Source organism: Anguilla anguilla, chromosome 16 (genome assembly GCF_013347855.1).
Source record: "Anguilla anguilla isolate fAngAng1 chromosome 16, fAngAng1.pri, whole genome shotgun sequence".
NCBI lineage: Eukaryota > Metazoa > Chordata > Actinopteri > Anguilliformes > Anguillidae > Anguilla > Anguilla anguilla.
The window spans coordinates 12,902,093-13,004,757 of record NC_049216.1 but is presented as its reverse complement, the minus strand read 5'-3'; the positions used below and the strand labels follow the sequence as shown (position 1 = coordinate 13,004,757).

The 102,665-nt window shown below is 43.4% G+C and overlaps 1 protein-coding gene across 2 annotated transcripts; it reads right to left on the bottom strand.

Annotated features, from left to right (window-relative positions):
• Window positions 1-6,036: 6,036 nt before the first annotated feature.
• On the bottom strand, window positions 6,037-98,120 carry LOC118215370 (myotubularin-related protein 13-like). 2 transcript variants are annotated; one of them, XM_035396079.1, is made up of 42 exons: window positions 97,925-98,120; window positions 83,051-83,136; window positions 66,797-66,934; window positions 61,191-61,325; window positions 59,504-59,614; window positions 57,735-57,840; window positions 51,857-51,989; window positions 51,201-51,309; window positions 50,879-50,992; window positions 50,522-50,599; window positions 50,251-50,364; window positions 48,628-48,756; window positions 48,275-48,373; window positions 47,271-47,475; window positions 46,372-46,481; window positions 45,352-45,501; window positions 36,799-36,867; window positions 27,438-27,608; window positions 26,789-27,060; window positions 24,812-24,984; window positions 24,583-24,656; window positions 23,227-23,422; window positions 22,798-22,925; window positions 21,769-21,944; window positions 21,536-21,657; window positions 21,210-21,411; window positions 20,272-20,468; window positions 19,680-19,820; window positions 18,727-18,810; window positions 16,619-16,693; window positions 15,732-15,910; window positions 14,548-14,724; window positions 14,035-14,136; window positions 12,956-13,141; window positions 11,785-11,911; window positions 11,169-11,296; window positions 10,074-10,298; window positions 9,230-9,337; window positions 8,111-8,301; window positions 7,859-7,946; window positions 7,627-7,758; window positions 6,037-7,491 (listed from the first exon to the last, which is right to left on the bottom strand). In XM_035396079.1, exons 1-42 carry the CDS (start codon window positions 97,977-97,979, stop codon window positions 7,393-7,395), a joined length of 5,694 nt encoding a protein of 1,897 aa, XP_035251970.1. In that variant the 5' UTR covers window positions 97,980-98,120; the 3' UTR covers window positions 6,037-7,392. The 2 variants fall into 2 exon arrangements, with proteins under 2 accessions (XP_035251970.1, XP_035251971.1); XM_035396080.1 differs by lacking the exon at window positions 16,619-16,693.
• Window positions 98,121-102,665: the final 4,545 nt, after the last annotated feature.

The window sequence follows — 102,665 nt, the reverse complement described above, 5'->3', positions numbered from 1 at the left end:
GTACTGGGTAAATTGATTGTACTGAGTAATTAGCCACATTAATTCAAGTGCCTACAGGAAGACTTGATTGAATACCAAACAGTGAGGTCCATTTATGCAGTAGAAAAATACCTTCACAGAATGAGCCACCCAACAGTACCTGCTTCATTGACTAATTGAAGAACAAACACATCAGTTATTAAGAATTATAAAAGGAATATTGTGAATTAAATTGCCTTCTTGAAGGATTTTGGTATTCCATAATCCCACATTCCTGCCGTAAAATTCATAAAAGCCATGGCATAGGTTTCTTGGGGATTGGTCTTTTGGAATCCAGTGGAGTTTGTTGAAAATAATTTGGTTTGAATATTTTATTGAACCTTAGAGGAATATTGTTAATTGAATTTCCATTACGAAGTATTTTGCATGCAATTATATAATTGATATAGAATTTGTGACTTGTTTCACACTAACCCCTTGATTCTAGGAACAAGCTATTTTAAATCATTATTTTATAGTTCCTTTAAAGAGGATCTTGACTCAAAACCAGTGAGAAATTTCAACATTATTGCCCCATGTAGAGGTGTTTGGCCACTACAACACTTTAACCATAAAAATAAAATATAGAAATCCTAAATCCTATGTATAATGTTTACACAGAAAAGCAGAAAGAAGTTCTCTCAGACAATTTGTTCCTCTGTCAAACCTATCTCTGGAGACCCTATCTCAAGTATGGAGATGTGACAGGTCGGGAACTAATTTTGAGAGGCAAGTTTTCAGGTACTAGCCCATAACTGGCCAAGGACAAGTTTAATGACGATACACTTCTGACTTGTGGATTCTAAAGATCCAAAAGTATGCCTATGCAATGACAAGCGAGTAGAACCATAGCGTTTCTAAGACTTGCGGTCCCACTTTCTATTATCTCTATTCAAACCTTTCAACTTCGTTTTACTTGCAATACATAATGGCTGTCTCTAGAAGGCAGATGGATGAATACATACGACCCAATGGGGCTTGCAGTCTGAAATCCACATAAAATCTACTTTAAAATCAATTGTCCAGTCAATACTTTGTGTAAATTGGTATACGAGCTATTTGATTTATTTAATGAATTTAAATCAACTAAAATCTTAATTTGCTCCATGGTTTCATACTAATGAAAGATTAACTTAAAATGCCTTACCGCCACCTGAAATGTATACATTGTCATGAAGCCCACGTACACTTGGAAAATGAAGCCCAATATTAAATATAAATACAACTTTACAAGGAACATCTACCAAATTAATACACAAACAGCTGAGTAGTAAATGTGTACATCCCATACTGTCTAAACCATTCTGAATTACCCCTCTACCGTACTTATGCTATGAAGTTATAGAGTAGTTTTTAAATGGCCAGCAGGTGTCACCATTGTGCTGGCTAAGACAAACGAAGAAGTCATTCACTGGATTGTGCACGGTTTGATTGCCTGGCATGACACTCTTTTCCTGACCCAGAAACCATGGTTGGTCATTAGCACATGGAGCTATCTGAGAGTTTATTCATGTCAGATGCTGTAACTGTCAAACGTGTGTGATATTTTCTTAGCTGAAGAGTCCAACACTCTAACTGGTGAGCTGCCAAAAATTGATCTAAACAGCTAACAATAAAATGCAGTGATGCTATACTTTCACACTTACAATACCACCGCAAGCATGGAGTAGTGGGTTATACTGGAACTCGTCCCTGTTTGAATCAGTGTGCACTCAGACAAGACAAGTAATAAGTCACACAACATATGCTCCAAGTTAAAGCTTTACTAGAATTACATCAGGGTGTATCAGTATTCTCACTTCCACACCTATATAGATAAATTGATTTGCAGGTTGCACTTTATGATGTATCCAGCATACTTATTTAAATGCGTCTGGCTGATATATATATATATATATATATATATATATATATATATATATATATATATAAATTTCCTCTCCAAATCTATTTGCGTTTGGGGAAAAAATGTTCTTGGCCATTTCCCTCTATTTCCTGGTGGTTTGCAGAGAGGGATGAGCAGTTAGAACGCGCGAGCAGGGCTGTCTCCATGGCGCGGCGGGGTGACTATGGTGGGGAGGAATGCGGCGCTTGTGGCGTCCCCGAGGACGGCCAGGCGTCCGCGTGTCCTCTCCCAACCCTGCGCTGTGGGAAGGTGCTCGCGGCCAGATGTTGCTTGATGTGGCTTACAGCGCACATTCATTCGTCTTCTCTTATGCACTCCCTGCAAACCCTGCGCTCCTCAGCTTTCTGTGCCTACTTAGGCGCTCACTTTGTGGACGAGAGGCGCCTCTCCACACAGAGGTTGGCAACATGATGCCTGCCGAAGCACGGTGCCTGGTGAAATGGAGATGTTAGGATTCCAATACTCTTTGACATTCTGTGTGTTGTCTTCTGAGTGAAGTATGTAAATGAACAGAAAATAACAGGGATATGAGTGGTTTGTGAACAGACACCATTAGAATACCCATCCTCTCCTTCATTATGTGTCTCATCTTGAAATGGGGCACAGGGCTTACTGCTACCAGCAGCTAGACAAACCTTTATATTAAAGACATTTGTTTAAACATGAAAGCAGCAAATTATACCTTTGAACATATGATGATGCTGGCACTTGTATGATTCTGCTAGTGCCATTATTACACTTTTGATATATCCAATATTTTGAAGTCATTTGGAGTCTAATTGGAGTCAAATAAAACATTACAGTACATTGCAATCATTTGACAAACACTCTTATCCAGAGCAACAAATGACAGACAATAGATTGAATTTAGATAATTCCTTCATAGAAATTCCTGAAACACAAACTGTCATCGAGGCAAACATTTGCACCTGCAAAAGATGCATTTTTATGACCAATTTGTATGAGTGACTAACACCCTCAGAGTTACTCCCATATCAGTAAGCAGTGGAGCGAAGGGAAATGTAGTTAATTAGGTATACACTGTACACAACCAGATGTCTGGGAGCTAACATAATTTATGTTGCTGGTATTTAAAAGTGGTGTAATTCTAAGGCCAGTGGCTGCTCTGTACTGGATTATACACGCTGGCATTGTCAGGTGTTACAGTGATAAAATAGCTTTGGTGTGACAGCCAAGATGTGCAATTGTTTTTCCTGCGGCAAGGTTCTTGCCGTTCTTCCATTCGTAAGCACCACGGGGGAATTATAGCTGGGAATTTCATGCATTTTAAACAACGCAACAAATAAACAGTTCAGTTCCTGTTATGTGCCTGTTTATTGGCATGCACTGCCACCTTGGCCAGTGGATCTTAATGGCTTTCCCTGCACAGCAATGCAGCTGGAATCTGATCAAGTTTCTGTTTTTCTGTAAAGGCTTCCCTCTGATAGTTTGTAATTGGATGTACCACTATTAAACTTAAGTCCCCAAACACATGCATTTGAATTGACATTTGGAATTAATGCATGTCAGATATGGAACACTGCTATTCCAGGTCCCTGCAGGTCTATACCACTGAAAATGTTGATTAATATTAGCTGAAATATAGGCTAGTATATGCTGAATAGGCTAGGATATGCTGAAATAAAAATGTACTATCCTTGATTTTGTTCACAGATTGCCAGCGTGAAAATGTTTGCCTGTGTTCAACTTTCTTGAAATATAAATAGATTTTTCTGTTCACATTCTCTGAATGAGAGGATTATAAAAATAATGCTTCAGCTGTATGTGAGAACATGAGGAAAGTGGGAAATGTGCGCACATTTCCATGAGATGTGATTTAAAGTCGTTCAGCGTTGAGGTGTCAGGATCTCCATGACTAAATTGCGCAAGGCCTCGGCATTCCAAAATAAGGCAAAAATATCTTGTCTGTTCCCTTGCCTTGTTCCTCTCCACATGCTCTGGGGTCCCAGTCAGCAAGCAGTTTATTTGAATTCCCTCCAGCAGATTTTCATCTAAATAGATCTGGATTAAGATCATTCTCCGCACCGTCTGGTGGGGGATAAATCTCTCGCAGCTGCGGCCTGGGGTTGGCCAAGTTTCTGGAGGAGAAGTCTTTCCAGAGTGACTGCACTGCAGCGCTGCAGAGCCACCCCCCCGTCAGTGCGCTAGCAGGGGCCCTTAACCACAGGGAGCGAATGAACTCGGAGAGCACGCTGCTGCAGATGAATGGCACCCATTGGGGCGCAGACGAGGGCTAGTTCTGCAGCCGGGGCTATTTTTAAACCCTGCAGCTAAGGGAGACTGAGAGTGTCAGGTCCCCTATGTACATGAATCTCCAGCCGGTTTATGGTCATTGTCAGTTCAGAGGAGGATCAGAAATGATGACTTCCTTTATGGTCGTCTCTGAAGACCTACACATTCTTTACCACTGCTGAAACAATTGACCTTTCCTTCAACAGCCATCTTTCATACACTGCAATATTAAGTATCCTGAAATGTATTGATGCACAGTCACTCGTGTCTCCACAGCATGGTGTTTCTCAGTCTGTGTTCACAAAATGATGAGAACTGAACCGATTATGGGTACATCTTTGCTTTTTTAAGAAACTGAATTCATGAAAATGATCAGCAATGGCCACATTTCTATTAGAGGAAATTTATGTGACTTTAGTATGCCAGTTCCCCAGATTGTATAGCAAATGTAATGGAAACATACATAAAAAAGATTGATATGAACACTGCAATGGCCAGGCCAGAAAACATGAAAACCCACATGCATATATAGACGCAGTAAATCGTTGTTAAAATATGACAAGTCACACACATATACAGATACAATGGCTTGGTCCGTAAACATGTGAACGCACATGCTTATACAGACGTAAAGGCAGCCTCAAATCTCAGAGACGAAGGGGAACATTAGCATACTTTCTGCCTGTCACGTTTTCAGCGTGTCAGTCTGTGCTCATTTTGGCCCTGTTTGTCAGATGAGCTGCAGTCCCCCATGAGGAGAAAGTCCATTCCTGGAAATCCAGCAGCGCCGCCACTTCCTCCACACTCCCCTTCCCTCGGGTAGGCGTGCTAATCCTACACTCCGAGAGGTGGATAAATCTGGACAACTGCCTGCGACCAGCTCTCCAGATGTTAGACATCCCTGCACCTGCTCCCTGCGCAATTCGGCCAGTAAACGAGGGAGCACAGACACCCGTCTACCCAAAGAACTTACAGCCTAGCCGGCCGGGGCTTCCCTTACTTTCTCCTCTGGGACTGGGCCAGTCGAAACCCACCCAGCCAGGACTGTGACTGCGGACCTGGGTCAGGCCAGTCACTAGAAGTGAGAAGGCTTGGTCCCTAGGCTCTGCCAAGACCTGGTCTGTGCCAGGAACAGGGGCAGCATGCACATGCCCCTGAGGTGGTCTCTTACCTGCCAGTGAGAAAACAGCCAGCCTGGCTAAAATAGCCAGGTGCAGGGGGGCAGGGGGCAGGTTGATCCCTGCCATGGCATCTCCTGAGCAGTAACCCTCTCAGTTACCCTCTGTGCTTTCTCCTTGACTGAAAAGAACAAAAAAAGAGGCAGACCAAAAGTTTGGTGCCCAACATGGGGCTGAATATGTCCAATTCCCAGCCTAATTTGAAACTGTCACAAAATATGTATTATTATTATTATTATTATTATTATTATTATTATTATTATTAATAATAATAAACCTTAAAAAAAATATATCAATCACCAGAGGAACAAACTGTAGACGTGTCAGACCTGAGGGTTTAATTTACAACTCCGGCTGCGAGAGAAAACGTCCACTGTGTTTGGACAGTATTATAGCAGTGCTAGGTGCATGTGAGCTTAAGATGTAAAATGGACACCCACTGACTTGCTAAGAGATGCGCAGAATTGTAAAGGACACCTAGCTTCTAGGTTATTGCAATAATAGTGGGCCAGTGATCTGGTGTCAGGGGGTCAAAAGCGTGAACTCGTGAAGAAACAAATTTTTTCATTCTAGTTACAAAATGGAGACTGGGAGATTACATTGGTTTTACTGGCTGGTAACTGTAAAGAGTGACTCAGGTTTGAGAGGTAGAAATGAGAAGACTGGGCAAAAACAGAAGAGGAATGGGGCAGAACAATTGTTTAATTAACATATCTCAAGATTTCCTCACCAGATTGGTGAACAGAACAGATATCCTTGAGTCATCACACGATACAATAGTAGACAAGGTCCACACCATTGACTTGACATAAGACAAACACTGTCTCATTTTGCACATTGTTTTGTTTTTCCCAACCAATGACACGGATTCTTCAATTTACAGGTAAATGTCATTTTATAGGCTGGAATAATCTTCAAGTACTCCATTTATTCCAGATTGATATTAGGTCCATTTTTATAAAAGTAACAAGTCTCTAATACAACTTTCAGATGGCAGTTTTTTTCTCCACCGCCTCTTCAAACCAGTGTCAACTTACAGCAGAGGAGCAATTTCTCAAAGAACGGGCCTTCAAATGCGTGAGTCTACTCCTCTTCATACTAAACATTAGAGCTCAGCCTCAGCACAAACAGAAATCACTGCGTCCATAATGTCAGGACATAAAATAAGAGAATAAAAATAGCAAAAAATGTACTTATGTTTAATTTTGTTTGATAAAAACAAGATGTTCAATACAAATGTATAAAAAAGTATAAAATGGCACAGAATGAGATATTTACATATGTAATCCAACAAATAGTTGACCATGCTTTGACAAATACAAGTTACATATTTAATATTACCTTAATTTACACAACAAGGACAAGACAAATGTTAACCACAAACCTTTCACAAATGCATGTTTAAATATAAAAGAAAAAAATTTGTTAGAGAGGTTCAAAATGTCAGGAAATATTCAGAGCTCTTGGAGTGCAATTTCTTTTTTATTTATGAAGGAAAACCGCTCAGGTCATATGTACATATTTATAAAGTAACAGCTTTTTGCCTGGCTGGTGTATTTAAGTTATATGGAATGCTTATTATAGGCTTAAGTGCAAATAAATTGCCTTGTTCCTTAGTGCATTTCTGACAAGCTTCAACAGTTTTTGGATGTTCACACTTCTGTAATTTATAAGCAGCAATGCATACTTAAATTGGTCTTTTCCTCAAACAATTAAATAGTCTATTTTTCTAACTTTACATTTAAATCCACAGTTTTAATGGCAAACGGTGTCACAAGAGTAAAATTTGATTTTAAAATGAGATAAACGAGTGTTGTGTCATTAGTGCAACCCTGCTGGGAGTTAAGCTCAAGTTCTCTGAGTGGGTACAGGCCCTGGAGTGGAAGCATGGGGGGGGGTGGGGATCTCCAGGGCATGGTGTGGAAGACCTGTCTGACACCATGCCATATCCGGTCTGGGGCTGGGGCGCGGTCGGGGTGCGGTCGAGGTGCGGATGGGGCACGGTCGGGGTGCGGTCAGGGTGTGGTCGGGGTGCGGTCACGCATCGGAGATGCAGCTCTGGATCTTGTCCATCCACTGCTGGGCGCTGGGAGCATCTGAAGCACAGAAGTTGTACACGCGTTTGGTCGTCTTGAGCTGTGGGAACAACGGAGAACCACAAAAACAGATCAGATGTCACTCAGTTTTCAACCAATCGACCTTAAGGAGTCCTGTGAATAAGCAGAGTGGATCAATGAATATGCATGTAGGCGATTAGAAGGGGATGCTCACATCGAAAAAGGCCTTCTCACTGATGTGTTTGGGTGCTCCTATTGTGGGGGCAGCAAGCAAGACAGACTCCACATCTGCCAAGTCAATGTGACCCCTGCAGTTGGTGTCTTCACCCGTATCATAATACCTCAGCTGGTCAGAAGAACAGGGAAACGGACCAATATAACAATATATCTGTGCTGTGCCTTTAAAAATTAAAATGTCAAGTCAAACAAAGGCAGGAAGTGCTTACCTGGTGTTTGGTGATGTCTAAAACAAACCATCGAGGCTTCCATGCTTTAAGCAATGCTCCCCGTTTGAACAGGACACCCTCATATGACCTGAAACAAAAGAAATACGAAAAACCCAGTAAATTCACGCTGCTGTGCGCCTGCCTGCTTGCAATGTGTTAGTCCTGTCTGAAAGTTGGTAGGATTAAGCCATGTGTTGCTGTCATGACCTGGGCATGATAGATCCCACTATGACCCGTGATCTGAGACGCTACCTGTTCTCCTCGTTCTTGGGGGTGAACTGGTTGTAGAGTGTGGCGGCTCTCCTGTTGACGCCGTTGGAGGCGGTGGGGCTGCTGTCCTCACCCAGGCCGCTGTCCGGCAGGTGCAGCATGGAGCGGCGCTGGTAGGCCTGCAGGCTGGAGGTGGGGATCAGGCCAGAGATGGACACGGACTGCTTACGAAGCTGGGGAACGGGAGAAAGCACAGAATTCAGGGGGCAAACAGCGGGAATGTAGCTGAGCCGCAAGAATCAGTAAGAACCCCATCCTTCTATACTCTGAGCACCAGGCCGAAGACTCAGGGATAGTCTACTTTTTTGGAGTTTTTATCATTTCAGTTTTAGTGGATGTTTTCAATTGGCCCAGACAATGTCTGTTTGCAATGAAGGACATTTTAGACATTTACAAAAGCACAAATTGCTTTGGAGTCACGTAAAATTGATTTTTTTTCCCTTTTGCTTTAAACCACAAACCCACAATTGCATTACATTACATTACAGGCATTTGGCAGACGCTCTCATACACAACGACTTACAGAACATTTTACACAGCATTTACATTGCATCCATTTATACAGCTGGACATATACTGAAGCAATGCAGGTTAAGTACCTAGCTCAAGGGTACAACAGCAGTGTCCTACCTGGGAATCAAACCTGTGACCTTTAGGTTACAACACCAGCCCCTTACCCATTATACTACACTGCAGCCTTCAATTGCTCCTGTGCCTACAATACTAATGCCAGCAGGTCATCAAAAACTGCAGTACACATGTACTGTAAAATATCTGCCATCGCACACAATAAATTGTCTGGGCCATTCAAAAAACATGAAATATAACATCAGAAAGTGAGCTATCCTAATAAGTAAAATATTTGAATCTACTGAACACCGCACCTGCTTTTAAATGTGATTTTTTAAAACAGTTTAGGCATTTAGCGAGCTCTGTTATCCAGAGTCACATGCATAGCCCACATACAGCTGGATATTTACTGCACTCAGGTGAAGTGCTGAGCTCAAAGGTCCAGTGGCAGTGACCCATGTAGGAACAGAACCAGCAGCGTCACAGCAACAAGCCCAGTTCCCTGGGCTGGTTCATGGAGCCCAGACTCACATTGCCCTCCTGCTTGAGATCCTCCTTGATGCTGACCTTCACCCTCTCTAGTGTGACCTGCCAGCGCTCAGGGCTCTGATTCAGCTCCCCTTCTAGCCGCTCCATTTCCTGAAACCAATCCACACATTATTAGGAGACATTTTGAGCACAACATCAACAGAACAGGAAGCCATTAATCATTCACAGCTCAGTGTTAGGCACTATGTCTATCTATGTATAATATATGGTTATGCTAGCCTTATATGTGGATAAGGAAAGTTTACCTAGGCAGAAGTTGGCACTTTCTTTAAGATTTCGTTTTCATCAATGTAACTTGCTATTCTGTACCCATGCCCTTGTTTTGATGGTCTTGCATGCACTACATGTATTGTGTTTTAAGCCCCTTTGTTTAAACATTATATTGTTTTAGTCCTTTTAAAAAAAAGACTCAGAGACTCTATGTAAGAACAAAAAAAACCCCACAAATGAGAGCTACTGTTTCATTATTACATTACATTAGACAAGAAGTTTTAGTCGCATGCTATTTTGAATAAACATTATTAGTCACAGAGCCATGAAACTTTGACAGTACACTACGTATGTATGCATGTACAAGGATAATGCAAGCTTTCTATTCATGTATCAAATGGAGATACAATGTTTTTTATGATGCAGGCAATACAACAAGTATCAAAAATAAATTAACAGATAGATCAATTAACAGGTAAATCACCCTGGTAGTTTCAACATAAATGTGTATATGCTGCATTGGGGGCAGACACAACTGTTGGACTGGAACAATGTAAAAATACTGAAAATGAACAGCATTTCCCAGCAACCACTGCATGCTCAGGAAGGCACTCACGGCCAGCAGCTTGGTGATGGCGTCGGGCTGGGCGCGGCCCACGCTGCTGTAGCAGGGCCACACAATCCTGCGCTTGCTGGCGGCGATGGTGTCCGACTCCTCGGTGCCCTCTGTCTTCCCTGCCACCATCCTCCAGTCGTAGGTCGGACCCGTGGACAAAGTCTCCCCAGTGAAGTAGTCCCACTTACACAGACTGGACACGCTGACACAAGGTTTCAGTACCGGCTGGCATAAAAACCAGAAGGAGAGAGCAGAGCAGTTCTCTGTTCAGCTTCACCATTAACCTCTTGTTGGTATTTGATAAAAAAATTAATTAAAAAAAAGCTTAAATCACATCCTTTCTAGATTGTTGCCTAGAAACCCTCACAGCATCTCTTGACTGCTGACAGAATGTGCTGGGCAATGGCGAAGCCACAGGGGTACAACCCAACCCCCGCAAAACACCCATCTACTCCAAACACTGAATCACCGGGCAAGCAGAGGCACTCAGACATGGCATGCATTTGTCCAGGCCTGCCTGTTGATTTATAATCTGAGAACATGGCCACTGCTGGCCAATTGGGAGAGAATTTCCTGTGAATTTCCAGTTCCTGTGGACAGAACCCCCAACAGCACCACATGTCATAGTTTCTCTTTGCCCATTTTGGGTTTTAAATTTTGCACCACATACAGTTAAATACAAAAGTAATGGGACAGTGACACAATTTTTGTTGTTTTGCCTCTGTACTCCAGCTAATTCTATTTGAAATAAAGCAATGAATATGACGTTATGGAGCAGACTGTCATCTTTAATTTGAGGATATTTACATCCATACTGGGTGATCCGTGAAGGAATTACAGTCCTTTCATACACAGAAAATTAGAAAATTACACAGAGCTAGAAACTGCTAAGGCTTATTTTAAAACAATAGAATTGGGCAATTTATCATGCTTGGCTTGCCAGCTTTGCCAGAATGGCTGACATGTCAGAGACAAGACCTTGGACAGCTTCTGAGAACATGCGGTGGCTGAATCAGCCATTGTGCTCCTCTATCTCACAGCACACAGTGTAAGGCAGACTGTGCTGCAAGCGACGGCAGACTGACTGGCCCATACCTCAGACTCAGAAGGACTGTACAGGTAGTTATAAAAGAGGGGGCTTCTCCGGTGCAGTCTGATAATATACTCCCAGATGCAGATCCCTTTCTTGGCCTGTTTGTCTAACTTGTCATCAAACAATGTCCCTTTGAAAAGAAAACACAAAAAGAGCTATCAGGAAACATGCTAACCGGAAACAAACCTCAGGTAAAGAGCTGAGCCTTAAATCACCTCTTTTTCCAGGTGAATAGTAATTCCTACCAGAAAACCAATGAATTTTCTTCTTTTAACCATTTAAAGATAGAATGAATTGCTCAGGTGTTTTCCTTCAAGTTATCAGAGTTTACCTGGTATATCGCATTGGAACTTGTAATAAAAACGCAGGTGGTAAAATTCAGTAAGAACTTTCAACGGAAGGCCATGGAAAGCGATTGGTTGGCCATACAAAAGCATACACCTACATCAGTAGCCCAACCACATACACACCCTGGATTTTACTGCACAGAACCCCCTTAGGTACTTTATATAATGTGCAGAAAAGGAAAATAAATTTAACAGATAAGTCTATCAACAGTGCATCATTAATGCAATGGGCAGTGTTTAAATTCTGTAGTTGACAGGACTCAGGACTGACCGTGTTCAAGCCGCTCGTAGTCCGAGTCCAGGAGGAAGTTCTTGAAGCGGTTTGAAACGTAGTGGTAGGCCAAGAACTTCAGGTAATGCTGGTTGAACTCAAACTCCATGGGATACTGATTGTGTATCTTAAATGAAAGGGTCAGAGATCGCATTTCAAAGGGACATTCGGGTTCCCGTATATGCACATGAACGTGTTATGATTTAGGGGCCCAGGCCAATGAGCAATGCTTTGTGAAGCACAACTTAGAATGCCCTGTGATGTCATTATTCTCAAAACAAAACATCAGAACTGCAGGGAACACTGTTTCCAGTCATGCAGCGGCCAAGGAGAACATTTTTCTCATTTCACATTCAGGCCACCTGGACATGCTAGGGAAAAAACAACAGCTGTTTATGGGATGAGTTGCTTCTTTTTTTGGATCTTGAACAACCCCCCTATTATTTCAGTCCCATTATTTATCATGCTTAAAGAGCATGACCGTGTCGGGTCATCCTGGCACTTGCCTTGATTGGTTTCAAAAGACAAATGCAGAAACTATGCGTTGATGTGAGTGTATGCAATAAACCCAGGAGACATGGAAAACACAGTGTTCTCTATAACACTGCATTTTGGAGAGTCCCTGAGCCCTCTTCTGCTTCCTTTGAAATAAGAAGAAACATTCGAATCTCTGCAGTTTTCTGGTGTTTATATAGCTCAACACGCTATGGAATGGGAGTGAGAGGAAAACAAGAATGGGGAACTGTGCTGCAGGTGAAACTTAATTCAACATCTGGATAACTGCAAATTAAATGGGGAAAAAACCCCCAAGGAAAAAAGCTAAATTACGTGCTGGACCTAGGGATTCTGCAGAACAGAAAAGAACAAAGTACTGACAATGACAGCTGCAACCCCCTTTTTTTTCCCGCTCCACTAATTCTAAGAGTTTCCCTCGACTTGCTCCACGCTGGAAGAATGTGATGACTTCATGGGGGAAACAGGACCGGAACTGAGTGGGGTCATGATGGGGTGTGATTTTGGCGGGGTGGGGGCGCAAGGAACAGAGTGAACTGAGTGGGGTGACGATGAGGTGTAAGGGTCAGAGAGCAGTGATGATAGGGTGTGGCTTAGACAGGGAGGGGCTAAGAGGAGCAGTGGGGTTCATAATGAAGTGGAGTGAGCTCCAGCCTGCCTGGTGCACGCAGTCCAGGAACTGCAGGAAGATGGGCGTGAAGCCGCTGCCCTGGCTGCTGGGCGTCAGGGCGCTGCGCTGGCTGAACTTGTGGCCGAAGGACAGCCACTCCTTCTCCAGCAGCACCTGGAAGCCCTCCAGGGTCCTGTAGAAGGGGTCGCTCAGCAGCTGCACCAGAGACACCACCTGGGGGAGGACCAGAGAAACACGGCGCAGGCACAGTCAGCGCACCTCTGGGCTCTCACAAGGGGGCCGAGGATCGCGGTGTCAGGCTGGAGCCACAGCCTGCTGCTGCAGCGCATTTACGCTCATTCTGACAGCAGGAAGCACAAGCGACTGCGGCAGCTCCTATTCGGTTCTACGGTGGGACCAGCAGAGGGCCCCAACGCCCCCTTCTTTTCCCGCTTCAGAGAGGAGGGACACCCCGCCATCTTTTCCCTCACATTATTTCTGTGGACAGTGTGAGGAGTTTGGCTGCAGATTTCCTGTAGCCAATCAGACAGTCCCTGAAGTATGAAGCATAGTTGGGAAGAACAGAACAGATGGCACACCTCATCCCTGGGGTGCGTCTGTTCACTTTAACCTGACGGGCCATGTTCGTCTGTGCACATTAAAGAGCGTGCTGAACAGTACACAACTGCACAAGCCCTGTGTCTATCGGGCCTGGGAGCCAAGGCCACTGTGCTCACTTGCTGCCACTGTGCATAATTCATTAATCATGCAAACTGCAGCAGCATGTCAGCAAGGTTCTGCCTCATAATTGGACGGCAGTAGTTTATTATGACAGATTGAAAAGAAAAATAATCGTAAAATAAACAAATAGAAGTGAAACTAGTAAATGTGAAACAACCATCACCATAAAAGTTAACAGTAAAATGTAATCTTATATTATGCAAAGGTCTACAATATACATACCTACATTATACTGAACAGAGCCGAATGATTAAAGTTTTTATAGTGTGCCGAACAATGGCCAACAAAACTAGCATTAACTTTGCATCATTATTTAACATTACCATATTCATATTTCATGTTTTTTTTATGTCACAATGCACAGGTGATCTGATTGGCTGATGTACCTGGGGAGTGACGTCCCAGCCGTCCTCCAGGCTGAGGAGCACAGAGGATCCACTGTCTAGCAGCTCCACCAGTAGCAGAGCCAGTTGCAGGATCTTGTGAAGCTGTTCAGGTTACAGACACAAACAGTACACAACTCAGTCTACTGACAACAAAATGACCTACATTATTGGTCCTGTAATTTCAAATATTTTAGGTCTGCTGCAAATGGACTAAGTTCACTGCTATTTGAGGCCCTTAAGTGCCTTGCCAGGACATAACCATAATATATTATACCATTACTGCTAAAGTGGGGGAAACGGGAAACTTGACCCCTTTCCCATCTGTGAGCCTTGTTTCTCTTGGGAAAATGTTTTTGAAAATTTTTAAGAATCTCACAAGAGGGCAAAAGACATCAGGGAAAGCCAGGGAACTGCGAGTGGGTGTCAGGTTGCTGTTAACAGCCAATGGGAGCTTCAAGGAGTAGGGGGGTGGGACAAAAGGTAGGAATGAGGTTTAAAGGGTTCACAACTCACCTGTAGGATCCACTCGGACTCCTCCAGGGCCTTGAGGAAGGTGTCCTCGGTGTCCTGTGGACTGGAGCTCGGCACACACGCCCGCAACAGCTTCTTGAATGCGCTCTTTACCTGCCGTGTGTCGGCAAAGTCTACTGGCACCAGCTCACAGTTCAGAGCTGCGTCCAGTTTGAAGCCCTTCCACAAGGACAGAGAGGTATGACTGTCACACAGAGAGCACGTGAACAGGACAACAGATACGTCATGTTGCAATTAAACAGGTGAAGACTTTTGTCCTGCAAAATGGCGTCTTGGACTGATCTCCGTGTTGTGCAACAGATCAAACACTCCCATCCCACCAAAGGACAAGTAGGTATCATGGGTTATCTGGGTTGTCCAAAACCACACAAGGAGTGAAGACTAGAGATGAAGAACAGCCCATTAAACGTGATTCAGCTCTTCGCTACAAAGGACTTTAAGAAGCAAAGAAATGGGCCATACAAACCCATTACATTATGACCTGGTACCAGTCAAATCAGCTTTACAGTCAATTAATCACTCTTTTCACAGTTCTGACTTTGTAAGTGAATTACAAAGCTATTTATTTCATTTCAAGTAACTAAATTTCTTAGTTCTTAGCAGCACTGAAAAATCAAATGAATACAAATACATATCTTTGAGAATACAGACATGCCAGTGAAATACCACAGTACTCTCAGATTTATCTCATCAATGATTAAGAAAAGCAATTTCACACAGAACTACATATTGTGCCATTCTATTTATTGATTTTTCTTTTTTTTTTTTACAAATTCATGGATTCGGCCAATTTACTGACAACTGACAATATTTATATTGAAGCAGCTTTTTTCTTCAATGATAGCATAAAAATGACTGAGATCACGAAATAGCAGTGTTTTGGAATTTTCTTTTTTGGTCACAAGTGGTTATACATCAGTTCCATGGCCCAGAGCCAGCCGGAGAGATCACTGTCCAAGTGCTTCAGACTGAAACAACCCTTATTCGATTACCAAGTATAGTGTCATCCACACAAGTTAACTATTATCTTATATTTTAACCACACTGGTTATTTTCAATGATCCACACTGTGTCAAATAAGTGCCAGCTGGGTGTGAGGGAAACCACATCTGCTAATAGATTGAGCGTGATGGAACTCGGAGCGCAAACGTAGGCTGCCCGCTTACCCTGAGGTGGGATTTCTCCCCGAATATGTAGAAGGCGGCCTGCTGTTTCTGCAGCTGGGCCTGCAGGCTCTCGCTGCCTGCAGGGGGCGCCAGGTCCTTCCCAGCCATCCGAGCGCCGACCTCCGCAGCCGTGGGATGGTGACTGAAACGACTGCTGGAGCGCAAGCTTGCCCACACACCTGAGGGACAGAAAGGGGAGATGGTCGCAGAGCAACTAAACTAGACTTGTGCACAAGGGACAAAAAGGAGGTCACTCGTTAGCTTTATCCAACTGACCAATTACACTGAGGCACAACCAAACCACAACAAAGAGAAATGCACAGAAAGCTGACCCAATACCCTACTGCCCAACTACCACACACAAAGACAGTGCCACACAGGGACACTCCAATTAATAGTACAGTACAGTTCAGTGCTTTAAAAATGACAACACAGAGAACTTTCAGAAGAGGACCCGTGAACATAATGAAGCTAACTAACAGAACAATATTCATGTAAACGATTACAAGCCATAGCTATTCTGTAAAACTTACTGACTCACTGACTCAGAAGTACTCTGAGTTACTGATTCACTGCTGGGATGCTGTGCACTGACACATCACATACCACATTGACTGAAACATGCCTTATCTCTATGACAGAACAACAACTCCACTGATCTATAGTGCTAGAGTAAACCACTGAGAAACACTATGACACATGGGCACAGCCACTGGAAAAGTACTATATAGTTGGAGAGTTGTGCATATTGCAATGCCCAATTTAGAATCTACAAAGCCTGTGCCTTTGGGAGCAAGAATGGAAATTAGTGGATGACTGGTTGTAGAAAGGGTTCAGAAAAATGAGAGAGGAAAATATTAAAAACAGTGGAAAAAATATAACTATACCTTGACTGTTGACTCTCCCCTTAGCAGTGGGTTTTTGGTTTGAGTGAGTGAATAGTTTATCCCTGTACTCAAGCACTGGTAGATTAGGGGTGTGGGGAGGGGAGTGGGATCAAAGGCACAGAAAGATCAAATCAGACAGAAGACAAAAAACAAACGCTGCACTTTCACTGACTCTGGGATGGACTGGCATACATTAGGTTGCCATATGATCACATGACATGAGCCCGTTATTTTGAAATGCCTGGTTACTCACAGTCACAGGGTGAGAAAGAGTTGACAGAGTTGCATGCAAATGATGATTCGTAAGGAATGGGTATATTACAACAGGAAAGGAATAATATGAATCCTAATGGGCTTCAAAGTGGCTCAATAGCTGAAAAACACTCAATCCTAGGCTCTCAGTTGGTGCGTTGAGCCAAAGTGCTGGTTCCACAGTCTGGGACTGCCTGACTGTGCTAGTACCATCAGTGGACAGAGGTCCCGTGGAAGGAGCTTAATTGGCCATAGCATCGCCCAGGGGAAGCAGGGTCAACAGTTTAGCCCCTGCCTCACTCACAATAATGACTCCTCTGGTTGATCAGGCACCTGGAGTCTGCCTGTTCTTCAGCACACGGCTGCAGAGCACAGCTTGTATCCTGCAGCAGCTGGCTGCACACTGCAGTGATGCAACAGTCTTACACTTGTGATTGGGCATTCCCACTCAGGGAATTACAGAACAATAGTGGGATGAAAAGTAAAATGATACGTAACTGTAATTTCCAGTGTAAAATTAAAGGTGGGCCACCACTATGACAAATCTATTAATGTACAAAGGAAATAAACACTGACATTGTTTTATGTCTACTAGCAAAATAAGCATATACGCAAAATATTACTTTGATAAGGCAATGTTTATTTAAGTCTTTGTATTATCACAGTGACCGTCCATGCAAGCAGCCTCGGATGGTGAAGTAGTACTATGTTCTCCTGCAGGTGCAAAAGAATTACTGTGACTGCACTGCACGATGGGAATGACTCTTGATTACCAAGAACTGCCAGGGATGAAGAAATATAAATACAAATTATCCGTGAGTCAGTTCCTCCATGAGGACAACCCTCCAAGGTTCCATGCACAGCATTGTGCAGGCCCTGCTGGAACCAGGGCCTGGAAGTGAGCTACACCCGCCCTCAAGGAATCTCCGGTTGGAAAGGCTGCCAGAGCACAGCGGAGCCGGCGTCAACTGTGACAAGCTTGGACAAATAGATAACTGCCAAGCACAACTGACTTTGGGGTCACGTTAGATTAGTGCGCTGACATGACACTTATGTCTACAGGTTATTTCCCCCAGACTAAATAATTATGTAGTATGTGCAGCAGGACAAAAGAAACAAAACAAAACAAAACAAACAGCCCCTTTTAAAAAAAAAATGTTTTATCCAGAAGTGACTCAGATGGCTACAGATAGATACTTCTTGGGATGCGTTCAATAAACAGGGGGCAAGGTCATCCGCAGTGCTCTAAGCTGCAAAGAATGTCAGGAGTCATTCAGACCTTAAAAGTGACCGGAATGTACATTTCTGTGCAATCTGTTGTCAACTAGATCAGCAACGCAGCCTAGTGAAGTAGCACCTACTTGTTTCCAAGCTTAAGACTGAAGCTCATTCTGGATGATTCATTAATTTTTGCAAGTGCAGAATTTCAAATATTTACAGGGCTGAGGCCTCATAGGTTGAAAATGCTTGACCTCAAGACGGCCGACTGGTTCCACTAGAGGGAACACAATTTGCACTCTCAGTCCATCTCTTAAGAGCTTTGGGGGGAAACGTGCTCATTTCAGCAGCATCTCAGAGCTGGGGTTTTAAAGTGAGCCAAAACCAACAGAGACAGCACGCTGGGCCTGGAGGCAGTTTGTGCTCTGGGGAAACAGCAAATGTCCACCGACGACCCGTGACATATTCTAGTAAGGAGTGAAACCTTGACTCCGTAGAAATGCTTCGTTATCTTACCCTACTGGGAGTGCATGTGTCCTCCAGGACACACATGGATGCCTTATGGATGAAATGCTGAGAGTTTCTCTTTTAAACTGTGATTCCATTTATTTTATGATTCATCGCTTCACTCCACTTACCTCCTCTAGCAAAGCTGTTGGAGAAGGGGACATCCAAGTGGACGGGAGCCATCTTTGGTACCCTTGGTGTTCGCCTCTCACTGCCTGGATTGGACCCCACAGGAGAAAGATTAGCACAAGGACAACAGCAGTTTTTACAAATCATTGAGTCAGTAAGCGGTGCAAACTAAAACTGTAATCAACCCAGAAGAAAATCACCTCCCCTTCCACTTCATATCATTGCAACCACCGCAACATTGGCAGAACTGCAGGCAACAGATATAAATCTGCACGCTTAGGCTTGATTATCCAAAGTTAACGTAAGGGTGACTTGGGTTAAATGAGGCATGTGCTGTTCAACTCCGAACTTTCATTGCGTGCATTTGGAAAAGAACGATTCCAGTTTCTGATTAAGTGTTTGTTTGAAGTAAAATCTAAAATTCCTGCATAAACACAACATTTACTTAATTTAACACAAGACTGTATGAGACAAGTAATCCAATTAGTTACAAGGACTTTCTTTAATCCGTGTCTTCTTAAGACTTCATTAATGTAAAGGGATGGATGTCCTTTCCCTTGATTGGGGATTAATTTTACTCTAATTCTACAGACAAAGCTTCTTAGAGCTGAACCACAAGACAGAGGATTTGGAGTATGTCAGAGTTCTGATTCTTCAGTTCTTTGCTTTGGAGTGGAGACAAAAGCTTGAGACATTAACTCAGCAGCCAATATCTGAGCAAAGCAAGCAAAGGATGCTGTCCCATTCCTCTTACATAACACAACTGTGCTGCGGTGCCTTCCATAGGGGAGAAACCTAATTCAGTTCAACCCAAAAGGAAACTAATGAGATAAACAACTGGAACACAACACAACTAATGACAAACAGAATATAGGAACAATATTGTGGCAAACAATAAAAGCACAACATAACAAGATTAGGAAAAAATGAAAGGGCACTGTTATTCCTTAGATACCTGGGGACAAGCCAATGAGAGAGCGGTTTGTGAGGGTGTTACTGCCGTTCATTTTGAAGTAGATGGGAATTGCACTCAGTATGGCCCGAAGGTACTTCTCCTGCTCTAGACTGCTGGAGGACTCAGAGGATGATGCAGGAGCTAGAAAGCACCGACAGTCGTCATTCAGAAAATGTCCAACATTAGGGCTCCTTCACTTTGCACAACACAAAAGTTTAAAAGTTCCCTGATTAATATTGTTGGAAATTAAGCTGGCAATTTCAATAATTAGGATAAAATGTAAAAAAAAAAAAAAAGCAATTTACAATTCTAGTTAGAATCCCAATATTAGTATAAGCAGGACACCGGATGTTCACCTAAAACTCTTGGTTAAGTGAATTCAAATAAAATATCAATTAGCCAATGTTACCACATATGATATTATAAACATTATATGACCAAAAGTATCTGGACACCACTTGGTCTGGGGCTGTTTTCAACATACTTTCGGCCATGTAGTGCATGACTTGCCTTTGAAAAAATTATGACAGACATCGTATGAGAGTGCTGGTAACCTGAATGGAAGGGGAAGATATAACTCAGTGGAACCTACTAGTAGAGGAGGGATTCTGAGATTTGAAGAGCCCAACCACGCCCTTGCCATGAAAACCACCAGCACGGATCAGCACGGCCTTGGTGCGGGCGTGTCTCCAGCACACCACGGGCAGGCGGTTGTGTCGGTAACAGCGTGCCACCTTCTGCAGGCTGCTGTCCTGAACTGACTGAGGCACCACCAGCAGCCCAGGGTAACTACGGAAAAAAAAGTTTGCTCCAATTAATATCTTGACCTCAGCTCAAATGCACAGTTCATTAATAACAGCACCTCATGACTCCTATGACACAGAGATTAATAATTTTAAAAATTCATTTTCCTTCAGATTTGCAGGACAATGAATTTAGTTCATTTTTTCCCCCAAAAAATTGTGGAGAATTATTAACTGAATGCCTTGATATAGAGTAGGTCTGGGCGATATATAGTAACGATAATTATTTACTGGAATAAAGGTCATATCCACCATGAGGCGTATTTTTTTGTTGTTTACTCTTTAATTATGCCTGATGTGGCAGTCAACCTCCAAACTAAAAGGCTGTGTGAAAAGGCTCTGGGGAGAAAATGTCACCACTGTTATCTATTGGGTGTAGATAAGGCAGCCAATCAGGTAGCAAGGCCTTCCAGCTTCCATGTGATTGACAAAAAACACATCACATGATCACATGGAAACTGGACAGCCTTGCGGCTGATTGGCTGCCTTATCTACACCCAACAGACAACAGTGGTGACGTTTTTTTCCCCCAGAGGCATTTCAGGCAGCCTCTGAAGCTTGGAGGTTGACTACCGGTTATCAGGTATAATTAAAGAAAAATGAATAAAGACAAAAAGAAAGACAACTCGCCACATGGTGGCAATGACCTTTATTGCATTTGATAATTATCATTATTATACATCGCCCAGCCTTATGCTGAGCTGAGGAATGTGGGCTGACAGCTGACCTGCGGCAGAGTGAGTACAGTCGGTTGACAGCAGTGACTCGAAACTGCTCGCCGTTCTTGGAGCGTGAGGAACTGGCGGTGATGGTGCCGAGGCCCAGGCGCTGGTAGTCACGGAAACAGGCTCGTTCTACCAGCTGCTCCATGGTGGACTTCTCCGAGGTCCTAAGGGTGCTGCTGGTCGGCTGCTCCCCATCATCCGACACTGCAACATAGCGTTTGCACAACAGGCACCAGTCAGGAATGGATAGTTCCTACCTGCCAAACACCAAAAAAATATCTGGAACAGTGACCAGTGGGGTTTGGGCCACTCGTTTTCTGGTTCCTACCAGAGATGTCATCATCCTCGTTCCAGGTCATACGCTTCTCATTTTTTTTTGCCGTGTTCTGGCGGCCAATTGTTATCTTCCCAGCTTTCTTTGCTCCTTTCACCAGGGTCTTAGAAAGGGTGCTACAGTGAAGTGCAGAGTGAAACAGTACAAGATGACACCTCAACACCAACACATTTGAGACTATGGTGAGGAAGTGTGCTGCAGTTTGCAGTCCCAGCACTGAGACTCACCGAAACCCAGTGTTTCGCTCTTTCTGTTTTGGGAGTGCGAGCTGGGGGATGGCCTGTCCCGCTGCAAAGGCAAACATGCTGAAGATGGACTGGGGATAGCGCAGCCTCTGAAGGTGCTTTTTGAAAATCTCCACCATCTCTGAACTGACCTCTTCATCAAAGGCAACTTTGATCAGCTGTGCGGGAACCAAATAGGAAGGATTAGCACACAAAATGACCACAACTAAACAAATGAGGATGCTGGTGGCAGAGGAAGATGAGCTCCTTTTTTAAAGCGAAGAAAATACCACACCTCAAATAACAACACCAGTTGTTACAGTTACTATTTAAAAGCAAATAAACCCTTCCAATGCGAGGTCTGGTTAGCAGAGCAATGACCCTTGTCTCCCCATATCCTTCATGGCCTTGTGATTCTCTACTCCCCTGTCATTGCCTGATGGTTCAGAAAACCCAAGGTCATTAAAGAACTTAATGACAGACTGATAATGGACCCCAGACACTGGCTGTTGGCAAAGCACACAGGAGAAGTATGTGCTTGCAGATGAGGTCAAGCAGCCCCCTTCCCAAACCCGTTTTAATGGTCCATGATGGTCGAAAGATTGGAATGAACCATAAAAACATTCTGTGTGCATTTCACAAATTGTGAAAAACCAAGCAGATGGGCTGGATTGCAAAATACTTTTTACTCAAATATAGCTGAACATAGGAACCATAATAAGGAATCTCTATGCTTTATGGTAAAATAATAGATATGACTTTCTTGAGATATACAGGATATCGAAGAAAATCGTTTAAAACACAAAAAAGCTCTTGAAATGTTTGGACGAAGACATAGCAAACATAGTGCATAAAATGCAGAACTACAAAGCCTTTAACTTTTAAGTGGATCATCGTGATCATCATCATCACCACCATAATCAGTGTCACTACCATGATGATGATGATGATGATGATGATGATGAGCATCACCACCATAACCCTGTCATAGTGATCACCATCATACGACCGCACCACTGCCTGGTTCACTACCTGGAAGGAGGCAGACCTCATCTGGAGGCCCTCCTGCATGTTCTGCTGGAGCTGGTTCTGAATGTTGATCTTCTTCTCCTTGGTCAGAGTGGAGACCGGGAAACTGCGGATCACTGGCTGTTCACCCACTGCCCAACCAAAAAATCAAATAAATCAAATCAATGCAGCAGAGTTTGTAATGAAATCACAAGGGGCCTTGACAAAAAGTCACTTCATTTTAAGAAAAATTATGTCTTTGTACCAAACATCATGGAACTGACTGTAGGAAGTATTAATTATTCCAATAAATCAGATCCAATTTGAAAGTGAAATGGTACGACGTGTGTATGCCACACTGCCTATAACAACAGAGTGATCTGCCATTCCAGCCGACAATATGGACTTATATGCAGAACATTCTGGGTAAAGGGGAAATCTCAATGTGTGTACCCAAGGGGTCGTGTGGGGTGCCCTTGAAGATGATTCGGTAGGTGGTAAGGAAGAGAGCTCCCTCTGCTGGCAGGATGTGTGGCCCACCAAGAAGCCCCCCCGTGGCCTCCTCGCGCCCATCGGGGTCCAAGACCACGCGCAGACCCTCAGACACAAACTCCTCCCCCGGGAGCAGCAGGGGCCTCAGGATCTTGGCCTGGGAGAAACACGTTAAAGACTAAATTAGCACCACATGCTGACTGGCAACAAACAAGCCATACCATTGCCACTTTCAGTCATATTTTATAGACATCACAGCACAGTTAATTATACCATTGGTAACAAATTGCAAAATATTGCGTCGGCCCTGAATGTTATTTGTGTGTATGTTTATTAGGCCTTCACATTCTTCACAGCTTGGATAATTGAGTTTTTTAAAATTATTATTGGTGAATGCATGTCGCTTTCTTCAATCCAAAACACATGGATTTTGGTCTGTAAAATTGCCTTTCAGTGAACCCCAAAATGATGCATGTGAATTCAACAACAACATATTGTGGAATTTTGGAGGCTGCATGACTGACACTGGGGGAGGCTCCTTCATAGACCCCAGTTGAACAAACACTGCTGTGAGTGAGGGCTGAAGACCTCTTAGCGCCAGGCGCCATTTCATCTCCCGACTCTGACGCTTTCCTCCAGGCCCCCCAGCAAAGCCCGCCGCCTATTCCCAATCAGCTTTCTTTTTTTACGCTCATCTGCTTCTCTGACTTTTATTATGAGCATCACATTCTTTAGGGGTGATGTATGCGACAAATGCATAAAAACAGATTAATTTCTGCTCAGGAATTCCCGGGGAGATGACACTGCTAAGTTTCGAAACTTGGTGCGAGGGAGCAGCAGTTTTGGTTTCTGCGAAGTGGAATGCTGCGATGTCACTCAGGCTCCCCCAATGAGTGCAGTGTTGGCATGGAGAGGGCCTGGGAGTCAGGGCCGGGTCGGGTCGGGCCGTCCGAGCGCCTTCACTGTAAGCACCGTGATTCTAGGAGTTTCCCCAAGACAACTTTTGATCAGTTACAGATTTTTTTCAGTCACAAACTGCCCAGTGCTTCCCGGATACAGGCTTATTACAAAAAATTAGAGCATTTCCCATTCTTCTGACACAAAACAATGACCAAAGCCCTCAGGCAAAGTGTCAATGTGTCAAATTTGTGGAAAGCACCTGGACAAGACTGGTTTATTTCAGAACCTCACATGCCAGTGGACAGCAATGTGAAATAATGAGAACTAGCTGTACATTCCCAGTTAAGGGAGAGTGTTTCCTGTGTAGAACAGAACCGGGGCCCAGCACTGCACGCAGTGGGACCACTGACTCAGTACCTTCTGAATGGGTGGGAGCCGTCGGCTCTCCCGGTGCACTGACTCCAAGGTCTCCATCTGCATGGCAACGATTCCTAAAACACACGAAAATATCGGTCAAAGCAGTTACCATCCTCATAAGGGATTACCTGCTGCACTTAGTCTTCTGTTCCATGATGAGTTATGAGGTGAGCCAATCAGGACTGCAGTGGAACGCCATCCTCCCCACAGGGTTCCATCCAGTACTCACCCGGAATCATGCTGTGCAGGTTTTTGATGTGCTCCTGAGTGACCCCGCTCTCTGTGCAGACCTTGTCTATGAAGCGGGCGATGAACCTGGCCACTGAGTTGGCGATGTCGCTGTTCTCAGAGTCCTCAAAGCCACTCTCCGTGTCGAAGCTCTCGGCCACGCTGCCTGCAATGCTATGGGAGGAGTGAATGGAAATTTATGCATATGACCTTCCATAACTGATTTATCATGGCTGATACTAAATAGCCATGGCCATTGTGACAAAGGTAACTGCACCATTTTTTAAAAGTTCTTAACAGTTTTTGAATTTTGCTCATTTACTCAGAAAATATTTAGCCTAGCATTGTGACATTTTACGTCAAATAGCTTTGACATATCAGTAGTCATTAGCCGTTTCAATTACATTCGTAACTTAATCGAGTTGGATACAATTAAAACCAAAGTACATGCAGTCTGATGTTACATTCACACCACCTAGTTGGTATGATTGTATCAGAGGTGTGGAATAATTGTAACGTTATTGTGGTGACGTCCAAATCGATGAGGAAAGCTTTTGTTTGTTTCTTAACACCCAGGTAAGCTTTTATAAAGGAAATAGCCGACCATACAGACCAATCTGGCTTGTGCTTATTATAAATGCCTGTGACCAGGTAGCTGTTTCTTTTCCATTAATCACTTGGAGCAGCCAGAAGATGAGCAAAAAGCAATCATCCAGAAGATGTCAAACCAGCAAGCAAAGTAGCTGAACATATTTAACAATAAACACTGAACAAACTTAAAAGTCAAACGTTGATGAGTAAAATTAATTTCTTTAATAAATATTAAACACCATTTAAAATGCCTAAGGTCTCCCCAAAAGGACACTGCACGTAGATGGTTTTCAGCACCATCTAGTGTCCCTAATACCCAAATCTGAAGCCCTCTCCATGACCTCCCTAGGTAGCAACCCTCTTGTTCTCTCTTTAGATGGCATTCTGGTAACATATAACAGAAAAAAAGCATGTTGCTTGTTATAGAAACTCAGAAGCGGTGTTCTGACATTTCATCCTACCTATGGAGTTGTCCTACCAAGGGGTATTGCGCATGCGCACATCACAATTATATCATTCTTCTTGTGTTTATCGGCACATTCATACATTTATGCTATTATGCTATTATGTTTGTTTGACCGAAGGTTTTTAAATGGCATGTTTTCATCATTAGTGTGGCTTTTCTAAACCGTTTACTCAGTTTCTGATGTTAATTCAACCGTTCTTCAAGTGTATCATACGAAACCAGCGTATTGTTAACAGTATTGTTATTGTTATCCAAATGACCAAATGTTGATTCATAGAGCGTACATAGGAACTGGAGAGGGTAGGAGGGGCCAGGCGGTGAAGCCTAGGAAGTAACGGGAAACAGCCTCTACTGCACAAATTTAACAAGCAAAGAAAACCTCATCGGTCCATTTTTTGTGATCATAAATTTCATTATGTGCAGCAGTTTCTGAAACAATGGTTGTTTTGGTCCAGAAGTCTTGGGAAAATTATTATTTCCGTTTTCTCATCTACAGTTGAGAAAAAACACAGGACTTTGTTGTCCCATTAAAAAAAATTACATTTGTGTTATTCGGTTAATATTCAGAAAAAAAAAACAAGGGAAAACGAGAAGTTCCGGCAGTGAATCAATGCTGAAAATGTTGGAGGCAGATCTCACTGGTGACCTTTTGTGAAAGTGTTACTGAATGAGAGAGGGGAGCTCTGAGGAAGGACTGTTTGGCAGAGCTACCTCGCTGGACGGGAAAAGCCACGTACGGAACTTCCCCGGCTCCTGTTCCCAGTTTCTGTTACTCTACACATCTATCTGCAGGTCTCAGAAAATTCCAATTGAAATGTTTATTACCGTTTAATACCCTTTTAATATCACTTTGAGTGAAAATTTGAAAATATTGAAAAGCACAAAAGCACGGCAGAAGGACGCGTGTGGGCTCGGACTTGCCTGTTGGTGACGATGCTGTTGCTGCCGCTCTCCCAGTCTGCGGCGGGGGTGGGGCGGAGCAGCTTGTTCTTGCTGCTGTCCAGGGGCACCAGCAGGTAGACCATGAGGCTGGCGTAGTGGATGGCCTGGCTGAACACCGTGCTCTCCTCGTTCTTCACCAGCTCCAGCTGCTTCTCCTTTCCCAAGTTGGGCCACACCCGCAGCTGCTCCGCTGCCAGGCTCATGGCCGTGCGCTCCGGGTCCGAGGGGCCTTGGGTGTGGGGACCCCGCTCCTGAGAGGAATTCCAATCAAGCTCAAATACGAACACAAATTTTGCACAACTGCATTTTCAAACAATGAGTATTTAAGAAAATGATGTTTTTCCAATAGCAATGGGAATATCTACCAATTTTCACAGGTAGATCATTTCTGGAAGAACTTGAGTGTAAAAAAGTTTGCAAATGTTTCCAGGTCCTTAATGAAGCACTGTCAGAAGACTATGCTGCATATGTACATTTTATGATAAATTGAATAATGTATGTTAATGTATATTTAATAATGTCTGCTTTTTACGCAGAAACTCAGGGCACATAAATGTCACCCAATAGTAACATTCATCCAGAGGCATTCTGGATGCACTGAGGTGAAGAACCCACCCAGACCTTTTACCTTCAACATGGCTGTGATCCCTGGCTTCTCCTCGGGTGTGTTGAGGTACAGGGACCTGATTTGGTTCTGTACTTCACTATAGAATGTTGTCTCCCAAAACTGCTGGTTGGTCCAGATAGGGTGGTCCTGCACACAGGTGTAGGCAAACTGGTTGACTCCTGCAGCCAGTTTCTGCAAAACAAGGCCAACGGCTGGATTAAAAAAATGAGCAAATACAGATATAGATTTAACATAGGCTGCATTCTGACAGATTACTACATGGTTGAACCATCCAGACTCCTGTTATAGTATCTATGTATGCATATTCTTCTTCCTGTTCCTATGGGACTGCACAGACCCAGTTAAACTCCCCACTTCACAAAATGAACTGGCCTACAGTAAGCAAGCCTTTTGTAATATATGTTTAAAAAATACAAAAAACAATAAAGGATATACATAAACAACTGAGCTGCCAAATCAGCCTGTCTAACACAACCTGGAAATTACTGCGACCATAAATCACAGCAGCCCACTGTTTTTCCTGCATCGATTCCCCCCACACAGAGCCCTGGACTCTCTGGGTGAGGCTGAACAGAAGAGTGCACAACTCTATGGTCCAGGACGCAAACTGCAGCACCTGATGCTCACATTCTGAGTCAGGGAGGAACGGGGTCACTGCAAATAACACAGGGACTGTTCACAGGGAGAGATAGCTGCTGGACCTACTGGCGCCAACAAGAACTAATCAGACAAGCAGGAATGAAAAATATAGGCAGCTACACATGGGATGGTACCACTAATGTCTCAGACCCAGAATGCACTGGGTTAACTCCACTTTATAAATGTCATGCCCCCCTGCTTCAGAACTCTCTCATCCAGAGTTAGATAGCCTTGCAATGTCCTTTAGTGCCACTTCTAGTGGCTTAATAGATTAGACTCCGATTTCTTTCCCTCAAAGCCGAAGAGGACACACAGTTGTGTGAATGCTCCAACACCCACACCACCACGGAAATGGAATCAAATGGGTAAAATTCCCCATCGAAGAGGATGTGCCTTACAGAATGAAAGAGTCACTGTGTCTAATATAATGAGAGATGGGCTGCCAATCAGCGTGCTGCAGTCGGCTGAGGTCCTTTTCCCATTAGAGGGCAGCAATTGGTCATCTGATTTCCTACTATGGCCTGCTCCCAGCCTAGTGTGCCACGATAGAGCAAAATTCAAATCCACACCTAATCCTCTTATCTGCTCAGTGCTAACAAAGACATATTACACAATGAAAAATATGCATTCAGTTAAGTATGGATTTATTTAATTAAGGAGAATAATGCCAATGCTGGCACTTATTTGGATGTTTTCTCTTCCCGAAGTAAACATAAAGGACCTTAAATGTACAGGGTGCCGTAAACACTCACTAGCCACGCATATGCACTGGCGGAAGAATCCCGCAGACAGAGACAAATCTCTCAGCGCAAACTGCTTTTCAGGAGATGGCTAAAGCTGGCTCTGTCCAAAAGATTTATAAAGTATCAGAATGGATTACTCTGTCTAGACTAATTTAATCAAGTCCTAGATATAAACATGGAGTTTTCTGACCGCTTTGCTTTGTTGAACAAAAAAAAGTACACAGAAATTGTTATTTTATGATAGCCATCATAAGACAAAATGCAGAGAATCCCCAGGGTCAGATTCAGAATATTTATCTTCTTAAATCCCACTTAGCTCAGAGTCACGTCCTGTTCAGATTCCACATGCACGTCGACATCAGACTTCCACTGGACCACCCTGGGTGACCCTGGGTAACCCAACAGCTAAGATCCATCAGGTACACAAGGCCCACGCTTGCAATAGCTATGGAGGGCTCTCAGGTGTCAGGTGGGGGGGCAGCTAGCTATCGACATAGACTGAAAGTAGGCAGGCTGGAGCCAATGGCTTGGGTCAGACAACCGTACCAGAGATGTGTGAAGATGTGCCATTTGCCAAACTGTCAGGTGACTGGGTGTAATAAGCATCTGCATTAATTTAACCCATAAACATGAAAACAGGCTCAAGAGTTTGTTTTAATGCATGTGACAAAGTCAAGAGCTCATAATCCCAGCAACATTTTTAGGACAGAATTGAGTAAGGACTTCGTCAGTGATCAGCCACAAGTAATGCTTAGACAGAAAGAGCTACCAGCACTTGATATAAACCCAAGCCAGTGCTCCAGAAAAACTGACAATTCAACACAAACCCTAATAAACCGAAAGATTTTGTATAAACTCTGGAAGAAGTCAAATGATTACCTTTTTTGACTTAAATTAAGCCAGGCAACTTTAATCTAACGGTACATGTAACAAAATGATCAGAAACAATCTTAATCCAGAAAATACATCTGTAAGCGAAAATGTGGGAATTCCTACATTCATAAATGTCAAACAGCGCAACTGGAAAGAAAAATGATAACATGTACTGCTGAGGAAAACAATCCTACCATGCAAGATAAATGAGTGGTTTTCAGCAATTATAAATGTTCTACGGGATAAAGTAAACACAGAAAAGACAAACTGCGCTCCCATCATCTTACAAGATTGCAAAGGTCAACAAGCAAGGTCTGTCTTTTCTAGTCATAAAATCACATTTGAAATAGCTTGTGAATGGCAATCTTTACGTCAGATCCTATAACAAACTGTATCATATTATTTTTACATTTTTTAATCTTATTTTTTATGCCTTGAACACAGTCCTCAAGATTGATTTATATTCAGAAGGCAGCCAGAACGTGAAAACTATGTATTCTGATAAGACTTTCCTGATATTACCACTTAAATTTGAAGACACAAAAAAGTCACTGCTGTGCCTAATTGAGGCTGCAACGTACAGTGAAAAATTCCACCCGATTATGGTAGTTCTTAATTACTGAAGAGACTTCACCCTGGAAAAAGTGTTGGCAACAACACATCCTGCAGACTGTATGCACTTTAATTAAATAAGAACGTGGTAATAAATTAGTGCTAAAATAAGAAGAAGGGAAAATGAGTTATGGGCTTGGCTTCACTTGGCTTGTGCTTTCTAACATTGGTAGCGACAATGCAGCTGGAGTGGCACGAGCTTGAAAACACGAAGCCGTGTGTCAGGAGTGAGGGCAGGAACTCGCCTCACTGAGTCATGAACACTAATCATAGATATCAGTAAGCCCCCGCACCGCACAGCCAGCCCACGCGCCGGGCCAGGCATGCTGCACTGCCTTAAGTGAGACAAAGAGTCCTCACACAAAAGAGATCATATTAACTTGCTGGTAGCTGACACGCGAGACCTTCCTGTGCACTGAGAGAGCAAAGCTTCATTACAGCAGAGATAATCTTTACATACTGAGAGGTGACCACCAGATTATGTTTCATTCTCTTTTTTTAAGTCGGCAGAAAGAATCCACCTCTCATGCTGACAGATTTATACACACTGCCAGCAGTAATTCACCGCCCTCATTTAATCTGCAAATTCCTATCAGGGACATTTAAGCTGTTTTTTAAATAACCCTTCACCCAACATTATATCTAGATGACTTCAGAGAGTGAAATTATTAACTCTGCATGGATAAATAATGTATTGATTGCACAATTCACAATTTTTTCCACGAAGATAAATGGGGGTTTTGAAACTTCAACGCAGCAAGACTGGAATATTACAGACAGCTTCCCACTTTCGGACTTGTAAGGAGGCCGTGACCGTGAAATGACCTTGTCCCAGAAGGTATGCCAGCATGCCTGGAGGGGGTCCCGGCTGGTCCAATAGTATCTCTGAGGGGGCACGGATGCCCAAATGGACGCAGACTGCCGCGCTGGCTGACCAGCCAGCCAGACGCGGAACTGAGAAGCACGCGGATGGCTGCACACGAGCGGGCTGGCACGCGCAGAGGCTATGTAGGGCTGGGATGGGGGAGATGAGCCCTGTCGCTGCTTCTTAAATTGGGCATGAGGAGGAGACATTGCCTCAGCTGCCCACGGTGAAACTGACCACAGAAATCTGGTGACTTTTAATTTGGTCACTTCTTTTATTAACCAAGTGCCCTCTTCGGATTTCCACATACGATAAATAGGGCAGCAGATTAAAAAGGATGGACAGCTCAAGCAGGGGTTTTGACCTTTTCTGACCCAGGAACCCCCACCCAGACTCAAAGGCATCCAAGAGACCTTCATCATAAAGGAGGATTATATTTAAAAGGTTTTTAAATCATTTGCCAAATCTTTATATAGTCAATATATCACATCTAGTCAGGGACCTCCTACAGCATCTTCAAGGACCCCCAGGGGTCTGTGCCCCCCGCTGTCCCCCGCTATAAATCTAGGACCTAAAGCATTGCATTTCCTGGAACATGTAATGTAGGTCATGTATGCAGCCTGTATCAGGGTTGTCAAACTCATCATCGTGTCCTGACCTAGTGGAAAGACTGACTGTGAAAAGGCTGAGGGAGAGGTAAATGCAGCTGGCCATTCAAGGCACAGGATGTTTAATGGTCAAGACGGGCTGTTAGAGGTGCAGCTAAAACCAGGTACAGAGTCCTGTTAGCATGAAAAGTGGACAGAGTTCCTACAGTCCGCCTAAAGCCAAATTCAAGGATTCTGCAATAACCTACAGAGGAAAATTCCAGAATTTTCAAGGACCTCATTTATAAAAGAATGACCTTTGAACTTCAGTGATTGGTAATAATAAAAAGTATTCACTGAAAGTCCTGCCCTGTTTATCTGGGGAAATGCCACCCTTCACAAAACAGAACACAGATTAAATTGAATTCGTAACAGTTGATTTGTAGCTACATCAGTAGCCATGGAAAATGTGACATCCCAAGACCAATGGAATTGGAAAAGGCAGTTGAGGTGAAAGAGATAGGATTTTAAAGAAGTGGGAGTGATAAAGCTGAGTTTTCATTCCAAACAGCACAAATATTATTCAAGGGAAGTACGGCGCAAAACAAAGCACATTTCCCAATGTGTTCAACATTCAAACCAACTCCTACATGGCACATCATTCAAGGAACTTGATTATAGCACAGTTATGTGTTTGAAGGCCATGATACGAGTTTCTTTAGAGATAAAAGACTGACAGCCCCATTTTGACGATACGTCATAGATCTTTGTATCATCCTATGGGGGAGGGTATCTCACTTGGTCAGTACTGACTGCTCTGGTTGGTTTTATGCCTACGATCTGTCTGCAGGAACTGGGTGGAATGCTGCAGTGACGACATGAACGCCGTGGAATGTTGCAGTGACGGCATGAACCTGCACTTGTTGATTTGGGGAGAAAAAGTCAAAGCACCCCCTCCCTAAACATGCATAAAGATTGAACAGTTTAAAGAGTGGAAAAAAACAGTCCATTAAGCCTGGACCCTGAGTACATAAGAATGAATAATGAGGTGAAAAGGGCATTCGGTCCATCAAAAACATAAGAACATACAGAAAGGAGAGCACAGCTAATGTTAGCTGCCTTAGGGAACAGACGGCAGGGGGAAGTACAGATGCTACGCTCCACGCAAGTTCACCACTGAAGGTTATATTGTAAAACTGTAAAGCTACACATAGCTTTGTACCAGAGACCCAATGACACATCTTTTTGTAATATCCTTTCCTTTCCAGTTATGTTTGAAACTCTAGCCCCTGTTCCTGTGTAAAAAGGCAAAGCTAAACGAATGGGAAGGATCTCCTATGTGAATGTGAATAGTGCTTCATTGCAGTTTCTGTGGATTGTGAAGAGTTGGCACAATGATTACACTGACCAGACCAGGTCTAATTTAAAATGACACCACGCTGCTACAGTCAGCAAAGCCCATTACTTTCATTATGTAAATGCTACAATTGCCTTTACAAATGTACGGTGCAGAATAACCACCTCCCTCTACTCCTGCAGTAATCACTAAGCATGTTTGGATAATTATGAACAGGTTTAATGTGTGCTTGTGCTCTCAAACCTGCTAAGTGTTGTTTTATATCCCGTGGCTCCCTGTCAAAGGTTTTATCTGGAGCGGAGCATTTTCCAGCCTCCAACAAGGCTGACAAGAGTAGAACTCACAGCACGTGGCGGACAGATGAATATCATTTTATATTTACAATAAAATATGCTAGAAACAGGGGGTCAGGGCTCAAAGTGCTTAGGGAAGACATCCAGCAGTCCTGTCAGGCTGTTCTGGGTCTGCAGAGAGCAGTGCTGGTGTCCTGGCAATACCAAAGCTGTTGTGCAGGGCTTGTGACCACCACACCTAAATACCAACAGTTTCCCATATTCAGTCTGGGCAGACGAGAGGGAGAATGGAAAGGCTTTATGGAGAGAGACCCCTCCATGCACTGTGCTTAGAGACCCCTACTGAGGTGAAGATCAGGGAAGAAGATAATATAGAGTTCATGGATTGTTCTATTATTTGCCCTAACTTTCAACTCTATTGTCTCGAAGGAAATTTGGTTTGCAGCAAGGACCACAAAACACAGCATAGGAAACATCACATAAAATAAATAAATAAATAAATACAATAAATACAAAATGAATACAAAATTAAAGTCAACAGACAAGCAAGACTGAAAAGAGTGACTCCTACCTGATATAATACGCTGTGCTATATTAAAGAATCAAAATGTACAAGTTAAAGGAGCCAGTCTATTATTATTTAAGAATGTTCAATGTTTTTATTGCCACTACAACAAAGGAGTCTCTGGCATGTCGAAGGAAGGAGCAAGAGTGAGCAGGCCTTAACGGTGACCTGCTTAAGGAAGATGCCCTGAATCTGTCTCGATTCAACCCAATCACTTTACTGGCTACTTTGACCAGTCCAACCAGCCAGTTTTTTGTGATTAACTAATGTACCCATGTCAAGACGTGCAAGATTCTACAGCACTAGGGCCAAGCGCTTAATATTTTCAGGATAGCAGGGCAACCATTGCTCCAATAAAACCCCCACAGCAGTGCTTTTTGGAGTGACATTAAATAAACAATACAAAGAACAGAATCTGCAGAGGGGCTGTATCTTCTCCCCATGTGGTCTCCTCCGGGTTAGGACTCCCCTGGGTCCTGGTTCTGATTACATTGCCACTGTCTGTCTGTGAGTAATTCGAAGACACTTGGGACAGGTGCTTTTCGCCCTCCTTCCCTGAAAAGGTCTGCCGAAAGATCAAAGGTTCTCTGCAATCAGCTCCGGAGTTCACTTAATCCCAAAAGAGGCTTATAAACAATACCTGATCCCACCACAAGGAATAATCCTGCACGAGGAGCCTGTACCTGCCCCGTTCAGTTCTCCCCTAATTAAAATGTATTCTCAGCTTCACAAACAGTACAAACACGTCCATCAGGACTTTCAGCACCTCAGCTCTGATGTTTGGAGATATGCTAATCCTCGCTTGACCTAGATTAGTCTGATTATGTTATGGTCCCCGTAGTTTTAGCATGATGCTGAATGGATTCATTCAAATAATGTATGTCAACCGTTATTTCTCCATGATGACACTCAAAAAAGTTCTAGAAAAAATGACACACGGTTTTCCGATCAATATATCACGTCAGTCTAAAATAATAATAAAATCATGAAATATCCCTTGCACACTAAGTAACTACAGTAAGCAATGGGGACACAAAAGTTAAGCAACCAAAAAAGAGTTACATTTTTGCAGAAGAACAGCAAAATGCACAAACATAAAGCCTTCTAATTCCTTAACTGATGAATTTAAATATGTCCTCCCGTAACTTTTCAAAAAAAGAAACCAGAACACACAATGGACCATATTGCCCTTTTCTAATACATCTATACAGTATGTATATAATTTCATATTGCTAAACCTAATTTGAAAATGATGCAGAATAATAACATAAACATCAATAAAAATATCTGTCAACCCATGAAGAAATCCCATCTTTCTGTATGGGTTCTCCAGTATCCCATAATGCTACTGGAACCACAAGACACAGCCACGGTTCCTCTTATCTGCAGCCAGTTTCATTTTCCGACCACTAACAATCACTCTGGTAAAACAGCAACCAACAACACACACTCTGGTAAAACACAGGCCCACTGAAGAATTTATGGGGAAAACATGCACAACAGATGACAAAATATGCACTGGCAAGCAACATGTGTTGGAGAGATTTGAGGACTTCTAGAAAACAGAAAATGTATGCTGGATGATGTATGCTGTTTCAAGGCAGCAAGATTTTTATTTTTGTTTTTTTCTCCTTTATTTTGTACAATTTATTGAGAACAAATTATGGACCTGATCAAAACACGTTTCAGTTCATTCCTCCTTTTCGTGAGCAGAGCTTTTTCCATGCACGCTATTCCTGAAGCACAGAGCAATTTATCTCGAGGTTGGGAGAGCAACTTTGCTCTTAATGCCAGCTGTGGTTGCTGCTGTATGCGAGTGATTACTCTATCCAGACCGTTTTTTTAAGGAAAACCTGTGGATTTTGTGCTTTTCTGCATTTATCTTTTTAATGTCCCTTTATGCTTTACTGAAAACAGCTTTCATGGCTTCCTGATTTATTGTGTCTAATACATTCAAATCCTTTTTCATGCACCATTATTGTAAGCAGCAGAAAGAGTCTAACAGCAAGTGTAGTAAGTAGTGATACAACTGCAACAAACAAACCAAACACAGAAATAACCACCATGTTCTATTAAATTACACGTGTGTGGTACTTCGCCTTGTTCTTATTCACGTGATCACCAACAGCCATTGAAGTTACAAAGTTTAGTATAGAGAGAAATGTAAGCTGAGGGAATGCCAGAGAGACTGTGACTTATTGTTTGACGCACAGCAGCATGGGGAATGATGTGTCTGTAGAATGCCCAAGGGGGACCCTGCAGCGCTTTCCTCGTGTTTCGTCCAGCTGGAGTCACCAGAGGAAGGCTGTGTTGACCCTCATAACAACAAGGCTGCCATACTTGTGGTGGAAGTCATGGTAACCCCGGGTGAGTGCGTCAACTTGAAACCACAGACACCTATATGCCTTTGGCCTTGGACTGCCCTGTGAACTGCCACAGGCATCAGACCAGATATAAAAGGCTAAGCAGCATCTCACACAACTTAGGGGTTATCTCCTAATACACTGCTCAATGCAGGGAGGGGGTCTACAGCATCTCACACAGGTCCAGTCTTGTCGGGAACAGTGTCTGACATCAGCCCACACCCCATCAAGAGTCCACCTCTACGGAAAGGCCAACCCCAAGGCACCTGGGCAATCAGACACACTCTTTTTCCAGTCGTTCGGTCCGGCTATAAATATCCCCTCTCAATTACCAGAAGTCGGGGTGAGTGCAGTACTGACATAAACAGACTAACGTGGTTACAAGCCCACTGTTCTCCGTAGATGTCCAACTCCCCTGTGAAAAGCTCTGCGGTGGACAGTTCAGCTGTCAAGTCATAACTTACCCGGTAAAAGGCTGTTGTCAGGGGTAACAGTGCCGCAGCAACAGTGTACTCTTCAGAGCTGGAACAGTCCTGCATGTCAAAACAAAGTAAGTGAGGTAAAGGATATGACATCAGAGCAACCTATAACATATACCTTTGACCATGCATTTTCCAAAATCTGATTTTAAGTCTGTAATTAAATCCTGTTAAGCAGTTATGCAAAAACATAAAATTTCAGGTTATTCAAATCATCCTAAATTGACATTTATTTAGTACCAATTAAGCACAACTGCACCATGGGGGTATGGAACACAAGCGTTCTCTCTGACATGTTGCTGTGTCCATAGTATTATAGTAATTTATGAGACTGCAACACATTCAGTATTATTTGGTCTTTCGTAATTGATAAATCATGGCTTTATTACAGCCAATTATCTTGCTATGTATTAAAAAGCAGTGATTACAGAAACAAATGATGGATTTCAAGTACACTGCAGGCTATCCATTGGGACCACAGAAAAAGCAAGTCCTTACTTATAACATATCTGACTGTAAATGGGCATTCACTGTTGTTCACAATGCGATGATAATGATGCTCAAATAATATCTGAAGAGATTAAATTATGTTAATTATTGTAACCTAATGGTAAATATATTAAATCATTATTAAGTTAGTTTTAAAGTAATTTAAAAAAAAGATTTATAAATGTATTGAAGAGCAATATTCAAAAAATGAATTTTTTGGCAAAGGGCACTTGTGTATTTTTGTCCTTGCAACCTTACTACACATTTCTAATCACAATTAAATTTACTGAGTTTTAAAAAAAAACAGAACTTTAAACCTGGTTTTATGAGAGTAACCATTTGTAAACATACAAAGAGAAAGACCTTGAAAAGTGGGTCAGTTGTACATTGTCCACCATTTAAACTTTTTTTGTTAACACAAGTTTCCTGCTTCACAGATTTTGTCAGAGCCTTGTCCCCGGCCAGGCATGGTCAAGGACTTAGTCAACAGTTTAGTCAACAATGACTGTTGGTACAGTACATATGCTTTCAATATCCTTATATAATCCCTGCTCTGATACAATCAAAGTGCATAGCAGTTCCAATGTAACTTCATGTTTGCATTCCTGAAACGGATCATACGAGAGGGCAGATGGAGTCAAACGTTGAGGAAAGATTCTGAACATAAATGAACAGTCAATTCAATTTCTTAATTTACCAGAGTACTGAAATTCAGTGTCCAGTGCATAGGACAAACCAAAACTTTTCACAGATTCATGAGTATGCAACTGCACTACTCTTCCTCAATCTTCGTGCAACGGCCCCCTGAAAAAGATACACATTCATACTGTTTCAAAATAAATGTTTATCAAAAGCAGAAGAGGCAGGATTTTCCAAACCAGAACAAAGCCAGGTTTCCATAGTAGCAGAGATACTTCTGTGAAGGCAGCACAGACCTGGAAGAGAGATGACCTTGGCAGTTCTCTCTGGCTATTTTTTCTTTTTTCCGCACCACAAATTAGGATGCTCATTGGAAACTGGCCTTATTTCAGCAGTAGAACTGCAGTGCTGCATCTCAAAGATTCATCTGACCCATCACAGATGCAAGCATGCACACGCATAAACTAAGACACATGCACAAACGTGCGCACACGCACACACACACAAAGTTAGCGTGCAGTGGTTCCGTGGCGGGGTTGGGGGTGGGGGCAGTGGTCTGCAATGCTGTACGTGCCAATGTGGGGGGGGGGGGGGGGGGGAGGAGGAGGGGGCTTATGTCGGAAAATGCTCCCCCTCCTTCACAAACAGGGAGGAATGTGCGGAAATGAGCAAATGCGAAACATAAGTGCCTCAGCAAAAAAATCTCCAATCCAAGCCGCCCCCCATGGACCCGGCTGCATTCCTGCCATTTCCTGAGGTTGGGGGTTCAGGCCGAGGCTGATTGTACAAGCTGTTGCGTTTGGATGAGAACCAGAGCTCTGTTTACCAGCATCCTCTCTGCGCTGGTGCAGGTTCTGAGATGAGTCCAAACCCTGTACTTAAAATAGCACACAGGGAGTGCAGACTCCCTACAGGTGAAACGTTCATGGAGTTGATCTGGCCAGAGCCCTATAATTTCCAGAACTTTCATTATCGCCAGTGAGGTGCACACGTTTTGCCCTTTAGGGTAATGTGTCTTGAATGTATCTTTTCATTATTGCTGTAGATTAAATTGACTGCTCTGGTCAACGTACAGAATGAATGCCATTGTTTCTAATTATTAAAAAGGAATGAGTCATAAAAGGAACCAGACATTAACCTGACAGATTTACAGGAAAAACCTAAATCGTAAAATGTAATCCTTGCAGAAACCATATCAATTCAATCTAACTTAAATATCACCTATAAACTGGAGGCCTGGTTTATATATAGATAAAAACTGGCATTCTACAGTTATCAAGGGCATTAGCACCCAGTGAACTTGTGAACTACTGCTACTCACTCCCTAAGAATGCACATAAGCTTCGTGATTTTGTAACTGATTTCCCAATCAATTCTAAACGGGGTGAAACACAGTGTCCTAGACCGTAGCCTGGACCATGCCCCCCCACCCCTGACGCTCCGGGAAACTCACTTGACATCAATCTGACACGGCCTTCTCTCTCACGTGCTGCATTGCAAGAGACCGCCCGGAAACATGACATCAGCACAAATCAGACCGAGCGCTGGCACTGGCCTGACCCACCACAAATGGAACCAAGAAACACTCAGAGGGCTTTACAGGATTATTCATCATTCAATCATCATGTTCAAGAGGATTTGTCATGCCCTTTTCAGGGCTCAGCAGCTGGCATATACCTGGCATGTGCGTGCAGCCAGCCTGGTGTGGACCCCGGATCAGTGTGGATCCTGCATGAATGCGTAGTTAATGTGCAGTCAACACAAGCATGGGTCATCACCTCAACAGCTCTGCTAGCTGCAGCTGAACCGAAGCTATGCACACAGGGATATGGGTAGGTAAGGGGTGGCACAGTGGCCTCCTAGCCCAATCATCCGGATTCAAGTCCAACAGAAATATGTGTGAGAGCGCTTCAGTGCTTCGACACAGAACTATGGAAGTCAGCCAATCCTGCGACAGTGAAGACCAACATCTCTCATAGTGACAGGGACATCCCTATTCCCACGTCCCCAAAGGTTATAAAACTGAGCAGAGGAAGAACTGTGTGACATCACAGAATTCATCCATAAACTGCTCTCTGAAGCAAAGACTGCCCGCATCGCATCACACAGATGCCCCGCTCAGAAGACGCACGCACATGCAAACACATACATATGCACCCATGGATCGGCCCCAATGAAGTAAGTGGCTCCAATGTGTCTGTAATTTCAGAAATAGTCTAACCAGTGCAATTGTCAAGCATGCCACAACTTGTATGTATCTATGAGAGGAGAGATCTGGTGTGTTAAAGCAGTAAATATTTACGACACAGAGAGATGGGGGTTTGGCTGTCTGCCTGCTTTTAAACAAACCTGCTGATTCCAGACCATGGGGGGTCTGCACTGCGGCCATTTCAGCGCACACACTTCAGGAATGCAGCACAGAAATGGTTTACGGATGGTCCATTAGTTTCGGAAGTAATTGCGCAAATTTGTTTTTCCTACCCTTGAACACGAGAGCATCCTTGTGTTCCATCTGTTGAGTGAAATAACCCGGCCTGTTGATGCCGCACAAATATCTGGGGGCTTCCAGCACATGCTGGGAAGACGATACGGTGACATCACTGGCTCATAGCTGGAATACCGGCCACAAGCTTCCTCTGAATGCTGGACGGCCGGGGACACCGTGAAACACAATGCCTTTCAGCGAGAAGAGCACCAGCCAAAGCCCTGAAGTCTCTTAGTATTATTAAAAACAATACAGGCCCTATCCAATGGGCGAGGGTTACCTCCTGTTACAGTACTATTCTCCAACAGTCAAAGTAACATATGTTAATCACTCTGTAACTGACTAAACCAATAGCTCTGGGCTGTCTGCACACCTGTGTTTGGACAGGTGCAGTAAAGGGCTCAGTATTGTGACAGGTAGACTGACTCTGAGGACGGATCGGCGTTACAGAGCACCTGTGTGCTCAGGCTCCAGAGAGACACCTGCTGTGGGACATACCCTATCCGAGTGGCAGGCCGAGGCCATTCATTGCTCCTGAAATTTAACGTGTGCAGAGAAAACACAATCATTCAGCTCACTCTGTCTCTCCTGTACTGCCTCTCAGCTTAGCTGTGCTACTAATAAAGCTACAGAACAACCCAATGAAAGCCAGTCTGTCTCATGTATTTTATATATATGTATGTATATAAAATACATGAGATTATATATGTATCATAACAGTAAACAGCATGGTGCAACGTGCGTTGTGTATTATGCACACCTATGCCTGCACACACATACGCAAGAAAAACAGACGCAGAAACATATAAACACACACACGGATATGCACACATACACATGGACATGTGCACGCAAACACACAGGGAGGCACACATGCATGAATGAATGCAGACACGCACGGACACATGCAGACAGAGCAATACACACAAGCACAGATAAACTGACACATGCACGCACTAAGAAGACAGGTACCTAAATGGCAACAAATACGCAGGTTCTTAAATTTCATTGCAGGGGCGATGAAAGGATCAGTCCCATTTGAGTCACGGAGCAGAGTGCTTCCAGATGCTCCCTTCCTGTACCAGCCCTCCAGCCATGGCCAGTCCCGGAATAAGAACTCTACTTTCAGAGGCGTGGAGCTCACCCTGCCAGAGGGGGAACCAGACCGAACGCCTTCCCAGAAACGGTGTGCAGCAGGGTGACCCAAAACCCTCGACTCATTGTTTGAAAGACACCCCCGTACCGACAGCATGTTGCCTGATGCTGCATTTCCGTGGCCAGGGCCCACTGTGAGGGGGGGGGGGGGGTGGCGGTATGTCTGCCACATGCTGCTGATCTCCTCACCTCTGGCCTCGGGTCGGCGGCGCTGACAGCTCCCCCTGCAGGGTGGGTCACCAAGGCTGCAGAGCGTCCCATAAATGTGTGAATTACAGCGGCCAAAACACACCCAGGAGCGTGCAGACCCAGGCCTGTCTTTATTATCAATCTAAGCCTTAAAAGATCACTGCCTTCATTAGGACAGTGTTTTTTTATTTTATTTATTTTTTATTCAGACAGCCAGAGGAAAACAGTCTCTCCTCCAAATGAACCATTATACAGCCAGATTACAATTTTTTTTTTTTTTAAATAACGTGCCATGTTAGAGATGGTGCATGGGGGTGGGGACACACCAACCCAGCATGCTTACTCCACTCTGATGAGAAGAAACACTGCCTCCAGCAGCAGGCTCAATCCACACACAGGTATACACCAGCCTTCACCTGCACAGCGAGCGGTACCTCCATGTTTAAGGAGCTGAGGACTGAGGGTCATTACCGCTCCTCCCAGACAGATCCATCATCCCTGGCTCTGGCTGCGAATCACAACTAAAGCATGTGGAGAATGCCACGCACCTCAGCTATGTGCTCTGCCTGTGTGAGGAACATACAGGAGACACCACTACACCCAGTTCCACAAATGAACTCAAAGTAAGAGAGGAAATATAAACATCTTATAAGTTCTTATGGAGTCTGCAGATAATGTCCTGTTCTCTGCGGGGCGGACGATGCATTTATACACACGGGAACACTTCCAAATGCGTTAGTCTGCACACACTGTGAGAGACGCAGTCTGTGACTGTGTTAGTCTGCACACACTGCGAGAGACGCAGTCTGTGACTGTGTTAGCCTGCACACACTGTGAGAGACGCAGTCTGTGACTGTGTTAGCCTGCACACACTGTGAGAGACGCAGTCTGTGACTGTGTTAGTCTGCACACACTGCGAGAGACGCAGTCTGTGACTGTGTTAGTCTGCACACACTGCGAGAGACGCAGTCTGTGACTGTGTTAGTCTGCACACACTGCAATACTAACTATGTTTACATGATTACATAGTTGTTCAGGGATCAGGGAATCATATCAGGGAATGTGTAGATTTCTCTTATCTCCAAAGCACACTCCACACCGGTATAAATAAGTACATCTGCTGCGTGAAGCTTATGTAACAGAATGAAACAGGTAATTAGTCAGACCAGGAAGTCATAAAACTGTCAATGTGACAAGCTAATCTATTTAGCCCATTTCTCACTGGACTGACAGTCTGGGGCTGATATATCCTTGGCTGCAATGCACTGAAGTGGCATGACCAAATAGGCTCATTTGGCGGCGAAAGCTAGAGCGCATTCCTGCATGTGCCCCCAGGACTCGGCCCACAACCCGAACCCCCAGGGGTGCCGGAGAGCCCAGGTTCCACACATAGCTCCCTTCCCGCCAGTCAGGTGCTCCTGAGGAAGTTTCTAGAAGGACGGCCTGTGGGGATTCCTGTCTGGGACAGTTTTCTGGCCTGGGCAGGAACACTTGGACCCGGATCCTCAGAGCCTGACACTGATCCACAGACTGTGGGTCATTTCATCTGATTCCTGCTGTTCTGCAGGTTCAGTTACTACTTTTACTGAGACGGCTGCCATCTTAAATGAGACCTGATTTACAGTGTGTATGTCAAGCAAGAATTCTCACTCTAAAGAAAGACTCCTGACCCAGGTCAATATTATGGAAACGTGGCAGTGCGATCTCGCATGCAGGCACGCACCCCATAGCCTGGACGTTACCTTAATCCACATGCAGTTCATTTTATTTCACTAAGATGGTTGTGCCCCAGTGGTGTTTGGCATGTGGATTTATGGACTCTGACAGCTGCTATTGTTCAGATTTCAGATCCATTAGACGTGCGTTTTTTCTGTGGGAGTACAGAATTCCCCGGACGACGGTGCGAAAGCTCAAGTCCTGTTCAGCACAAACCTTCAAGCTGCAAATACCATGCGGCAGTTTCTTGAAAACGAACCACATCAGGATCCCATTTCTCCATGAAAAATGCTACATGATGAATGCATTTCCAGTGCAGATATCAGATAACAGCGCATAAAACAATATGATGGACGCGCAAAATTTTACACGATTCCAAACATTCCTTAGTCATATGAACGCTGGAAAGTCTCGCGTCGCAATCACGTGTCTTGAAATTAATGTTTAAATTCAACTACAGCAATTCCATATTTGGCCAAGCCATAAAAACTACAGTGTGATTTACACACCCACCACTCGGTCACAGGAGGACTGAAAAGTTAGGTCACCGAAAAGGCCCTCCCTGAGACTGATTGGCCAAGCTGCACTTCCCCATCTTTCCTGGCGTCCTGCGGTGAAGCAGAAAAAGGCCACGTGCCTCTCCGTGCGGGGCTCGCACCAGCGCGAGCCACGCGTCTGAGGGGCTCGGGCCGTCTCCAGCAGCCTGGGAGCACGCAGATGTGGGGAATAACTGGCCTTTATCGGTTAAAGGAAAAATGGAAGGAATCCACGGCAAGACTCCTACTCAGCATGGCTGAGTCCCACTGCAGGGCCACAGGAGGTGAAGCAGATCTGCCAGAAAGCTGATCTGTGCACCATCTGACAGCTCACACACTGCACACTGCACATACACACTACACACTGCACGTACACACTGCACACTACATACTGCACACTGCACATACATCAGTGCACACACACACTGCACACACATCACAGCACACTACACACTGCACATACATCATAGCACACTGCACATACAGCACTGCACACTACACATACACACTGCATACTGCACACTGCAGATGCGCACTGTACACTGCACATACATCACAGCAAAACAGAGATAATCCACAATCATCTGCTAATGAGCATACAAATGGACAAACAAACGAAACTTAAACAAAATGAGTATGCAAAGCAAAGTAATTCATGAAGCAAATTAGTCTCAACACAAATCAGCGATGGCAACTTGTACACACATAAATGATGCATATTGTGTGTGCATAATTAATACTTTTGTAAGATCATTTCATAAATCAACACCGGAAAAAGTAATAAACACACCACACTGACTTGCTGCAGTTAGACATGCCTCAAAAATAAGAGGATAGAAAGCGAGGTCATCGGACATCGCTGGCCGCCAAACACAGAGCCTCGGGACCAGTTAACCCCCAAACCAAAGGTGGGCTCTAAATTTACACACCAGCCCACACACACTTCCATTAAGGGTAGGCTGAGTTATAAACAACTACAGATCCCAAGTTCATACTGAATGAAACAGTAATGCCACAGCTCATAAGCCCCGGCGCATGATGGAATACAGGACACACAGAGTTGCTGGAAAGCAGGGTCTCTCGCTGCCAGTCCTGAGGGTCAGCAGGTAGACCCCAGGGAGAGCCTGGACAGGACGGCTCTGTATCTCAGGAAAATGCATTTATGCAGTATGTACTAACAGAGGGATATAGATATTTTTATTGAAACCTGTAACAGCTGAAAGAGCTGGTGCTGAATGCCAAATGTCTGTGTGTGTGTGTGTGTGTGTGTGTGTGTGTGAGAGTGAGAGAGAGAGAGGGAGAGGGAGAGAGAGTGACCACAGTGCTTACTTGCAGGGCGCAGTTCATCATGCGGACGATGTAGTCGAACTGCTGGTGGTCCAGAATAGCTCGATTCTGCTGCACATGCTGACTGAGCTCCTCTGTCAGACACTGCCTTGCTGCCTTCCCTTTCAGAGCTCGGAGAGCGGCGGGGAGCGTCTGAACATGCACACAGACACGCACACACACACACACACGCACGCACAGATACACAGACATACACCCCATCAGCCTCATAAGCAACCATTTTCACATCAGTGTGATCTAAGAGTGCAGGTGGAGGTGGAGTCCGTGCTATGCTAATATATTTTAGGTTTATGGGAAGAGCAGGGAAATAGCAGAGTGAAGCCCAAAAGCTCTTCAGATGAGGTGGGTTTGAGAGTGTGCTCCTCCTTTCTGCAGATAAAGGGGATACAAGCACCTGCCACATGTCCAACACAGAATCCCCTGTGGGGTCATGCTGAAACTGACCACTGTCCCATTGGCTGCAGCATGGGAGGGAGTTATCCAGCAACACTATGGGCTCAGTGTCGCTATGGGTTCAATGTCGCTATGGGATCAGTGTTGCTATATGTTCAGTGTCACTATGTGCTCAGTGTCGCTATGGGCTCAGTGTCACTCTGGGCTCAGTGTCACTCTGGGCTCAGTGTCACTCTGGGCTCTTGCGCAGGCCGGGGTATGTTGGTGTGGAAAGAGTTGACTCACAGCTGGGATGTTATTGAATACACCAGTTACTGGGGGAATTGAGTGGAGGCGACAAAGTTGGCCGTTCTAATTGCAAAAGTTATGATAATGCGAACCTTCCCACTAATAAAAATGACACTACAAGAATGTAAGGCTATTTCTGTGTTCAACATTTTCCCCTGTGAGTAGATGTTTGTTGTAAATAACAAGTATTGTGAAATAATTGCCAAAGACGGCTGGAAAGTCAGCGTATTCTGGAATGCCTTTGTGTAGACGTGGTGAATTAATCGATACTCCATAAAAGGCTAAAGGCAGCAACAGGGGCAGGGCAGGATATGAGGTCACCTTCTCGGTCTCCAGGGTCTTGCTTTCAAAGATGAACTCAATGCAGCTCCGCACCACCTCCAGCCTCCGCGCGCTGTTGAACACTGAGCTCATCTTCCCCATGATTGACACTGCGGAGAGAGAGAACCCGCCATTAAACAACAAACCGCCTTCAAGAATACGCCAGAAACGTTTACAATGCACTGGCAACTTTAACAACACGGCACACGCGTGCCAATTCAACACAACAACAGAAACCTTACAACACATCTGTCATTTTAACACACAAATAATTTCAACAACACACCCACCACGTGCACAAAACACAGTTAACTTTAACTACAAACTGGCAACACTAACAACACACCCGCCACTTTAACTTTCACACTTATTTCTGCTCTGTTTTTCTCTTTCAAAACATTAAAAAACAATGTGATATACTGCTTTAAAAAAGGCTCCAACCAGACTTGAGCACACCAAAACACAGAGCATTACCTCCGCAGTGTGCTTGGCAGCGCTCTTCTGAGATGACCTGAGCCATGAGCTTATCAGTAACCACTTTGCAAAATAAACGTACAGATGAAGCCTAGTGTCAAACACATAGCCTGCTTATTTTCATATACTGTATCCAGAATCGAAATGTTATCATAATTGTCAACAAGAAATTATTAAACTTGACCCTAGTTTAAAAATAGCACAATTCAGGAATACTTCTCAAAGATAAAGAATTCCTTGCTAAGCAGGGCTAAGAACGCTGCTGCCAAATGGCTGGAGCATTCCTGGATAACCCTCTCCCAGAGCTTCACGGTCATGGAGAACCCAAAACACTGCATACTCATGGGTGGAGTTATCATGAAGAACCCATATTCATTACATACCCATGGCTGCTGTTACCTTGGAGCATCTATATCACGACATACCTACGGGTGGCCCGTCAGGAACCACACACTTCTTATCGGGCCGGGCGGAGGTGCTGGGGGTGTGGTGCTTGGCTAAGCCCTCCTGCAGCAGGCTCTCCACAAGCCCTGCATCTAGCAGGGGGAAGGGCATGACATGCACCCGCAGGTGAGACCCCTCCGTCGGCCGGGGAACTTTCTGGAATGCCATGTGGGGGTTGGGGTTCTCCTGCCCACCACAAATCCAAAGACTAGTAAGTATAAGCCTGTTTACTGTTGCAGTGTATCACATGGTCACAGTGTGGTTGCAGTGTCTCACACAGTCAGTGTGGTTACAGTGTCTCACATGGTCACAGTGTGGTTTCAGTGCCTCACACAGTCAGTGTGGTTACAGTGTATCCCATAGTCAGTATGGTTACAGTGAGTCATATGGTCAGTGTGGTTAGTGAGTCACATGGTCACAGTGTGGTTACAGTGTACCACATGGTCAGTGTGGTTTCAGTGTATCACACGTTCAGTGTGGTTACAGTGAGTCACACGGTCAGTGTGCTTACAGTGTATCACATGGTCAGTGTGGTTACAGTGTATCCCATAGTCAGTATGGTTACAGTGAGTCATATGGTCAGTGTGGTTAGTGAGTCACATGGTCACAGTGTGGTTACAGTGTATCACATGGTCAGTGTGGTTACAGTGAGTCATATGGTCAGTGTGGTTAGTAGGTCACATGGTCAGTGTGGTGACAGTGAGTCACATGGTCATTACATTACATTACATTATAGGCATTTAGCAGACGCTCTTATCCAGAGCGACGTACAACAAGTGCATAGGTTTCATGATGTAGAGGCGCAAAAGAAACACTAGAGTGAAGTAAGGTCACAGTATGGTTACAGTGTATCACATGGTCACAGTGTGGTTCCAGTGAGTCACATGGTCAGTGTGGTTACAGTGTATCACATGGTCAGTGCGGTTACAGTGTATCACATGGTCAGTGCGGTTACAGTGTATCACACGCTGACATGGTCACTCACGTTTTTATAAAGCTGCTCAGAGACCTCGCGAATGCACTTCTGCAGCTTGACTGGGTCTTCCTCTTCCTGCTTAAACTGCTCCATATCAAAGGACACTAACTGAGAGACACACACACATGCACATGCAAACTCTGAATCCGCCAGTACACTAGCATCCAGACAGGTACCGAACATGCCAAAAAAAAGAATTATCCTTTAGTGATGATGCATCAATAATCCCCAAACCTCAAACCCACCACCTCCATCACCTTCCATTTTAAATACAGCACTGTACTATTATGCAGTTACATGGGCCTTATAGCTGGCTCACAGTTCTACAGACAGCTGGTTCAGTTCTACAGGTTGTACTGTACCTCGTCAAAGAGATCACAGGCCCTGTAGGGTGGGCCTCGTTCTGAGATGAAGCCAGCAAATGCCATGCCCTCGAGCACCTTGGTGAGGAAGTCATTCTCAATCAGACCTCGCTGGCCCAGGAAAGCTGTCTGGGAGGAGCATGGCAACAAGACAAGATTGTCCGATCACAGATACAATAATTGGAGAAGATTACAGATTGATTGGTAGATCACAACTACAGTCATGGGAGGAAAGCAGATAAGGGCAATGATCAGCAGAACACAGATACAGTCATGGGATGAACTTGAGTAAATGGTACCTGTGCATCACAGACGGACATATCAGTGAGTCATTATGAGCAACATTTTGTGATACCAGCAAGCAAATAAAAAGAATGCTGTTTAGAAATGGTTGCAAGCTTAAACCCTTCCCTCTTCGGAAAAACCCAAAAAGAAATGACTAAACTTTTCCACTGCTTTAGTAATGTTTTGCTTGTAATCCGTGCCAATTTGTAATAATAAAGATTGATTTAATTATCTAGTTAATCATTAACAAATAAGGCCAGGCCATACATTCTTCCAACAAATAAAGGAGGTCAAAAAGATTGTTCATTCTATACCTCCGCTAACAGATGAGAGGGGGATAAGACTGAGTTAGAGCTCATAACAATCCTAAAATAGCTAGTGTCAGTACTACAGTATGCTAATCTGATGAAATCACTCTTGCTGAGTGCCAGGAGGAAATGGGAACTACTCTACGCCCATATTTGCAGCTCTCCGGGAGAGGGTGTGAAGGACGCAGCAAGACATTACCATGGATATGAGGATGTGGAGAAATAAATAAAAAGGAGCAGATAATAGACAAAATTAATAATCCATCTGCAGGCCAACTGCAAAACAAAGGCTGTGGAATCATACACAATATTGAAAATAGAGATACAAAATGAGAAACAAACATGTTCCCAAACTACAAACAGGCATCCACTATGGGCCATTCTCAGCCTCAAACTGCAGGGTGTGCCTCTCACCTTGTGGATGTGCATGACAGGCTCAGAGTGGATGTGTATGACAGGCTCAGAGTGGAAGTGCATGACAGGCTCAGAGTGGATGTGTATGACAGGCTCAGAGTGGATGTGTATGACAGGCTCAGAGTGGATGTGTATGACAGGCTCAGAGTGGATGTGTATGACAGGCTCAGAGTGGATGTGTATGACCGGCTCAGAGTGGATGTGTATGACCGGCTCAGAGTGGATGTGCATGACCGGCTCAGAGTGGATGTGTATGACCGGCTCAGAGTGGATGTGTATGACCGGCTCAGAGTGGATGTGCATGACCGGCTCAGAGTGGATGTGTATGACCGGCTCAGAGTGGATGTGTATGACCGGCTCAGAGTGGATGTGTATGACCGGCTCAGAGTGGATGTGTATGACCGGCTCAGAGTGGATGTGGTCCTGAGAGAGGGGGGCTCACCTTGTGGAAGTGTATGACCGGCTCAGAGTGGATGTGGTCCTGAGAGAGGGGGGCTCACCTTGTGGAAGTGTATGACCGGCTCAGAGTGGATGTGGTCCTGAGAGAGGGGGGCTCACCTTGTGGAAGTGTATGACCGGCTCAGAGTGGATGTGGTCCTGAGAGAGGGGGGCTCACCTTGTGGAAGTGTATGACCGGCTCAGAGTGGATGCGGATTAGCTGCAGGCAGGATCGGTAGCCCTGGAAAAGCTGAGCGAACAGCCGCAGGAAAACTGACCGCACCTCCTTATCCTGGAACACACACAAGAGAAGAACCTCATCACAAGTGCATAGCGCTAGCCAATCACAATGAGGCATTTATTCTCCAACCAACCAACATCCCCATAATTCTCACAAAGACTTTAAAATGTTTCTGTACTATCGTGCAATAGTGACATAGAAGTCTTACCAGCAGTTTGACGTTGGATGAGGCTGTGCGAGGGGGTGGAAAAGCATTGTCTGCAATTTCTAAGTCTGGATGTAAGACCTTTAAGTAAAGGCAGAACATTTCAGAGATATTTCATTGCATGATTTCTTTCAAAGGTTTCATCAACATTTGCTGCTTTCACCACGTAACATTGCAGAGGATGCTATTTGGGACTCATTTTCACCATTAAATGATACGGTGCATGCTGGGAAATTACCATAGATAGCGCTGCCAGTTTCTTGAACAGAAGTATGAAAACAGTGTATGCTTGGGGGCTACCATAGACAGTGCTGTCTGGGTTTCATACAGCAGTGAGAGCAGTGCATGCTAGGAGCTTACCATGGACAGCAATGTCTGGGTCTGGTGCAACAGTGGCTCAGGGAGATGGGACAGGTGGATGCACTCTGGGATCTTTATGGTTCCTCCGTCCAAATCAGCAATGATGACGTCTAGCTGAGGACAGAAAAACATGCACACACACACACACACACGCTTGATACGTGATGATATAATGCTGCAACTCTCCAACCAGGATTTTTGACCTAGATTCTTGCGATTATGTGCCTCTGATTATGTTCTCTGATTCGATAAACAAATGCACCTGGTGGAGATTGCTCAAAGCACCACAAGTAAACAGTCTCAGAGAAGACATCATACTCACCAGGTCCAATATTTCACTTTGGAACATAGAGTGTACTCCAATAATGAATGGTGTGGGGGAACTCAGAACTTCCAGCAGTTGGGACGGCAGGACAGGAATGTAGGGGTAACTGCAGAAATAATCATCACAACGATATGATATCAATAGCATGTTTTCTGGAAAAAGCGAGCAGGCAGAGCATCAATGATGTGACAAGTAAGGAGGTTCCTGACTAACACCCTATAAATAAGCTGGGAGAGGGGTTAACACCATTCACCACAAAGCTGAATCACATAACACAAGCCAATTAGTGTTTGTGCTGAAAAACAACTCTCCTGAGGAATTTCAAGTTTGATGAGGAACAGCTGAAGAGGAGTTCATGCTCCATTAATGCTGCCTTTTCACGTTAAAGGGAGGGGAGATCTCAGAGGATGTGTTCATAAGTATTAACAGATATCGAGGCTGGCGGGGGGGGCGTCTAAATTTAGAATGGCCTGTAAGAGGCAAACCGGAGCTGAAACATATTTTAATTGATTCCAGAAGTTGCGGAGAAACTTGAACCAAGAAAGCAGATATACGTGACCTTAGAAATGAAGGTGAAAACGAAGTCCCACGTGCGTGTCCGGCACTTCTGCACAGGAATGCAGTGCTCACCTGTGATTGAGCGGGACCCTCACCTGTATTTGAGAGGGAACATGAGGGCCTCCAGAGCACGGCAGGCATCCCCCAGGCGCTGGTAGCTGATGGAGTGGAACAGAACCTTATGCTCCGTCAGAACCGCGCAGAACAAACTCAGCACGTTCTGGATCCCTACGAGCAGGAACAAACCACAAAAGAACATTGCAAATTATTAATTATGTATTTGTTGGCCAACAACAGCTATTATTATAAATGTATGTTATAAAATGCCCTTTTCATAATACTTTTGCACACCAATAACAGAAAATAAATTCACCCAAAATACAGTTTGCTTTGCAGTGAAACAAAATGACCAGATGGCTCAAACTGAAACTAAGCCAAACATTTATAAATAAATTCACCTGAATATACTATTTTCAAGAAAAATCTATAATAATTGTAGCTGACAGCCTGTAACCACTTCAATACTGATGGGAGATGATGAAATGTAATTTTTTGGATCATACAGTAAGTATCCAATGGACAATCAGATTTTAGCTACAACTGCCACAAAGAAGGTAACATACATAGATTAAGTAATTTAAAGTGCAGAAGTTCGAAATAAAAGTACTGTGTGCTATGTCACATTGTTATAAACCTCTTAATAGCTCAGCCCAGTTGGGAATAATTGAAATGCTTATCAAAGGGTTAGAAGCAGAAGTTGACTGATAGATAGGTTGGCACACAGTCAGTAATCGGGAGGTATGGTAATTTTTTGCCCAAGTGCTTTAGTGTTAAAATAGTTCTCCAGCACACATAACCTCTCTAACCATGTGACTGTGGAGCACTGTCTCAGATATGGGAAAGTTGTAGCACTGAGCCTACAGTAAGTATGGAGCCTATGCAACCCCACTCAAACATCAAATATATTCTGTTTGTAATTTAATTAGAATAATTCAGAAAATTTGTGTAGGAATTCATTGAGTGTGAATATGTTGTCAATAAAAGTAAAAGTATCAACAACATATTCTTGACTCCCAATCATTTGCAAACAGCCACGCTGCTGTGTGCTGCCTGCACTCTCTGGGCCCACGGCACATTTAACTGACAAGACCCTGCTTAGCTCACGGCATAGTGCTCAGATAATATTATCAAAACTCTCCTAAAAAAGCACATTGGAGTCTGCCAAAAAGTGCAAACATGAGCACTACGACTTACATACACTGCATTAACACCACACTGTCAAGGGCCACAGGAATTATACAGCAATTAAAAAGAAATATGTCTCTCAAAACAGTGCATAGGACCATTTCCTTTGGCAAAATACAATGAAAAATTGCAAATACCAACATGACAGTCTAGACAGGGGCAGTTTACATTTCCTGTTTTTGTTTACTATCACACAGCAATTGCACCAATTAATCACACATTACACAGATACAGAGACAGAGAAATGCAGACAGAAATATCTGTGCCGTTACTAACCAGGAGGTTCCTTTCCGTCTGCCCAGGGCGGGAAATTAAGCCATAAACAGGAATGCAGAAATGGGAATACACATCGTCCTTCCTGTTGATGGCCCATCTCCATTTCCAGGGCAGGAGGAGGGGAAAAGCTTGGTCTAAGCTCAGACCTTCCGCACTGAAGCATGCACAGACCTTTTGTGATTTCCCTGTTGTTAACTGGTTTTAATACTGTCGGACAACTGTTTTTATTCAAATTCTTTTCGGATACTAGAACTGAAAATCTTCCATTTCCATAATTTGTAATTCATTTTAAAAAATCCATGCGGAATACAGCAGTGGTGATACCCGAAAGCTGCAGCACCAGTGATACACACACCACCCTGATGGCTCATGGTGATGTGTCCAGACTATCTCACACATTTGTTTTGTAACCTTGAGGTGTTTACTTATCTGTGGAAACACCAGCACATTCCCCGGCTCAAAATAAAAGAGTCAGAAAAAGACAATGGCAGAAATGAGCCAACACCAAACTGGACTGTTGATTACAGCTCTTCCTGTTCCCCTGGGCAGAATGTGCTTCCTGCTCCTGCGTACAAATTTTTTCTGCAGTGACCAGTCACCTTTCCCAATCAGGTACTCTGTAGGCATGATACCAGGGATGCTGTTTCAGTATGTCAAGTCACGGCTTCATGTGACAGGCCACTGCTCATTAAATATTCATGAGTGGGTGGTGCTACAAAGGGCCCACCGCACAGAAGAGGTGGTCGCAGATCCTAAGGTGGCTTTGGCAGGGGTTTCTTCCAAACTGCAACTGATAAGGGAGTAAAGAGAGCCTGATTCTGTGGTGAGCCACACAGAGACAAACACAACCCCAGCTCCAGGCCCCCAAAAATACGAACTTGTATAAGTACATTGGATTTGTCACTTATTCTGGAAAGGAGAGGCTGAAATATATAACTTCACATTTTTGTTAAAAAAAAAAAAATGAAAACACAAAAGACAACTAAAGCATTAAAAACATTAATTCAGAGCATTACCAACTGAATTTTGCCTTTACTAAAGTGTAAATAAGATAAACCAATAATAATTCCCCTGCCATCTTGGCTGAAGTCATATATCTTCCACCCAGTATGTGAAATTAAACATGAATTAAAAGTATTTTCGTTTGAATTATTTGGCCAATTAGTCAAATGGGCCAGATCTGACCCCAGGCCAAGGTCTGAGGACTCGTAAGTTAGACAAATGGGTGCAACAAACTGCTCTACATTAATTGACCGCGAGCACAAAAAACCCCACTGAATGGCAGGGAGCGTAGTAATGAGTCAGGCCACAGAGAGAGCGCTCCTCCGCTGCGCGCTCGGCCTCGCAGAGACACTCCGCTGTCCTGCATTCTGTGAGCACTGCATCATACGCAACTAAAGCCAGCACCACGGCCCCGCGCCTCGCAATATTCTAAAATTAAATTTCTCAGAGAAATGAAATAAATACGTACATAGTCACGACTTATCCCATGACAGCTTTGCTGAAGTTTAATATGCGTTTGGTTGGAAGCGCACTTTATTTCGGAAACCTGGCTTTCTGACAGAACTTTTTTTTGTTTTTTTATTTTTCAAAACCAGACGCATGATGTATGTATGTAGCATTCTTTGATAAATCTGTTGTTCATGAGGGCAGAAAAGAACAACAGAGCATGGGAGACTGTAAATCACCAGGGGGACTATGCCCTGACACTTATATTAGCTCATGCTGGAGCAGGCCCAGGGTCGGGACTGGCCCACCGTAGGGACGATGAACACATGGCTGGGATGCCAGGTCCATGACGCCCACTAACTAGAATCACATTGTCCACCATATCATCACTTACAAGCAGCCTGGATTGTGTAACAGGCTTAGAGGAGGACCGTAGTGCTCGCAGCATTGCTCTGGGGCTGGTTTCATCCAGCGCTTTAATTAGCCTGAACCACTGCCAGCTGTAACCTGCCCTAAAGGAGCAGCATCTGATCAGAACACAAGTCTGCCACAGTGGTCCAACCGAGCAGCCATCTGGAAGGTTTCTACAGTAACTCTCACTGGGGAGGAAAGTGAAGAGCAGAGGACTGACTGAAAGAAGGCCTGACACTGGAACCTTCTATGGCTGCAGCCGTAGAGGTGGGGATGCTTCAGGGACTGGGCTCTACGCTGCGCTGTCCTGAGCTGAGCGGCGCTAAGGCTGCCTTGCATGCTAAAGTAACCCTCTGAACTGATCGGCGCCTTGCAATCGCTAAATTGATTAATCCACCATAAATTAAATTCTACATCTAGGATAACATCGTCTCTCAAAATAAGAGAAGATTTCCGATTAAAGGGATTACCACAAAGTATGCCGTGAAATATTGAGAACAAAATAAAATAAACAGCATTCCATTCAGATGACATTCTTCAAGGAATTGTGTCGCTGTTCAAACAAACCCATCAAACATGTTTTGATATCAAATACTTGGAGTTGCTATGGTGCTCAGAGAGGTCTGTGCACCAAATAACTGGTAATGCCGCTTATTTCATGCCACTTATTTACTTTGGAAATTATAGCACAAAAAATTAAAGGCCTCTTAATCATTAATCAAAGCGCGAGTATGGACACATTTCAGCAAGAAGGCGTTTCAGTATGGAAGCATTTCAGTATAGAGATGTTTCAGTATAGAGTCTTTTAAGCATGGCTGTTTCAGCAGAGAGGCATTTCAGTCCAGAGGCATTTCAGAATGGAGGCATTCAGTATGGAGGTGCTTCGGGATGGAATAATTTAAGTTTGGAAACACTTCAATATGACAATGTTTTAGTATGGTGGCATTTCAGTATTTGGACAGAAGGTTGTACACATGGAATGCGAGCGTATCATGCTTTCCATACTTTAAGTGGGTCAGCAGTGAATGCTTCTATGTGAGTTCCCTAGATGATTTTAATAATCTGTCAGGCAGAGGGATGGGTTTTGACATTGACTGAATCTGTAGATAAAAACACCCAGGACATATCCATCACTCCCACCAGATTATCTTTTAATTCTATGATGCAATTCTGTACGGACGGCAATCTGTCTGTGAGAATGCTCAGCCAGTGTTGCATGTGTATAAAACCTCTTCTGTGCCACAGGGCTAAAAAGCACCAGGCATTAAGTGTGCGCCAACAGTTCAGAGACGGCCGAAAGAAAGCCCAGGGTCTTAGGGTAAACAGCAGAGTGGAATGTGTAGGGGCTGCAGAGGGAGAACACGTGTACAGTTAATTACCCTCTTACATCATCTGAGTAAAAGTACGTTATTTGATCTTAAATCCTGCAAAGTTTCTCTATACAGCTTAGGCCAAGTTTTAAATCAGACAATCACTTGCAGTGAGATTTGGCTTCTGAGTGATTTTTATATCACTATTACAGCTCTATGTCCATGCGCTTTGAGGCATCCATTTTCCTGCTCCTTTTGAAGTGAATAAATTAAAAGGACGTGGAAACTTAATATAAATTATGAATGATATGATTAAATAGTTTGCCAGTTCTTTTCCCCCTGACAGACTTAAAAAATGATTTGCCAAAGATACCTTGCACAAAATACAAAAATATTAATTCATTGAAATTCAATTAATTGAGATTAAATACAAATGACACAATTTCATAGTCTTTCATAATATTTTATAGAAATATTTACAAATCCTCTTTACAATAATTGTTTGGAATGATTTGAGATACTCACAATTAAAAACTTTGACCTCCGATTTCTCTACTCAACTATCACTTAATTGTAGATTACTTTACTACTTTACTAATTATCACAGTATGAATTTTGTTGCTTTGTGCAATAGACAATGAACAACATCAGGACACAGTCAAGAAGCCAAGACAATCTGCATCATATGATTTACCTGCAACTGTCCACAAATTCGAGTGGCAAAAAAAGTGATTTACAAATCTGTGAGCTGCACTTGTCCAGGATCATCACTAACCATGGGAAGTGTTTTTGTCTGAACTTCTCTTAGCTACTTACTCAAACAAACCTATGCAAGGATCTTATCCACATATTTGCTGATGTTCTAGAATGAGCCCATTAAATGGTTCCACCTCCTGGATAAGCATGCTTGCTGGAAATGCAAATCAGCCGTGGAACGTGATGTTAGAGATGCGAACCTCAAAGCAACGATTCAGGTACAGCAGTAAGGGTGGGGTTACTGTGTAGCAGTACTAATAGGCGGGGTTACTGTGTAGCAGCGCTAATGGTTGGGGTTACTGTGTAGCAGTGCTAATGGGTGGGGTTACTGTGTAGCAGCGCTAATGGGTGGGGTTACTGTGTATTAGCGCTAATGGGTGGGGTTACTGTGTAGCACTGCTAATGGGTGGGGTTACTGTGTAATAGCGCTAATGGTTGGGGTTACTGTGTAGCACAGGTAATGCCTGGGGATACTGTACAGCACCGCTGATGGTTGGGGATACTGTGTAAAAGCATTAGCACCTACCAAGCTGCTGAAAGAGCAGAGCTACACTCTTCCCTGTGACGGGCAGACTGTTGTTCAGAGGGGTCTGGATCAGCTGCCGGTCTCCAGCTCCCAAAGAAAAGAGCTTCTGGAAGAGTAAAAGAGAATGGCCAGGTCACAGTACTGTCCCACAGAGTGACAGGCCCCAGCCAGAGACCCCACATGTGGTCTGTCCCTCACTCTGTGGAATTAGTCAGGATGTCATCATCACTTGAGGACCATCGATTCAATAATGTAATTTCACAGACATCAGAACACACACTTGCTGGACTAAGTGTGTTTTCTGATGTCTATGAAATTACATTATTTTTAATAATTATTATTATTATACGTTTCTCTACATTTAAGTGAAGGGCACTGAAAGGCTTGAACACCACACAGGGGCTGTACAATCAAATTAATAGTGACTACCAAAATATGACCATCTGCTTTAAAAAAGAGAATGCAACTGAAAATAGGAGCATAAGGATGGCCTTATCTGGGGAAATGTCACCAAATGAATTACATACACTCCAGAGGGCTTTGAACGAACTGGACCGTAGGACTGCGGGACTGAAGCGGCTTTTGAAGTTGGCCCTTTGACTTAGGCCACCCTGAAAGGCACTTGGGATGTTGACATAACTTAAATATCCCAGCATGCAGTGCAAAACAAAGCTGGCATCAGATGGAATTGTTTTAACCTTCACACTGAGTGGGGTCCTTCAGACAGGGCACACCACGGCTCCTTGTTATTCTGGGAAGTACAAAGTGCAGTTTGTGAAAATTCAGTCTGCATGCAAGAAAACACAAACAGCAAGAGTTGCCCATTTCAGACACACTCCATATATTGATGCAGACTGTGGTACTGTGCTGGACCAGAGATCTACTGATTGATGGACAGATAAAAGAATAATGGGGGGTGAGATGAAGAAAATCCTAATTTTTGTAGTTTTATATTTCACATTCCCTTTGATCAGCACATTATGCTTAGTATGGCTGGAACAGTGAAATTGGGCAATTCTACAGTAAATTACACAATAGTCAAAGTTTTGATTTTCTCTGATGGAATTATTGTACGGGCTTTCAAGGACGTAAAAATGTTCTCATTTTTATTAGCGAAAAGTATGGAAAAATTCTGGGCAAAAACAAGCAAATTTCAGAAAACAGACTCTTTGTTGATTTTTTTTTCATAGATTCTCATCTCCCAGTTGGGAAAATATCAGTGTGGATACTCTTTGATGATCTGTCTCCACTAATCTTTAGACTAACTGCATTCTGGTGAAAAACAGTGCCACAGTGACCACTATATCCTCATCATGTCCTGTATCTTAACTTCAACCCAGTCTTTTAAATAATATCACTTGGCTTCAGCAGGGAAACAAATGTTCCATCATACGTACATATGTGTTGAATTTATACACAGAGAGAGAAATGACTAAACAGTTATTACAAAAGAAAAAAATGAGACCAGTGAAAAATGTCCTGTCAAGACTAGACTCAAGACTATAGTTTTGTGCTATAGAGCGGTTTTGATGGTAATGTATGGCAATTCTGGAAAACATAGAAGGAGAGGAGCGATGTCATTGTGCTGATTTATGGGTGCCCGGCGTGTCCTGTTTTTGGAGTAACAAATCCAAGTGTCAAATTAACCCCAGGTGACCCTGGCGCAGGGCTGGCGTGGAATTCCATCGGTCTCTGGCGGGCAGCCGGACAGGGAGCCCCCTCACAGACCCCCGGTATTTTAGGAATTGTTTGTTTTAATGCTGCCTCACCTGGGACCCCCCAGCCAGTGGCACCAGGCACGTGAAGAGGCTGGCCACCAGACCCTCCAGCGGGAAACTCAGACTGTCGATGTAGACGGTGTAGATCAGGCCCAGGCAGCCCTGAGAGACACACAGCAGACAGATCTGTCACACTATGCTACTACCATACGAACACTAACAATACACACCATGATACAATCTACAGAACACACTACTACCATACGAACACTAACAATACACACCATGATACAATCTACAGAACACACACTACCATACAAACACTAACAATACACAGCACATATACACATCACACACACATACTGCACACCAAACACACCCATCACCCACTACTACCACATAACTCCAGCCGAACATACACACCATCTCACACACACCACTACCATATATCGCACACCCATCGCACAACATGACTCCTGCAGAAGGAACACTCATCAAGCACACCATTCACAGACACTAGAACCACACCATCGAAAACGATGGCATATGCCCCCATACAATGCAAGGATGTTATATGCACACACACACACACACACACACCACACATGTTCACTGCATACAGATAAAAGCTTCACAACCTTCCATACATTTAAGGCAAATATATTATCGATTACATGATTACATAATTAAGCAGATGAATTGCATTACTTTTAGGAGCCAAGGAAAGGCTACAGCTAGACAGAGCATCTATAAATCACTGTGGAAACCCTACTAAAATAAACCCAAAAACAAAACCTGCTAAAATTACTCTGGCCTTTATCACTGGTGAAAGGAGGAACAGGAGTTTAATGACAGGTCTTTTGGGACTCTATTGAAGAAATCTGAAAAGCACGTGGCAACTCCATGTGCATAACCTCATAAATCTGGAAAAGAAGACTTAAAACACTCTACTGCCAAACACAAAGAAGGAGAATCTGAATGGATCTTTTGAGGTGTTATATTGCAATAGTTAAACTTTGGTTCCCATTAACGCTGTTAATGTATATCTGTCCATGAGAGCTTTGCTCTACTATTCTCCATGATTAACCAAGCTGTGAGCTACGCAGCCCAGCAAATCTCACACTGCTCCTGCTAAGTTCCTTCAAAGATGCAGAAATGTTATAATGGATCAATCAGTCCATGCCAACAGTATCATACTGAGCTGATACAGGAAAGTGACTCTTCCCAAAAGATACAGGAAAGTGACTCTTCCTATTCGGAAGATAAGGTCTGGTTATCTGGTGGATTTATGACCCAAGAACTACATTTTCCAGGATGCCAATCACAGCATTTCTATACTACAGTGAAAGAGTCCAAGAATTGCAGTCCTAACCCACCAAACAAATGCAGGTGGGTTATCTAAGTACAATGCAATAAATGAACAAAGAATAATAGTGTCAGGGGAGCAATATATTCAATGAAAAAAAGGTCAGTAAGCTACCTCTTGCATAGTTGGACACTATTTAGAAATAAAGAGCAAGAACTAATCATTTACGAAGCATTTATCACTGCAGCACATTCTAATGTGTTACCATTCACTGTAGTCACATATTCAATCAGAACAAGTCATACAGAATAGTCACATATTCAATCTGAATCAGTCACAAAGTATAGTCACATATTCAATCTGAATCAGTCACAAAGTTCTATGAAATGGTTCACGGTTCAATCAAATTTTTTCAATCAAGTTTTTTGATACCCGGAAGATTTCTGGGAAATCCAGCCGCGACACCAGAACAAGACTTTTGGGAGTGAAAACTTCAGCTGGCTGAATTAATCCACTCTCTTCTTCATCCTCCTCTTCCTCTCCATCCATCTCCACACTCTTTGATCCCTGAAAGACAGAAGCATTGGTCCAGGAAACAGCAGTGTAATATTACTATTATTAATATTAATATTATTATTACTATTATTATTATTAAAGTGATATTAAGGGAGAATAGCTTTGTGAGAGTATAAGACATTTTACATCAGGAAACAAAAGACACCAGTAAAATTCTTGTATAATCATATATATTAATATATATAATATATATTTCTGAGAATTTGATAAGAAACCAGAATTTTAACAGCCCACAACAGAATTGCTAAAAAACAGTTACAATTAGGCCTACAAACCCATTTAAGACTACAGAAAGTAAGCTGAACAAAAACAGGAAGTGACATCACCACAGCAGCTTGATTTCATTCAGCAGAAACTCTAATCATCCAAAAGTCAACAGTATTAAATAATCCATACAGGATTATTTATGAATTGGACAGTTATTTAGTTATTTAGGAATGGGATATTTATGAATTTATTTAGTCAGAAGTAGGACATTTTAAGAGGTCTTGAGATGAACATTGGAAAATTCCAGCTGCTATTATCCCACTGGTGGAAATTTAAACCTACTCATGGTACTTCTTTTGCAAACACTAATGAAATGTGGAACTACTAGCAAAACATCTAGAAACGCTAATGAAATGTGGAACTACTAGCAAAACATCTAGAAACGATGCATTCAGCAGAGTTCAGACCTCCGCCAAGGCACAAAATGGGGAAAATCAATGTCTACAGAAAATTTCATGGCAATCCAGCCATTACTTTTTAACATATGCTGATCACAAATTGAAAGTTTGGTCTCACGATGGCACTAGAGGAAAGGCCAGGAGTTACCATAATCAATAGGATTCTTCCTCTCATATCAACATGAATGTGCACAGAAAATCTCATGGCAATCTGGCCAACAGTTTTCGGGATATGCCTATCATGGACAGCCGGACAAACAGATGGATGGATGGATAGATGTCACTACATAACCTCCTAGGCGGAGGTAAAAACAGGAAATAAAGGCAAGGCGTTTGGTGCAGTGCATAGGGGGGCAGAATGTCAAAACATATAAGGGACCCCCTTGAGGCTGGGGGTTTGATCCCCCCATGACGACACCTTCTGTGCTATGATCCCTACTCTGTGCTGCTTTCACTCCAATTCCCCCCTGCTGAATAAAATAAAAAAATATGAAAGAAGGGCAGGCTGTATCTTCGTTCCTTTTTTTAAATAAAAATAATTTATTTTCTCTTTTTCTTTATACAGATCTCAGTTTGGCACAGTTTCGCTCATCACAGAATAAACCATTAGTTTCTTGGTCTCGCATGAGAAAGACATCAAAAGGAATTCTGGAAATGTCCATAATGACGTTAAGCCAGCATGTTCACGTCCCCCCTCCGTGAGGCTGCGCCCCCTCCCGCCTTGTTCATACTCGCTTTGCATCTTTACATCATACAGTATGTTGGGAAATCCAAGCGATGCCATGCTGGGACGCACAGAGTTCAAATAAAAAACCTCTGCAGAAATCCCCCTTTGTGGAGGCATCAAAGAGCCCTACCACGGGTGCAGCAGAACCCCCTCTCTGCGTCATTAGGCAGGCACAGATTTATGAGGGTAATTAGGGATATCATATTCAAAATTCTGGAGGGGAGTCTTATCAGATGCCCTGAGTTCAGAAAACATCATCTTGACAACAAAATAAACAAGCACATGGCCATCTGAAACAAGTCTCGCAAACGTGGGAAACATTTTCCATTTCAACTGGACTCTTCCCATCAGAAAATGAAGGGCAGATAAATAAGTAGGAATGGGGTTAATTTCTGAGAATGGGTACACAGGAAGTACCATTTCCCAGAAGAGCCCTGCCAGTGGGGGAAGTATACGCATAAATCATAGATATCTCCTGTAAATCACTCCTTAATCATGTGTAATTCAGAAGAATTCAAGTGATCAGATCCAGCTATGCAGATTACTGCTGACCGTGACTGCTTTCACTTTTAAGGAAAGAAAATCACAACAAGAGCCACAACAAAGGGGAAGCGAAGGGGAGTGATGCCCAGCGTTGTGACGTGATGTGATGGCGCCTTCATTCTCCTCGATTATGTCTGAAAATATACTGTCTTACATGAGGAAAGCATTGGGACAGGAGACAACACATGTAACAGTGCCCAGGGAAGCGTCACTGCAATTATCAAGTTTCACTTGAGCACATGAAACCTTCTGGAAGTGTTCTGGAAAATTCTTAAGAGCTTCCACATTCTGCATTGCATTGGTACATACGCACTTTCACAGCGAGTAAGCATTTTATTTTTGCAATTCTGGTACACGTTCTAAAATGGATAAGTTATTCTTTAAAACCCATAGAGAGATTTATTATTTCACCTTCAACTAACTGTTTCCTTTAAACAGTGATTGTTATACAGTATTTCCATTCTATTCTATTTATTATTATGCATAATCACTATGGGTAACTGGAATGTGACATATTACTAGAGGCAATACTGTAGGTAGGGGGGAAAAATCAAGACAGATTACAAATTATGTGTGGCGCCAGTCTATGAGCAGAATGTGAGAAGTGTTGCCATATTAAATTCCAGAAGTGAAACTCATTTCTTTTGTTAAGTGGTCAGAGAGTGATCTCTGGCTGGTTGGGGATGTTATTGTAACCTCAAGGCTGACCTTTGACACCAGTCAAGTGTGTAGAGCTGAATGTTTCAAAACGTTAATTCATGTTTAGCAAAACACATTTTTAAATTTTTTCTTATTATTGAATTTCCTGCAAAACTGTGTCAGAGATTGAATTCTAATAAAAATAGACCAGCTGGTCCCCTCAGAAGTCTGTGCTTGCTGTGACAAGATTATAATAGAACATAACGGCTAACCAAATTTTACAGAGGGGCGAAGAGCAGGGATAGGAAGACAGAGGAAGTAGCCAACAGCACTGAGACTCTGAGACACGGAGACCAGCAGCACTGAGACTCTGAGACACTTAAACCAGCAGCACTGAGACTCTGAGACACGGAGACCAGCAGCACTGAGACTCGGAGACACTGAAACCAGCAGCACTGAGACTCTGAGACAGTGAGTCCAGCAGCACTGAGACTCTGAGACACTGAGACCAGCAGCACTGACACCTAAACCAGCAGCACTGAGACTCTGAGACACTGAAACCAGCAGCACTGATACTCTGAGTCCAGCAGCACTGAGACACTAAGACCAGCAGCACTGAGACACTGAGAACAGCAGCATGGAGACACTGAGACCAGGAGCACTGAGAGACTGAGACTTTGAGACACAGAGACCAGCACCACTGAAATAGATGGGACAGGGCTGGTGCTGCAGATGCTACCAGACACCATGGTAACGCATCAGAGCATCTGCTGCTCTGTTTGTTCAAATCCAGGGGCCCTGTGCCACATGAGTATAGCTCAGCTGCCTAGCGACATGGCTGTGCGGTGACTGGCATCCTAAATGAGCTTCGGAAAACACATAGCCACCATTAGTTTGCGTTCCATTAAGAAGGATGTTTAATGTCACTGGTGAGTTTCAGATGCTCTCAAACCATAAAGTACTGTAAACTCATTTACATTCCAGGGTTAACTGAAAACAGCCCTGTTATCACGCTGCTGGGGGGACTGTGACTCACCACAATGAAATGCATTGTGTCATTAAATACATCTTACTGCCAGAAACCACACAACTATTCTAAATAATGGGACCTGTCGCTGGTGGAAGAGTACCCAGTAATATTCCACAAAATCTAAGGGCAGAGCACAATAAGCACTTTTTATGAGTCAGACTGGAGTTTCAGAAATTCCTAAGATATTCACATGTATTTAGGCTCCTGAGTGTCTGACTGCATACAGTAAAATGCTGACTATGAGCACAGGCTGGGCCGTGAGGTCACAGGTTTGAGTCTGGGTTATTCCGTTGAACCGAAGACTAGAGCAGGGGGCTCTGCTTTGCCTTGCCAGGGGTAGAGACCCTCAGATTACTGCTGCCTGAGCTCCACCCAGCCACAGGCGTCCACATGCGGTCAGAGAGTCACCCCCCCCACCCCATCCCTGCAGTACACTGCATGGCCTGTAGGGGAAGTGCGCTGCAGGATTGTGGGAGGCTCAGCTGCAGGGCTACTAGCCTGTCACTACAGCAGCATAATGGACAACTGCAATTCAGAAAAGTAAAATGTTTCAAATTTCAAAATTATAAAATTGGCCTAAGGAGCTGAGATGATCTGTAAAGGGTGTGTGTGTGTGTGTGTGTGTGCGCGCGCCTGAGTTTCATGGGTGTGTATGTGTTTGCGTGTCCCTGGGCATCCGTTTAACCATCACATTCTAAACAAACGCTTTTGTTCTCAAAATGCACAAAAATACTGATAAAACATTTCAGCCGAGCCTGTTTGTGCAACCAGCATGCTGGAGCAACTAAATATTTGTCCACAAGGACAATCTTGTTTCTAACCACAAAGTGCTCCAAAAGCATTCCAAGCTCTGATCTGGAATGCTGTTAACTTCATGCTTAAGGTGGGAACACTTAGCGCACGTGGCACACTTAACATAAAAACAAAAAATAGTTCCAAAAACAAAAAAGTAACGAACAAAAACAGGAATGAAAACAAAACAGAACACTCACATAAGGAAGGGCTTAATAAAGTTGTAATAAATGAGGCAAATTAAATCAAAGAGTTCTTCTGGAATTAATTATTAATTTATAAAGAGATTTCAGAGAGCACAGAAAAGGACGTGCTCTCCTCCGAAGCATGCAGTGCCCAAGCGCCACTTATCACACTACGTTGGAGGAAGACACTTTACGTGCAGCTCAACAAGGGGACCTGCGGGTGCTCCATCCACCAGCTGGGGTCGCTAGTGAACAATGATGATGCATTGAACCCTGCCTAGTGAACCCTCCATAACCCTCGACAAAGCAACCAGCAATTACGTGGCGCGCTGTGGGGTTACCAGCCACAGCGGGCACAGGCATTCCCGGTATTCCATCCCAGACCACGGGGCTCATCCATGCGGCAGAATGAGAAGGATGCTTTGACCGGATGAGGTACCCAGCATCCCCATGGAATTTCTTCACCCGTTAAGATCCCATTGAGAACTTTTTATAAGAACATCAGTGATCAGGGTGCGTACCTGCAGGCTGATTTTTGGAGGGGTGCATACCTGCAGGTTGATTTTTGGAAGGGAGCGTACCTGCAGGTTGATTTTTGGAGGGGTGCGTACCTGCAGGCTGATTTTTGGAGGGGTGCGTACCTGCAGGCTGATTTTTGGAAGGGAGCGTACCTGCAGGCTGATTTTTGGAAGGGAGCGTACCTGCAGGTTGATTTTTGGAGGGGTGCGTACCTGCAGGCTGATTTTTGGAGGGGTGCGTACCTGCAGGCTGATTTTTGGAAGGGAGCGTACCTGCAGGTTGATTTTTGGAAGGGAGCGTACCTGCAGGCTGATTTTTGGAAGGGAGCATACCTGCAGGCTGATTTTTGGAAGGGAGCGTACCTGCAGGTTGATCTCTGCTTCATAAAAGGTGAGGCAGGAGCAGTAGTGGCGGTCAGAGTCGATGTCGGTCAGCACCACGGTGAAGAAGGAGGGCTGCTTCCTCTCTCGAGATAGCTTCCACCCTCCAGGCTGGCAGAACTGCAAAGAGACACACATTACAGCCAGACACACACACTACAGTCAGAGACACACATTACAGTCAGAGACGCACACTGCAGTGACACACAGCAGTCACACACATTGTAGTCAGACACACACAGCAGTCACACACACTGTAGTCAGACACACACTGCAGTCAGACACACACTGCAGTCAGAGACACTGCAATCAGGAACACCAAATCCAATGCAACTGAGCAAAAGACTGAATGATGCAACCATTTCAATGACATTTCGCTGGTGTACCCCGCCTCCAAAGTGCTGCTATTGGTGGAAGAACTTCTGTTCATGGTCAAGTGATATTATGAACATGGACGAAGAGAGGCTAATACATGAAATAGAGAAGGGTCTCTATGATGTCTCTAGTAATTTATATAAGGATCTAAACACCAAAGAAACTTGAAATTATTTGGTCTATGTCACCAAATAAGTGAGTACTGTTCTCAGAACTGATCAGACAACAACAATCATTTCGCTGGCCATTCACTGAAACACGGCATGTCTGGAATCAATGTTACCCTTACCTTAATGTACCCTTGACAGCTCCAAGACTAAAGAGGTCACAGGTCACCCATGCCACTAACATTACAGACTGCTTATCCTGCTAGCTTCACAGATCATTCACATGAAAGTCCATTCACTCTTCATCCTCCAGTCAGCCAGGGTAAAGTCTCTTACATAACTCTGAAGGCACTGTCTGGCTATATATGACCACTCAGTAGGGCATGAGTCATGAGTTCAGAGGAAGAGAACTGTAGTTTAAGATAGATGGTTTGCTGTTCTTAATCAGAAATAGTTGCCCACATCCACAGTAAGAAATTTGCTTGAAGGGCTTTTGGGAACACAGATTTTAAGTGTGGTTACACAACACAAACCCACTAATATAGTGTGGAAAAACTGTTTAAAAAATAGGTCAGAAAGCATGCTGTTTGAGTCCAATCAGCCTTCATTTTGGTTCCCAGATATAGTCATGCATGTTGGACAGGCCCATGTAGGGATATTCATATTCTCTCTCTCTCACAACCCCATGCACACACACACACGCACTCGCACACGAACACACACACACACACACACACACACACACACAGAGGATCGCTGAGGTTCAGCCGTGAGGAGTCCGTCGGTTTGATATTAGGTTGCAGTCAAGTGACAACGGAATGCCCGGCGGCTCTAGCATTTGTGCTGTCAGGGTAACAGAGGCTAGGCCCACATTGCAGCCCCACCACACTGCCACCCGGTAGTCATGTGATGCAGGGTGCTAAGTACACCATCCAGCCTGCATTAACTTAGATGCTCCCCACTGGAATGAAATAGGGAACTGTGCTGTCACCTGAGGGCTCTGTATTTGTGTGCACACAATGGGATGTATGCCATGAACAGAATGCTCCAATGCATAGAAAGAGGGGCAGGTGCAATGGTCCAGTGCAGATAGAGGAGGGGGTTGGGGCATCAGAGAACATCACCTAGGCCATGCTCTGAGGCACACAGAGCAGAATTATGCTATTGTGCTGCTAAAATGTACATTACAAATGTGTGGGCAATGCATACATATTGACAAGGAATACACAACACTGCCCAACGAGGAGAGGGGCGAATGACTGCTCAATCAGAAGGCAAATGTAAGCAAAAGTATGGAAAACACGAGGGAGGTGCCTACAGCTGCACTGCTGAGCTCAGTCTCCCTGAGCACTGATTACAGCACTGCTCAGCTTAGGCCCACCTCAACATCTTCTACACCACTGAGGGCCGTGTGTTCAGCAGGCATCTATTCGTCTCGGTCGGCTTTAAACAAACAGCGCTGGGACATTGCAGCTTTTCCATGCTGCAGTTCAAACGCAGACAGCAGGACTTGAAGAAAGCCACGTGTCACATGCCCAGCTGTGGCATGCCATTTACACAGAATTAATGAGTTTATAAGAACAAAAACATCAAAGACCCCCCCAAAAAATAAGACGTCAAAGCCGTTGCATAACCCTGATCTGTAATTGTTATCTTGAAATTCATATAAGTTCTGTAAGTTTAACGATGTTGCTGATTGGCCCAGATGTTTCCCTCGTGGTTTCCTCTTGGCATCATTTCACACACATTATAATGCAGTGTGTAATAGTGGCTGATGAGGCAGGGGGCAGAAACAGGAAAGGGGAGGAGCATGGGCAAGTTCAGCACCCTCCTTCCTGAAATGACAATTAACTGTGCCCCACATAAAGGCTAGCCAATCATACACTGAACAGGCCTGGCTAGCCAATCACAAATAGCATAGAGCCGGCTAGCGAATCACAGGCTGAACAGTGCAGGCTAGTGAATCACAAACTGGACAAGGAAAGCAGCATATCCCCAAATGATCTCTATCGCTGTCTCCATCTCCAACTTCTGTCTTCCAGGAAAGCCAGACAATGAGTTTAAAGAAAGGGGGTGGGGGACCGAGGCCCCCCGTGGGTAGCTGTCGGGGGGAAAGTTTATCAGGGTGAAAGGTAACAGGGCCGAGGGGCAGCCCGCAGGTGCGGAGCACCGTCCTGAGGCTCTATTCTCAGAACAGGAGGAAACGGGGCACTTCCTCACCGCGTCTCACTGATCAGCATAAACACACATACAGCATGTCCCTGAGCAGGACCATAGACATCTAAAACTCACCTTCATCCCCATCCTAAAGTCACATTCACCCCCATCCTAAACTCACCTGCACGCCCATCCGAAGCTCACCTGCACCCCCATCCGAAACTCACCTGCAACCCCATCCTAAGCTCACCTGCACCCCCATCCTAAACTCACCACCACCCCCATCCTAAACTCACCTGCACCCCCATCCTAAGCTCACCACCACCCCCATCTTAATTTCACCTGCACCCCCATCCTAATTTCACCTGTACCCCCATCCTAAACTCACCTGCACCCCCATCCTAAACTGACCTGCACCGCCATCCTAATCTCACCTGCACCCCCATCCTAAACTCACCAGCACCCCCATACCATCTTGTTTTACATTATAGCACAAATGCAAACTGCAAACTAGTTTCACAACAAATTTCTCCAGTATAACAACATATTTCAACTTGCCTACTTTATTAGGCAAAGAGCAAAGTGCAGAATTGCCATGATTTTGTGCAACACATATTGGCCATTTATATTTTATACAGTGAAATACTCAATGTAATACCTTCTATGCCTTCCTTCAGATGAAATTCCGGCATGGTACTGTACATCAATAATTTACCAATACTATAGCAGAGGCTATTTGTATCTGGAAAGTTCTTCCTCCCACACAGCTTTAATCTATTCTGAGCTTTTAGCCTGAGGGCATTTTAAAAAAAACACTGCAAATTCACCACTTTTGTCCAAACCACTATAATTCTGTACTCTGTGATACAGCACAGTCAAAAACAAAATCAATACTTCAACCATCACCAACCACATCAACAACACAGAACCCACAAATGCCCATTTTGCTCCAAGTCACAGTGACATACCTACAAGCTCACCAACTCCAACTCTGACATCACAAATCTAATTCCAATGAGTTCTCCAATCAACCCACACATGCATTTCCATAGAAAGTGTTGACCTGTAGCTTTACTATGGCCAGGATATGGGCTTGGTCATGTAATGTGTGGAACAGGAAACCTTCATTTATTGTTTATTCTCAGGAACAGACTTTAGACACAACCAGTGCTGTATTATTCCACATCTAAACCGTGCGTGATACATATCAGGAAAACATTCTTTTTTTTAAATAATAAAAAAAGGGGGGGATAATCTCATGACAAAGACATCTGGAGAAGTTTTAACAACCCTATTTGGTTGCATTTTAAGGTGAAAAACATGTTCGGAAGTTTTTTCTTTTGTTCTCCCAAAATCCCTTTATTCAGGAAAGGATGTTGGGATTACATGTTGGGCACACTCAAATGTGCTGTTTTTCACATAATTCCACTACTCTGAAAAGGATTCACATTTGCAACTACTAACTACCGTAAAACTGGAGTTCAAATAAAATCCTGTGTTCAAAGGAATTAAAACCTATTAAACTCTGATAAGTTAAACAGCAGACTGACAGGATGGTTGCGGTTATACAACAATCAATAAATTTGGAGGCACGCGCTAACAAGTTAACATGCTAAAGACATACATAGATTTAATCATGCAATAAGCGTAAATAAGACTGATTAAATGACTATATATCATATAACATGTATTTGCATTTTCAGCATATGCAAGCTTAGCATTAAAGTAATGCTGCTTCAGGACATTTAACTTCCCCTTGCCAGTAGCTGTACACTATTGTTCTTTTCTAAAATTACACCTCACATTTAAAGGTCTCTTCAATATCATATCATATGTATACCGGTCTATTTTCAGAGAGGAAGCCGCTGAATGCTGATTGAGCAATAGGTTCTTCATAACCAGACAAGAGCAGAGATCCCCACAAAAGTACAGTAAATACAACTTTTAAAAATAAAAATAACCAAATATTTCAACTGAAATTCAAATTAAAATATAGATTTAAAAATGCAAGTCTTTGTTTACTAGAAGGAAAGGTTGTGCTTTTTATCAGGTGAAAAAAGTCAAATGCCTCATGTGGAGTTAAACCTTCAAGCAATCAAAGTTCAAGTGAGGTTCCTGGCACCCCCTAGTGGCCACAGTGATAATGGTCTGCAGGCAGGTGCTTCCACTGGGGAACAGGATGCTGAGGAACTGCACAATTTCCTTGATTACAAACCCACACGCCCTTCATCTGGCTGCTTTTACCTGAAGAAACAAAGCACCTCAATGACTAATAAAATAAAAGCGGGAGAAGAATGGGCTGATTAACCTGGCTGGAAGGAAATGCTGAATTGAATCCCTGTTTGGCTGAAGGAGCGAAAGGACTTCAGAGTTTGAAACACCAGTCAGCCGCTCCAAAACAAACAAGAAGCCCCAGTTTCTGACGTTGAAATCCGGACGTGAATGACCCATTGAGTAAGTGACGCTTGACTGTTGACGGTGGAATTATCCAACCTCCAGACAATGGGCCTGCAGGAGGGGCATTTCCATTGGAATGTTTCCTTCAGGCCCACCGCTGCATTCTGAATGAAAAAGCCTGCTCGTTTGGTCAGCCAGGCTGTACGTGTCACGGGCAGAACTGCAAACAATCGCAACACCAACATTCCAGTGTCAGTGGAATAAACCACACACTGTCGGGCGCACCTATGATTTCAGTTACACTGGGATTCCGTTGGCGAGGTCTCAGGTAACGCGACCCCATGTGTACTGCCATTAATAAGCCACCTGATCCGTCAGAAGGGACCTCCCATCACCCCAGTTCCACAAGAACAACCCAGACTCAAGACGTCCCCATTCACCCAAAGCAATTTGTAAGAAACAACAGGCCTTCCCCACCTCAGTGTGCACACTCCAGCAAACCCAGAGATGGTGCAGTAAAAGCAAACCGCATCAGACTGGAGAAAGACTCAGATCTTTGCATAAAGCAGATAACCCATTTAAACATAGGGTACACATCCACACAAAACCATATATGCGCTTGTATTAACAGAAAACTGATGCAAATTGATAAAACTGCACTATAAATGTATAACTTAAATGTTTACATTTTTAATTTAATTACATTTTTTAATTTAATGTTTTGGTGACATTGTTAAATAACCAAGTTACAACTATATCAGGGAGATCAGGTAGGCTACATATTCCGTAATTGCATTTAAAAAATTGAGTGGGCACTTCTTATATTTCAAACTGGAAATCCATCAGGGATGAAAAGTTGCCTTTTGTCTGAGCATCATGGAAATAAATGTCATTTGGAGCATGTTACTGAGTGAACATTCATTTTTTCGGCCTTGATTAAACACTGAGAACACAACAAATCTCTCAGGTCACCAGTTCACATCTGGAGGCGAGACGATATGTACTTCCCCAAACTGTCAAACTCATTAGGTACAAAGGTGGGTATGAAAATCAGCTTTACATTACATTACATTACAGGCATTTGGCAGACGCTCTTATCCAGAGCGACGTACAACAAAGTGTATAACCATAACCAGGAACAAGTATGACGAAACCCCTAGAGAGAAGTACCGGTCCAAGTACAGGGAACAACCGCATAGTTCAACTTGGACCCTGATGGTTAAACTGATTAACACTAACAACGAGAACGGCAACAACGCAATCTATGGAAAAATAAAAATAAATAAAAATACAAGTAGTCGTTAAGACAGGCGCATCAACTAAGTAACCTATGAAACAGCTTTAAACCAGAACTCATCGCCTGCTCCAGTGCACAGTCATACAAAGGGCTAACAGTGGGTACAGCCATAAAGACGGCTAATGACTAACACTGTAAACTGCAATCCAATGGAGCAGTTTGAGGGCAACAGTTCAGTCACTATGACCCTCATCCTGTATCTCCGTCCCTCCATCGACGTGCTCGATCCTCATCCCAAAGGCCTTGTTTTGAATCCTTGAATCTGGCACATGGCCTATGATGAGTCATTTTTCCTTTTGTAGCTGTGACCTACACACCCAAAATATGAAAATAAAAAATATCAGGAAATAACAGGGTGCTGAAGTTCTGAGCGCCCGCTCTCTGTTTGCGGTTTTGTCTGTTCCGGCTCTCTCCCTCTCTGACTGGCCGGCTAGATCACTGCCTAGAGAGCTAAAGAAAGCTTTGCGCTTGGGTATAAAACCTCACTATGCTGAGTATGGGCTGGAACCTTTTATTTCAAACGTTTCACTTCACTGGAGCCCAAGGGCAGGCAGGAATATAGGTGCTAATGACCACCAGCTGCTACTTCATCAGGATTCATTATGGTCATTATGTCTGTCAATAGGAGTTTATGAACACATTGATTCCTAGAATAACAGAATAGCTCCCCTGCTACAGTTAGAGGCCAGTTCTGCTGCTGGAGATCACTGGAGAGAATCTTGCTTGCCCTTTTCCCCTCTCTTACATATAGGCAGAGCTTCCATATGGAGGTCAGTTCCACATAAAGTCTTCTCTTTTCTTGGACAACATGAGGAGATTAAGCAGGAACCCTCCAGCTAACATCTTCCCTCTGCGTCTTTGTTTATCATCGGAATGACAGATTCAAACTTACAAATCAAAGGCTGGACAACAGCAGGAACCTGCTGAGCTCTAAAAGAAGCTCTGTCCAGACGGGATCCCTGCGCAGACGCCGATAAGATGCACACAGAGCACATCTTTTGCTCTTCTGTCCCCCCCACAGGCCTTTCTCAAGAGGCCTAATGGTTTGAACCAGGTCACTGTACATTGCGCATTAATAAGGCCGATGAGGCTGGAGATGGCCTGCATCAATTTAGGATGCTTTGCATTCTTCTGCTAGTGCTCTGGTGTGTGGGGGGTTGGGGTCATTAACCTGATATTAATCAACAGAATAGAGCTTTCACCCTGACAGAGTAGGAAACACAGCCTCTGCAACACTCCGGAACTCAACGCTGCACAGTAACATTCACAGCCTCACACTTACACTGGGACTCAACACTCCACATTTAGAGCCTCAGGAGGAACACAAACCCCTCCATAACCCCACCCAAGAGGCACACTGTATGTAGCTCGTGGGGAAGTAGCACAAGAATGCTTTTCTGTGCTACCATATCTTCTTTTAGCTTAAATCCTGCAGCGAGGTCATATGAGGCGAGAGGCACGTAATTGGCTGTGGCGTCACTCTGGGAGGGAAGGTTTCAGTCGGTGGAACTTTCAGTGTGTCCCAGTCACACACCAGCCGTTCCTCTGGTCTGTCTGTACAGGCAATGCATGAAGTGCACATGCTTGAGCTCTGGCACAGGGATAAGTGTGTGTGGCAGGTAGGAGAGCATGCTTGCCCACACACAAGAACACACATACACAGTGCTATGACGGCTGGTTGGGTAAAATGGCAGAGGGGCAACGGACTTAAAACTGAGAAGCAAGACGATATTAACACACTGGGTTCACCCGCTAGAGAGCTTGACATTGCTTTACCATTCAGCCAATGGGTCACACGCCACAACTATGTAAAAAAAAATAAAATAATAATACAGCACATGTCCTTTGTACAGAGGATTCATGTTTGTCTCAGGACACTGGGGGAGGGTCTGTCTGGACCTGCAGCCATCAGCACCCAGATGACCTGACTGTGACAGGCAGGCCAGGCGCTCGCAGCCCGGCTGAGGGGCTGTGACCTCACTCAGACGTGTTGATTACTCACACATGGACCTTCCTGCCAGACATGCAAAGGCATAACCATAATGTGAATACATTCTGCCTGACTTGAAAGGCATCTCAGTGGCTGGAATGTGCTCTTTTGTTTTAGATTCTGTCTCCATTTACAAACATCCCAGGGCAGACGTGCGGGGAGACATGTCAGCCCTGGTCAGCACGCGCAACGAGACTCCCCCGGCACTTCTGTCCGTTACTCAGTTTCCTGTCCCCAGAGCACGAGTACCCATTAACACTCTGAAACTCGTGCTGATGTACATGCCCCGCCCACAATCACATTCACTCTTCCTTCCATGGACAGCTCTGCACCTTGTTACCAATCTTCTAAATAACTCTCCATCCATTCCGGAAGCACGGCCCACATTCCACATTACAATAGGGACTTGGGGGGAGGGGGTGGTGTTTGAAAAAGTCAGAGTGCCAGACAGGAGAAGTGACACAAAAGTTAACCATTTGCTGGTTGAGGTCAAATTCCTTCATCGTAGGAAATGGGGCCCCAGAAGACTTAAATCTTTAAAAAAAACTTAAATCTTCGCAGGAAATTCTGCTATGATTAGTGAGGGAATGATTAGTATTAGTGAGGGAAAAAAAGTTTGTTACATCAATCTGTTTAAAACAAATAACTTGCAAAGTGTGAATCACAGTTTGCATGTGCAGACCTTGGTCTAAACATGGCTTTTACACGGGTCTCACATAGTCTGCCAATACACCGCAAACAACTTGCATATGCCAAGAACAAAAAAAGCATAATAACAGCAGCAAAACAACCAACATGGTTCTGCTTCCTTAAAACAAAATGTTCTGTTATCCTGTGTGTTACTGTGGAGCCCAAAGACAGACAGATGTGGAGGGAATCTTCTCAACCAAACATTCTCTCAATAATACAGATCCAAGGCAATTATTTGGCTCAACTGCCAAGTTCACATGCTCAAGTCACTCAAACCTAATTTGCAAACTGATGATTTCCTTATGGAAACCTCTTTGAGGTAAGAAGACATTGAGAGCATTTTTCTCAGGAGAACACATTGACACACTGTTTTTGTACAACTGGGGAATAAGATTATCAGAAAACATAGCGTGTGCAAACCAAAAAATTGAAATATAGCATGTTCACACTGAAAATTCCATAAGTAAAAAAATTGTTATTTGGTCCAAATACAATTCCTGTCCAAGTATTTTAGTATTGTTCCATTTATCATCCTTTAAATGAACATTATTTTATTGAGAACAGTATTCACAAGCTGCATTCCTGGTTTTAAAGTTACAAAGCTGTTTCTTTTTTGATAATGCCCATTTTATTTTTTATAATAAAATGGATTACAAATCATGTTCATATAATTGCAGTCTTAATTTCTTCTGTTAATGAACTGACACAGACAGCAAATATTTGGGGACAGTGTGTGTGTGTGTGTGTGTGTGGGGGGGGGGGGTACAAGCTTCTCATATTTCAGAATGAGTTCGTGCAGCTTTTGTCGCTTTGCCTTTATACCTGGCCAAATACCTGAGCAGCACTGAACAAGACAGCTCACAGTCCATACACTGAACACAACTGCACAAAGTCCACACACTGAACACAACTGTGCAAAGTCCACACACTGAACACAACTGCGCAAAGTCAATACACTGAACTCAGCTGTGTCCACACACTGAACACAACTGCGCAAAGTCCACACACTGAACACAACAGCCTGAAGTCCACCCACTACATCACAGTGTAGAAACCCTTAATCATAAAGCCCACAGCCACCATCTAAAGCCTTGTGCAATCTGATGATAATTTAAACCAGTTGTAGTATTTTGCCCCATTTTTAAGCCAAGTCTGGCCAAAATATCATAGTATGTTTTATTTATTTAATTTTTTACAGCAGTAACCATATGGCTTTATGTTATCATCAAAAACTTTTCAGCTGTACCATTTGTATGGACATTCACTTGGTATGAATGGATGTTTTAATTTCTTGTACATTTTGCTTACGTCTATAGTCTAACAAGAGAGCCAAGAAGATTTTTACTGAGGTCCCAGGGCAGGAAGTTCAAGAAGCACAGACCTGCATGTACAGGGTTTAAGTTGGGAACAGTAGTCTGTCCTTGAGAGACATGAGTCCCTGACAACAATGTTCTGCATTTTGGAGAAGAGCCAATCAAATACTGTACTCTGAGAAAAGGGCAAATGAAATGCTGAGCTCCTGTAGGTTTGCACATTTAGCCAATCCTCTGTGACACTGAAACCCTGCACCCAGTTTCAAACAATGGAATTCAATCAGTTCTGCACCACAATCCAAAATCCTTCCAAGGTCCTCAGCCCTTTAATGTCATCACGGACTTTAAAAACAGCTCATTCACTCACAGTGAATGATGCAGATGATTTAGCCCATGCTGAATGCACTATCGTGGGGCAGCATTACACTGCACTACTGCACAGGAAACTAAATTATGTATTTTGGACCTCGTTAGAAAGTAAAACAGCATATTTTACCCATAAAAAACTAAGCTACAGCTTAATTCAGTTAAAACATCCCCATCACAATTTGACAAGCCCAGAATCACCCAAATTAAGTCTTCTAACTGTATTTGTGAAAGAAAAAAAAGCACCTGTCTGAATTTGAAGTCACAGTTAAAGACACACTTTGAATGAATACAGGCCACTGTGTGACAATGTCATTTACAGAACAGCTGTCTCACCACAGCACTGGGGAAACAACCACAGACAGGATGCACATCCACAGACAGAATATGCACCTTATAAGATCAGAGACAGAATGAAAATCCTATACATCCACAGACAGAATGCACATCCACAGATAGAATGCAGATCCTGTAAGATCACAGACAGAATGAAAATTCTATACATCCAGACAGAATGCAGATCCTGTAAGATCACAGACAGAATGCACATCCTACATGACCACAGAGAGAATAAACATTCTACTGACCATAGACAGAATGCACATCCAATACATCCACAAATAAAATGCAGAATGCAGTCTGTGTACTCATCTATAGTGTATGCAGGTTCCAGCTCTTCTGGCAACTGTCCGTGCACATTTTATCTTTGTGCCTTGAAAAGCCGAGACTTTTTTCACAGATCATCTACGTGAGAATGCACGCTGGTGTTCTCAGTGCGCAGTGGTGTTCCCTATGCACGGTGGTGTTCTTAGTATACAACGGCATTTTCACTTTTTCACTTATGGGAGTTAATGTTCAGTTGCCATTCTCTCTAGGCATGGCTTGTGGAAGCTTGTTGCAAATTAAAGAGCCTGTTTAGAGACTGGTCAATGAACATCAAAGAAGTTCAGAAAATTTGATTTTCATTTATGTGCCACGAGTTTGTTTCCAGTGCGTTTGACATTAAGGTCATAAATTCACATGATGAAGGAAGCCATGGCACAGGGAAGCAGTGGAGTCCAAAACAAACACAAATAAGATCTGTACATATGGCGAATATCCGTCGCCACGTACTGCATTTATTCAGACAAACTGGTCCCATTTTTCTCAAATTCTCAAGACAAGAAAAAAATCATTATGTGGGAGGACATGTCTTCAGTCATTGAGTCTTTTATCTCGGGACTTGAGATATATCCTAATATTTTTCTTTAGCATTATCAGAAGCCATTCCAAGAATTTTTGATGTTGGAGCAGTGGGAATGATGAGTTGCTTTTCCGGAGTGTTCCGTTTTAGAGAGTCAGCATGCATGCATGGCAGAGAGCGCTGATCTGGTTATTCTTGGGCTCCATCAATAGAACCGCTACACACACCGAACAGAAAGGTCAGAACCAATGTCACCGTGCAAGCACTGATGTCTGGAAATATTTAAAAATATTCAAAAACAAAATGGCAAGGGCACACTAGAGTCCTTTATTATCTCCAGATGTGAGTTCTAACTATTTAGGAGATTAAAGTCAACATGTAGAGAAGATGCTGGGGTTGCAGGCTTCTTGAGCCCCAGTCTTTGGTATGCACTGTAGGCTGAAAAGTCAGATTTAAAAGAAAACAGAAACCCCAGAAGATCAGGAGATTTATTTACAGGTCACCTTAAAGTAACAGCGAGGCTATCTGTCAGCAGGCCCATTCGCTGCACCATTACCCACATCATTTAGTATTCCTTACTCTGCCCCTGGGACCTGGGATTCCTGGAATGAGCTCATACTCCTCAGCAGAGGTGGCTATTTATAGTTCACTCTTTTTTTCACTTGTTCTTCTACATACTTACGACATACCAGCCTGTTTTTCTCCTTCTGATTTTTTCTTAACATGAAAACATGAGTGTACAGTGAATTTTGGCATCATTCTAATCAGAAATCCTCTGTATGAGGAGTATCGCTTTCTCCCTCAGTTCTGACCATTGCACCTATTGTGAGATGTCCTTTTTCCTCTGGAATTTCCCAGAGCACCTCATCGGCAAGTTCTAAATTACCTTCCTAATTTCTCTGACCAATACTGCCAGAACACTGTGATCAGTCCTGTGGAATTCTACATGGGTCTGCTATAACTACAGTTAATCCCCCGTCACTTGCATGTCCACGCCATTTTGAACCCCTTCAAGCAATCCCCCGGTGGCCAGAACACCAGCATTGTGTGATATCACAACTCACACATTCAGCGCTCCTGCAACCAAAAATTTCCCTTGGAATTACCATTAAAAAGTTCTCAGTTAGTATTGTAAATGGTACAACGGTCTTGTTTCATTTAAGCCTTTTTCCAAGTTGTGATACTCAAATCTGGAGTCATAAAGCCTTAAATAGAACATCCCCTAAATGGGAAACGATTGCCCAGATTTGGCATCTGTGCAAAGGGGCTAAGCAGTAAGGGACTATAACAGAAGTAAGGGAGGCAGCCTGTTTAAAGCAGGATCAATGTGCAATGTGCAGTGTGGAGTTTCAGGAGAACTAGTATAGGGAAGTTTTCTGAACACGGGAGGTAGAAGAATGAGATGAACGCTCAGGGATCTGTGGAACAGGCCGGTTAGCTCCAGCTAAGCCTGAGCAAAACCACCGTTACTGTGCAGGGCCATCAAACTCGCCTTTTTTATGATGTGCAGACATTCCAAGGGGAGCGATCTCGCTCGTTGATGTGTTTTTTTAATGGCCGATAAAGATTTAGAACACGTTTCTCTGCTTTCTGCTACACGCTTCATTTGCGGCTGCAGAGTCTTCTGGCAGCACAGCTCTCTGGTGCTACGGTCTTTGGCCATGGGGAAGGCCGCTAACACCTTGTCTTACTGTGGTGTTTCTTACCCTCTCAAAACACAGTGAAAATGTGCAAATAATGTATAAGAGCCATGCATGTGACTGGTATGGTAAACACTGTTGTGGCATGTGCCTTAAATGCACACCGCTGACTGAGCCTGTTGTGTGTGATGAAGGATATTTTACATACTTACGAAGGTTTCTGACAAACTGCTGCTTTTAACACTCTAACAAGGCAGCTCCAACAGTGATGCTATGCCTCAAGAGGTTGTATGCGAGTATATTACTCAATTCTGTGTTTCTTTTTCATTTATTTTTTTAATAAAACTACATTTGTTATTATTTTTGGTTGGAACTATTTCCTATGCCACATGCAACCTCAGACAGCTGCACTCGTGGAAAGAAGCTCCGGCATGATCTATAAAAAGACTGTCGTGTCCATAATTGTGAACAAATGCTAGAAAATTAGTGTGTGCTTATGTACAGCCTCGGAAAACATAACCTTGCTGTCCACGCTGCTTTGGAGTTGCCTGAAGTGACTTTTTTTTTCCTTGGCTGATTCCTTGATACAAATCCAGCTAGCAAGCCAGCCATTGTAAATTGGACAAGGGAGACAGGCAGGCAAAGGAAGGAGGAGGATGAGAAGGAACCAGCACAATTTCACCCAGAGTGCCCTCAGACAGACTATCATTAGTGGCCTATTAATATAGGCTCTGTGGCTTTTTAGTGCATGGTTGGTGAGGCACGTGCCTGCCCACGATCAACATGCCAGAGGTTCACAGTGTACTGGCCTCTCCCCAGCACAGTCCACCAAAACCATCTCAGCATTAATCTGTGATAACGTCTTATTCAGTCAGTGAACAGAAAGGTGAGGATGCTGTATGAAAGCGTGGCACACAGTCAGCTAAGCAGGTTCCAGGTGAATGAGTCAGTATAAAAGTGATAGACATTTCCACATCCACATCCATTACCTAAAAAATATTAACTGTAATACGAGTTCATATTACAGGTCATACTATAGTGCATATTTTGTGGAGTTTTACTCCAAAAACGTATCTGGGTTTGGTGCAGATAAAACAAATTGCCTACACTGCAAGAAAACAATTTCCTTGAAATTTTATTATGATACACTGCACTATAATTTTGTAATAGGCTACAGGTTTTCAATTTATCTGAGCAGTCAGCTCCATTGTTTTTGAATGATCTGGCCAAAAAAAGACTGCCTTCCAGATCAAAACTCAGCAGGAAACCTGGGCCGTGTGGCACAGTCAGCGAGGAATTGTGGCAGACTGCTGCAAATATACAAGCTACTCACACAGGCTATTAATCAGCCCAACAGAAAGGCTTCACTTAACATGGGATGCAGCTGAAGAAAAGCTGCTGGTTGAGCGCATGCTGTGAGCACCAGGAGCACAGCCAGCTGAAGGGAGGGTGTAGAGCACACCCAGCTCAAGAGAAGCTAGCTCTCCTCCCTCCTCTCTGATACTGTCTGTTTTTAATGGCTCACATTCAGGACAAGAGGGCTTCCTACAAAGTCCTACATCATGTCAATTTAACAAACAAACAAATAAAGAACACAAACCAGACCCCAGATGCAGCCAAGAGTGGCGGGGACCTGTGGGGGCTGTCCAACCTCACTGCTACTGTAAACTGAACAGCACTCTCTGCGGCCTTATGCGTAATCTGTGTGGCAATGAGGGAACCACTGAGAGTGTAGGAGACGGAGGAAGAGAGAGGGAGGGAGGGGAGTTCGACAGACAGAGAAAGGGAGGGAGGCAGAGAAAGACAGACAGAGATCGGTAGATAGCGAGAGACAGAGAGAGAGAGAGAGAGAGACAACCCAAATATGTACATCTGGCCCACAGGCCACTAGCCTGCGGCAGTGAGATAAGAGACTGAGCTTCAGGCAGGATGGAGACTCTGCTGGGGGGAGGAGGTACAGGGTTTACACAAAGTGTCTGATAACAGCCATTCTGCATTGGCTGATGCAGGAAATGCCAACAGGTTCTGAACACTCATCAAATACAGGTATGGAGCACTTTTTAAATTTTTTAAACTTTTTAATTGCTGCATATTACCAAAGGTATTTATAGCATTTAATGCCCCAAAACTTATGAAAACACAATATGACCACTACGCTGCATGGCCATATGCCTCTGAGGACAACACAACCTTTGTTCAAGAGTGCTCCATTAATGCTCATAATTCAGGTGTGGAAGCTATTTTCTGAAGACACGTCAAAGCATGCAAGAGGAAATGTATGACAGTATGCCAGCTTGCACACGGTTCTGCTCAGTCCTGGGGTCTCTGCTTCTCCAAAGATATAGACCAGACTAGTAACCAACACAAATGCAGTACAATCACCCTACAGGCAGGATGCACAGGCAAAGGAACAGGCACAATCAAAGCTCTCAGCAGACTGCCCATTGTGGGGAGTAGGTTATGACAGATTTTGATAATTCAGCCATGTGTTACTGAGTTCAGTAGTAGAGGACTTCAGGCGTGATTGATCTCAGCCACAGTGCACCAGTGCTCAGCTCTGCTCTATGTGTGCAGCAGGTTCTTTTTTAGGTACTCAAATCCTGTTTATTTGCAGCGCATGCACTCTGCAGAAAACATCTTTCCCAGAACCTCCACTCCTATGCTAGCGCCGGCCCAGGCCGATTCACCCCCCCCCCCCACGCCGAGTCGCTGCACGCTCACCATCTCCACACCCTGCGGGAACGGCGTGCCATCCCAGTCCTTTTCCGGAAATCGCTGGATAATCTTCCCGCATCCTTCTCCTGACCCTGAGGATAGAAGTAGTACATGGAATTAGAGCGGGATCTCTCTCACGCACAGCAGGGGGGGAAGGGGGGGAGAGAGGGAGGGAGAGAGCTAAAGACAGAAAGAGTGGCAAACACTAATCTTACTCTCACCACCTCTAGATGGGCCAAAAACATCAATGTCAACGACATGCCTCTGGCCAATAATGTTTCAATATGGCCGTGACTGACAGGTGGATCTCCCAACTAGCACATATTCAGAGTGCAACCTCTGAATGGCTCCATTCTCTAGGGCTTATTCAGAGGTGCAAGAACACAGAGGTTTTCACAAGACAGACCGCTTCTCTGTGCATGTAAGGCTCCAGATACACACTGAGCCAAACACTGATCCTCGATCAGATAGCCAAGCTCTAATCCTGACTCCCATCATTTAGTGCAAAATGCCGAAGCTCTGGGTGAAAAGCATCTCCACCCAAAGTGACCGTGATTTTCCGATGTTCCTGCACATAATGTGCTGGCCAGTACTGGAATGCAAGAGGTAGTGTAAGGACAAATAAAACCTTTCTTTTTTTGGAAAACTGTGTTCCAGATTCCATATTGGTACAAATTTTGTGTGTTAATTACTGGCAAAATGAGCCTCATCATTTTTCTTCTGTGATGACTTTCCTGACACTTTCCAGCTGAAACCGGGAGGGAAGCACACGGAGTCCCAGCAGCTGCATGCCTGAGTGAGACAGAGGTTGTGATTGTGATTGGTCAAGGCATGGATTCCATGTGTGTGATTGGTCAAGGCATGGAGTCCATGTGTGTGATTGGGCAGGGCATGGAATCCATGCATGTGATTGGGCAGGGCATGGAGTCCGTGCTTGTGATTGGCTAAGGCACAGAGCCCATGTGCATGATTGTGGACTGAGCAATAAAACAACTTGACAATTATCATGATAAAATTCTCCATGATAGCAATAAACTTTTTGAGAATTATATTCAATACAGTCACCTACATATACATGAAGTGAAGTAGAGCATGCAGAGAAATACAACATGGACAGTAAATCACAGCACAGGAACAGGCTTACACAACAGCTTGGACATTGCTGACCTACAAAGAGATCAGAACGCCAGCCCTGCTGAGCACGAAAGTGAAGTTGGGATGAGAGCAACAGCGACTGAGAGGAGAGTGTAGCCTCCATGGATGAGGAAACTCTTGCCAAGAAAAGTCACAGGACTAATTAAAGCAAGTGGAAATACATCCTCCCCCCTCAGCGCGCGTGCTGAGTCAAAACTAGAAAACTGGAAAGAAACATGTCTGAGGGAGAGGCATAATGAAACAAAAATAACGGTATGTTCTTGTGAGCACTGAAACACGTGTTATAGCGTGATTCTCGACACATTGATAGACGTGTTTATTCATTAACGGTGCTCAGGTAGTCAAAAATCTTTCAACTGTCCTTCACTGATGCCAGATCGCAGGGTAAGTGTGTTTTACTGACAACCAAATCTACATTTTTTTTCCTTCATAAACAAACAAATAAATAAAAATTGCCATCTCCAATTCCCACCCCAATCTGGAATGGCCAATAATCTGCAGCTGTGCTCACGCTGCAAAAAAACAGGGCGTCGCCAGCTGCTTATTTCCACACCGCAGACTACAGCTAAGCTCGCACAGAGCAGAGTTGAAGGAAGACCTTGTATATGCAGCTTTTACATGCAGCACACTGGTGCCAGAGTGACCCGCAGGGGTCACTACATAGCGATGAACGCAGATCCCTAACCGACTGAGCTCTCCCATTCCCTGGAATAGGTAACTGCGTCAATGGCCAATTGCAGGGAATGGAGCTACTAGCCACAGCTAGCACTGGCATGGTCTGGATTTCATACGAGGCTGTGAGGATCATCCATGCACCACAGCGTGGGCCCTTAACTGAATGAGCCATCCAGCAGCCCACAAATCTAATTTTATTTTCATGTTACATCTTTTGCAGACAAACTTAAGCAACTATGAAAGATTAAGCACTCGCTCAAGGGTTGATGACGTGTTTTATCAACTTTTTAATATCAGAGATAAAGAAATATTATGAAATATGGGAAAAGTCCACACTGACCTCAATAGGTACCAGGCGTACCAACAGAGCCATTAAGCTCGTGATCAAAAAGAGACTATAAAAAGACTACACCATCTTTAACCTTGTTGTGCCAGTGCCAAATGTTATTCCCCACTTATCTACACACCACACTCCACATTCAGTCTCGTGGCGTACATTTTGAAAGCTGTGCCAAAACCTTGCTGAGGAGGGGACTTTAGATTACATTTTCAGACAGTAAAGAGAAATTAAAAGATTAATTTCTTGATATTTGTATATGATAAACGATTACTCATAAAACAAACACCGTCATTTATCAGATAAAAAGGCAAATTTTCTGGGCTAGCAGTCACATCTCAGGGAAGAGTAAAAACACTACAGAGAGTCATAACTCACTGTTTCTGGCACTTATAAAACCTAAAGTTTTTCCTGACTACTACTCGTGACTCAGTGATTTTCTGTCACTAAAATAATAATAGCGCAAGATTACAGTGCAATAATTTCCCATTGTGCTCTGTTGATTAATACAGTATGCATGGACACGAAGTATTTTTTGTGTTTATTCCGTAACTACAAGTTGGCTGCATGCTAGTTAGATCAAAATATAGTTATCCTCTCACATATTTCAATAGATACTTACCAGCTGGACTTAATAAAAGCATAGTAGGATTAAGTGGAACATCTGTGTTTCACAGTTCAAATGTAGGAATAATAATTTAAAATCAGTAGATATTTAGAAAATCTTAAGTTTGACCGATTAATATAAATAGTAGGCTAACACACTATACAGATTACTACTGGTTATGTTTAAAGATATTTTAACGCTTACTTACATTCTACATGACTTTTTGTGGTGTTGTACCCATTAAATCCACCTGAGATAAGCAGTATTTCCTTTCCTAAGACCAAAATGTATGTGTGAATATTAAATATGAAATCCTGAAAGACGGGTACATTAAAATACATGAAAATAATATTTAAATCTTAGACATCTATTATATTCTTGCACCACACAAATGATGTTGTTTTTTTTTGCTGGGAGATGAGGAATGGCAGCTCAGAATACCCATATATATTTATCATATCGGTGATGTGTAATCTGATGTCATGCACTAATATCAAAATATGCACCTCTTAATTCCCCCATTAAAAACCAGGATTTACCAAAGAAAACAAAGAAGATTCCTGTGAAATGTCACCTTGTGAAGGTGCCCTTCAGAGCGATATTTCTGCACAACTTTCAAAATGCCCACAAGGAGGTATGCACATACGACTATCCATAATTCAATAACAATAAATTGACTTTAAGAAAACCCGGCATGGACATCACAAGTTTTAGAGACATTAAACAGCACAAAAAATTGATTTTATTTTCCTTAAAATTGAAAAAAAAAAACCCCCAGCAAAATAAGACATTTAATTTGAACATTGATAATTTAGCCAATTTCAACATAAAATAGGATTAATAAATTCCCCTTGTGCGGAATAAATTATGTTAATTATTTGAGGTTTAACACAAACAATTTAAAGGTTCATTCCACGCACCCCAAAAGAAAAACTAGGCAAATAAGTTACTAATGCACAGCCCACATTTGCACAATTATTTGGGATAAAATGGAGTACAAAAGGTCTTCCAAAAGCTGCGTGAAAAGCACGTTTAATCAACCGAAAACCTAATAAATGAAAAATATGTAATTGTGGACCAAGAAGAATTCCTTTTTTGAAAAGCCAAGAACAGCATCTAGCAAATGATATTCCAGCACGCACACTGTGGCATATTTTTTTATCCCTATGAATCCATGTGTAATTGGAAGCACTCCATCATGGTGTGTGATAAGTCACGGCGATAGCACATGTGTTTTCACAAACCTGGTTCTGGTGAAACAACACTCAGATGTTGAGCCCTGGTGGGGATGCACGGCAGACTCTAAACAGACGCAGTAAATGAGTGTGCAGGGTTAACCACTCACACTACGCACCGGGCACCCTTGGGAACCTCTGAAAGACTGATAGATGCATTTCTTCTCAATGTCAGTAGCAAAAGCATGACTCACAAATGCATTTTCATTAGAATAACCAGTCAGAGCCTCGGAGAGTCAGAGCCTCAGAGTCAGAGTTAAAGCCTCAGCGCAGGCACAAGGTGTACTGATGTCTGGCTCTTCTACACTGAAAGTGCGGAACGTCAGTCAGCAGGCCCTTCAGAACGCTGACCCCTGTCAGGTATTTAGGTGAACAGCGGGTGATTAATGCTCAGCAAGCGTCCTGAGCTGCGGGTGGCGTGAAGTGGCGGGGCGAGCCAGACGGGGCGAGCCGGGCAGGGCATGCCAGACGGGTGAGGCAGGCACACTCGCAGCGCTGAAGAAGCATCAGGTGTCTGCTGCGCTCGCTAATTGGAATCACATGCACGCCATCTCGGAATGTGCCAGCTCAGGTTTCCGCCCAGCGAAGACGGTAAACGTGAAGATTCCTGGCATTCCCAGGGGCCCAACTAAATTAAAATAACAATTTAAGAAAATAAAATGGGAAAATAGAATCACAGAGGGTTATTACCCCCCGAGGTGGAGGAGCGTCTCAGTCAGAGGTGGGTCCTGAACTCCATAACAAAGCGGAGGCACATCATTTCGAAGACCCTCTTAAGAATAACAAGCTAGGAGGAATTCCAAACAGCCTCCGTTTTCCCCACATTTTCATGCTGTAAAACTTTCACACTGTAAGGAACCCAAGCACAACAGAGCCTATATACAGAACAACGCGTATTAAATTTATGGGTCTGCCAAGTAACGATTCTTAGTTTTTCTAACATTTTTATTGCTGAAGAGTTTGGGTTGTGTTGAATGATGAATCGTGTTTTCGAGTCGTTAGAGGAAAGGTCGATACAAAAAATCTGGTAAGACTTTGACATGAAGCAGACTGGTTAAAATAGCACACATAATGGCGTTGAGCAACTCGTGTTTTCCTGCTTTGCGAACACCACGTCCTGCAGCCTGCTGAACATGGGTTGGATCTGAAGGGCAGCGCTAGCCGGCGCTGCGGCGCGAGCCGGTCGTTTGTGCGCGATCCTGAGACGAGGAGACGTTTCAGGGGTCACACAGTGTTTACAGAGCGTGTTCCTCAACTCTGGACAAGCAAACAAAACTGCAGACTGGAGACAATGACCGTGCAATCAGAAAATATTACATTCTCCACTCACAGAATGTGTAACCATTGAGGATTTTTGTGAAGGACAAAACTTTCTGTGTCAAAGAAAAGACTGAATCAGCCCAGAGCAGATACGACAATGAAACTCCTCAAAACTGAGTCTATTACTCAACAGAGCCAAAATTAAATGATATTAGTACATATTTTTACCATATACAGAAAAGACTTTCAGCATAAACACAGGAGAACTGTGCATTGCGTACTGTTCAATGGAGCACAAAGTTGAGCACATCATGCAATTGTTTTGCATGTTTCAATGAAGCATTCCTGGGATCTTTATAATTGCACACAGACCAGAAGAATTAAGACAGAACCATCAATAAGAGCGAGAGAGAGACAGAAACAGAGTAAGAGAGAGAGCAGGTGTTCCTCCTCTGGTTGACTTCAATCAACACTCTTCGGCTCTTCTCTAAACCGCCAGCTCGCTTCATAAATCAACAGCTGGACCACGCGGGCTGCCCCACGCCGCTGAGCCGAGCCAAGCCGAGATTTACGGCCGGATTTCCGTCATCGGCACGGAGGCCCGTCCCGCTGCCTGGCCCGGCTCAGGCCGTGACAGGATGCGCGGGAGACGGGGCGAGGGGGCGAGGGGAACAGGGGGCCAGGGGGCCAGGGGGCAGGGCCGAAGCTCAGAGCCGCGGGGCACCGCGTCGGACTCAGGGCGCCGTAACAGCGCAAAGAGTAACACTGCTGTCCTGCACGCACAATCATTTACTCAGAGGTCATTAGAATGCTGTGAATGGACAGTCTGTGCCCGAGGGCAGAGAGTCAGTGGAAAATGCTGTCTATGGGAGGTGCTGTATGAATATTCCACCGCAGCTGCAGGGGGCGAGGGGGCGCAAGCTAATGATGCGACAAATGTCACGAGATCCGAGAGCAGCTGAAGGAACGAGTAAACCAGGTGGAAAGAGCGGAACAGTGCTGAAGGCCACAGAGGAGAGAGAAGTGGATAGAAGAGACAGCAAAGGTGATAGAACAAAGAGGCAAAGGGATAGAGGAGACAGATTGAAAGGGATGAGAGACATTCATGGTGGTGGTAGTGCTTGAGTCCCTCATGACAGGAAATGACAACTCTAGCCCCATGAAGAGGAAACACAAGCCCATCCATCCGTCACCAATCCAAAATGAGGGAAATCAATTCGTCCTGGCCTCTATGCAAAGGGAAGGGGATCCTCAGTGGCCCTCCTGAACACCCCCACACCCTCAGACACGCCTGTGAAACAGTGACCCTCAGCATGTCCCATTAATCTTACAGCTGCTGCCACTGTTAGTCTCCGCAGTGTGCACTTTCAAAGACCACTGGCCTAGTGCCCACACTAACCCCCACCACCACCCATATTACACCCACTCCCCCCCCCCACCACCACATTACAACCACACACACCCCCACTACCCACGTTACACCCACTCCCCCCCCACCACCACCACATTACAACCACACACACCCCCACTACCCACATTACACCCACTCCCCCCCACCACCACCACATTACAACCACACACACCCCCACTACCCACGTTACACCCACTCCCCCCCACCACCACCCACATTACAACCACACACACCCCCACTACCCACATTACACCCACTCCCCCCCACCGCCCACAATGCATTTTCACAATGTCAAACTTTGGTTTGTGTGTTCGCTTAACCTAGGGCAGGCCTGATATACTTGCATGCTTGTATGAATAATCAAATAACAGAACTAGGTATTAGGATTATGCACTTGCATTGATGCTTGTTTCATATAAATGCGCTAGGGGAGGGGCCTAATAGCCCCTCTTGTCTGGACCGGGTGCTCTTGACAGACATCAGTATCTCTCCCTTTGCGATAAAGGCGTGATACACAGCAACACAATATATATTTATCTGGGCCTGTTCCCATTCCTTTAATTCCTGATTCTGAAAAGCAGGGCGTGCTGAATGTCACCTCACCCCTTCCTGGAAGAGGAAGGATGTTCTGTGCTGATGGCAGGATGCATCTCACAACAAGACTAACGAAAAACAAGCTGGGGACAGACGTCTCCACACTGCAAATTAATCTACATGAAGCCTCAATGTAACAAGGACTCAACAGCTTTTTAGGTGTAAAGGTACACAATGCTGCTAAACCAGATCAGCCAAACAAACATGTGGAGACCCAGAATAATGAACTCTACTGCTTCCCATTAAAATCTGTGAAAACTGAGTGCTTTGATTCAATGTGCCCTCCCCCCCACACCCGCTGGGGTCTGACACAAAGCCTGTAAGTGTCTGGCTCATGAAACTCTGCCCTGCAGCACAGAGGGGCAGGTGTTTGGGCCACGCCATCGCAGCTGTACGTGCACCTGATGACATCTCTTCGGCAGCACAGGCCCCCTGCTCACTGCAGAAGGTGAGCCACAGGAAGTGAGATGAAGTACAACAGAACTGCTTCCATCACCTCAGAAACATTCCTGCCATTCACATATAGTGTATTGGTTGGTGATTAAAATTAAAAGGCACACAGGGTACTTCTTTGTAATAGAAGGATAACTCGGAAATCATTGGTATTTTCCAGTTGCATTTTTTTCCCCTCAATGTTTAAGAAAACGCTACAAGTACTTGAGTAAATGGTCCCACCCCTAGTGAGGAAGGTCATAACATTTTAAGATTACACAATGGACTGACAGTTATTTACTAGCCTAGATACACATTTTAACTTGCTCCTAGAATAACACATGTAGCCATACTGAAAATACCAATATGAACTTAAACCAACTGATACCCAGTGCTTACAGGGAAGGAACAACATTGTTTCTTTCAAGCTATTATCCTAACACACATATGCATTTTATTAATAGACATTCAATACCCTGTATAATACCTTGTATACCACATCTGTATCACTTACATAGCTTCTTCTTCTGGCGCTACATTTCAGTACAGAATATTACTTGGTCACATGCCAGCAAAAATATTCAGAAGATGCATCAAATTTGGAATGTTTTGGCTTGAGCAGTAGGAAACATTAAGAAGATGAAGCTCAGCATCTGCTGGGGTTAAAGAATATGAATCTAAGAGGGAGACAGAAACTCTTGTCCCTGATTGGTTGATCGCACAGATGGAAAAGGGGTGGGCGCGATTGGTGAATTGGTGAAGTCAGGAGGAGACACTGAATACCGTATGCTGTTCTATGTATATTTATAACTGACATAGAACAGTAACTTCAGGCAATATTACTGTAGCGAACCATGACAGTAGAAGCAGACAGCTGTAGTTGACAAAGGTAGCAGTAGTTGACAACGGCTTTGTTTTAGCTCAGTCATGGAGACATAAAGCACACCTGGTTTTTACCATTCTCAAACAAGGTCAAGTTCTAGCCCACCCCTTGGTAAAGTGGTACATCACAGCATCCTAGAAGTGTGGCAAATCTGGAATTTCTATTCTAAACTGAACACACTTTGCCTTAAAACTGAACACTAATTCTGATCTAAGCATTAGGCTATATGCATGATCATCAATATAACTTTTTAACTAAAGAAATTAGCTTTTTCATTTTTTAAGCAGGAGGTACCCCTTCCCCACATGTAAAACAATATGACTGACTGTCGCTGAAAATAAGGGCATAAGCAAAACTGAATTCCTTATTAAGAACTTAAGACAAATGTAGTATTACAGAGGTAAATGCAGGGATATGTAGGGATAATGGCAATCCCACACACTAAAGTCCATATTGAATTAACTTAAAAATGCTTCCACAGAGCCTGAGCAGTACAAAGCTAAGTCATGTAAAAGTACAACATGCTAAATGAACTCGTCAAAAACACATTAGACCAGTGAGGACAAAGGAATGTTATCAAGCACATCTAAAATGTGAAACCAATTACAAGATCAGTTATGACACAATAAAACAGCCAACGGACACAATAAAGTAGTACTGCACTGACAGTTATGGAGAAAACAGTTTGTTTTCCCGTAATAGCACAACGGTGATAAAAGACCCAGCCAACCCTTGAAACTGCAGTATCAACCTCGCGATTCATCATACATTCCTCAGTGTCACCAAACATCTGTGGTATGAGTCCAAAGAAATGCAACAGGCCGTCATTATTTCAGACAAGCAATCAGCTTTTCCATATTGTAGTCGTAGCCTAAAACAAAATGTTTCATAACTGCAAACTTTAAGCCCTGACCACCTCTCTTAACTGTGTAGGAACATCCGGGGGAACCAATAGGGCCACTATCACCAAGCATAAGGGTGAAGCCGCAGAGGCTACGCTTCATTCATAATACAGAAATCACTGAAGTCATGCTATCAGAGCCATATTCATGCTGAACTAAAGAATTTGCCCATGCATGCCCATTTCCCCAAAGGTGCTGGTTAGAACTGGGAAAAGTTTGAGTTCCCCGGCTGGAATGCTAGGTCTCTTTTCCTGCAAGTTTCAGGAGAGTTGCATAATTCTTTCCTGCATTCATTTCCCATAAATCAAGAGGAAGGAGACCCTGTAACTGCCTCATAACATAACCGTTCATACGCTTGAAAAGGAAGTTCATCACAGAATAACGCAGGTAGCAATCAGTACTCGGATAAAAATTACGATTTATTTCTTAACATTTAGGCCTATTTCTTAGCACTTAGTGGATCTTTCGGCCAATCACTGTGAAATATGATTCCACAAGGGGGAAAGAAACACATGAACTATCACAACAAAAGTAAAGTAAATTTCAAGATAAATTGAAACATAAAACCCACATCTATAAAAGAAACAAGTTAATTTATTAATTAATACACTACAAGCAAGGTCAAATCCCTTTCCATGCAAAACTGTAATTTAGGTCATGAATCTGGGTGCAGAACTAACAATCCCCCCCCCCATTTCTCCCCATGTGTGGAGAAAACATGGCCAGTCTGGTTAATCAATTTCAATTGGTGCAAGACGACACTGTTCATTCGTTTAACAACAGATTCTGGAGAAAAAAGAGACGTTCCGTTTGAATCTGCCGGAAGACACTCAGGTAAAATTATGTCACATCACTCCAGTTAGCACAACAGGCCCTTGAGCGAATGAGAACCACATTCCACTCGTCTGATTCACCTGAGGAATAGCTGCCATCTGGAGAATAAAAGACTTCACAAATGTGTCCCTGAGGGCAAGAGATCCTCTACACAAGCGCTGAAACCGTAACTCATACAAGAAGAGAGCCATGGCTTTAAATACGAAGTGATAAATGGGTTTGCTGGCCACAGCGCTAACCTGGCCACTGCAGGAGGATGACGGGCCATCAGATGCAGTTGGGATGACTCTGTGTTTTAACTGCAGGAGCCGGGCGATTCTGCCATTTAAAAATAGCCTCCCAAACCTTTTTACCTCGGTGAACGAACCTGGCATGTGGCTGTAACTCACAGTCTCCACGGCTACGGCGCACATGGTGTGACCCACAAAGCAGGGAAAGAGGCCTTATACACCACCCTGTAGACCTGTGCCGGCCGCGCGCATCCATGCCTGCAGCAGGTCACGTGACCACCCCGCCCAAACCACGTGCAGCCCGCTGCATCGCAGAGACGGCAGAGGGATGAGGCCGGCCCGACACGCATCTCACGGAGTGCGAGGATGACTCCACACCACAGCCATTCTGAGGAAATCCTGCCCAACTGTGTCAGAACCCCGAAGCCTGGCAGTGCTGGACCTCAGAGGTCAACTGCCGAACGGATGGGGCCGTTAGCACCACTGTCATACTACTGTGGAAAATATGGCAGTTCCTTAAAAAAAGTACTCCCCCGGCCTGTATAATTTTACCGCCAACCGCTGGTCTGGTCTGAAGCAGGCAGGCTGGCTGATAGGGAGACTGGTCTGCAGTTTCTCAGTGTGGACTAACACTGTTTTCATCCTGTCTGCCCGGCTACTGGCCAGGCTGAGAATAATTGGGCTCAGCTGCTGTTCATTTCCAAACTGCTCCTTAAAACGGCCAGGAAATACTCCTCAAATCTGACGCTGATGCTGCGAGGTGCGAGAAACCTCTGCAGTCTACTAGCGGACAACAGACAACACCCCCAGTCTTTTCCTTTTATTTTTGTAAGGATTCACATGCCCCCCCCTTTTGATTAAGCTACTTAGAGACTGACCATCCCTCGGGGTGGCCATTTGAACCAGAAGATTCCGGTCTCTGGAAGGAGACGCTGCCAAATGGATTCCCTGGGCAGAGGCTCTACACAGAACGGCGGTCAGCACCCACGGTTCACACAGTTACAGCAGAGCATCACACGGCACGGGCGAGGGGGAGGAGCAAAATAAAGCAGATAAATACACGGGGAGGGGCTTCATGGGGAGGGGCTTCTCAGAGATACATCTTACACGCGCACCACAGTGTAGTATGTCACATTTGTTGTCTCTCAGACAGGGTCTGGAAGGTTCTGGCAGACCTTTTTTCCCCCAGTCCAAGCCAGTACCGTTCATACCAGGAACATTTTGTTCCTTCGGCACAAGACAGTCGTTTGTCACTTGGCGCTGGCCATATCTGGCCATGGGTGGGCACTGTTTACCTATTCAGCCATAGGCTGTAGATGATGACTGAGGGGATTCAGCTGCCGAACACCCGCCCCCCCTCCCCCAGCAGTGACCCCCAGGTCAGCCATTTATCTGCCCCGAATTAAAAAACGTCCTCAGTGCGGCTGTGCGCCGATGAAAAGCCTCCAATGTCTCATTCACTGGTTAAACACACTGATAAACACTGTCAGGCGGAATAAAACACTTCTATCATGGATCATTTTAAGCCATGTTATCTAGCTTTGTCGTGATAACATGAGAGAAGGATTGCTGTTGGAGAAGTGAATCAGCGCGGGTTAGCGCGGGTAACCTGCACGAAAGCGCATTGTAGTTTTTTTTCCCGTATTTCATCCAGTCAATTTAATTTCATCTAACGTTACACTTGATTCACTCTTTAGCTCTGCTAGATAATCTCTTACTCTTTGAGATCATGTAGTAGAAATAAAATAAGAAAATATAATTCATTTAACTTACTGAGAATATATAATAAGAAATAATGAGGCTGTGTCAATAGCTAATGCGGTATTGCGAGCGAGTGTGTCATCTAGTCACGCGTCAGAGCGCATTGTAGTTTTTTCACCGCCTAATTCTTATGGACAGGGAAGCTCGCTAGATAGACTTACTCTTTGAGATCATGTAGGAATAAAATAAGAAAATATAATTAAAGTACTGAGAATAGATACTAAGAAATAATAATAACAAATTAATAACAGCAACAGCAACAATAATAATAATATTCATAAAAATACATGTTTGAAATTGGAAAACTGATTTTTTTTAATTCATTTTTTATAGATGGCTGGAAAAGAAAGGAGTAAAAGCAAGGTGTGGAGTTATTTTGATTTCACACACTTAAAGATGGTGTTAATATATATATAATTTAATATCATCTTTTACTTTTTTATCTAAAAAGTTCTTTGTGTGTTTATTTTTATTTGTTTGTTTATAAGTTAAATGGTCTTAAATATAGAAACTTTAATAAAATATAAGTTTTTCAAATTGATTTGAAAATGTTACACTTTTTGACAAAATATCGGTCAAAACATCGGTAATCGGTGGGCTAGGACTCTCCAAAATCGGGATCGGCATCGGACCCAAAAATCTGGCATCGGTTGGGCTCTAATTAGAACTGTCACTTCAGGCATCACATGACCCTGAACTAGAAGTGACATCATGCATCACATGACCCTGAACTAGAATAGTTAACATTGCCTGGATTTGAGCTTAATCTTTTACATTGGAGTGAATCTAGGGTACCATGCCAGAATACAGGTTTAAATGTTGATGCACTCAAACACATATCAACATGCATGGTCAAGATCTTATCATCAACTTCTTATATCAAGATCAATATATGAGTATACTGTGTTCTAATGTTAATTCTGTACATTTTGTTTAATTCTCCATATATGGGCCATTAATAAGCCTGATATATGCGCTGTTAATAATCCTGTTAATAAGACTCATGCAGTCTAATCTTTACAAAGAGAAAACATTTAAACCGGAACACTAAGAGAAGGATATAAGCCACAAAAAAGATTGTGCTGTTGCCCACAACTGTCATTCTGGTTACTAGGAAACCTCAAGTTAAATTATTTCCTGTTTCTGTGAGAAGATTTGGTAAATGGTAAATGGACTGCATTTATATAGCGCTTTTATCCAAAGCGCTTTACAATTGATGCCTCTCATTCGCCAGAGCAGTTAGGGGTTAGGTGTCTTGCTCAAGGACACTTCGACACGCCCAGGGCGGGGTTTGAACCGACAACCCTCCAACTGCCAGACAATCGGTCTTACCTCCTGAGCTATGTCGCCCTCGCCCAAGCATCTGAACCAATAACATACCACACACCGTGATTGAATCGTCCTGCTGACGATCGTTATGAATCGCAAAAGCAGGTTGGAATCGCAAAAGGCATCTTTCAATCCAACCTGTCTCCACCATTAACTCGAGCGTTACTGAATGTGATCTATAATGTGATGATAATCATCTCCATGCCCTATGTTACATGAACTGCAGACAGTTACGTTGCTACAATTCCCAATTCCTGTCATTTAATTGGAAACACCTGTTGGTAAACCCTCTGCCTTCTAGTACACTCACTGTCCAAATAATCTGTGCTTGTGGTGTTTCCCAGAGTCGTAAAGATGACGGTTGCATCCGCTTTCCACAACAAAGGAAGTTCTCTCTTGGAAAGATACTGTTAGCTCATAGCTAAACCGACAGTCCGTTTTCCATGGCTACAAACAATGTTTGTACGCACGTTTGAAGATGCGAAATGGGTCACTATCAATTCAATGAAACCAAATAACTCCAGGAACCCGGTTTAAACGAAAAATCAATGCAGCGCGAGGACAGTCTCAAACGATGCATTAAGATTAATTTGACGGCTTAATTGAAAGTAAACAGCCGTTTCAAACAATAATGTTTAATAGAGATAAACATTAAAGCAACATTTTAGTTGCTACAGAAGAGAATGTCCCCCAGCCCCGCCATTAAGGCTATATGTAGGCTAAATCATTTTACCAACAAATGTAAACCTGTAACCCCCGTTCTTAGTTCGTCGAATTCAGCCTAGGGGGAGGATGCATAGAGGAATCTTTCAAATTATATCCGTCAAAGGACCGATGAGCTATAAAATACCGAAAATAAAAGTGCTGTTCTTCCCTCTAACTTTCTGTAAACAACCTCTCACACCAGTCATTATTCAATCAGCATACGCTAATTGGTTTAGGTTATTAAATTAAATGAAAGTTAAATAAACTGCTATACACGCATTCGGTTTCCTTTGCACAACGTGTTCATTACAACGAAGAAATGTATCAAAGGCATAGCAAACCATGGCTATTTTAGAAAATCAATTGACACGCATTTACGAGTACCCAATTTCAATAGCTTGATGGCCAGCTACATCAATATCCTGTTATAATCCATTGACTATACGGCCTGCGCGAACTAGCCAGCTGCAACATGTATCCTAGATTTCCGTGAAAACCGAAAGCCTGCGACATTCACATAGGCTACTCACCAGCTTTTTCGTGATCGTATCCCACGACAATCAAATAATCAGCCAGCCTCGCCATGTTTGGTTCTTTTTACGAAATCTACCGAGACAATTCAGCATTTTTCTCTCCTCAAAAGCACAGCCATGTTTGACACAACTGAGGTGACTGCGCGTGCGTGCGGCTGTGCGAGTGACCCTGGGCGTGGGCCTCCCGGTTTACTAACACAAAACCGTGTTCTTCTTTAAGCGCACTGGCGGCCCACCACTGGGCACAGACAAGCGGGGATGTAAGAGGGAAAGTCGCGAAGCAATGTTCCCCTATGTTTAGTACGCTGTACTCAACTCGGTAATAACCTGAAATAAAAAAAAGTATCAGGAGCGTACAAATTTGGAATACGGTTTGGGGGAAACTCCTAGTTTTTCGTTTTGCACAGGCTTGTAAAAACGTTTCCTGCTGGAACCAAACGATGTAATTACAGTTGGATAATTACTTCCTTTTTTGGAATAACAGTAATACCATAGCATCTTTTTAAAAGAAATTTGACTAAATTTTAAGGCTGCCGTAGAGACTGTGATATGGCTGACTTCATATCCAAAACAAGATTATATGTATCTTTTTTGGATTATGAAAAGAGCAGATTTTGCCTTTGAGCAGCCATAATACAGCTAGTAGTAAAATAACAGACATCTTACAGCACAGAGCCTAACTGGTGAAGCCAAGACTACCCTCCCAGATGAATCATACATGTACATAAATATATAATATCTCATAGATGTACTGTATTTGCATTCTTCTTATGTAAATTATTTTCTAACATGTACATGACTAATTGGATTTGAGCTGTATTGTCTAGTCATGCGATATTACAGCCATGGAGTTTTGCCTCTTAGCCTACGGTAGTGGACAGGAGAGTAGTCTTCTTAGCACACTAGGGAAGGGACATGTGTGCACATCACAACCAATGGTTTTTGCTAGAGGCATATTTTTATTAAAAGTATGCATCTAACAAAAAGGTAATCCAGTGATTCTACCAATGGCTTGATGCATTGATTCGTTTTGGCCAGAGGTTTCCAACCTTTTCTGAACCAGTGACCCCTGCCCAGACTCAAAGGCATCCCTCATCATAAGTTTAAATGATTATAAAAAAAATAATAGAAAATGGAAAAGAAACTGGGTGCTTTTGTAAAAAAAAACATAGTAAGATAGGTGGTCTTGGAACTGGGGGAACAAAGCTATAGTAAAACAAAACTGAGATGGTGTTCCAGGCACTCCAAAAGGAAAAAAGGAAGGAAAAAATTAATTAGAAAGCCTTTATTGTGTTGTAATGGCTATAACATTAAAAGGAAAAGAAACATGTATTGACCCAATGAAGACCAGCTGTGCTTGAAATATGTTGGCTTTTCATATGTCCTAGGTTTTTAAAATGTTATAACCATTGCAACAAAGGCTTTCAATTAATTATTTTCCTTCCTTTTTTATTTTGAAGTGCCTGGAATGCCATCTGTTTTGTTAAAAAATATAATATTTTGAAAATATCTCCCAAAATCTATATATAGTCATTGCATATCAAGCCTGACCATGAGACCCCCTGCAGTGTCTTCAAGGACATCCTGTTGAAAACCCAGGATATAGGCAATCAGTCAATGAGCAAGCAACTTCAGAGTCAACATGTCATGGTTTGATTGATTTTGCAGACTGAATCTGAATGGGACTTAGTTACTGTGTCTGTAGCTGATGACAGAGGTACAGCAAGGTATTCTTAACATACAAATCATCATCAGAGAGAACCATACCCATAGTTCTGAGCTGCAAATAAGTAATATCCATAAAAAACTACTCCCTAGATGTTTAAACAGACATTGCAGAACAACACTTTTATTGTTTCAGCACGCAGTGAACTAGTGTTCTATTGCTGAATTTACCAAGACATCCGCACCCGATTAAGTAGTGTTCTACAAACAAGGTTATACTTAAAAATATCACAACTCAAATATACATTTTGTTGAAAGATACTAAATTCTGAATGTGAGTATGCACTGACAGCTATAGAAACTCCTTTGATTTTGCCTGATTTTCACAGAGATACTAGTTAAGTTGAAAATTCAGTTAAAAATGGGTTGATCATAAACAGAAGGGAGCCCTTGAATTGTAACTGACTGTTGTGCTAATGGAAACAGTGACATCTTTGACTCTATTTTTTGTACGCAGGACTGAATCTGGTCACGATGCCATACGAAGCAGCACAGAAGCAGGCACCGGGCATCTTGCATTTAATAATACCTTTATTATTATTAAAGTTAGTTTGTAATTAAACCCCAGGTAATGTCATTACAGTTAAGCACACAAGAAAATAGGAAATATAGCAGAAGGTATGTTTCAGTAGCGTAGTTTTTGATTATTGTCAGATAGTTGGTCCTGCTTCGCTCATAAATTAGAGTGGGGGGAGCTAGGTGTGCAGCCTCACACAACCTCAGCTGCCTTCCCTGATCTGCTCATGTGGAAGTGAAATGTGTTGGCTGTGCAGCGCTGGTGCTGAACCATGAACTCCATCCCCAGCTGAACGGCCAGAGCAGATATCATACCAGACTGGAGCCCTGGCGTTTTACTGCTCTCCTTTTCGGCCAGAAAAAACAATAAAACCCTTAAGATATACCCCCCAGGGTCAATTCCGTGTTCTTGCTTCATTGTCCTGAACAAAAATCTAACATATGTTTAAAAGGAATGCCTGGAATACTTCCCGAAGGAACAAATATGCCAACACTATTTCACGAATCTGGTGCTGAGGCTGCAGATCATCCAGTGCCATGGCCATGAAAGTGCTATGACCAAGCTGATCTAAATGTTTCTAAGCCAAAGCTTTCAGGAAAATGCTCTTGCCTCTGCTGTGAGGACATTTCAGGTCATTTAAACACCTCTGCAGCAGTGAAACTACACACAAACACTGTATATACATATGCATGTCAGTGCCTACACGGTGTAGGCAGATGCCTACACATTGAGAATGATTGATTCCTCTTTAATAAACTGAGTGTGAGGACCTTATGCCCCAAAACTGTAGAACACCCAGCCCTCTGAGGACCTCTGAGAAGCAGGCTCTGTGGGGACTTTTAAAGGCAAGCTTAGAACATACCTATTTACATTGCTTTTAAATAATCTTTTTCTTATTTTATCATTGTTTTCTATTCTATATTTTTAAACTTTTTCCTGTTTTTACTTGTACTTATTTAGTTTTTCTCTGTTATTTTATGCATTTATATTTTATGTATTTTTCACATGCTGTTTTAATTTATACATTTTAATATCTTTATTTATTTTAATTTTTCTTTCCAATGCACTGTATAAAGCACTTTGAGCTGCATCTCTGTATGAAATGTGCTATACAAATAAAGTTTATTATTATTATTATTATTATTATTATTATTATTATTATTGTTATTCTCTCCCTCACAGCTGTGAAACACATCCCTACCTGGACACACAGCCAAAGCAGTGTCACGTCCGTAACTATGGTGCTGTCGGAACAGTTCCTGTCGCTATCATTGCATGCTCTGCCAATAAACATTTTCCATATAAGGAGCAAATGCTCACACAAATGCTCACATGAGGATATGGTTATTGTGCAATCTAAACAACAGTACCAAATATGGAGAAAATCCCTTAATGCAGTGGGACTGCCATTACACTGGAGGCAATTATCATTGCAGTACTGTCATGAGATGAGGGCTGGATTATGAAGGGGCGTTTTCCTCTGTATGAGAGTGCAGCAGACTAACCACTAATGAGAGCAAAGTGGCAGCACGTCCACAGTTAATCTGATGTAACCTCTCTTCGATTTGTTTTAATAGGACCCAGCATTTCAGATTCATCATGCATGTATAGGGCACAACACAAATGTAGAGCACAATGACATTAGGTTGGTATGCAGTGAATTTAACACACGCTCGGATTCCACCCTTTAAAAATAAGCTGTGCTTTGCTCATTATACTCACAAGCCAACAAAGTGAAAAGCAGATATCTTCTTCCTTGGCACGTACGGGCTATTTTATCAGTTGTTTAAAATACACCCAGAGCACTCAACAGAGCACTTTACGTGTTGTTGCCATAACCACAAAAAAGAATGCTTATTTGCATTTCTAGGTACTTCACCGTGAAGGTCACCAATTTTCCAGTTTTGTTAAAACACCTCAGTTGCTTTAGAAAATAATTAAGAATAAGTATTAAGTATAGATTTTCAAATACTCTGTGCAGTTGGAGAGGCTTGTTGATGGTAACATTTCTTGTCAATTGCGTGTGTATATTTTGCAACACAATCTAAAGCATTCCACATACAGCGCCCTCTCTGGTCTGTTATTAGTTAAGTGGTATGAAAAAACAATTTCTGAAAATTTCTCCCAGGGGCACTTGTAATAACCATTTGTTCTGAATTTGTTCTTCTCTTGTTTACCCTCCTGTTACTTCACTCATTTATATGCTTTTTATGCTGTGCACAGGTTCACCTGTGTACTAAATCACATTCAAAGGGAGTGTATTTTTTAGTTTAGTTTAAAAAAAATGCTGTCTTAACATAATAACATATCACAGTTAGATGAAGTCATGAAGTCATTTTGGGTAATTGCTCAGGGAGAGACTGCCTCTCTCTCAGAAAGCTCTGGCTGAAAAGGCTTTCTGGCTTTCCTGTACTGGCTATTTCACTTGAGTTTATTCCTGAATGTTCATGAGCGTGGATTTGAAGTTTATTCAGCTATAGGGTTTGAGAGTACATG

Bases quoted from the DNA above. Each gene is read 5' to 3' on its own strand.
- LOC118215370 (XM_035396079.1), bottom strand. From the start codon at position 97,979: ATGGCGAGGCTGGCTGATTATTTGATTGTCGTGGGATACGATCACGAA. The intron at 20,469-21,209 runs GTCAGCTGTCAG...TTTTTTCCGTAG, and splicing joins CTGTACTCACTCTGCCGCAG to TTACCCTGGGCTGCTGGTGG. The intron at 19,821-20,271 runs GTAGGTTCCACT...GGTGCTTTCTAG, and splicing joins TCAGAATCCCTCCTCTACTA to CTCCTGCATCATCCTCTGAG.